The 107,325-nt window shown below is 39.2% G+C and overlaps 4 protein-coding genes, 5 long non-coding RNA genes and 1 other non-coding gene across 11 annotated transcripts; 6 read left to right on the top strand and 4 right to left on the bottom strand.

Annotated features, from left to right (window-relative positions):
* Positions 1-261: 261 nt before the first annotated feature.
* LOC116716167 (OX-2 membrane glycoprotein-like) lies at positions 262-5,667 on the top strand. 2 transcript variants are annotated; one of them, XM_032557050.1, is made up of 6 exons: positions 262-623; positions 1,341-1,430; positions 1,536-1,787; positions 1,880-2,194; positions 2,844-2,931; positions 3,050-5,667. In XM_032557050.1, the coding sequence occupies exons 1-6, from the start codon at positions 584-586 to the stop codon at positions 3,087-3,089; spliced, it is 825 nt and encodes a 274-aa protein (XP_032412941.1). In that variant the 5' UTR covers positions 262-583; the 3' UTR covers positions 3,090-5,667. The 2 variants fall into 2 exon arrangements, with proteins under 2 accessions (XP_032412941.1, XP_032412942.1); XM_032557051.1 differs by having other exon boundaries at positions 263-623; positions 3,053-5,667.
* A 531-nt stretch (positions 5,668-6,198) lies between these two features.
* Positions 6,199-9,309, top strand: LOC116716289 (ribonuclease-like). The gene is made up of 2 exons (XM_032557209.1): positions 6,199-6,282; positions 8,893-9,309. The coding sequence occupies exons 1-2, from the start codon at positions 6,199-6,201 to the stop codon at positions 9,307-9,309; spliced, it is 501 nt and encodes a 166-aa protein (XP_032413100.1).
* A 1,685-nt stretch (positions 9,310-10,994) lies between these two features.
* Positions 10,995-11,852, top strand: LOC116716165 (uncharacterized). The gene is made up of 2 exons (XR_004338398.1): positions 10,995-11,120; positions 11,230-11,852. It is a non-coding gene; the product is annotated as an uncharacterized LOC116716165 (long non-coding RNA).
* Positions 11,853-12,437: 585 nt separating this feature from the next.
* smim11 (small integral membrane protein 11) lies at positions 12,438-13,943 on the bottom strand. Its single transcript, XM_032557048.1, has 3 exons — positions 13,820-13,943; positions 13,131-13,337; positions 12,438-13,054 (listed from the first exon to the last, which is right to left on the bottom strand). Exons 1-2 carry the CDS (start codon positions 13,832-13,834, stop codon positions 13,149-13,151), a joined length of 204 nt encoding a protein of 67 aa, XP_032412939.1. The 5' UTR covers positions 13,835-13,943; the 3' UTR covers positions 12,438-13,054; positions 13,131-13,148.
* A 101-nt stretch (positions 13,944-14,044) lies between these two features.
* On the top strand, positions 14,045-16,167 carry LOC116716166 (uncharacterized). Its single transcript, XR_004338399.1, has 2 exons — positions 14,045-14,236; positions 16,113-16,167. It is a non-coding gene; the product is annotated as an uncharacterized LOC116716166 (long non-coding RNA).
* Positions 14,509-14,590, top strand: trnas-cga (transfer RNA serine (anticodon CGA)). Its single transcript has one exon. It is a non-coding gene; the product is annotated as a tRNA-Ser (tRNA).
* Positions 16,168-22,725: 6,558 nt separating the features above from the next.
* On the bottom strand, positions 22,726-23,068 carry LOC116715502 (uncharacterized). The gene is made up of 2 exons (XR_004338184.1): positions 22,851-23,068; positions 22,726-22,774 (listed from the first exon to the last, which is right to left on the bottom strand). It is a non-coding gene; the product is annotated as an uncharacterized LOC116715502 (long non-coding RNA).
* A 20,023-nt stretch (positions 23,069-43,091) lies between these two features.
* On the bottom strand, positions 43,092-45,610 carry LOC116715593 (uncharacterized). Its single transcript, XR_004338203.1, has 2 exons — positions 45,356-45,610; positions 43,092-45,139 (listed from the first exon to the last, which is right to left on the bottom strand). It is a non-coding gene; the product is annotated as an uncharacterized LOC116715593 (long non-coding RNA).
* A 9,013-nt stretch (positions 45,611-54,623) lies between these two features.
* LOC116716288 (uncharacterized) lies at positions 54,624-56,548 on the bottom strand. Its single transcript, XM_032557207.1, has 2 exons — positions 56,278-56,548; positions 54,624-55,908 (listed from the first exon to the last, which is right to left on the bottom strand). Exons 1-2 carry the CDS (start codon positions 56,546-56,548, stop codon positions 55,553-55,555), a joined length of 627 nt encoding a protein of 208 aa, XP_032413098.1. The 3' UTR covers positions 54,624-55,552.
* Positions 56,549-67,388: 10,840 nt separating this feature from the next.
* On the top strand, positions 67,389-83,973 carry LOC116715490 (uncharacterized). The gene is made up of 3 exons (XR_004338183.1): positions 67,389-67,401; positions 67,996-67,997; positions 83,901-83,973. It is a non-coding gene; the product is annotated as an uncharacterized LOC116715490 (long non-coding RNA).
* Positions 83,974-107,325: the final 23,352 nt, after the last annotated feature.

Here is a 107,325-nt window from a genome sequence, read left to right as displayed (position 1 = left end):
GGCAACGAAACATTGCTGCATGTGTCAAGTATCATGAACTTGTTCACAACCTGCCAAAATGAGAATGTGACTGTGATCATGTGAGCAACAGAAAATAAATCTCGAGTAAGCCAACAACTTTAGGGAACTTCTACTATTGGTATCAGTGTTCTTTCCCTTCTTGACTCAAGTCAACGTCAAGTAAATATTGTTTGCAGAAGTGCTGACACTGTTTACTGGATGCTGAGTAAAAAAAAAAAAAAAAAAAAAGCTGCAAAACACTAGTTGACTAGTTTCAATTTTATTAGCAGAAATATAAAAATAAACCTCATAGAGCAGATCTAAAATTAAGTTAGTCTGATTTTAAGTTACAACTTCAAGTCCTGTTTCAGTTCTTCAGATCTGATTCTTAATGTTTTAACTTTCCCCAGAAATTATTTGCGGTATTTATTTATTAAACTGAATTGCAAAGAAAATCAACTGAGGCAGAGGGAAGCACCCTCCCTCCTCCCCCACAAATCAACTTGAGTCACTGACGCATATAAGAGGCAGTACAGCCTAAACAGAAAGTATTTTCTGATCGTGCTGCATTCAGTGACACAGGATGCTACTGATCCTCTCTGTCCTCTGTTTGGCTTTTAGTGGTAAGATTACTTTTTGACCATAATACAATTCTGTTCTTTATATTTACTTCACCTGTACTGACTGTATGTTTAGTTATTATACAGTATAATATTGTTTTGCAGTGTACAGTAAAACAAAATTTCTTCTTTCTGAAGGGGCTTGTAAGAATTTGGTTAATATAAAAATATTATACTAATAATAAAATGTTATTTTATTATTTTTATTAACATGAAATTTATCTTTAGTTAAATTTGTGAATAGTTGCACTTAAAAAAAGGTCCAGTTCACGTAAATAATGAAAATGTATATTTTATCATACATAATAAAATATACATTATATTTTGTAATAAACTTTATAATATATACAATTCTATATTTTAAAATAATAAAATATTATTTTACAATAATACAATTTCAATTTTAGTATTGTATATCATAAAATATACATTTTTATTTATGCATTTGCATCATTTATAGATTTACGTATTTTTATGATTTATTTAAATTCATTTATTATTATGTCAGGGTTTTACTTATGATACATTATCCAGTTATATATTGCATTTTCTTTATATTCATGTAATTTATGGATTCATGTATTTCTATTTCATTTATTTTGATTAGGACTTATGCAATAACAATTTTATTATTATTCTGTCACACCGTGTTGAACCGTTTTCATGTCGGTGAGGTCTCTCGCTACGCTCTGTTTGCTGACTCTGTGTTTCTGTTTCCAGCCCACGCCTCTGACATCGACCTCCATGGGACGACCACAGTCGCGTACGGTGGGGATGCAAACTTCAACTGTATGCTAGCAAACCCAACAGGTAAGTCCCACATCTGGAGCGTTTCCTGACAGCTGGCTATAAATAAACAACCATGACTCTTTCAAAGGTTACCTGTGACGTACTGACCGTTTGTTTTCCCCGCAGGCGTTCTGCAGGTCACCTGGCAGCGGGGTCTTAGACCTGAGTCATTGGAAAACATGGCAACATACAACAAACCTGTTGGGGAGCAAATAAATGAGCCTTTTAAAGGAAAGGTGATCTTGAACAACTCATCCTTAAGCTCCTCGTCCATCACATTGAAGAATGTGACGTGGGCAGATGAAAATTGTTACGTCTGTTCCTTCAACGTGTATCCTGATGGCTCCAAAAGGAAGCAGATCTGCCTCAAGGTGGAAGGTGAGCTGGTGTTTCTTTTCTTACGATGGTCTTTATTTCAAAATGTCGGAAAACATTAAGCAGGAGTAACGATTTCCAATTTTTCCATGAAGGAATATCAGAGACGCACAAAAGGAACTCCTCTGCAAGCAGTTCTGCCCCTAACGGCAGAAAGGAAGAACTCAGTTGCTCAGCCACAGGGAAACCCGCTCCCAAGATTTCCTGGAACACCTCCAATCTCGCTCGCATAGACGCCCCACCGACTACAGTCAGCAACAGTGATGGGACATTCACCACCAGCAGCAACATCACAGTGCAGATGCCTACAGACTGGAGAGGACATGTGTACTGTGTAGTGAACCAAGGACTGCCGGGACAGCGGCAGGAGGAATTCCCCTTTTCTTCACTCGAAAAGGAAGAGGAGGAAGGTACGCATGCTGGACTTAAAAGTTTTACAAGCTATCATGTGGAGAATTGTGTAAACGGCCTGTGTCTTCTGATGTGCTATCTGAGAGGGAACCAATCAGGAAGTGCCACTCCTGTGGAAGTTCAAATTCCAGATAATCTTCAGCTCTCCCATTGATGTACAAATACCTAGTTCCAGGAAGTTCCATAGAGGCATAAGAAATTCCCTAAGAGTTCTCACTGCCTGGCAGTGATGTCAAACATTTACATACCTGATTGTTGTCATAATGATCACCCAATCAGGAAGTCAGGAAATCCCAGAAATTCACTTCATTTCCCGGTGCACCAGTCTCACCTCTCTTAGCCCTGGAAGTCAAAGCAAACTGAGTCATGGTTCCCTTTTAATCAGCTGAGCTGTGACTCACAAGCCCTCCAAGGCTTTAGTTTCACTTTTAGCCCAGTTTCATGTTCCCGGAAACCCCACGTCACACTGCACTGTGAGGTGTGGGGTAGAGAGGGGGGTCTCAGGAGGTTTACTGTACTGACCCCAGAGGTTCATTCTCAGAATGTAATAGTAAAAGTAAGAGAGGCAGGGATTCCCAACTTCCTCTTTTTGGGAAATATGAGCTAGCTCATTTCTGAGCAAACTAACCAAGTGTTGTTTCTCTTCAGGTAATGTGTCACAGAAGACTCTGATCATCGCAGTCCTAGCAATCATCATCTGCGTCACTGTCGTAGCAGTTGTATTCATCCACAAGAGGTGAGGTTTCACTTTCCATAAACAGAAACTGTACTGCCCGGTGCAATAACACCTCAACATGCATCATCACCCCCCCCTACACACACACCCTCCTGATCTTTCTGTTTTCTCTTTCCAGCAGATTAAAGAGAAGATGTAACGATTTAAATGTCGTTTGATCCGCCTTTTCAGCATCACAGCATTCAAGCATTACAACCACCTCGGAGTCTGTCACACTGATTCACTGTTCATAAGCTAAAGCCGGACGCGACTCTCTGAATTTGAACGGCACCACCTCACATGTCTCTCCAACTGCAGCTCTTCTTGCACTTTAACTCGGAGTTTGTCTACGGACTTTGTTGAATGTAGAAGCCACGGTGGAACCACAGCCGCGTGCTCTAAAGGAAGTGTTGTGCAATAAAAAGTTTACGTCAGCAAAATGGCTTCTTAACTGAGCTTCTGGCGCCATCTAGTGTCTTGTTGTGTGAACATGTTATTCCTTCATGAGCCATCCTTAGAAATTAAATGTGATTTTATTTGTGCAAACATATTGGACGTCTTACCTCAGCTAAAAAATATATATTTAGACATGTTTTTGTTATAAAAGCCAACATGTATTGATGTGTTCAGTGGCAGACATTTTGGTCTTGTGTTTCTAAATGTTATTTATTGCTTGCACAAAAAAATGCATAAATTAATACACCATTTTATTTAACGCAAGGAATGTGAAATTTGACTTAAATTAGTTTTTGCTATTTATTTTCAAACCTATTTATTGTTTTGTTGAGTAAATGTTTTTTTTTTAGGTTTTTGATCTAACTTGCGATTAAAAGTGTTTATTTCTTCTTATCAAGCAAAATGTGTTGTCTGTTTCATATTTAGAGCTTGCTATTATTAAGTGCAACGTGTAATTTATTCATAAAAGTCCATTTATATTACAGAATGCGCTTGCCAAACTCTCATAAGGTGATGAGTTAAAAGTAAATGTTCATAAAAGCATGATTCCCCCCCCCATTTTTTTCACATTTGATTTCTTCTTCCTCAAAGCAGGAAAGAGAGGAGAGCACATTATTTTTAGGAAAACAAAGATGATCCTGGGTTCTCTGGTAAGCGTTAAAGGTTGGATTACCAGAGATGTAGACACATGCCATCCAGATGCTTGGGAGTAATGGCAGTAAAAATCTTTCCTACTGTAACAAACGTAAACATGCAGAGTTTGCTAAAATCTACTTGAACTTTCTGGTTTTTGATCAGATTAGACTAAGCTGCATCTCAGCAGTTGCTGAAGGTGTGTTTACTGAGTGTGCAGGAGGGATCCATCTGTTCCTGAGGTCCATTAAGCGCTGGGCCTGAACTTTATCAGAATCACCTCACACAGCTCGGCTTCAAGAAACTTCATATGTTCAGGTGAAGATTAAATCCACCAGGAGTCAGTTTGGTGGATTGAAGTTATTTAGTTTCCTCAGTATACAGCGTAAAACGGAATCTTTACATGAAGGTAAGTAATCCTTTAAAAAGTTGTTTAGCTGGTGAAGGTGTTGACTTTATGTCAAGACTTCTTGTGTCAGAGTAACTGTTGGATCTCAATCTCATGGCCTTGTACCTGGCAAGAACTGAATGTCTCCTAACCAAACAACCAACCACCTTGTGATGAAGCCTCTTTGACAGATTCAGCTTTGGCTTATTTCCTGGAGCTTTGTTGTTCTAATTTTGCTTTGCCAAAATCTGTCAAATACGAATGACGAACAGCAGCTCAGAACAAATGTGCTATGGCAAGGTGGAGACAGAATTCCAGGGGAGTGGGGATGCATCTGCACCATCTCTTTAGGGAGAGGAAACCCGGATCTCAAGATCTTCATGTTGATGATGTTGGAAGGTTGACTGATGTACCAAGACTAAAGTAGGAATAAGAAGGCATCCTGGGTCCCCATTTGTCACTCAGAATTGTTTACTGTGTGGTGTTTTCATGATTGTGTGTTTTTATGATGTAAAGCACTATGAACTGTCTTGTTCATGAAATGTGATATACAAACAATCTTGAATAATAATTAAAACTCTGAATAGCCTGTTTGCTTGCAGAGCATCTAATTAAATCAGTCAATCCAGGTGTGGTGGTGCAGGTAGTTACACCTTTAAACTGAGAGTCATTAGTTAAACCTGTCACTCAATGAGCAGTGAAACTGTGGAAGGTTGTGTAAGATCATGTGGTCAACAGGTTAAGGCATCAGTCACCAAGTATGAAGGACAAAGGTTCAAATCCTGGAAAGAGTGTCTGTTTTTTCAATCTCTTTCAAAAGTGACACAGACAGTAGAAAATATAAATGCGCCACGAGAAACTTGCAAAGTGTGTAAGGTTGTGTGGTTCACAGGTTAAGGCATCAGACCTCAGTTACAAAAGATGTGGGTTCAAGTCCTGATCTTGGTCTGTAAATAAAGTAGATATTCATGCTTAATTTGGGATTTAATGGGATTTTTAGATTAAAACCCACAAATGATTTCTGCTTAAATATGCTGTTTTTTTTAATCAATCTATTTTTACTCCAGGAATGCACCGATTTCAAAGTTTTTTGCTGATACTGTCAATAATTCTGTTTTCCTGTTTTTGCATAAAAACCAGAAAAACAGGAAAATCGGCAGTATCAGCAAAAAAACTTTGAAATCGGTGCATTTTTACTCCAAGAATGCACCGATTTCAAAGTTTTTTTGCTGATACTGCCGATATTCCTGTTTTGCTGGTTTTGTTTAAAAACCAGCAAATTTTATTTTTTGTTTTTGTTTTGTTTAAAAACCAGCAAAACAAAAACAAAAATATCAGCAGTATCAACAAAAAAACTTTGAAATCGGTGCATTCCCGGAATAAAATTGATTGTGATGAACTTTGTGGGTTTTAATCTAAAAATCCCATTAAATCCCAAATTAAGCATGAATATCTACTTTACTTACAGACCAAGATCAGGATTTGAACCCACATCTTTTGTAACTGAGGTCTGATACCTTAACCTGTGGACCACATGATCTACTACACTGCAGAAGTTTCTTGTGGCGCATTTATATTTTCTGCTGTCAATGGTAATTTTGAAAGAGGCTGACAAAATAGACATTCTGTCCAGGATTTTAACCCTTGTCCTTCATACTTGATGTCTGATGCCATAACCTGTACTTTTTTCACGCGGGGAATGCACCGATTTCAAAGTTTTTTGCTGATACTGCAGATATTCCTGTTTTGCTGGTTTTTAAGCAAAAACAGCAAAGAAGATTTTTTGCTTGTTTTTCCCTCAACAGGAAACCATGACGCTCCACGCTGTTGCCGTCCTGATCCTCGCTCTCTCTGCAGCCGAGGTGTCCGAGGCTCTGAACTTCTTCCAGAAACACGTTGTCACCAGCATGAATTCCTACAGTTGAGATAGCAAAATGAAAAAGATAAATAAACCTGAAAAACAGTGCAAGCCGATCAATACCTTCTTCTTGGACACTAAAGGAGTTCTTACTGGAATCTGTAACTTTGGCAAAAACCGTCAAACACATGCTATAAATCTCAAAATCATTGATTGTAAAAGTTTTAAGAACTCAGCTCTGTATCATTGCAAATACAGAGCTGTCAAAGGTCAAGCAACTAGTGTTGCAGTCTTGTGTAATCAAAACCGTGTGGCTTATCACCTGGATAAAGTCGTGAGAAAAAGAAATAATGGCTAATTTTCCACTTTGTGCTGCGTCTATGTTCTGTACAAGCAGCAACAACTGATATCTGGAGCAACGTTTCCACTTGGAACCTTTTCCTTGTCGATTACTATTTGAAATAAAGCATTTTCTGCAGTTTGGAAATAATATTTACAAACAATAAAGTAAATTGGAAAGGAAATGTAACTACCAGACTCGTCTTTGATGTTCACTTTTTCACTATTTTTATTTTTTGAAAACTAAAAAGAAAGAGAAAACTTTCCAGGACGAATGGCTTTTCAGGTGGTGGTGAGGTTTTTCTCCCACATCTCTGTACAAACAGCAGAGGGCGCTGCTGTCCAACCGGTGGCGCCATCTTTTACTGATCTTTATAATAATAATAATAATAATACCACTACATTTTATTGTGACTTTAGTAAAATGACTCGCGCTTTCCGTAAATGCACATTTCTCTGTCAGACTTAAATCAATTTAACCAACATGACATTCAGATCCAACCACAATGTGATCAGATCTAAATCAGATAGCATGCATGCTAAAGCCTAGTCTAAACATCTAGACTCTTGTTCTGTTCTCTAAAACCAAAGCCAACTGGTTTTTAGTGGCTTTATAGACACACAAAAAGAAAAGGAAAATGTTGAGATTCATTTCAGGTCAATATTTCAGGTTTGGTTGTTTTGCCTTTGGAGAGAACATCAAATGCTCAAATGCCTTTTGAATATAAATTTTACAGATTTTAAGCAATTTATCCCTTCAGAGGATTTTAGTTGATTTAATACAACAAAAAGTGTCCCAGTTTTCAGATAGTGAGCTACAAATTCACTAGAAGAGACCTGAAGGTTCAGTTCTTGTAAACAGGGGTGGTGTTGTGGTCACAATGGTCGGACAGATAGTTATTGATAACTACAACAAACCTCTGTAGTCGCAGGTGTTGGTGGAGAAAAGTTCAAAGTGACATTCTCTTGATCGGTCCGTTTTATCATCTCATGAGAAATTCTGAGCATTGTGTACTCTCAGGGAAAACTCAGTAAAGTTGCATATCCTCAAGTAATTATAAACCGTTTTATAATAGTTTAACTAATAAACTAACAGCTCTACTACAGTTTTTCTCTTGTTTCGAAGGTGAAAGTTGTTCCTTAAAACGCAGGAAATAAGTTCAACAGGCAACAATAGATTTATTTCTGTCGTCATGACCATAAGTATGCTACTGTTTTGCAAACAGTGTTTCGCTATTAAAAATAATAGCAAAACACCTACAGCTACAGCTTAAGATTTCACTGCAGGTAAATGCAACATTCAGTGTCTTAGCTCAGTCTATGCAGGTCATGCATGTGCGACTGCTGTTGCAGGTGTGGTTTTGTGGTTCCTTTCAGTGAAAATCCTCCATTCACACTGTTCATGATAAATCTATATATGTAGTCTCAACTACATATCAGTTGAGACTCATTTTTAGTATTTATATTATATCCAATATACAGATGCAACTTCAGTCAATTTTTCCTACAACCTTAGTTTCTTTTAAATCTCACCTGACTTCCTTTTCAGGATAAGTGCAAAGAGATTCTCAGCAGCTCTTATTTGTGGTCGGCCATGTTCATCCCCCCCTTATCACCTTCTCAAAACTCTACTAACTGAGTTGATTAAGTAAAAATATTTTTAGTTGGTGGTCCTGCATGTTATGAGCCATTTTCTATGCAGCCAATTGCGTTCTTATGCGGACTAATGCATTAAAAATATTGGTCATGGCGGGATAAAATAGCCAGTCAGCTTGCTTTAAACTAATTGTGTATTATTACGTGTACATTTAGCAACATAAGAGTTAAATCTTTAAATAGAAACATGCTATGAAACTCCTCCTCTAAAGGAGACACACTTTGGAGCATTAGTTTTTTGTCACACGCCTCACTTCGACAACTGAGAAGGAAGAAGACTTCATTCTCTTTTTGCCTCTAGTTCGTCTGGAAAAGTGCTTCACTCATTTTGGACCAGGTAACATAGTTCTTATTTGCTCAAATCAAGCAGAAATTATGATTATTGATTTTATGATAAGTGAAAAGTTTTCTACATTTTTAGAATAAGAAGCAGTATTTTTCGAACCTGAAACACAGCAAACACAAAAATGTTCTTAAAAAGAAATGGCTTCGTTCACGTTTTGAATCCCTCGTGTTTGAGCAAAACTAAATATGTGGGAGAACGTTCTCTCAAATTCGTTTTCGAATTTGTTCTCAAATGATTCCATCTTCTTCTTTCAGAATCATGAAGGTCCTGCCATTCTGCCTGCTTGTCTGCTTGCTCCCCCTGCAGGCCACCGCCTCCGAGTTCGTAAATACAACCAGCGCCCCGGGCCTGGAAAACAACACGCGCGCGCGCTACGAGAAGTTCAAAAGGCAGCACGTGGACAAAAAGATGACGGCGCAAAAATGCACGGCAACGATGAAACGGAAGAAGATCTACGACGACAATAACGTCTGCAAGAAGATGAATACGTTCATTCTCGCTGATGCCAAGGAAGTCAAGTCTGTTTGTAGCGGTGAAGGCGTTTATAATAACGCAAGTCATTACACGGAGAGCAGGAAGAAGTTCAGAGTTGTGGTTTGTACGGTCAAGAAACAAGCCAGGAAACCCAAATGTGAATACAAGGGAAAATGTCTGAATGACAGAGTCATTGCTGTGAATTGCCAAGATGGTTTACCTGTGCACTACGCAGGAGATCACATGTAAACCTTATGGGGAGGAAAATGCTTTAAAACTAGAAGCTAATCTTTTCTGAGCAACTGTGATGGAAAAATTACATTAAGCCTTAAGGTCACATCTGCTAGTCATGTTATATGAATGATTGTGAACTCTCACCAAAAGAACTATTTGGGTTACATGTAACCCAAATAATTCTTTTGGAAGTTGTTTTCTACAGCAGAATCAGAACCAGACTGTCTTGCCCTTTGTTGTTAATTCGTTATCCTTGGTATAAAACTCATGTGTAGTCTCTGCCTGGCAGCTTTTCACCCAGACCTGCTTCATCACTGATTGTCCTGCAAGCTCTCTGTATTGTGCACAATATATGAATAAACCTGATTGAGTGATTTCACCTGAACAGTGCTTGGAAATAGTATTTTTTCCACAACAGCAACTTTTTAAAATTAAAGATACTTACTATATATACACCTTTTGATGCACTTTAAGAAACAACTATGTTTAATTTTTTTTGGCATATAAAAACTCCACTAAATATGTATTTTCTTCAAAATGCAAACAGAATAAAGCCATTAATGAGCCTACTGCTTAATAAAGAGCTGTGTTGTGCTTATGTTGATGATTATGAATTACATGCTACTAAAAATAGTGTTTCAGAAAAAATTTTAACTTTGTTGTTTCTAGCAACTCAATTTGAGTGTTCAGTCTTCAAATCTTATAAGCTACTCATCAGTTTCAGAATCCTGAAACTGATTCTCATCTTTCACCCCATCATCCATCTGAAGACACGAAAACAAAAACCCGATAACCTGATGAAGATTTCTCAATTTCTAGCATTTTTCAAATAAGTATTATTTTAATAATCCTAACTGACATAAAATGAAAATGCTGCGTATCTTTTCATACAATATATGCAAATATCTGGTTTCAACTGGATCTGCTGACAGGCTCAGAATCCATCTTCATTCAAAGCAGATCTGCAATCTTCAAGATAAAATAAATTGTATTTGAATGAATTTGTGAAACGGTTTCCCTCCTGCATTCTACTGCATAAATGCTTTTCTTAAATGCGAAGGAAGCGTTCCTTAAATTCCCATTGCCACAGCGTACTAAAACCAAATTTTCTTACTTTACCAACACAAACATCAAGCAAAAAATTAATTCTTGCTATATTGGAACATGATGTGACGTTTTATGAAGTAATCCCACTAAGCGCAAACACTTAAAACAATTTGTTACTTCAAATAATAAAAAAATTGTAGCAGCAACTACCTAACTGTTGCTGTTTTTCTTTTTCTTTTGTCAGATATGTTTCTTCAATTGCAATTATGCAATTGAAAAAGCATAAAATTATGCTTCTTCAATTGACCTGATACTTCAGTGCGAACCCTAACCCCAACCCTAACCCTAACCCTACCCTAAGAGCTTCTTTTTCATATTTTTACCTGCAATTGTGGAATAAATTATAACTGTACCTTCAGTGTGGATCTCTGCATTTCTGGCCTCATTTGGTGAAGAATGGCTCAAATTAAAGAGAGGCTCCTGGCTCCCTGTGTGCAACAACAATAAAATGACCTTTCTGTGAATTTCCCTGACCTTAAAGGTTTTGCATAACCCACATTCCCATCTTAAAATATGCTTGTTTTTTACTGATTTCTGTTCAGATATGGGTTTATCTTTATTCAAATTAGATCAACTGGTCTCACTCTCTCACCAGGATGCTATATAACAAGCCCAGATCAGTTAGGCTGCAGCTTCAGAGACTTTCCACCACTGAAGATCTTCTGCAGTCCGTGCCAAGTCTACCAACAGAGTCAGCTGAAAGGGAAAAATAACATCCGGTATGTGACTTCATTGGTTTTTTTTCCATTTAATCCTTGACAAATTACATTGTTAGCCATTTTTAACAGGTAAATGTTGATCACCTTCGTTTTCCTCTCTCTCCACCAGTAATCATGAAGATCCAGGTTGCCGGCTTCCTGCTGATGCTGCTCTCTGCTGTCGAGCTCTCCGAAGGGCAGCATCCGATTGAGAAGAACGTCATCGGCAACATGAACAAAGGGCAATGTAACGATGTCATGAACGAAAGATTCAATAGTGAAGGGGGTTGCAAGCATGCAGAAACCTTCATTGTAGCGTCTCTCGAAGATGTGAATGCTCTCTGTCAAAAGGTGAACGGGATCATGCCAGGTTTTAGCAAGGAAATATTTAAAGTTGTTGACTGTACGAAAGTTAAAGATTGTGTCTATAATGGTGATGACAGACATACAAAAACTCAACTTAAACTTGAATGTAAAGATAATCAAGCTGTGCGCTATGTAGGCGCTAAGAGGCTGAATTAAAAAAAAGATGCATTGCTTATTTCCTGCCATTAATTTAAAAAATGAAGCTAATGTTTTTCCTGGTTCAATGTTAATCTGATTCTGTATACATGATCCTAAATATACGGTAACATTTTTATCTGAACCTCCAGATAGCTTCTACTGCAGCAGCTTATTAATGTTACCATCTTATGTTTTGGCTTCTTCAATGTTACCGTTTTATCCCAAATAAACCTATTGCATGATCTGAAAGACTTAAAAAGAGTTTATTTCTTACTAAAAGCCTTTTTGTTCCAGTTTAACAAAGAAAATGTACCACTAACTTAAATACTAATGAAATGGAGTTGATGGACAAAGAAAAAGAAAAAGGATTTGGGAAAAGAAAATGTTGATAAAGTCTCCAAAACTGGAAACAGACACATCTTGCAGAACCTGTGTAGAGTTTTTGTTGAAATATAATTCGTATGATCAAATACATGGTTTGCTATTCAAATCCACTTTGTGACAATACAGCAGCGCTGGTCAAAAATGAGATCATTTTAGAGGAAATACAAGGCGCTGGATGACTCAAAAGCAACAGAGACGCAGGATGCAGGACTCAGTTAAACTTTTAAATAACTGAACAGAAATATTTACAGATTAGAACGAATCAGGAAATTAAATACTTAAGAGGGAATGAAGACAAGAAGCTGAAGGAGGGTTGATTACAAAACAGAATCTGGTGTGACACTGAAAAAGGAAAGCAGCACCATCAAAATAAAACAGGAAACAAGAGCTTAAAGACAAAAATGGAAATGAGAGCATTAGCCCAAAATGAAAACACGAGAAAACAAAACGAAGATTTTGAAAAACTTAGCGTCACTTTATTTTTGCTTGTTTGTCAGCCCGTTACACCCATTGAGTAAATATGAATGCAGGAGCGCCCTCTGCTGTTTGACAAAGATAAAAAAAAATAAAAATACTGGTGCATGTTTACGTTTAAGTGTTTAGGTCACTGAATATCTTCCAAAACTCAAACTCTTATGCTCTGTAGACTTTTTTCTTTTTTTACACAAAGTGATGGATTTCAAACAATTATTTTCATGATCCAATCAACTTCTATTCAGACACAAGAAAAAACAGACTCAAAAACACTGATGTCAAGCAAACTATTTAATATAGTTACAAAAATAAGGGCAAAAATATTTCAGGCAGTGAAAACTCAGCCACACATGTAGACAAAGCTCGGCTCAGACCATGAGTGACAGCAAGGCAGTTCTTCACATGTCTGAATAGATTCTGTTTTCCTTTTTTCTTATATATATATATATATATATATATATATAAACTAAACAAAAAAAACAGTCAATCAATATGGAGTAAAACTCGTGAAGTCAACATCCCAGTGCTGACGAGCAAATCTCCAGATTCTCCCCTTTCTTTCTGCTTCTCTGACTAGTTTGGAGGAGCTCGTTCTGATCAGGAAGAGAAAAGAAAACATTCGTTCAAACTGGGTGAAAATTAGTCGACTCGTTTGAGTAAAAGCACTACCTGCTCCTCTGGATTTCCTCAGTCCTCCTTCAGGTTGTTGATGAGTTCCTGCGTCTGCTGGGCCAGCCTCCTCCTCTCGGCCTGCTGCTTCTTCAGGGCCTCCTCGGCTTTCCTGCTCTGGTAAATCTTGACCCCGGCAAAGGCCAAGCACAGCAGCAGCGTCTTCAGGGCCAGGATGTAGAAGAGGAGGGGGACATTGTCCAGGGCCTGGAAAGCAGATTGAGAAAATTATTTTAGAAGGTTTCTAGTGAATTTTTAAATACTGTGGTGGAGGAGAAATGTCTGGAATAATCAGGGAAGCAGGAGAAATGTCTCCTCCCCTCTCTGTGATCCTCCTGTAACAGCTGTCTGCTGCAGGAGGAAGTTAATTTGAGGGGAGGCTGCATGACAGAGAGAAGCAGCTGCACTCCAGACCATGTGTATTAAAAGCTCCAGCCCATACATTCTATACAGCCACAAGCGATCAGACCGGGCTCCCAAAATCTGATACTGTAGCATTCTGACTAATGTGCATCAGATTTAATAGTGGCATCTTCTGTTTGGTTAGCTCTGAAAACATTAGCAGTGTGTTTAGCAACAATTTAAAAAGCAATGTAAATCACTGGCAGCTTTAAAGGAAGCTAACCTGCTTAGCTATTAATCAAATATAAATACCATGATTAGAGTTAACGCATTTTTACAATATTTACCTTCCAGTTGATCATTTTCGTTGCTGTAAAGCTATTCTCGCCTGCTATGCGCAAGCGCTGTTAATGCTCGTCAGAAGCTTAGACTGATAGACCAATAGAAATGACGTTTGTCCGAAGCGTCAGCTGTGAGGCGTTCGCAACAAATGATAACTTTTCCTCAAAGTACAGTTTAAAATAGTCACACCTTGTTATTAGTAATTATCATTAGTAGTACTACAATAGAAACACGTTAGCTTTGATAACTTAGTAAGGTTGGTGAACTATTTCTGGAGTTTAGTTGCGGTCAAATGTTTAGTGGCAGCTTTCACTAAGTGGCTTTGAATGCACCACCACGCACAGCGCAACTAATTTCGGAAACATACTGGACCAACCTTGCAGGCTCCAGACAGAAAGTAGCGAAAGGCATGCATTAACGAGGTAGGGTAACGTGTTAAAAAGCAAATAATTTTTTAAAAAATGGTTAAAACTAGGAGGCAAGACGGTACAAAGACATTATAACTCGTGTTACATCTGGTCTAACAGTAATTGTGTCCATCAGCGTATGGTCTAACAGTATATGCTTACAAAAAGATGTACAAATTGTAAAATAAATAATTTTACCGTTCAATAATGTCATTTATGCGTAACTTATACACTAGCATTGCGTAAACGTTTATATCATGACGTGATGACGTCTTAGGGCATGCGTAGTCACGGTGGCCGAGAGGTTAAGGCGTTGGACTCGAAATCCAATGGGGTTTCCCCGCACAGGTTCGAATCCTGTTCGTGACGAAGTTTCATTTATTGTCTTTTCCGTCGCATAAATGTTTTCATTTAGGTTTGGACTATTGTGGGGTAACACATTTTTTGTTATAAAACACACCGTTTTAAATTTATATAAAGTAGTGTAGCATTAGAAGTATGCAATGTTGCATTAAATTGATGTTTATGATAACTATTTAAGAAAAATTCATGGAATAAGAAAATATATTAAATTGGATATTTTTCAAAAAGCAAAAATAGTGATTTGTGTCTCGTAACAGCATGTAGGATCCCACCTGAGCAGAGTCTCTGCAGCTCCTTACCATGTGGTCTCCATGACGATATTAATTGAAAAATGTTTACAGTTTTCAATTTTTTAAATGAATCAATTTCAGTAAACTTATTACAGTTGCCATGTTTGCTCGTTTTATTTCCACAAGTGACATAAATTATACCAGACATGGACATTCAAGTTTGAATAATTACATAACCCACTGAATTGTCTCTGTGCTGCAGTATAAAACATAACACAATGTTTGACACATGCATTGTTTCAGTGCAAAGCAATATGGACTGATATCATTTTGCGCATTTATAACATCTGACAAAGGCTATACCCTCAAGTATATTTTTAAATATCATGTAGAAGCTCAGCAGCCTCTGACCAAACAGAATGAGAAGTAGTGGTGTTGGACACTGCCTTTTTTTTTTTTAACTCACTTAAAAAATAAATAAACAGACAAATAAATATGTCAGTTTCTTTCTTGGCACCTGTTCTGCATGTTTGTTTTTCAAATTATGTCTCCATCACAACTTAAACAACAAGTTGTTTATCCTCTGTTTGTTTCGACACAAACGTAAGTCAGATTTAGCCAGATAACAGAAATAAACAAAAATTCACAGGAATGTATTTAGACAGTGGAGCTCTTGTGAAAAAGGTTTTTAGTAAACGCTCCACTCCAAATTTTTAGATGGCAGTGACTACATGTATCCAAACACATACTTATGGAATATGTCTACAGCTGACCAGGAAAAGCGAACTGATCTTCAATGTCAGTTCTGTAGAACAACTCTCAAAAATTGAAGGAAACACTTAATAAGCATGACGTCTACAGTTAGACTTCTAATCAGAAGGTGACCAGTTGTAACAGAACTCATTTAAATCAGTTGGTCTCTCAACACAACTTGTCCTTAAAATAGTCCTTGAACCTTTTAGAGTGGTGAAGTCAGGGCTCTTCCAAGAACTTGATGTTAGCCTGTTTGATACTTTCTATAATCAGTGTAAATGTGTGTTTGGAATCATTGTCCTGCTGGACTGTACCGTTTCAACCATCTACCTTTGGATTTGAGTTGAAGTCCTTCCTGATTGTTATTCCACCCACCTCCTTAAATGTGTTAGAATCACTAAGAGGAAAACCAACCTTCTGCACAATTACATCATTCTTAAGTTGACTTGATATAGAATTGCTTTAATTGTTTTTTTAGCTGCATTTTATTTTGTCCAGAAATACCTCGTCAATTCACATACATGCTTTTCCTGATCATCCTACAGACAGCTCCATGTGGAAAGCCTTTTACTTCACCCCAGAAGCCATCATCCAGCAGATAAAACAACCTGTTTCCACACTCATGTCTGCTTTTGCACACCAGATCACGTGACCTACCATGATCCTCCACTTCTTTTTGATCTCTCAAAGGACCTATCAGAGTCAAGGCCGCTGACAAAGAACCGGCATTCTACTCAATTCTTGCTGCAATGAAGCAGGCAGTGGAGGTCCATCAGAGGTCAGTGAGGCCTCTGGAGAGCCAGTTAAGTGCAGCACACATCATGTGGAAGCCCTGGCTGTAGCCCTGCTGCTCCACCTTCACACAGCTCTGTCAGTGCCAACAGGACAAATGACCCGAGGTCAGTGGACGACCTCCATACAAAACATTTTCAAGACCAGCCTAAACAAAAACAGAATCCAATTAAGAACTATCCACCTAGAATACTAATTTTCAGGAATATGGAGGATGAAAAACAGAGTTTATGATGTAGCATGGAATGAAACTTGTGAAGAATATTCTATAATTTTCTTTGTCCTGTATGTAAAGTCTGCACTCTGTAAACCTAATGGATTTAATACTCAGTTTAAAACATGAAGTATATCTTAGTTTAATTAAACGGATGTCGTCTGAGACAGTTTCTAACCTTCACATAGACCTTCAAAAATACAATGTGAATAATTTATACTATGGAAAAAATGTAATGAATTTAAAAAATATTTTAAAAATGCAATTGAGAGTGATTGGGTTTTGATGTGTAAAACAATTCAGCTCCACTAGCAACGGGAGAGACTTTATTACACCATATCAAAAACAAACAAATTAAAGTTAAAGGGCTATGCTGGAGAGATTGTGGTCACATAAAACCAATCGCCTGCATGTCAAGAAAACTGGCATAGGGTGTGAGATCTTTCCGGGTGCACGCAGAAAAAGGTGCACGAAGGCCTGAGAGAAATACAGCAGTCTTGTGATTTGATTATAATAATAATTGAAATTGTATATGTATGATATGGGTATAAGTAATCACTGAATAACATTCGGAAATGTATGTCTGAGTAACAATCTGTAACGATTATGTCTGATGATTATAATAAGTGAAAGATGTGATTTATTGTTAATGATTATCAAAAGCTGTGATGATTTAAAATCAATTTCATAGTAATACAGGTTGAATGTGCCTAATGAATAGTAACAGATAATATAGTGAGTTAGAGAAAGAAGAGGAATTTATGGGTGAGGTCCTGATAACAGGAAATGTCGCAAGCGGTTCTGAACAGATGGCCAGGGCGCACAGGATGGGTGGTACGGTGAGGTTGGCTAAGATCAACAGGGTTGGGAAAGAACGGGACTTTCCACACTAGTCAGCAGACAGGAGGGGCCATCGGGGCTTTGCAGCAGATGTTCAGGAAGTCACGTAGACCGAACACTCTACATACACACATATGGTAGAGAAGTGTATAAAAACAGGCTGGAAAGAGGAACCAGTTGTTCCTAGTCCGGCGGCGTTGAAGGAGAGACAACACGAAGGAGCAGATTGAGCTACGGACCGCACTTCAGAACCACGGGGGAGCTCGGACTTCACACCGCTAAGAAAGGACTGGATCCCACCGCCTCAGCTCCGGTTCTTTATTCGACCGTCGGTCCCGTCTCAACCCAACAATTTCAAACTCTGCAACAAGACTTGGAGGAAGGACAAAGATCCCTAAGGGACAAGGAACTGGGTTTTGCAAAAGGATTCGGACCCGTTCTGCTTTGTTTCCTTTCTAAGGAGGACTTTTCCACACAAGGCAAAGGCCTCGACCAAGGATGCTAGAAACTCCTGTTGCCAAAAGATCCACCATCGTCTGGGTATGAGTTGAATCTGCTTCCTAAAATTCCATCTTAGAACGTGCGACATAAGATAGGGAAAGGAGACAGGGTAGTATGATTGTACATGTAAATTTTATTACACTGTTTTTGAATTATATACAATTGATTGTTGATTTGTATGTCGCATATCCCTGCTTAAGCGTGCTTAATAAATTCATACTATAAAATTCTAATGAGGTTGGTGGACATTGGAATTAATTGAGTCATTTGACTATTTTTCAGTTCTTTTAATTAAGGTAAAACTAATGCACATGATTCCAGTAAGAAGGAGGCTTCATAATTTCCTTTGGTGAGAGTAAATAATGACCCTGGGACTTACATCCAAGTCACTAAATCTAAGCTAGCCGGTTCCAAGAGCGAGTTATATGATAGGAAGCGAGCTACCGTTAACAGAAGTGGTTATTGGAATTATGCAGCTGCAAGGGCTACTCAGCTGATTGTTTCTTAACTGTAAAGGGTCGTAGCTTCTGGATTGGAGGTAGTTAGAGCTAGACGAATCGCTTCCGCCACCAGTTTCAACAGATTATCTCTCATAGATCTCCTTTAGGGTAATACCCAGGTCTTAGAGATTTTCCGGACCTGTTAGACAGAGAACTGGTCAGTAGTCAGCCCAGGAGAGTTGTGAGGAAAGGGCGGGGCTGGCTATTGCGCAATAACAGACACTGCATGTCATTTGGTCATGTAATAAATTACAACCATTGTGATCACATGTTGTTGGGATAGATGGAGTTCTTCAGTGTTGAGTTCCGAGGGATCGAAAGGTTTTAATTCTGGAAGGTTTGTAGAGACGCAACAAACTCTTAGAAGATTCTCTGTTCAGAGGAAACCTGACTGTTAGCTTTTAACAGAAATTGCATCCATCATCCCTCTTGTGAAGCAAGTATTAGAAGCACCCTGGTGTTGGAATGTTTCTTCATTAAAGAAATAAGATCCTAACAAAGTCAGAGATCAGATTAAAAATGAAATAAAATAAAAACATACAAAAGCTATCTTGCGCTTTGGTTGTATTTCATATTATTGTGCTACTTTGTGTTGGTTTGCAGCATAAACTCCAACTACAGTGGATTCATCTTTTTGCAATTTTTTCTGTTAAACGCAATTCCAAACGATTACTGGAAAATTTCACTGTTCATTGAATTTTTAGTAGAACATACCTAGAATATTCTAAAGAAAATGTAGCTTAGGAAGCCAGAATAATTAGCCATAATACTGCATGACAGGCTATTGGCTGGCGTTTGCAACATAGCCCCTCCAAAAGCGGCATTAATTTTCCTTGCCACTGATTGGCTGCATCCCCAAGAGTGGAAGACCATGGATAAAAGCTTCTATGGTAGATCTAAGATGGTTTCCACTTTATGTATTAATGCATGTTAAGGTATGTTTGCTGTTTCAACTATTAAAATAGGTAGTTCTAACTATTTTTTGATGGGGTCAAAAGGATTTGTGGATTTCAGGTATTCATGTCCAGCTGTGATCTCTAACATCTGTAATTAGTGAGCAGTAAACTTTGACAGTAATTTATAATCATGCTAAGGCACTGTATATAATCTTCTAATTAAAGGGTTATTCAGCTGTAGATGACAGAGATGTGCTGCACAGGTTAAAGTGACTGCATGGAAGTAGTTCTCAATGACAGAGCTGCATGCAGCTCAGTGCTAAAATCTGGTGTACCTGCTGGATGGAGGTGACGAGCGGCCATTGTCTTCTCAGTAAACCAGAGCATGGTATGTAAAGCTGAGCATCACGATGCAGAAGGGGTGCCGTTTGCTTGTTTGTGTCCACACAGCCGGCCTCTCGGCGTTTCATTACTGGGGAAACAATGAGCTGAATAATGAAGAAAAACACAAGCTGGGGATCATCAGCAAGGTCTGAGCTGTAATTTAAGGCCGATGCAAATAACAAAAGCAGCAAGTGGGCTGAAATAACAAGAGGCCAACACCTGCAGGTATGTTTTCTGTAACATGACTGAGTTCTTCTCACTGCACATTAATAAAAGCAGAAATGTTTGATATGAAATGTTTCGTGGCATGTTTCATCCTCACAGGGGGTTGATATAAATGTCCATAATGGTGAGCCAATATGAGCGATCCACGCCGAGGTAAAGTACAGAGATCAAGCCACAACAGCGCGCGAGAAGCGTCCAACATGCAGAGGCGCCAGCAGTCTGATTGGTGCGCACTTCCTGTTCAATGCATCAACTGTTATAAACTATAAAAACTATAAACCCATCTTTCTTTCAGGGATAATTCTGCCCTGCCAGTAAAATGTTCACCACAGAAGAGACACTTGCAGTCCGGCGTATTAAAAATAAATACATTTAAAAAATATATATTTTTTCCTTTTAATAAAAACAAAAACACACAACGCTTACCCTGGCGGGTGGGTGGCAGGGGAGGGCACGAAAAGCATGGCGGCCGCCATGCTTTCTATTTTACCGGGGGGAAACACTGTATAAAATTTGAATATTTTGACCTGTCAGTCACTTTTTAGCACTTTAACTAACAATGTTCCATCATTCTGAAAAATCCAAGAAATGGATTGCAATGGAGTCTCTGAACTTCACTTCAATGTTTGAGCTACTAAATATTTAGTTTATGTGGGTCTTTTATAACGCATAGGTTTGGAAGGATCAGTATCTTACTGCAGACTTTGAAAGGACTTTTTTTGTAAGAATGGCTCTTTATAAGTGCAGAGGTGACCTGTTAATAAAACCTGTTGGACAGGCTGTGACAGAATTACTTGGTCTGTTTTATGTCATCTACAGATGTATTTATTGTCAACACAAAGCCAGAAACAGACAGTAGAGATGAACAGTCTGGACCCTGCAACTGATGTTCAGTTTTGTATTGTATAAAGTAGACAGAATTTTGCCAATCACATAAACTAACTGAATTGTGATTTAAATCATTTGAAATAACCCTTAAAATGTATAACATTCCATAAATGCTCTATATACACGGAAAGAATGTATTAACTGTAAAAAGAAATCATTGGGGCCTGCCCATAGCAATGCATAAGGAGAGCAGTGACTGACTTGCGAAGCAAAAGTCAGTCACACAAAACAGTCAGTTAGACCCAAAATAGACATAGAATTTAGTCTGCCTCTCTGAGCTGCTCTTTAGAACCACAGTGATGGCAGAACGTCAGAACTACAGACATGGTGGAAGAACTGCTATAAACTCATTGCATCTCTGAATGGTGCTGTTTATGTTATATCTTATATGCATATCATCTAGTGGTGGCAAAAGCAACAAAACGCTAGTATGCTAGTATGCTCTTATTGCACCGCCCAATAAGATTAGCCTGCATTATCTTTTTCTCTCAGGTTAGGGAACTGCCATGCGCAGCAAGGCAGCGCATTAGCCTTTTACCTTAAATAAGCTATTAGCTATTGTTCTTACTTATTAGCCATGTTTAGTATACTGAATGCAGTAAGTAAAGTACAGACAACATGCTAGTGATGACCCACATCCGACTGACAGCATTCACGCTAACATTAGCATTTTTGCTAATTTTAGCTGATACACTTACTTTATCATACTTAATGGTGCAAGTCCATGTTAGTAAACATTCTTGTCATTCTCCTCATATGACTGCAGCTTTCTTTAGCATTGATGCTAATTTTAATTGATGCTAACTCGAGGCCGGCCTCTGACTCAGGGTTGGCCTCTGACTCGGTGTCGGCCACCGAGTTGGGACGGGCCCCTGGCTCGGGTCTGGCCTCTGACTTGGTGCCTGCCACTGAGTCGGGACGGGCCCCTGGCTCGGGACCGGCCCCCGGCTCGGGACGGGCCCTTGACTCGGGACCGGCCTCCGACTCGGGACCGGCCTCCGAGTCGGGACCGGCCTCCGAGTCAGGACTGACCTCTGAGTCGGGACTGTCTGGAACAATCGCATGTACAAAGGCAAGTGTGGAAGTGGAATCCTCATAAAGGTGGGTCCTTGTAATTCTGTTTTGAAAAGTCACAAACCAGACAATCCTAAAAGAGAAGACGACACCAATGAAGACCCGACACATGGTTTCAGTATCATGGGCCCAACATGAGAAGCCCATGTGGGCTGACCACATTCAACCCACATGACGTTATCATGGGCTGACTGTACATGGGTTGGACCTGGGCATGGATATGTAGGCCCTAGTAGATTTTTATGTGGGGTAATGGGACAACACTGTGGAACATCTTAATAGACAGTGTGGTTGCTCTGTCACTTTCAAACTCTTCACTACATATCAAAAGCAAAAGCTGCAAGGGCAAGATTCTATCCATCCATCCATCCATTTTCTGTTCACCCTTGTCCCGAATGGGGTCAGGAGGGTTGCTGGTGCCTATCTCCAGCTACGTTCCGGGCGAGAGGCGGGGTACACCCTGGACAGGTCACCAGTCTGTCGCAGGGCAACACAGAGACAGACAGGACAAACAACCATGCACACACACACTCACACCTAGGGAGAATTTAGAGAAACCAATTGACCTGACAGTCATGTTTTTGGACTGTGGGAGAAAGCCGGAGTACCCGGAGAGAACCCACGCATGTACAGGGAGAACATGCAGAGAACATGCAAACTCCATGCAGAAAGACCCCGGCCGGGAATCGAACCCAGGACCTTCTTGCTGCAAGGCAACAGTGCTACCAACTGCGCCACTGTGAAGCCTCGGCAAGATTCTAAAAACTTGGAAAAAAATTACCCAAGATATCAGATTGATGGCTGTAGCGGCCTCTTGGAGTGAACAGCCAGACGCAGGGAGTTCCAAACAGGTGCAGTTTATTATTGACCTTTCTTGTCAGACACCGTGAAAACTGCAGCATAAACAAAGGATACATGATGTATAAATAAACATAAATGTTCACAAAACACAATTGCGCACATTCCTACCTCGTTCTGCTTTCCAAGAGCGCTATTTTACAGATTTTCTTTACTTTTTCTTCAGGCTCTAACGCTCACTCGGCGTGGTTAGCAAAACAGGAAGTGCCTAACACAAAATACGCGAAGAAGAAATCTACCGCTCTTTAAAATAAATTCACAAATCAACCACTAAGTGTCACTGTGGTACCAATGAACAAAAAGAAGAATTTCACCATTTAGTAGCTATTTACAATGGCCTTTGCCAAGGCAATTGTTAGTCAACTGGCCTGTATTGGAGTTGATATAAGGTAAATTGTAGAAGCAATTGCATAAGCTTTTCTTTCCATAAAAGGAAAAGCTCTCCTTGGATGGTGACCTCGTCTTGGAGGTCACCAAGGTGTATTGCAGGGGTACCCAAAGTCAGTCCTCAAGGGCCGGCCTCCTGCATGTTTTAGTTCTCTCCCTGGTTTAACGCACCTGGATCAAATGATGGCTTGTTAAAAGGTCTAAGAAGAACATTGACATGCTGAAAAGGTTGTTGGTACCACCAGGGAGAGAACTAAAACATGCAGGATGCTGACCCTCGAGGACCGACTTTGGGGACCCCTGGTGTATTGTATTTGAACCTAAAACATGCTCGCTATATGATCTCTGTGTCTGGCTCATTTACTGACATGACACTAGGCTTCCAGAGGACCAGGATATTGCCATTAAAAATAATGCTTCAATGTGTTATTTTTTAAACCAGTTCAGTATTGTTCTAGCTAGCCTAACATTTTTTCTTTTTATTGTTTTACACTAGAACAGTCCAGCCCAGTCCAGTCTTCTAACACTTTTGTGACATCATCTGTTTTAACTGACAAATTGATGATTAACTGACAAATTACATAATTTTCTGGACATCCCCTTAAAAAAAACAGCAAATAAGAAAACGATGCCAACAAGAAGCACCGTTGGTAAACAATAATCTGAACAAAAAGCGCCCAAAGAGAAGAAAGACCCGCAGCAGGCTAACAATACAGCTAGCTAGAGAAGAAAAGCTAACGAAGCTAATGAAATGGTAGCCGAAGTCCTGCGTGAGCTAAAGGAGTTGTGGAAAGAAAATTAGAGTGTGTTTGCTGAGACAAAGGCTGCTCTAACAAAACTGGAAACATCAGTATGAGACCTGAAAGAGCGTAGGGACACCCTAGAGCAACGCATGGAAGGAGCAGAGAGTAGAAACGGTAGAAAGGTACTCAACTTTTTCTACTACTTTTATACGACTTCACAGGCCCTCGCATACAGGTGCTGGTGCGAGGGCTTTCACAGGTCAGGCCCTTGAAGGATCCCTGGCCTTCACAGGCCCTCGCGTCCACGTGGCGGTGCGAGGGCCTTCACAGGCCAGGTCCTTGAAGGATCCCTGGCCTTCACAGGCCCTCGCGTCCACGTGGCGGTGCGAGGGCCTTCACAGGCCAGGTCCTTGAAGGATCCCTGGCCTTCACAGGCCCTCGCGTCCACGTGGCGGTGCGAGGGCCTTCACAGGCCAGGTCCTTGAAGGATCCCTGGCCTTCACAGGCCCTCGCGTCCACGTGGCGGTGCGAGGGCCTTCACAGGCCAGGTCCTTGAAGGATCCCTGGCCTTCACAGGCCCTCGCGTTCACCTGGCGGTGCGAGGGCCTTCACAGGCCAGGTCCTTGAAGGATCCCTGGCCTTCACAGGCCCTCGCGTCCACCTGGCGGTGCGAGGGCCTTCACAGGCCAGGTCCTTGAAGGATCCCTGGCCTTCACAGGGTTTTGCATCCACGTGGTGGAGCGATGGCCTTCACAGGCCTTCATATTACCACGTGGTCGTCTTATTCAAGTACTTCTGAAGGAACAGCCTGCGATGTCATCGATGACATCACGTTTGTTTTGATGACATCAGTGACAGTCAGGGACGGACGTGATGTCATCGATGATATCGCAGGCTGTTACCTCAGAAAAAATATTTTTTATACCTACATTATTTTTTATTATAATTTCTAAGTGCTCTAAAACGTTGTTCACGTCATGAGTGACATGACAGCCATTCTTAAGTGATGTCATGAGCAGCTCCAAGCCATGAATGGCTGCATTATGAGTGTATTTCTTTTAGTGCTTTGCCAATTGAACTAAAACTTCGGAGGCACAGATCATGTTAGTTCAGATGACAAACACTTTCAAACATTTAAAAATGTAAAATTTAAATCCACAAATTAAAACAAAATCCTAACAAGACTTAGAATGTATGTTGGCGTAAGTTTTCACTCACTGAATAAATTATTACAACTTATTAATTAATTCTCCAATGAAAAACAGTTAAAATAGAGATGCACATTCTTATACTAGACTGTTTAACAGCATTCACTTTTCAAGATGTTTTATTGTTAGAAATGACATTGCAACATTCTTGACCTATTTAAGCTTGTGGTTGAATGGCTTCTTAATACTTTTCTGCAGACCCAACTGTTCAATTGCTGTGAGGAAAAACAGATAGGAGAGGCTGCGGCATCCTGAACACGATTCATCCAGATAAAAATCATAATGAGGTTTATAAAATGCCCGCTGTCTTCACATGTCCGAGGTTCGTCTGTTGTCGCATAGCCATTTAGCAAATACTTTAAAAACCACTGATCAGTAATTAGAAAGTAATTAAAATGAAAATTATTATACAAATAATTAAATTGAAAAGAATTAAAATCAGTTAAAAATTCTTAAAATAAGAAAAATTATGAAAGAGTCATTGGCAAAAAAATAAATAAATATCAAATTAAAATTTTTTCAAAAACAATGAAATACATTAGTTAAAATAAGTATTGAAGACTTCCAGTGGTGCCATGCTCTGAGATGGCTGCATTGGGTGGAGGCTCCAGTGAGATTGATGATTAACTGACAAATTGATGATTAACTGACAAATTACATAATTTTTTGGACATCCCCTTAAAAAAAACAGCAAATAAGAAAACGATGCCAACACGAAACACCGTTGGTAAACAATAAACTGAACAAAAAGCGCCCAAAGAGAAGAAAGACCCGCAGCAGACTAACAAAAGAGCTAGCTAGAGAAGAAAATCTAACGAAGCTAATGAAACGGTAGCCGAAGTCCTGCGTGAGCTAAAGGAGTTGTGGAAAGAAAATTTGGGTGTGTTTGCTGAGACAAAGGCTGCTCTAACAAAACTGGAAACATCAGTATGAGACCTGAAAGAGCGTAGGGACACCCTAGAGCAACGCATGGAAGGAGCAGAGAGTAGAAACGGTAGAAAGGTACTCAACTTTTTCTACTACTTTTATACGACTTCACAGGCCCTCGCATACAGGTGCTGGTGCGAGGGCTTTCACAGGTCAGGCCCTTGAAGGATCCCTGGCCTTCACAGGCCCTCGCGTCCACGTGGCGGTGCGAGGGCCTTCACAGGCCAGGTCCTTGAAGGATCCCTGGCCTTCACAGGCCCTCGCGTCCACCTGGCGGTGCGAGGGCCTTCACAGGCCAGGTCCTTGAAGGATCCCTGGCCTTCACAGGCCCTCGCGTCCACGTGGCGGTGCGAGGGCCTTCACAGGCCAGGTCCTTGAAGGATCCCTGGCCTTCACAGGCCCTCGAGTCCACCTGGCGGTGCGAGGGCCTTCACAGGCCAGGTCCTTGAAGGATCCCTGGCCTTCACAGGCCCTCGCGTCCACCTGGCGGTGCGAGGGCCTTCACAGGCCAGGTCCTTGAAGGATCCCTGGCCTTCACAGGCCCTCGCGTCCACCTGGCGGTGCGAGGGCCTTCACAGGCCAGGTCCTTGAAGGATCCCTGGCCTTCACAGGCCCTCGCGTCCACCTGGCGGTGCGAGGGCCTTCACAGGCCAGGTCCTTGAAGGATCCCTGGCCTTCACAGGGTTTTGCATCCACGTGGTGGAGCGATGGCCTTCACAGGCCTTCACATTACCACGTGGTCGTCTTATTCAAGTACTTCTGAAGGAACAGCCTGCGATGTCATCGATGACATCACGTTTGTTTTGATGACATCAGTGACAGTCAGGGACGGACGTGATGTCATCGATGACATCGCAGGCTGTTACCTCAGAAAAAATATTTTTTATACCTACATTATTTTTTATTATAATTTCTAAGTGCTCTAAAACGTTGTTCACGTCATGAGTGACATGACAGCCATTCTTAAGTGATGTCATGAGCAGCTCCAAGCCATGAATGGCTGCATTATGAGTGTATTTCTTTTAGTGCTTTGCCAATTGAACTAAAACTTCGGAGGCACAGATCATGTTAGTTCAGATGACAAACACTTTCAAACATTTAAAAATGTAAAATTTAAATCCACAAATTAAAACAAAATCCTAACAAGACTTAGAATGTATGTTGGCGTAAGTTTTCACTCACTGAATAAATTATTACAACTTATTAATTAATTCTCCAATGAAAAACAGTTAAAATAGAGATGCACATTCTTATACTAGACTGTTTAACAGCATTCACTTTTCAAGATGTTTTATTGTTAGAAATGACATTGCAACATTCTTGACCTATTTAAGCTTGTGGTTGAATGGCTTCTTAATACTTTTCTGCAGACCCAACTGTTCAATTGCTGTGAGGAAAAACAGATAGGAGAGGCTGCGGCATCCTGAACACGATTTATCCAGATAAAAATCATAATGAGGTTTATAAAATGCCCGCTGTCTTCACATGTCCGAGGTTCGTCTGTTATCGCATAGCCATTTAGCAAATACTTTAAAAACCACTGATCAGTAATTAGAAAGTAATTAAAATGAAAATTATTATACAAATAATTAAATTGAAAAGAATTAAAATCAGTTAAAAATTCTTAAAATAAGAAAAATTATGAAAGAGTCATTGGCAAAAAAATAAATAAATATCAAATTAAAATTTTTTCAAAAACAATGAAATACATTAGTTAAAATAAGTATTGAAGACTTCCAGTGGTGCCATGCTCTGAGATGGCTGCATTGGGTGGAGGCTCCAGTGAGATTGATGATTAACTGACAAATTGATGATTAACTGACAAATTACATAATTTTTTGGACATCCCCTTAAAAAAAACAGCAAATAAGAAAACGATGCCAACACGAAACACCGTTGGTAAACAATAAACTGAACAAAAAGCGCCCAAAGAGAAGAAAGACCCGCAGCAGGCTAACAATACAGCTAGCTAGAGAAGAAAAGCTAACGAAGCTAATGAAACGGTAGCCGAAGTCCTGCGTGAGCTAAAGGAGTTGTGGAAAGAAAATTAGAGTGTGTTTGCTGAGACAAAGGCTGCTCTAACAAAACTGGAAACATCAGTATGAGACCTGAAAGAGCGTAGGGACACCCTAGAGCAACGCATGGAAGGAGCAGAGAGTAGAAACGGTAGAAAGGTACTCAACTTTTTCTACTACTTTTATACGACTTCACAGGCCCTCGCATACAGGTGCTGGTGCGAGGGCTTTCACAGGCCAGGTCCTTGAAGGATCCCTGGCCTTCACAGGCCCTCGCGTCCACGTGGCAGTGCGAGGGCCTTCACAGGCCAGGTCCTTGTAGGATTCCTGGCCTTCACAGGCCCTCGCGTCCACGTGGCGGTGCGAGGGCCTTCACAGGCCAGGTCCTTGAAGGATCCCTGGCCTTCACAGGCCCTCGAGTCCACCTGGCGGTGCGAGGGCCTTCACAGGCCAGGTCCTTGAAGGATCCCTGGCCTTCACAGGCCCTCGCGTCCACCTGGCGGTGCGAGGGCCTTCACAGGCCAGGTCCTTGAAGGATCCCTGGCCTTCACAGGCCCTCGCGTCCACCTGGCGGTGCGAGGGCCTTCACAGGCCAGGTCCTTGAAGGATCCCTGGCCTTCACAGGCCCTCGCGTCCACCTGGCGGTGCGAGGGCCTTCACAGGCCAGGTCCTTGAAGGATCCCTGGCCTTCACAGGGTTTTGCATCCACGTGGTGGAGCGATGGCCTTCACATTACCACGTGGTCGTCTTATTCAAGTACTTCTGAAGGAACAGCCTGCGATGTCATCGATGACATCACGTTTGTTTTGATGACATCAGTGACAGTCAGGGACGGACGTGATGTCATCGATGACATCGCAGGCTGTTACCTCAGAAAAAATATTTTTTATACCTACATTATTTTTTATTATAATTTCTAAGTGCTCTAAAACGTTGTTCACGTCATGAGTGACATGACAGCCATTCTTAAGTGATGTCATGAGCAGCTCCAAGCCATGAATGGCTGCATTATGAGTGTATTTCTTTTAGTGCTTTGCCAATTGAACTAAAACTTCGGAGGCACAGATCATGTTAGTTCAGATGACAAACACTTTCAAACATTTAAAAATGTAAAATTTAAATCCACAAATTAAAACAAAATCCTAACAAGACTTAGAATGTATGTTGGCGTAAGTTTTCACTCACTGAATAAATTATTACAACTTATTAATTAATTCTCCAATGAAAAACAGTTAAAATAGAGATGCACATTCTTATACTAGACTGTTTAACAGCATTCACTTTTCAAGATGTTTTATTGTTAGAAATGACATTGCAACATTCTTGACCTATTTAAGCTTGTGGTTGAATGGCTTCGTAATACTTTTCTGCAGACCCAACTGTTCAATTGCTGTGAGGAAAAACAGATAGGAGAGGCTGCGGCATCCTGAACACGATTCATCCAGATAAAAATCATAATGGGGTTTATAAAATGCCCGCTGTCTTCACATGTCCGAGGTTCGTCTGTTGTCGCATAGCCATTTAGCAAATACTTTAAAAACCACTGATCAGTAATTAGAAAGTAATTAAAATGAAAATTATTATACAAATAATTAAATTGAAAAGAATTAAAATCAGTTAAAAATTCTTAAAATAAGAAAAATTATGAAAGAGTCATTGGCAAAAAAATAAATAAATATCAAATTAAAATTTTTTCAAAAACAATGAAATACATTAGTTAAAATAAGTATTGAAGACTTCCAGTGGTGCCATGCTCTGAGATGGCTGCATTGGGTGGAGGCTCCAGTGAGATTGATGATTAACTGACAAATTGATGATTAACTGACAAATTACATAATTTTTTGGACATCCCCTTAAAAAAAACAGCAAATGAGAAAACGATGCCCACACGAAACACCGTTGGTAAACAATAAACTGAACAAAAAGCGCCCAAAGAGAAGAAAGACCCGCAGCAGGCTAACAATACAGCTAGCTAGAGAAGAAAAGCTAACGAAGCTAATGAAACGGTAGCCGAAGTCCTGCGTGAGCTAAAGGAGTTGTGGAAAGAAAATTAGAGTGTGTTTGCTGAGACAAAGGCTGCTCTAACAAAACTGGAAACATCAGTATGAGACCTGAAAGAGCGTAGGGACACCCTAGAGCAACGCATGGAAGGAGCAGAGAGTAGAAACGGTAGAAAGGTACTCAACTTTTTCTACTACTTTTATACGACTTCACAGGCCCTCGCATACAGGTGCTGGTGCGAGGGCTTTCACAGGCCAGGTCCTTGAAGGATCCCTGGCCTTCACAGGCCCTCGCGTCCACGTGGCAGTGCGAGGGCCTTCACAGGCCAGGTCCTTGTAGGATTCCTGGCCTTCACAGGCCCTCGCGTCCACGTGGCGGTGCGAGGGCCTTCACAGGCCAGGTCCTTGAAGGATCCCTGGCCTTCACAGGCCCTCGAGTCCACCTGGCGGTGCGAGGGCCTTCACAGGCCAGGTCCTTGAAGGATCCCTGGCCTTCACAGGCCCTCGCGTCCACCTGGCGGTGCGAGGGCCTTCACAGGCCAGGTCCTTGAAGGATCCCTGGCCTTCACAGGGTTTTGCATCCACGTGGTGGAGCGATGGCCTTCACAGGCCTTCACATTACCACGTGGTCGTCTTATTCAAGTACTTCTGAAGGAACAGCCTGCGATGTCATCGATGACATCACGTTTGTTTTGATGACATCAGTGACAGTCAGGGACGGACGTGATGTCATCGATGACATCGCAGGCTGTTACCTCAGAAAAAATATTTTTTATACCTACATTATTTTTTATTATAATTTCTAAGTGCTCTAAAACGTTGTTCACGTCATGAGTGACATGACAGCCATTCTTAAGTGATGTCATGAGCAGCTCCAAGCCATGAATGGCTGCATTATGAGTGTATTTCTTTTAGTGCTTTGCCAATTGAACTAAAACTTCGGAGGCACAGATCATGTTAGTTCAGATGACAAACACTTTCAAACATTTAAAAATGTAAAATTTAAATCCACAAATTAAAACAAAATCCTAACAAGACTTAGAATGTATGTTGGCGTAAGTTTTCACTCACTGAATAAATTATTACAACTTATTAATTAATTCTCCAATGAAAAACAGTTAAAATAGAGATGCACATTCTTATACTAGACTGTTTAACAGCATTCACTTTTCAAGATGTTTTATTGTTAGAAATGACATTGCAACATTCTTGACCTATTTAAGCTTGTGGTTGAATGGCTTCTTAATACTTTTCTGCAGACCCAACTGTTCAATTGCTGTGAGGAAAAACAGATAGGAGAGGCTGCGGCATCCTGAACACGATTTATCCAGATAAAAATCATAATGAGGTTTATAAAATGCCCGCTGTCTTCACATGTCCGAGGTTCGTCTGTTATCGCATAGCCATTTAGCAAATACTTTAAAAACCACTGATCAGTAATTAGAAAGTAATTAAAATGAAAATTATTATACAAATAATTAAATTGAAAAGAATTAAAATCAGTTAAAAATTCTTAAAATAAGAAAAATTATGAAACAGTCATTGGCAAAAAAATAAATAAATATCAAATTAAAATTTTTTCAAAAACAATGAAATACATTAGTTAAAATAAGTATTGAAGACTTCCAGTGGTGCCATGCTCTGAGATGGCTGCATTGGGTGGAGGCTCCAGTGAGATTGATGATTAACTGACAAATTGATGATTAACTGACAAATTACATAATTTTTTGGACATCCCCTTAAAAAAAACAGCAAATGAGAAAACGATGCCAACACGAAACACCGTTGGTAAACAATAAACTGAACAAAAAGCGCCCAAAGAGAAGAAAGACCCGCAGCAGGCTAACAATACAGCTAGCTAGAGAAGAAAAGCTAACGAAGCTAATGAAACGGTAGCCGAAGTCCTGCGTGAGCTAAAGGAGTTGTGGAAAGAAAATTAGAGTGTGTTTGCTGAGACAAAGGCTGCTCTAACAAAACTGGAAACATCAGTATGAGACCTGAAAGAGCGTAGGGACACCCTAGAGCAACGCATGGAAGGAGCAGAGAGTAGAAACGGTAGAAAGGTACTCAACTTTTTCTACTACTTTTATACGACTTCACAGGCCCTCGCATACAGGTGCTGGTGCGAGGGCTTTCACAGGCCAGGTCCTTGAAGGATCCCTGGCCTTCACAGGCCCTCGCGTCCACGTGGCGGTGCGAGGGCCTTCACAGGCCAGGTCCTTGAAGGATCCCTGGCCTTCACAGGCCCTCGCGTCCACGTGGCGGTGCGAGGGCCTTCACAGGCCAGGTCCTTGAAGGATCCCTGGCCTTCACAGGCCCTCGCGTCCACCTGGCGGTGCGAGGGCCTTCACAGGCCAGGTCCTTGAAGGATCCCTGGCCTTCACAGGCCCTCGCGTCCACCTGGCGGTGCGAGGGCCTTCACAGGCCAGGTCCTTGAAGGATCCCTGGCCTTCACAGGGTTTTGCATCCACGTGGTGGAGCGATGGCCTTCACAGGCCTTCACATTACCACGTGGTCGTCTTATTCAAGTACTTCTGAAGGAACAGCCTGCGATGTCATCGATGACATCACGTTTGTTTTGATGACATCAGTGACAGTCAGGGACGGACGTGATGTCATCGATGACATCGCAGGCTGTTACCTCAGAAAAAATATTTTTTATACCTACATTATTTTTTATTATAATTTCTAAGTGCTCTAAAACGTTGTTCACGTCATGAGTGACATGACAGCCATTCTTAAGTGATGTCATGAGCAGCTCCAAGCCATGAATGGCTGCATTATGAGTGTATTTCTTTTAGTGCTTTGCCAATTGAACTAAAACTTCGGAGGCACAGATCATGTTAGTTCAGATGACAAACACTTTCAAACATTTAAAAATGTAAAATTTAAATCCACAAATTAAAACAAAATCCTAACAAGACTTAGAATGTATGTTGGCGTAAGTTTTCACTCACTGAATAAATTATTACAACTTATTAATTAATTCTCCAATGAAAAACAGTTAAAATAGAGATGCACATTCTTATACTAGACTGTTTAACAGCATTCACTTTTCAAGATGTTTTATTGTTAGAAATGACATTGCAACATTCTTGACCTATTTAAGCTTGTGGATGAATGGCTTCTTAATACTTTTCTGCAGACCCAACTGTTCAATTGCTGTGAGGAAAAACAGATAGGAGAGGCTGCGGCATCCTGAACACGATTCATCCAGATAAAAATCATAATGAGGTTTATAAAATGCCCGCTGTCTTCACATGTCCGAGGTTCGTCTGTTGTCGCATAGCCATTTAGCAAATACTTTAAAAACCACTGATCAGTAATTAGAAAGTAATTAAAATGAAAATTATTATACAAATAATTAAATTGAAAAGAATTAAAATCAGTTAAAAATTCTTAAAATAAGAAAAATTATGAAAGAGTCATTGGCAAAAAAATAAATAAATATCAAATTAAAATTTTTTCAAAAACAATGAAATACATTAGTTAAAATAAGTATTGAAGACTTCCAGTGGTGCCATGCTCTGAGATGGCTGCATTGGGTGGAGGCTCCAGTGAGATTGATGATTAACTGACAAATTGATGATTAACTGACAAATTACATAATTTTTTGGACATCCCCTTAAAAAAAACAGCAAATGAGAAAACGATGCCAACACGAAACACCGTTGGTAAACAATAAACTGAACAAAAAGCGCCCAAAGAGAAGAAAGACCCGCAGCAGGCTAACAATACAGCTAGCTAGAGAAGAAAAGCTAACGAAGCTAATGAAACGGTAGCCGAAGTCCTGCGTGAGCTAAAGGAGTTGTGGAAAGAAAATTAGAGTGTGTTTTCTGAGACAAAGGCTGCTCTAACAAAACTGGAAACATCAGTATGAGACCTGAAAGATCGTAGGGACACCCTAGAGCAACGCATGGAAGGAGCAGAGAGTAGAAACGGTAGAAAGGTACTCAACTTTTTCTACTACTTTTATACGACTTCACAGGCCCTCGCATACAGGTGCTGGTGCGAGGGCTTTCACAGGCCAGGTCCTTGAAGGATCCCTGGCCTTCACAGGCCCTCGCGTCCACGTGGCAGTGCGAGGGCCTTCACAGGCCAGGTCCTTGTAGGATTCCTGGCCTTCACAGGCCCTCGCGTCCACGTGGCGGTGCGAGGGCCTTCACAGGCCAGGTCCTTGAAGGATCCCTGGCCTTCACAGGCCCTCGAGTCCACCTGGCGGTGCGAGGGCCTTCACAGGCCAGGTCCTTGAAGGATCCCTGGCCTTCACAGGCCCTCGCGTCCACCTGGCGGTGCGAGGGCCTTCACAGGCCAGGTCCTTGAAGGATCCCTGGCCTTCACAGGCCCTCGCGTCCACCTGGCGGTGCGAGGGCCTTCACAGGCCAGGTCCTTGAAGGATCCCTGGCCTTCACAGGCCCTCGCGTCCACCTGGCGGTGCGAGGGCCTTCACAGGCCAGGTCCTTGAAGGATCCCTGGCCTTCACAGGGTTTTGCATCCACGTGGTGGAGCGATGGCCTTCACATTACCACGTGGTCGTCTTATTCAAGTACTTCTGAAGGAACAGCCTGCGATGTCATCGATGACATCACGTTTGTTTTGATGACATCAGTGACAGTCAGGGACGGACGTGATGTCATCGATGACATCGCAGGCTGTTACCTCAGAAAAAATATTTTTTATACCTACATTATTTTTTATTATAATTTCTAAGTGCTCTAAAACGTTGTTCACGTCATGAGTGACATGACAGCCATTCTTAAGTGATGTCATGAGCAGCTCCAAGCCATGAATGGCTGCATTATGAGTGTATTTCTTTTAGTGCTTTGCCAATTGAACTAAAACTTCGGAGGCACAGATCATGTTAGTTCAGATGACAAACACTTTCAAACATTTAAAAATGTAAAATTTAAATCCACAAATTAAAACAAAATCCTAACAAGACTTAGAATGTATGTTGGCGTAAGTTTTCACTCACTGAATAAATTATTACAACTTATTAATTAATTCTCCAATGAAAAACAGTTAAAATAGAGATGCACATTCTTATACTAGACTGTTTAACAGCATTCACTTTTCAAGATGTTTTATTGTTAGAAATGACATTGCAACATTCTTGACCTATTTAAGCTTGTGGATGAATGGCTTCTTAATACTTTTCTGCAGACCCAACTGTTCAATTGCTGTGAGGAAAAACAGATAGGAGAGGCTGCGGCATCCTGAACACGATTCATCCAGATAAAAATCATAATGAGGTTTATAAAATGCCCGCTGTCTTCACATGTCCGAGGTTCGTCTGTTGTCGCATAGCCATTTAGCAAATACTTTAAAAACCACTGATCAGTAATTAGAAAGTAATTAAAATGAAAATTATTATACAAATAATTAAATTGAAAAGAATTAAAATCAGTTAAAAATTCTTAAAATAAGAAAAATTATGAAAGAGTCATTGGCAAAAAAATAAATAAATATCAAATTAAAATTTTTTCAAAAACAATGAAATACATTAGTTAAAATAAGTATTGAAGACTTCCAGTGGTGCCATGCTCTGAGATGGCTGCATTGGGTGGAGGCTCCAGTGAGATTGATGATTAACTGACAAATTGATGATTAACTGACAAATTACATAATTTTTTGGACATCCCCTTAAAAAAAACAGCAAATGAGAAAACGATGCCAACACGAAACACCGTTGGTAAACAATAAACTGAACAAAAAGCGCCCAAAGAGAAGAAAGACCCGCAGCAGGCTAACAATACAGCTAGCTAGAGAAGAAAAGCTAACGAAGCTAATGAAACGGTAGCCGAAGTCCTGCGTGAGCTAAAGGAGTTGTGGAAAGAAAATTAGAGTGTGTTTTCTGAGACAAAGGCTGCTCTAACAAAACTGGAAACATCAGTATGAGACCTGAAAGATCGTAGGGACACCCTAGAGCAACGCATGGAAGGAGCAGAGAGTAGAAACGGTAGAAAGGTACTCAACTTTTTCTACTACTTTTATACGACTTCACAGGCCCTCGCATACAGGTGCTGGTGCGAGGGCTTTCACAGGCCAGGTCCTTGAAGGATCCCTGGCCTTCACAGGCCCTCGCGTCCACGTGGCAGTGCGAGGGCCTTCACAGGCCAGGTCCTTGTAGGATTCCTGGCCTTCACAGGCCCTCGCGTCCACGTGGCGGTGCGAGGGCCTTCACAGGCCAGGTCCTTGAAGGATCCCTGGCCTTCACAGGCCCTCGAGTCCACCTGGCGGTGCGAGGGCCTTCACAGGCCAGGTCCTTGAAGGATCCCTGGCCTTCACAGGCCCTCGCGTCCACCTGGCGGTGCGAGGGCCTTCACAGGCCAGGTCCTTGAAGGATCCCTGGCCTTCACAGGCCCTCGCGTCCACCTGGCGGTGCGAGGGCCTTCACAGGCCAGGTCCTTGAAGGATCCCTGGCCTTCACAGGCCCTCGCGTCCACCTGGCGGTGCGAGGGCCTTCACAGGCCAGGTCCTTGAAGGATCCCTGGCCTTCACAGGGTTTTGCATCCACGTGGTGGAGCGATGGCCTTCACAGGCCTTCACATTACCACGTGGTCGTCTTATTCAAGTACTTCTGAAGGAACAGCCTGCGATGTCATCGATGACATCACGTTTGTTTTGATGACATCGATGACATCGCAGGCTGTTACCTCAGAAAAAATATTTTTTATACCTACATTATTTTTTATTATAATTTCTAAGTGCTCTAAAACGTTGTTCACGTCATGAGTGACATGACAGCCATTCTTAAGTGATGTCATGAGCAGCTCCAAGCCATGAATGGCTGCATTATGAGTGTATTTCTTTTAGTGCTTTGCCAATTGAACTAAAACTTCGGAGGCACAGATCATGTTAGTTCAGATGACAAACACTTTCAAACATTTAAAAATGTAAAATTTAAATCCACAAATTAAAACAAAATCCTAACAAGACTTAGAATGTATGTTGGCGTAAGTTTTCACTCACTGAATAAATTATTACAACTTATTAATTAATTCTCCAATGAAAAACAGTTAAAATAGAGATGCACATTCTTATACTAGACTGTTTAACAGCATTCACTTTTCAAGATGTTTTATTGTTAGAAATGACATTGCAACATTCTTGACCTATTTAAGCTTGTGGATGAATGGCTTCTTAATACTTTTCTGCAGACCCAACTGTTCAATTGCTGTGAGGAAAAACAGATAGGAGAGGCTGCGGCATCCTGAACACGATTTATCCAGATAAAAATCATAATGAGGTTTATAAAATGCCCGCTGTCTTCACATGTCCGAGGTTCGTCTGTTGTCGCATAGCCATTTAGCAAATACTTTAAAAACCACTGATCAGTAATTAGAAAGTAATTAAAATGAAAATTATTATACAAATAATTAAATTGAAAAGAATTAAAATCAGTTAAAAATTCTTAAAATAAGAAAAATTATGAAAGAGTCATTGGCAAAAAAATAAATAAATATCAAATTAAAATTTTTTCAAAAACAATGAAATACATTAGTTAAAATAAGTATTGAAGACTTCCAGTGGTGCCATGCTCTGAGATGGCTGCATTGGGTGGAGGCTCCAGTGAGATTGATGATTAACTGACAAATTGATGATTAACTGACAAATTACATAATTTTTTGGACATCCCCTTAAAAAAAACAGCAAATGAGAAAACGATGCCAACACGAAACACCGTTGGTAAACAATAAACTGAACAAAAAGCGCCCAAAGAGAAGAAAGACCCGCAGCAGGCTAACAATACAGCTAGCTAGAGAAGAAAAGCTAACGAAGCTAATGAAACGGTAGCCGAAGTCCTGCGTGAGCTAAAGGAGTTGTGGAAAGAAAATTAGAGTGTGTTTTCTGAGACAAAGGCTGCTCTAACAAAACTGGAAACATCAGTATGAGACCTGAAAGATCGTAGGGACACCCTAGAGCAACGCATGGAAGGAGCAGAGAGTAGAAACGGTAGAAAGGTACTCAACTTTTTCTACTACTTTTATACGACTTCACAGGCCCTCGCATACAGGTGCTGGTGCGAGGGCTTTCACAGGCCAGGTCCTTGAAGGATCCCTGGCCTTCACAGGCCCTCGCGTCCACGTGGCAGTGCGAGGGCCTTCACAGGCCAGGTCCTTGTAGGATTCCTGGCCTTCACAGGCCCTCGCGTCCACGTGGCGGTGCGAGGGCCTTCACAGGCCAGGTCCTTGAAGGATCCCTGGCCTTCACAGGCCCTCGAGTCCACCTGGCGGTGCGAGGGCCTTCACAGGCCAGGTCCTTGAAGGATCCCTGGCCTTCACAGGCCCTCGCGTCCACCTGGCGGTGCGAGGGCCTTCACAGGCCAGGTCCTTGAAGGATCCCTGGCCTTCACAGGCCCTCGCGTCCACCTGGCGGTGCGAGGGCCTTCACAGGCCAGGTCCTTGAAGGATCCCTGGCCTTCACAGGGTTTTGCATCCACGTGGTGGAGCGATGGCCTTCACAGGCCTTCACATTACCACGTGGTCGTCTTATTCAAGTACTTCTGAAGGAACAGCCTGCGATGTCATCGATGACATCACGTTTGTTTTGATGACATCAGTGACAGTCAGGGACGGACGTGATGTCATCGATGACATCGCAGGCTGTTACCTCAGAAAAAATATTTTTTATACCTACATTATTTTTTATTATAATTTCTAAGTGCTCTAAAACGTTGTTCACGTCATGAGTGACATGACAGCCATTCTTAAGTGATGTCATGAGCAGCTCCAAGCCATGAATGGCTGCATTATGAGTGTATTTCTTTTAGTGCTTTGCCAATTGAACTAAAACTTCGGAGGCACAGATCATGTTAGTTCAGATGACAAACACTTTCAAACATTTAAAAATGTAAAATTTAAATCCACAAATTAAAACAAAATCCTAACAAGACTTAGAATGTATGTTGGCGTAAGTTTTCACTCACTGAATAAATTATTACAACTTATTAATTAATTCTCCAATGAAAAACAGTTAAAATAGAGATGCACATTCTTATACTAGACTGTTTAACAGCATTCACTTTTCAAGATGTTTTATTGTTAGAAATGACATTGCAACATTCTTGACCTATTTAAGCTTGTGGTTGAATGGCTTCTTAATACTTTTCTGCAGACCCAACTGTTCAATTGCTGTGAGGAAAAACAGATAGGAGAGGCTGCGGCATCCTGAACACGATTCATCCAGATAAAAATCATAATGGGGTTTATAAAATGCCCGCTGTCTTCACATGTCCGAGGTTCGTCTGTTGTCGCATAGCCATTTAGCAAATACTTTAAAAACCACTGATCAGTAATTAGAAAGTAATTAAAATGAAAATTATTATACAAATAATTAAATTGAAAAGAATTAAAATCAGTTAAAAATTCTTAAAATAAGAAAAATTATGAAAGAGTCATTGGCAAAAAAATAAATAAATATCAAATTAAAATTTTTTCAAAAACAATGAAATACATTAGTTAAAATAAGTATTGAAGACTTCCAGTGGTGCCATGCTCTGAGATGGCTGCATTGGGTGGAGGCTCCAGTGAGATTGATGATTAACTGACAAATTGATGATTAACTGACAAATTACATAATTTTTTGGACATCCCCTTAAAAAAAACAGCAAATAAGAAAACGATGCCCACACGAAACACCGTTGGTAAACAATAAACTGAACAAAAAGCGCCCAAAGAGAAGAAAGACCCGCAGCAGGCTAACAATACAGCTAGCTAGAGAAGAAAAGCTAACGAAGCTAATGAAACGGTAGCCGAAGTCCTGCGTGAGCTAAAGGAGTTGTGGAAAGAAAATTAGAGTGTGTTTGCTGAGACAAAGGCTGCTCTAACAAAACTGGAAACATCAGTATGAGACCTGAAAGAGCGTAGGGACACCCTAGAGCAACGCATGGAAGGAGCAGAGAGTAGAAACGGTAGAAAGGTACTCAACTTTTTCTACTACTTTTATACGACTTCACAGGCCCTCGCATACAGGTGCTGGTGCGAGGGCTTTCACAGGCCAGGTCCTTGAAGGATCCCTGGCCTTCACAGGCCCTCGCGTCCACGTGGCAGTGCGAGGGCCTTCACAGGCCAGGTCCTTGTAGGATTCCTGGCCTTCACAGGCCCTCGCGTCCACGTGGCGGTGCGAGGGCCTTCACAGGCCAGGTCCTTGAAGGATCCCTGGCCTTCACAGGCCCTCGAGTCCACCTGGCGGTGCGAGGGCCTTCACAGGCCAGGTCCTTGAAGGATCCCTGGCCTTCACAGGCCCTCGCGTCCACCTGGCGGTGCGAGGGCCTTCACAGGCCAGGTCCTTGAAGGATCCCTGGCCTTCACAGGCCCTCGCGTCCACCTGGCGGTGCGAGGGCCTTCACAGGCCAGGTCCTTGAAGGATCCCTGGCCTTCACAGGCCCTCGCGTCCACCTGGCGGTGCGAGGGCCTTCACAGGCCAGGTCCTTGAAGGATCCCTGGCCTTCACAGGCCCTCGCGTCCACCTGGCGGTGCGAGGGCCTTCACAGGCCAGGTCCTTGAAGGATCCCTGGCCTTCACAGGGTTTTGCATCCACGTGGTGGAGCGATGGCCTTCACAGGCCTTCACATTACCACGTGGTCGTCTTATTCAAGTACTTCTGAAGGAACAGCCTGCGATGTCATCGATGACATCACGTTTGTTTTGATGACATCAGTGACAGTCAGGGACGGACGTGATGTCATCGATGACATCGCAGGCTGTTACCTCAGAAAAAATATTTTTTATACCTACATTATTTTTTATTATAATTTCTAAGTGCTCTAAAACGTTGTTCACGTCATGAGTGACATGACAGCCATTCTTAAGTGATGTCATGAGCAGCTCCAAGCCATGAATGGCTGCATTATGAGTGTATTTCTTTTAGTGCTTTGCCAATTGAACTAAAACTTCGGAGGCACAGATCATGTTAGTTCAGATGACAAACACTTTCAAACATTTAAAAATGTAAAATTTAAATCCACAAATTAAAACAAAATCCTAACAAGACTTAGAATGTATGTTGGCGTAAGTTTTCACTCACTGAATAAATTATTACAACTTATTAATTAATTCTCCAATGAAAAACAGTTAAAATAGAGATGCACATTCTTATACTAGACTGTTTAACAGCATTCACTTTTCAAGATGTTTTATTGTTAGAAATGACATTGCAACATTCTTGACCTATTTAAGCTTGTGGTTGAATGGCTTCTTAATACTTTTCTGCAGACCCAACTGTTCAATTGCTGTGAGGAAAAACAGATAGGAGAGGCTGCGGCATCCTGAACACGATTCATCCAGATAAAAATCATAATGGGGTTTATAAAATGCCCGCTGTCTTCACATGTCCGAGGTTCGTCTGTTGTCGCATAGCCATTTAGCAAATACTTTAAAAACCACTGATCAGTAATTAGAAAGTAATTAAAATGAAAATTATTATACAAATAATTAAATTGAAAAGAATTAAAATCAGTTAAAAATTCTTAAAATAAGAAAAATTATGAAAGAGTCATTGGCAAAAAAATAAATAAATATCAAATTAAAATTTTTTCAAAAACAATGAAATACATTAGTTAAAATAAGTATTGAAGACTTCCAGTGGTGCCATGCTCTGAGATGGCTGCATTGGGTGGAGGCTCCAGTGAGATTGATGATTAACTGACAAATTGATGATTAACTGACAAATTACATAATTTTTTGGACATCCCCTTAAAAAAAACAGCAAATAAGAAAACGATGCCAACACGAAACACCGTTGGTAAACAATAAACTGAACAAAAAGCGCCCAAAGAGAAGAAAGACCCGCAGCAGGCTAACAATACAGCTAGCTAGAGAAGAAAAGCTAACGAAGCTAATGAAACGGTAGCCGAAGTCCTGCGTGAGCTAAAGGAGTTGTGGAAAGAAAATTAGAGTGTGTTTGCTGAGACAAAGGCTGCTCTAACAAAACTGGAAACATCAGTATGAGACCTGAAAGAGCGTAGGGACACCCTAGAGCAACGCATGGAAGGAGCAGAGAGTAGAAACGGTAGAAAAGTACTCAACTTTTTCTACTACTTTTATACGACTTCACAGGCCCTCGCATACAGGTGCTGGTGCGAGGGCTTTCACAGGCCAGGTCCTTGAAGGATCCCTGGCCTTCACAGGCCCTCGCGTCCACCTGGCGGTGCGAGGGCCTTCACAGGCCAGGTCCTTGAAGGATCCCTGGCCTTCACAGGCCCTCGAGTCCACCTGGCGGTGCGAGGGCCTTCACAGGCCAGGTCCTTGAAGGATCCCTGGCCTTCACAGGCCCTCGCATCCACCTGGCGGTGCGAGGGCCTTCACAGGCCAGGTCCTTGAAGGATCCCTGGCCTTCACAGGCCCTCGCGTCCACCTGGCGGTGCGAGGGCCTTCACAGGCCAGGTCCTTGAAGGATCCCTGGCCTTCACAGGCCCTCGCGTCCACCTGGCGGTGCGAGGGCCTTCACAGGCCAGGTCCTTGAAGGATCCCTGGCCTTCACAGGCCCTCGCGTCCACCTGGCGGTGCGAGGGCCTTCACAGGCCAGGTCCTTGAAGGATCCCTGGCCTTCACAGGGTTTTGCATCCACGTGGTGGAGCGATGGCCTTCACAGGCCTTCACATTACCACGTGGTCGTCTTATTCAAGTACTTCTGAAGGAACAGCCTGCGATGTCATCGATGACATCACGTTTGTTTTGATGACATCAGTGACAGTCAGGGACGGACGTGATGTCATCGATGACATCGCAGGCTGTTACCTCAGAAAAAATATTTTTTATACCTACATTATTTTTTATTATAATTTCTAAGTGCTCTAAAACGTTGTTCACGTCATGAGTGACATGACAGCCATTCTTAAGTGATGTCATGAGCAGGGGCGTAGGAATAAGTTTACAATTGGGGGGGACACATGTCGGAAATCTGAGATTCGTAAATATTCAACAGAAATATATCTTAAGTACGCTACTTAAAAAAAAGGCTATTTAATCTTTTACTTTATTCCTTTATAAATTGTGTCTTGCAAAAATAATGCATTTAAAATTTACATAATGCATTTGTTCATAAGATGTGAGCATATCACCAAACAAAATGACTGGAGTCTTTTATTAAGCAAAGGGAGATGTCTTTCAAGGGCTTCAGCCCTTGGCATATTTAGTGTCCGCATACACACTAGAAAATCAAATATTTCAGTTGGATTAAAAACAATTCAGTAGGCCACACAAGTGCAAAGTTTGATATGTTTTATTTTGTCAAACTTGCAATAATGGTCAAAAATGAATTTATATAGGTTGACTGACCATAGAACCATCTCTTTGATTAAACAAAATTCTGAGATGAAAGAGCCCTCACAGACAATGTAGTGAACAAATTATTCACACTTTTAACATTAAGTAAAAGAAGAAAAGAAAATCAATCAAAATATGCTTATTCAGTTTGTCGAACTGTATGACTAATTAAACCAAATCAAAAATGAAGAAATATTTACCAACAATAAATACACATTTAATAGACAAGCTTTTTAACTCACTGACTACAGTGTGCTTTAACTGTTGGAAAAGCAGTTAGCACAGAGATTATAGGCCACATAACCCTAGGTAGAGATCAACACCTCTGTGCTTCTGAACAATTGCACTTTACAGCCATGCATTTATAATTCGCCAAAAATGTGCCGGAAACATAAAAGGATGGCAAACACTGGCTTAGGCAAAAGAGCCAAAATGTTTTTTCCGCCTTTCATTTGCAGCCACAAATTGCTTGCAAACTGACTTCTTGTCCAGTAAATCAAGTTTATCTTTATGTACAAATTTCCAATTTTTAAATCCAGAAGTGATAAAGGCGGGTTCGGATTTTGCACCAAATGGTGTGAGTTTGTCCTGGTAAATTGCCATGCAATAAAAACACAAAATGCCATTTTTCACTGCATCATAATGTAGCCAGGGAAATTCCTTGTACCACTTTCCTTGGAAATGTAAAGTTCTGTTGGCTAGAGCTTGAGGGTCTATGAATTTTGGATGTGGCTGATTTGGCTCTGTTCTCTGTCCACTGACTTCAGAGTCTCTCAGCTGTGTGTCCCTAGTCTGAACTCCCTAGAAGGAAAAGTTACAATGTCACTCAATGCCCCTGAACTACACTTACTACAAGCAAAAGATTAAAATTTTCAACTTTTTTTGTGGACTCTCATGAAGTATCTACTCGTATGAGTTACTCTATCTTACCTGTTGCTCCACTCCTGTCTCTCCCTCACTCTGACTTCCTGCCTCTAGCCCGGTTGCACTATCCTCTCCTTTTCCTGTCTCCTTTGTGCTGTCCCTGCATTGTTGCTCCTAAACATATGAGATGGTTTCAGAAATGAGGTACAGCTCTTGAGCCTAACATGGCCAATTTTAAATCAAACAAAACATTTTATTTGTCACATTACAGACTTTACGCGCAGAGTTAATCGCAGAGGCAAATAAAATAAATCCATTAAAATCCTTTCAGAGTATTATCTTATGGACTCTGAACTAAAGTCTTTCTGACAGGTAGCTGACAGTGTGTTGAAGAATTATGGACAGGGCGCTTTGAAGCATCTGGTTCAAAAACGCATTCTAAACCTTTGGTAGAAATCCATCTATCCTTCCATTTTCTGTACACCCTTGTCCCTTAGTGGGGTCGGGAGGTTCTGGTGTGGGGTACACCCTAGACAGGTCGCCAGTCTGTCCAGACCTTTGGTAGAAATGGCGCCTTTAATTCCAGTTTGCAGTACAGAACAGAGAAAACTACAGAGTTGTCAATGTTGTGTTAATCTATTTATAGTCTAAAAAGAGGAGCCAGCAGTTTATTTGAGGAAATAAAGGTGCAGAAGTTAATTTGTTGGTTAGCCGCTGCTAAGAATTAAAATTAACTCTCCCTGTGGTTTTAACTAACGATCAGGAGCGCGGCAGGTATAATATCTGTCCATTTCGGCGAAGCAAAACCACGCAAAAAATAAAAAATCCTCGTAAAACGCACGCCCAGACCGGGCTAATTTCAACACAAGGGCAACACAGGTGTTGCCCTTGTGTTGTGTGACTGTTACTCACACTGACGTTACTCTTTTTAAAAAAGCTGAGTAAGTCCTGCTGCTGTTTCAGCCTTTTAGTTGGTGGTGGCATTGTACTGAAATGAGATATATATATATATAAAAAAAAAGACATTTTGGCTAGCGTAGCAAACGTCTAGAGAAAGTTAGCAGTTAAATATTGGATGAGTGATCATCCCAAGACTAAGATGATTAAACCAAAAAGATTCAGTTCCTATATATGAAAGTGAACTGACAACAAGACGTTATAAATAAGCAATATTCATAGCAGCATTCCCGACAGACCATTTTACCTCATTCGCAAGTTTCTGACTTCTGTGTCGCTGTTTCCCTCCCTTCTGAGTGCTCACTCAGCAGTTCAGAGAGGGGAGGGGGAGTACCGTGACGTAACGCGATGCTGCGCCTTCAAAATAAAAGCACGCTAGTTAAAAAAATGTCAAAATCCAATATTTTGCGGTACAATTTTTTGGGGGGGACATATCCACCTGGCTTCAATATTGGGGGGGACATGTCCCCCCCGTCCCCCCCGCTTCCTACGCCGCTGGTCATGAGCAGCTCCAAGCCATGAATGGCTGCATTATGAGTGTATTTCTTTTAGTGCTTTGCCAATTGAACTAAAACTTCGGAGGCACAGATCATGTTAGTTCAGATGACAAACACTTTCAAACATTTAAAAATGTAAAATTTAAATCCACAAATTAAAACAAAATCCTAACAAGACTTAGAATGTATGTTGGCGTAAGTTTTCACTCACTGAATAAATTATTACAACTTATTAATTAATTCTCCAATGAAAAACAGTTAAAATAGAGATGCACATTCTTATACTAGACTGTTTAACAGCATTCACTTTTCAAGATGTTTTATTGTTAGAAATGACATTGCAACATTCTTGACCTATTTAAGCTTGTGGATGAATGGCTTCTTAATACTTTTCTGCAGACCCAACTGTTCAATTGCTGTGAGGAAAAACAGATAGGAGAGGCTGCGGCATCCTGAACACGATTTATCCAGATAAAAATCATAATGAGGTTTATAAAATGCCCGCTGTCTTCACATGTCCGAGGTTCGTCTGTTATCGCATAGCCATTTAGCAAATACTTTAAAAACCACTGATCAGTAATTAGAAAGTAATTAAAATGAAAATTATTATACAAATAATTAAATTGAAAAGAATTAAAATCAGTTAAAAATTCTTAAAATAAGAAAAATTATGAAAGAGTCATTGGCAAAAAAATAAATAAATATCAAATTAAAATTTTTTCAAAAACAATGAAATACATTAGTTAAAATAAGTATTGAAGACTTCCAGTGGTGCCATGCTCTGAGATGGCTGCATTGGGTGGAGGCTCCAGTGAGATTGATGATTAACTGACAAATTGATGATTAACTGACAAATTACATAATTTTTTGGACATCCCCTTAAAAAAAACAGCAAATAAGAAAACGATGCCCACACGAAACACCGTTGGTAAACAATAAACTGAACAAAAAGCGCCCAAAGAGAAGAAAGACCCGCAGCAGGCTAACAATACAGCTAGCTAGAGAAGAAAAGCTAACGAAGCTAATGAAACGGTAGCCGAAGTCCTGCGTGAGCTAAAGGAGTTGTGGAAAGAAAATTAGAGTGTGTTTGCTGAGACAAAGGCTGCTCTAACAAAACTGGAAACATCAGTATGAGACCTGAAAGAGCGTAGGGACACCCTAGAGCAACGCATGGAAGGAGCAGAGAGTAGAAACGGTAGAAAGGTACTCAACTTTTTCTACTACTTTTATACGACTTCACAGGCCCTCGCATACAGGTGCTGGTGCGAGGGCTTTCACAGGCCAGGTCCTTGAAGGATCCCTGGCCTTCACAGGCCCTCGCGTCCACGTGGCAGTGCGAGGGCCTTCACAGGCCAGGTCCTTGTAGGATTCCTGGCCTTCACAGGCCCTCGCGTCCACGTGGCGGTGCGAGGGCCTTCACAGGCCAGGTCCTTGAAGGATCCCTGGCCTTCACAGGCCCTCGAGTCCACCTGGCGGTGCGAGGGCCTTCACAGGCCAGGTCCTTGAAGGATCCCTGGCCTTCACAGGCCCTCGCGTCCACCTGGCGGTGCGAGGGCCTTCACAGGCCAGGTCCTTGAAGGATCCCTGGCCTTCACAGGCCCTCGCGTCCACCTGGCGGTGCGAGGGCCTTCACAGGCCAGGTCCTTGAAGGATCCCTGGCCTTCACAGGCCCTCGCGTCCACCTGGCGGTGCGAGGGCCTTCACAGGCCAGGTCCTTGAAGGATCCCTGGCCTTCACAGGCCCTCGCGTCCACCTGGCGGTGCGAGGGCCTTCACAGGCCAGGTCCTTGAAGGATCCCTGGCCTTCACAGGGTTTTGCATCCACGTGGTGGAGCGATGGCCTTCACAGGCCTTCACATTACCACGTGGTCGTCTTATTCAAGTACTTCTGAAGGAACAGCCTGCGATGTCATCGATGACATCACGTTTGTTTTGATGACATCAGTGACAGTCAGGGACGGACGTGATGTCATCGATGACATCGCAGGCTGTTACCTCAGAAAAAATATTTTTTATACCTACATTATTTTTTATTATAATTTCTAAGTGCTCTAAAACGTTGTTCACGTCATGAGTGACATGACAGCCATTCTTAAGTGATGTCATGAGCAGCTCCAAGCCATGAATGGCTGCATTATGAGTGTATTTCTTTTAGTGCTTTGCCAATTGAACTAAAACTTCGGAGGCACAGATCATGTTAGTTCAGATGACAAACACTTTCAAACATTTAAAAATGTAAAATTTAAATCCACAAATTAAAACAAAATCCTAACAAGACTTAGAATGTATGTTGGCGTAAGTTTTCACTCACTGAATAAATTATTACAACTTATTAATTAATTCTCCAATGAAAAACAGTTAAAATAGAGATGCACATTCTTATACTAGACTGTTTAACAGCATTCACTTTTCAAGATGTTTTATTGTTAGAAATGACATTGCAACATTCTTGACCTATTTAAGCTTGTGGTTGAATGGCTTCTTAATACTTTTCTGCAGACCCAACTGTTCAATTGCTGTGAGGAAAAACAGATAGGAGAGGCTGCGGCATCCTGAACACGATTTATCCAGATAAAAATCATAATGAGGTTTATAAAATGCCCGCTGTCTTCACATGTCCGAGGTTCGTCTGTTGTCGCATAGCCATTTAGCAAATACTTTAAAAACCACTGATCAGTAATTAGAAAGTAATTAAAATGAAAATTATTATACAAATAATTAAATTGAAAAGAATTAAAATCAGTTAAAAATTCTTAAAATAAGAAAAATTATGAAAGAGTCATTGGCAAAAAAATAAATAAATATCAAATTAAAATTTTTTCAAAAACAATGAAATACATTAGTTAAAATAAGTATTGAAGACTTCCAGTGGTGCCATGCTCTGAGATGGCTGCATTGGGTGGAGGCTCCAGTGAGATTGATGATTAACTGACAAATTGATGATTAACTGACAAATTACATAATTTTTTGGACATCCCCTTAAAAAAAACAGCAAATAAGAAAACGATGCCAACACGAAACACCGTTGGTAAACAATAAACTGAACAAAAAGCGCCCAAAGAGAAGAAAGACCCGCAGCAGGCTAACAATACAGCTAGCTAGAGAAGAAAAGCTAACGAAGCTAATGAAACGGTAGCCGAAGTCCTGCGTGAGCTAAAGGAGTTGTGGAAAGAAAATTAGAGTGTGTTTGCTGAGACAAAGGCTGCTCTAACAAAACTGGAAACATCAGTATGAGACCTGAAAGAGCGTAGGGACACCCTAGAGCAACGCATGGAAGGAGCAGAGAGTAGAAACGGTAGAAAAGTACTCAACTTTTTCTACTACTTTTATACGACTTCACAGGCCCTCGCATACAGGTGCTGGTGCGAGGGCTTTCACAGGCCAGGTCCTTGAAGGATCCCTGGCCTTCACAGGCCCTCGCGTCCACCTGGCGGTGCGAGGGCCTTCACAGGCCAGGTCCTTGAAGGATCCCTGGCCTTCACAGGCCCTCGAGTCCACCTGGCGGTGCGAGGGCCTTCACAGGCCAGGTCCTTGAAGGATCCCTGGCCTTCACAGGCCCTCGCGTCCACCTGGCGGTGCGAGGGCCTTCACAGGCCAGGTCCTTGAAGGATCCCTGGCCTTCACAGGCCCTCGCGTCCACCTGGCGGTGCGAGGGCCTTCACAGGCCAGGTCCTTGAAGGATCCCTGGCCTTCACAGGCCCTCGCGTCCACCTGGCGGTGCGAGGGCCTTCACAGGCCAGGTCCTTGAAGGATCCCTGGCCTTCACAGGGTTTTGCATCCACGTGGTGGAGCGATGGCCTTCACAGGCCTTCACATTACCACGTGGTCGTCTTATTCAAGTACTTCTGAAGGAACAGCCTGCGATGTCATCGATGACATCACGTTTGTTTTGATGACATCAGTGACAGTCAGGGACGGACGTGATGTCATCGATGACATCGCAGGCTGTTACCTCAGAAAAAATATTTTTTATACCTACATTATTTTTTATTATAATTTCTAAGTGCTCTAAAACGTTGTTCACGTCATGAGTGACATGACAGCCATTCTTAAGTGATGTCATGAGCAGCTCCAAGCCATGAATGGCTGCATTATGAGTGTATTTCTTTTAGTGCTTTGCCAATTGAACTAAAACTTCGGAGGCACAGATCATGTTAGTTCAGATGACAAACACTTTCAAACATTTAAAAATGTAAAATTTAAATCCACAAATTAAAACAAAATCCTAACAAGACTTAGAATGTATGTTGGCGTAAGTTTTCACTCACTGAATAAATTATTACAACTTATTAATTAATTCTCCAATGAAAAACAGTTAAAATAGAGATGCACATTCTTATACTAGACTGTTTAACAGCATTCACTTTTCAAGATGTTTTATTGTTAGAAATGACATTGCAACATTCTTGACCTATTTAAGCTTGTGGTTGAATGGCTTCTTAATACTTTTCTGCAGACCCAACTGTTCAATTGCTGTGAGGAAAAACAGATAGGAGAGGCTGCGGCATCCTGAACACGATTCATCCAGATAAAAATCATAATGAGGTTTATAAAATGCCCGCTGTCTTCACATGTCCGAGGTTCGTCTGTTGTCGCATAGCCATTTAGCAAATACTATAAAAACCACTGATCAGTAATTAGAAAGTAATTAAAATGAAAATTATTATACAAATAATTAAATTGAAAAGAATTAAAATCAGTTAAAAAATTCTTAAAATAAGAAAAATTATGAAAGAGTCATTGGCAAAAAAATAAATAAATATCAAATTAAAATCTTTTCAAAAACAATTAAATACATTAGTTAAAATAAGTATTGAAGACTTCCAGTGGTGCCATGCTCTGAGATGGCTGCATTGGGTGGAGGCTCCAGTGAGATTGATGATTAACTGACAAATTGATGATTAACTGACAAATTACATAATTTTTTGGACATCCCCTTAAAAAAAACAGCAAATAAGAAAACGATGCCAACACGAAACACCGTTGGTAAACAATAAACTGAACAAAAAGCGCCCAAAGAGAAGAAAGACCCGCAGCAGGCTAACAATACAGCTAGCTAGAGAAGAAAAGCTAACGAAGCTAATGAAACGGTAGCCGAAGTCCTGCGTGAGCTAAAGGAGTTGTGGAAAGAAAATTAGAGTGTGTTTGCTGAGACAAAGGCTGCTCTAACAAAACTGGAAACATCAGTATGAGACCTGAAAGAGCGTAGGGACACCCTAGAGCAACGCATGGAAGGAGCAGAGAGTAGAAACGGTAGAAAGGTACTCAACTTTTTCTACTACTTTTATACGACTTCACAGGCCCTCGCATACAGGTGCTGGTGCGAGGGCTTTCACAGGCCAGGTCCTTGAAGGATCCCTGGCCTTCACAGGCCCTCGCGTCCACGTGGCGGTGCGAGGGCCTTCACAGGCCAGGTCCTTGAAGGATTCCTGGCCTTCACAGGCCCTCGCGTCCACGTGGCGGTGCGAGGGCCTTCACAGGCCAGGTCCTTGAAGGATCCCTGGCCTTCACAGGCCCTCGAGTCCACCTGGCGGTGCGAGGGCCTTCACAGGCCAGGTCCTTGAAGGATCCCTGGCCTTCACAGGCCCTCGCGTCCACCTGGCGGTGCGAGGGCCTTCACAGGCCAGGTCCTTGAAGGATCCCTGGCCTTCACAGGCCCTCGCGTCCACCTGGCGGTGCGAGGGCCTTCACAGGCCAGGTCCTTGAAGGATCCCTGGCCTTCACAGGCCCTCGCGTCCACCTGGCGGTGCGAGGGCCTTCACAGGCCAGGTCCTTGAAGGATCCCTGGCCTTCACAGGGTTTTGCATCCACGTGGTGGAGCGATGGCCTTCACATTACCACGTGGTCGTCTTATATTTTTAAATCATGTTTGTTTTATCATGTAAGTGACACTTTAAAGCGTTTTGTTCTGTCATAGTTTGTTTCAATCTGCAACTGTTGTGTGTTGGTCTATAGCAGGGGTCCCCAAAGTCGGTCCTGGACGGCCGGCCTCCTGCATGTTCACTCCCTGGTTTAACTCACCTGGATCAAATGATGGCTGGTTAGAGGCCTAAGAAGAACATTGACACACTGAAAAGGTTGTTGGTACCACCAGGGAGAGAACTAAAACATGCAGGACGCCGGCCCTCGAGGACCGACTTTAGGGACCCCTGGTCTATAGAGTAGTCTGAAGTGGCCACGCCTGAGTCAATGATTGAAAGATGAAGAATTTCTCTTTGATGTTTTTGCAATATTTTGCTAGCACCTATGTGAAATGTACTTATATTTAAGTGTAGCTGTTGTTCTTTTATATGTACAATATTTTAGGATTTATTAGTAATATTTATTAGTGATTTTCTAAACTACTCTTAAGATTAATACTACTGTCTTAGTACAGTACCAAATAAATGAGGATAATTGCATTAGTGAAACTGTTCAGTGTTTACAATATAAGGCTTCAGTGATTAATCTATACAAAGGCTGATTTGCCTTAGATATTTTTTTATTTTTTTAAAAGCCCAAATGTTATTTTAACTGCACTAATATATATTTTTGCAGACTTCAAGAGCATCAACCTGTGAAGATCACCTTTTGACGATTTGAAAAAGGTAGATTAATACATTAGTAAAATTAAGCATACAAGTGTGAAATAATAAACCGATTAATAAAAGCAAAATGTATCATGTATTCTGAGTTCAAAATGTTGTCTTGTTATTGTTATTATACTTAAGGTTGCCATGGTTACAGAAATTGGAGGAGCGTCCAGCTGTGCGAGTCCTCATGTCCCATGAATTGACAGTCCAGTTCAACCTTTTTGGACGACATTGGAAACACAAACTCCGAGACCCGCGTCTCTTTGAAGTTGTGTATGGTAAATATCAGTTTTTATGGTCAGAGTAAAATGACCATGTTTAAGAAACATGGTCTTAAACATGTTTAAGAAAGAAACATGTTTCTTTCTTAAACATGTTAATTTATTTTGGTTGTTATATGCCTTTTGTTTGTTATTTTTAGTAATCTTTTAGGTTAAAAAGGTTAAAAACTGAGACTTTAATTTTTGGTTTTATTCGCATAGTTTTCTTTCATTGTGTTGAGAACTTCAAAAGTTTTGATAGATGACCAATTTGAAGGTAATATTGTTTGTTTTTCAAACAATGTTAACAAAATAACTCACATAGAAACCTCCCATAACTCACAGAAACCTCCCATAATCAAAAGCAAATCTCTGCAAGCATTTTTGCCCCATGAAGGGGAGATGCAAATCTCATGAATGTTACATTGTACTAAAGTAAAACACTAATACAATTTCTACCTTTGTTTGTTATTTTAGGGGCAGTTAAAAGAAATGGATCCATCTACAGAATCACGCGAAGATACGGAATAGGCAAAGTGGTTTACTGGAGCCCGTGACAGAGGTGGAAATAGGAAGTTAGAACGACTAGGGAGGCTTTCAGTTCAAACTCAGGTGTTTGAACCGACAGGTCTTTCAAGATGAACAGTTTCAATAATGTATGAGAGCTTTCTAAGTGTAAGCATGCATGTGGCATGAAGGTTATTCTTAAAAATGTTTGGCAAAAAGGTATTGTGAAAGATCTATATAGGTGTGTGTATGTAAATATATATTTATATGTATATATATATCTGTAGATATTTATATTTATATTTATAGATAGATACAGTTTATATCTGTATAACCCTCAGATCCAAGAAAACATAGAGAGCTTCGACGGGTGCAGTAGATTTGTATTTACTTCTTTTGAAACCAAGTTTGTTGAATAGCACTGAATACACCGTGCTCCAAATACACCGTGAAAACTAAAAGAAAAGAAAATACATTTGCTTAAGTGCCTTTGTTTGACACAAAACATGAATACATTACATAAAAAACGCTAACTTCACAAACTAATGCAGTTCTAAACATGTACCTCGCTCCGCTGTCCAAGGGCTGCAAAGTTTATGGCGGTAAAGTCCGTGTAGTGCTGCCTTTAGCCTTTAGCCTTCTCTGAAGAATGTGCGCTACAGTCCAGAGTCATAAAGATGAAGAATATCCTCTTCTTCCTTTTGTCCGTGGGATATTTCAGCCCAAAGTTCTGACTGACAGGAAACTAGCAACACTTCCTCTTATTTTTCGCTTTGAATGAAGATACTAACTCAAAGTTTTTACCCGATCGCAATCATGGCACTAAATTCAAAGGCATAAGAACTTCTGCTCTTGACACCACTTTGTTAAAAATGTAAATTCTGTTGCGACACCCCCAGGCGCTGCAACCATCTTCTGATGTCTAAGTTTATTTCTCATTTTGTACTATTCATTTCTTTATCTTGGTATATTATGTATATACACATAACCTGCATCTTAACTCGAGTCGAGCAAATCTCAATCTCGTTGTAATCTGTTGATGATAATGACAAATAAATCTTATCTTATTATCTTATCTTAAAGTGAACCAAACTACAGCGCCCCTAGTGGGTACTATGGGTAGCAACCTACAAACAGCATAAATAATGGAATGGGCATTTACACTCCCACCAAATCATGTATGATGAGAACATATGAACAATTCATGCATGATTTTAAGCATGACAAATGGATGTTAAAGAAGTAGTCAACAAACAAAATACAGTTAATGTCACACTTTAACCTTCAGCAATATAATGTCTGATGTGAGACTAATGAATGTCAGTTAGCGACTTTCTAAAAGAACTACAAGTTTTTGAACAGATCTCTCAATAATGTGAAGTTTGTGTGTTGTACCCTGCTTCTTTATTGAATTTCGATCACCAACTTGAAGCTTGACTCTGCTCACCAAGCCGTCGTCCTCTTGTGGTGCTTCAACAACTCGACCCAGTTGCCACTGACTTCTGGGATGTATGTCTTCCTTTACGATGACAGTGTCTTTGACCTCAAGGTTGCGACGAGGCAGGTGCCATTTTTGTCTTGTAGATATGTTCAGAAGGTACTCCACTTTCCACCAGTGGTGGAGAAAGTACTCATACAATGTACTTAAGTAAAAGTACAAATACACAGACAAAAATTTACTCAAGTAAAAGTCAAAGTACCACATTATTATTTTACTTAAGTAAAAGTAAGAAAGTACAAGCTTTTAAAACTACTTAAGTATTAAAAGTAAAAGTACTTGCCGACCATAATACCTAACGGCTTATATAATGTCATTAAGTGTACCTATCGTATTTAGTTTTAATAAATCAGTAATGTACCATTTTAATGAGCAATGCTGCAGATAAAGCATGTTTTTATTGTGTTTACCCCCTGTGACAGTTTAGATTTAGATATTTTATTCTATGCATCAGAATTCCAGGGATGACCTGCAGGGTTACATGTAATTAGGCAAAATGAGAGAAATTATTATACCTTTGAAATGTTTTATTTAATTCAAAATAAACACGTTCAAAAGAAAATTGTTTCCCTGAAAAAAGGGACTTTAAACTGACCTAACAAACATCAAGCGATTTGGAAACATCTAGTCTTTCGTCCTAACAAAACATGAACTTAACTTTTTTGCCAGCTATTTTGAGAGAACTCTTAACAGAAAGGGGCTGAGGACATTCAATCAAGGAAGAGGAGTCCAACTTGGAACAGCCACATAAAGTTCTGTAGCCTCTGTATGTGGGTGCGCCTGATCTGAATGAAATTGGTCCCCCCACATTCTTCAAATCAGACAATTGGTGTCAAACATTTGTGCTGTTTATGCAGAATTTTTGTTTGTTTGTATTGCTTACCTTTGAAGATATTAATGAGCGTCTAAAGGTCCAAAAGTCAACCAGTCCCCTACCCCATTTACGAAGTCAAAATTACCTTTAAACGTCCATTGATATTTTCAAAGATAAAACAGGAGAAACTCAAATTTTGCTGCACAAAACATTTGACATTGATTTGAAGAAAGTGTGGGGGTCAGCTTCAGTCAGCCTACTCTAATCATAGCACCACATTAACTTCTCATTTTAACATCACGGCAAGAATTTCTTGTTCAGCTTAAGCAGAAGTTGGTTCTCAAAGTTTTTAGAGTCCAGCCTGGCTCTTTTGGGTGAGAAAATTTGTCCTGCTATACTGAAGAGTCTTTCGCAGGCTGCTGAGGCGGGCAAAGGTGTGTTTACTTTTAAAGACAAATTAAACACTGCCGGAACTGACTTGAGAATATCCATGGTATCACTTGTGCTGGCCAAATATGCATCTAGCTGTCTGGTAGTCTCTTGAATGTTGCTCTTAATGACTCTGAAGTAGTCCTCCTCATCTGATGAGCTTGAGTTGTTCCGAACGAGTTGCACTGGCTCTTGATCCAGGTTTGTCTTGATGTAGTCCAGTCCTATACAGAACAATCAAAATTAATACCACATAGGAAACATAATTCATCAAAATTTTATAAATGACACATAAATGTCACCAATATACTTTTAAAACCACAAAGTAGGTCTTAACAACTACATATATATGACCATAATGGGTAGCACCTACAATTTTGCTCCTCGGTGGTATGAGAGGAACAAATAAGGAAGGTGAAGACTGGATATAATTTATTCAAATCATAAACTACTATACACTATGTAATGTATAAAATTTTTGATTTATAGGTAATATTTTCTGATGACCAGGAACTGTTCTTTGAATTTGACAACAATAGAGTATTTAAAAAAAAAATTTTAATGGCCATTGAGGAACAATTTTTATGATTTACCCATTTTCAGCATGTCATCATTGCTTGTCCAGGATGTTCGGAACTTTGGAAGAAGAATCGCTGCTGCAATGAGTTCAGGGTCAGCAAGCATGGGTCCAAAGCGCTGCTGTATTCCTCCTTGAAGTGCATCAATCAGTGGCTGGCAGAACTTAGCAGAGATCCGTAGGCGGTCAAGTTTCACACTCAGAAGGCTTGTGGTGGGCACCAGCCATCCCATATGGACGTCTGCTTCTGCCTGCATTATGTTGAGGGCCTTGACGACTGGTCTCATGGTTGAAACATATTCAGTCAGGAAAGCAAGCTCAGCAGGATTTAACCTGTTAAACAAACAATTATACAATTTAATGTATATTTATATTACATGTTAGTATTAACTATTTCATAAGTTATATATACTAATAACATGTCTTTTTACAATTCACTAGCAATTGCGCCTGATAAAAAACAAAAACATTTGCATAAATCTTAAAAAGTTATATTGCCATCAGAATGTTTCTGTAATTTGATTTTATTCCCAAATAGTTTGTGTAGGGTAAATTTTCAGCAGTACTACTATCAGTAATGCTTATTTCAGACTCACTGACAAAAAAGTGCTATTAAGTGTCACTTACATGGAAACTTTAAGTGCAATGCAAACTGCTCTGATGGCCCCTTCTCCATTGTCTTTGATGATCCTCAGTATACGTTCCACTGCCAGAAACAGGGAGTTCCACCTGGTGTCATTGGGGCGGATGAGTTGGAGCTTACACTCTCTTTCAATTACCTCAGCAGCTATTGTAGATCGAGCACTCTTGTTCCACAGACCCCCACACTTGGCAAATGATGCACGTGAAAGCTTTTTGTAAGTCTCATTTGAGTTTGCTTTGGTGGCATCCACTGTTGAGATCAGATTAAGCACATGACAGGCACAGCGATGATGCTTCGGTAGCTGATATTCTGAACTATCATCTTCTTCATCCAAGAGAGATCCAATCTCAACAGCCTCTACCTCCACTCCCAGAGCATCGTCTTCCTCATTTTCATTCGCTTCCACTACTTGGTGCCCTTCAGCTAAACTTCCTAAACTAGATGTGTCCAGACTGTTGTTTTCATCAGGGCCATACACCCTAAAGGCCTTAACAAAATTGGAGCCATTGTCAGTGGTGGTTCTCACAATTTTCTCCCGGATGTTGAACTCAGTATGAATATCGTTGAGGAGACCAGCCAATGCGTCAAATGTGTGGGGACCTTTAAGTCGCCTGCAAGCAAGAGCTACCGATGATCTCTCAAGATTTTCAGGATCTATCCAGTGAGCAGTCACTCCAACAAAGCTCTGCCGGTGTGAAGTCCAGGAATCCGTTGTTGTAGCAATGTATTTGATATTTTGCATTGCTTTTCTCACATTTGCCTTCATTTCTGCTGTATTTTTTTCAATCATGGTTCGAACTGTTGAACGAGATATCACAGTAGAATTAGGCTGAAGCTGCTGCACCAGGCTTCGAAATCCTGCCTGTTCTACTATTCCAAAAGGGTGCAAACCCTGGACAATGAAGTTTATCACTGCATGGTCAACACTCTTCTGAGAAACTTTACTGCTTTCCTCAAGTTTTCTCTGCTTGCTGGTTGAAGCACCTTCATTGGAGTCAGATCCTTTCCTTTTGACGACCACTGCAGTCATTGCAAGGTATTGCTGGAGATGACTGCCATGCTTTCTCTGAAAATAAACATATGCTCTTTATAAATCTTAATCCTAATTTATACAAATTACATAAGAATAATAAAAAACATCAACTGTTAACACACAACACTATCAAACAAAAAATCCTGAAAGGATGGGCTCTAGGATAGCTCAGTTTTCGAGTCCTGCCTACATCGGCTTGCCAGGGCCAAAAGGCCTAAATCTCCACCCTGACGACTCTGATGGCTCAAATTAGCATCCCTTCTTCAATTGTAAATGTGGTCGTTGACCGTCAGGCCAGAAGGTAGGAATGTGAATAGTCCATGTTGGGGGTGGGTATCTATGATACCTGCAGGAGATCAGGTCTCCTGTAGGTAATGCTCTTCAGTTTAGTTTTGAAGCATACATCAAGTGTTTTTGGAGAGATGTGACCTTTTGCAGCTGATCCATGATGTTGTACTGCATTATCCAGGTCATTTTGCCAAATGTACATAGAGTTTGCAAAACATAGAATCTGTTTCAAAAAATATGCAAAGGTTTTTCTAAAAGAAATTAGTAATGTTTCTCTTTGAAATAAAGCTAAGAGGGTTTAAAATGACAGTTTAGAAATAAACTAACCAAATTAATTGTGTTGATCCACCTCAAAAAAATCATGCAAAAAGTGTAAGCAAAAGAAATCTGGGAGACTTTGCACATGCAAATTTGCATGCAGCCTTTTGTGCTGTGGAGGATAAATAGGTGACTGCTGCTCCCTGCTGCCCTCTGGAAAGAGGTTCTGCAGCATCCGGTGCAGGCCCACCTGGTTCCGAAACAGCGTTTTCCTACTTGCCATCAGACTGCTGAACTCTTAACTGGACTGCACTCAAAAACTGGTCTCCACTTTATACCTTGCACATGTACAGAGCTAAATAACTTCTATTTTACTGTCAGTCCTGCACTTTATATTTTATATTTAGATTTATATTCATATTTTATACTGTTGAAAATGACAACAAAGTCAGTCGAAGTCGAAGTCTAAGGAACAATTGTGCAACTGTGAGATGCGTTGAGGCCATTACCAGGGTACTGATAAGGTAATGGCCCTATTTACTGAACAAAAGCACCTGCTAGAGAAAATCCTTCAGGCCAGTTGGACTATCGAAGCCGATATAGGTATATGTCAAAGTGGACTAACTTGAGCCATTCTAGTGTTAAAGCAGTGATCTTAAACTGATCCCTCTGAATGTGCTAAGTTCTTTGCGTTTTGCTGCCATTTAGAGGCGGCTTGGAAAAGCAGGTTACGACATGTTAACAACGGCTTAAACAGTTTCAACTCCCGAAAATAGTGACAAAAAGCACAGATATGGGAAGTGCGGAAGCCTCTACTGTATCAAATTGATATAGCAATAACGGAGAGTTGGCCATTCTAAGGTAAAAACAATAAACACCTTCCAGGCAGGGGGGGTACGGCTGACTCTGTGGGCGGGAATGTCCGCCAATGTCGCCGGACTTGCGACAATTGCGTCTCATTGGAACCCATATTCTAATTTATTGAATATGACTGTAACTGTTACATGGAGATTGTTTTAATGGCGCTAACGTTTATTCAATAACCAGGACGTGAAGGAGTTTAGCGTCAACTTATATGTAACATTCATGGCGGGAGACGTGATCACGACCGCAGTAATCACTGTTACTTGCACGTTCATGCTAGCTTATAACAATATACAGTAATCGTATTTATTTACTGCAGTCGAGTTCAACAAAAAGCTTGCTAAGATTACATAAAACTTCACTAACACAAATTAATTTAACATCGATAGCGTTTAGCAACTTAACTTACCTCAATATGTTTTTTCAAATTTGATGGTGAATTTTTGAAAGATAGAATTTCATGCTTTCGGGGAAAGCAAAGGCGGCATTAGAATCTCCAGGAAGCGTTTTTTGACCCAGTTATTTCAAAGAAATGTTTTAAATAAGGCCATGGGTGGGGCAGGTCTTCTGGAGGATGACTATCCTGGACTCCATTCTGGGAGTTAATGATTCTGCAGGTCCTGCGTACTGTGCTGCTCTTCTTGAGGGAGGGGCCTAATGGTTATTTCCCGCTTTGGATTGGTTCAGCGGACTGATTCTGCTCTCGCCATTGGATACTTTCAAACTAACGAACAAATCAAAAAACTGAAATGCGTCTTGGATGTAACGAGTAACGAAACGCTATATAGAAATGTAGTGAAGTAGAAAGTACAGATACTTACTGTTAAATGTAGTGGAGTAAAAGTAGAAAGTATCCATTATTAAATCTACTTAAGTAAAGTACAGATACACGAAAATTGTACTTAAGTACAGTAACGAAGTAGTTGTACTTCGTTACTTCCCACCACTGCTTTCCACCTACTCCAAAACTGTTCCGTTAGATATTAAACTCTGCGCCATCTTTTTCTTGCATACAAGTCCTCTTTCACAAACTTTCCAGGAGGGGGCAGTGCAACCTTTGATTTCATTAATATGAGATGGTTTGGAGTTAGAGGTTCAGGTGATTTAGGGTCATTGAGTCCATCAACGCTTAGTGGTCGGCCATTGATTATAGACATTGCCTCATAAAACAGTGTTCTTAGAGAAGCGTCATCCAGCCTGCCGTGTGATTGAGAATTATTTACTTTAAAAAGCTCCTATCTTGCTAAAAAGTTACTTGTAAGTTAGTTTTGTCTTCATGTACTAAAAAAACTAGAACAAATCTACTTGGTCAGAGTTTGTGTTTTTGCAGTGCATTTATTACGTGTTAACTGATCAAGAAATAAAAAAGCAATTGGCTGAGTTTTATTTTGGAATATCAATGCCACACTTTTCAAATATTTATAATGAAAAATTGTTTAAAAAAATCTTTCTGCTTAAACTGTACAATTATGTTCATTAAAATTCAAACAAAATACGCTGAAGTTTGTGTTTATAAGTGTAGCCGGGGCATCTTGTCCGGGAAGTATAGTGCTGTGCATTCTTCCTCTTGCCCATATTTGGAAGACGCTGACAGAGCGCAGCTGGTTCGTTACCCAGACAGGTAATCAGCAGTTATATTTAAAAGCAGGTAGATCACTGAGGAGATCAGATCCCAGGCTGATGATTCCTGCAGAGGCTAGAGAGACATACAGAGCACCGCTGACTGGTTTCACTTTACAGAAGGTGAAGGCAGTTTCTTATCATTATCTATCTACTTAAGGTGCTTGTCTAATTTGATCTTTTTTGTGTGTAGGTTGGCCTGCTACTGTTTCAGTTTTTGTTTAGAATTTCTTTTTTGGGGGGGATAGTTATTATTGATCAAAAGTATTTTCTTTTTGCTGGTTTTGTTGAAGGAAGGGGAGTTTTTATTGTCCAGCCCTCTGGCTTGTTTTAAACAATAAAAGGATCTCTGCTGTCTCTGGGTCCCAGGCTGTTCTATTCAGATTGAGGAGACTAGTGGAAGGGGAGATTCTCTTTCCTTTGCTGTTTCACCAGGGCTTTTTGTATTAGTGTGTTTTTGTTGGGGATCACTTGGTGCATTTAGTTGTATTTGTGTTTTCTTTATTATTCCTCCCCCAAAAAAGTCTAACTTTATTTAATTGGGTTTTAACTATGTCTCTCAGCTACAAGGTTTCCAGGGCCAGCATAGAAACCTACTTTTAATATGGTCATTTGTGTATAATAAAATAAACTGATTATCTTTGTCCAAAGGAACTTGTGAATTCAATAAACTGTATTCAATTTGCAACAGTGCCTCTGATAATTTTACAAACTCATCTGTGTGATCTGGTAAAAAGAGGATTTAAGGTTCTCCACATATAACAGAAACTGTACCCAAGGTCACATAAGGCAACAAAAAGAAAAGCGTTTAAAATGAGAGTAAAAGCTGTGGTGAGCCTCTCAGCTGCTCCTCTGTGAGGGCAGAAAGTAAATGCAGGAACCGCTTTAGTGTCGCCAAACAAGTCAAGTCGTCCAGCAGCTTTGCAGAAGAATCCTCGGATATTTTGAGAGGAAAAAAAGACAGAAGTTCAACAAGAATTGATCCTGGATCAAACCACATGCAGGTGAAAGGATCTAACATGATCGTTGTTCGGACAACCTGTGCTACCTTGTCATTTCCTACCGTAGCTCAGATAAATAGCTGAGTCAGTGTAAGTCGGTAGCTGTCGGCGCTACATATCTAAAAATTTTACCGTGATGTTTACAAACCGAAAACTATAGCAGGCTGAGTTAATGTTAAATATGATCATTTCTTTATGTGACGAGACTGAAGTGGAAACTTAGAAGTTGTGCTTAACATAGCACTGGAACAATTTACACGACAAAAACACTAAAATATCACTTCATCAGAATATCCGACCCGTTTAAAATGAAAAGCTATCGCAGATGTTTACACTAATCCTTTTATGAGAACTCTATTCAAGAAAGAATTTGATGTAAATTGTACGTTTTGTGATTCATATCCTTAAACTGCTGTCCACTTGTTTTGGCGCTGTCCCTTTGTTGATGCTTTTTGGCAGAATCGGTGTGACTTTATCCACAACAACATAGAAGCTCAATTTATGCTGTTATACACAGTAAAAAATGTGGTGTTAATATTTCAGTGTTAACCTAATTTAATCTAAATAGAGTATTTATAACTATATAGAGTGTAAATCGGCTCTGACATAGGAGTTAGAAGTCAGAGTAAAATGCTACATTCACGCAGTGAAACTTTTGATTCTGTCAAGTGTCAATAATGCGCCAGTAAAAATTTTTCTCAAGAGGAGGAAGAAAGAAGACGAAGCACCAGTTTTCTGAAGTTCGTGAGGCTGTTTCCATTTTGGATTCTGAACGGAGTTGTGCTACAGAAAAGGTAAGTAACTTTTAACAATCCGGCGTTGGTAACTTATTTTGATATAGAAAACATTGTAATGATGCGCCACATGCTACTGACAGCATTTAGGCTTACATTAGCATTTGGCTAATTTTAGCTTATACACTAATTTCAACATACTGAATGGTGCAAGTCCAGGTTTGTCAACATGCTTGTTACTCTTCACATGCTATTGATTACATTACACCTTCCTTTAGCACTGATGCTAATTTCTAGCATCAGAACGCTGGGTCCAAACCGACGGGCACACTTTGGCAGGCCCCGGTTAAATTTCTTCAGAAATTTTCTAGTTTTATTTATTCTTGGACAACTGATGTGATGAGGGATCTCTGTTTCACTTAAACAGGATGTTTGAAGAATTAAAATGTATCTGGTTAAATACATGTTAGGGTTAAAATAAAGAAAAGGAGCAAAAAATTGCAAAAAACAGGAGAAAGAACTTCCTTATTTAAGTTAAAATAAACTTTTACATAAATTATTGTATTTCTGAATATCATTTTATGGCAATAATATACATTATAAATGGAAGCTTTTCTCAGTTGATCTTTGGCTCACATCTCCACCTGCTGGAGGAAAACCAAACAGTAACCCTGCAGAAACATCAAGCACTTCAAAGCTTCCAGACTCCATGATCTCTCAGTCCTTCAAGTTAAGGAAGTGAAATGGTTCCTTGGAAAATTGATGAGTAGTCCATGTCCACATGAGGCGCCTTCATGATGTTCTGCTCCAGTCAGCAGAAGATGAGCATCTTCCCTCATTTACACTATAATAAAACCCTTAAAAGTCAGGAGTCTCCTGTAAATGGTGCTTTGTTTCATCCTGAGGGTTAGGGCTGTCGGCTCATTAGGTCCTCTCGCTTCAGGAACCGCACAGCATCAGTGTGATCTTCCTCTCATATGGCATGCATAGTGCTGAGCGACGGAGGGAACAAAGCCTGGTTCAGACGTTTGATGTTCTCCATGGAAAACTGTGGAAAGCAAGCAACAGATTGTATTTAGGGTGCTTTCATACCTGATAGTCTGGTAAACTTGGTTACATTTTTCAATTTCCTGTGTCAAATAATTCAAACCGTTGAAAATTCTGTTCACCTCCTCACCTGTGGTCATGCTACACCAAGAACCACTAAAGAAAACATGAAAATCTCTGAAGAAAACAATGAGCGCAATTTCCTTCATCATCATGAAGTAGACTCAGAGTTTAGCGGTTGCAGGATTTCTCTTATAAGCAAGCTCGTCTCCATGACGAAGAAAGGCCCCAACCGCACCCAACCGCACCCAGGTGGTAGATCCCCATAAAACCACAGGCAGCAAAGGACAGGTTCAGAATGATCATTGTTTCACCTGGAGAAACAAAACAATATGACAACTTCCAGAAAAACCAGCTGCTCTAAAAGAGGTGTAAGCTTTCACCTGTCATTGATCTGTCATTGTCATTGTTCAAAAAACAGTTTTTTCTGAGATAGTCAGGTGCAAGACCATCCCACACCTGACCATAGGAAAAGACAAAACTAATCAAACCATAAAGCAAGTGTTTCCTACACAGTCAACACAAAATGTCACTTTTAATGACTCATGTAGTCTCAAAGACATTCAGCCCCTTCAGAACAAGCATCTTTAATACTTAGTAGAGAACCCTTAGTCCACTCTTTTTCATCAAAGCTCTCCAGTCCTATGATATTCTCCAGATTTTATGCTCCAACCAGCATCAGTCTTCAGTCAGAAGCCCCTTCAGATTTACTGCAAGACAGAATGCTGGTGTGTATATTTCCTGCCCACAGCATCACCATCCACAACAACTCTGAAGATAGATGATATGAGTTACAGCAACATTTCATTTCCTTTTGAGATAAATAGAATATTTTTTATTGAATTATTAGCAGAAATGAATGTGTTTCTTTAAGCTTGCATGCATAAGTTTGAATCTATGTGGATCAGATAGATGTATCAAACTTGAACTTGTGCAATTAATCTGTGTTTAAAAATCCCTAAAGTTGTTGGTTGTTTGATCATTCCAACAGCTCCATGTTTCACACAGATCACTAAAATCCCAAAATAAAAGCAGATCACTGGATGCATCAATCCGGTTTGTTTGATCGTTTCTCACCAGTTGATTTTTAAAGGGCTGGATAAACATTTCCACAGAAATCATGGCATAAAACCCAGGTGATAGAATAAAAAATATCCCATCACACTCAGTTCCATTCACATAACATAACCACTCAGCTGTATTCACCTCTGGAAAAAACAAAAGCTTTTGAAAAATGTGGATTATTGAAACGCTCTTCCTTATTACACATCACTTAGCCTGGCTGCTGGGTCCAAGGCTATCCTGAGCAGTCCTGCAGAAGGGACACATTAATGAGACAAACACCAGGGGGTTCTGTAACAAAACAAGTCCAACATCCCCACGGAGCCTCTGGTCATCTGGCTGCCTTTAAACTTTAAGAGGCAATTATGCTAAGTGGAGTCACAGAGGCGATAACCTGAGGCTGCTGACTGACTGTGAGCATGAAAGATACGGTCAACAGCCATTATTTTTTATTAGAGCTCCCCACACACAGGTGGCAACAGGCCAGACACTGATGCTCCACAGCTCAGAACACTTTGAACAGCGTCCGCTGAGAAAAAGAGTAAAAAAAATTTATTATTTCTGTTTCAACATGCTTTCAGGGTGGGCTCTGTTCAGCTTTCACAGAAGGAAAGGCTAATTGTTGAGGTCAGGGAACATTTTGAGCAAAGAAGCATAAAAGAAGCATTATGTCTCTAGGGATGCTCTGCTCAGGAGAGGATGCTCTACTAGAGATTCAATGTTAGAAAACATTTTAACCTGCCTCACTATTTCTGCCTTTTAACCACATGTTTAAAAGGACTGATGGATAATTAATAACTAATTTTATTGTGTTAACCTGAAACTAATTTAATGTCAGTCCTGCAGTAAAACCATCACATGGAGAACCACTGTATGTGAGATGAAATGATAAATGTATGAACAAGTCAGCAGAGCAGAAACTGAGAAAAAAGATAAAAACCACCAATTTCTGAAAAAAGTAAAAAAAATTTTGTTGCCAAATACACTTGCTGAAGTCATGAAGGAATCACTCCATGCTTTAAAGGTCAGTTTCGGATATTTAAATGATAAACTTTGTGTTTAAATCAGTTTGTTTACAGAGTAAATCTGAGCCGTTTCATAAAGTGTGTGTGTGTGGGGGTGTGTGTGTGTGTGTGGGACTCAAAGCTGATTATCAAACTGGACTTTATTGGGTACTCACACACTTTTGTTTTGGTTTTGGCAAATAAGTTGCACATTGAAAGTAAACAGATGGCTTAACTCTAACACACGACTCAATCCACACTGATAACAGGCGTTAGAAAGAAAGATACTTTGGAGATGACAATATCCAGCATAAAGATACTGATGAAAAGAAAACAACAGCAGGACTACTTATATAATCAGAGGAATTTGTGTCTGCAGGGATATTTTTCAGTTTGCAGAGCTGCATGTAGAGCTAGGTCTGCCTGACCACTGCTGTGGCTCTGCTAAGTGTGATATAATGGTGATGAGGCGGTGAGCACCATGCCTTCACCTACTAACTGCACCGATAACACTTAAAATAAAATTATTATTTATGTCGGGCATCCTTTGGGCTGAAAGAAAACACTGTTGAACATGTTAGATTTATTGTTTTCTTCCTCTTATTTGAGGGAACATCACGCCGTTCTCAGGACTGCTGAGGAACCTTCCAGTGTGTTCCATGGAGTATTCCCACAAGAGTTCAGGGTTCTTACATGACTCCATAACAAAGCAGAAGCTCACAGCCTTTGGAAAATGGATCAAAGTCTGAATACCTCTAAAAATATATATTTTTAGATAAGTCAAGTACCTGCAGACAGTATTGATGTGACGTTCGTGAGCAATCTGATTTTGAATGGCTCGATTTTTTTAATGTGACTTAGCTTGCTTATGATGCTCTGCACACACATGTCAACAGCTATTGTTATTTTAATTTCAATAATTTATTTGGCAAGTAAATACAATGCATAAATACAACTAATAGAAATTGGTAGATAATGTTTTATGTTAAATGGTGCAGAAGAGGATTTTTGTTTCTGCCAAAGCAACTCAAGTCTATCTTTTTTACTTATGCTTCTAAATTACAAATAGACCTAATATTTTATTAATGGACGCACTTGCAGTTAAGAACAACAAAGGTATTTGACATTTATATTTTAAAATGTTGCATTTTATGAAAATACATAACATTTTTTTTCTGCAAGAACATATACTGTAGTTGTATTTTGTAGAATTGTAATATTAATTTACTGTTATTGCTAAGTAATGTAAATGAATATTCCCAAGAGCAGGTTAGGGGAGAAAAGTTGGGTAGGAACTTTCAGAACTGATTTCTCTGCAATCTCGTTTTCTGAGTGCCAACATTCAAAAAGCCATTTTTTCTTCATTTCTTTTTTGATGTCCAGATTTTGCTTAGAATCAAAATCTGCAAGTAACTCAAAACACCTCAGAGTAGACTTGTTCTTGCTTTGCTGTTGCCAGTGTAGGTTTCAGCATCCTCCACATTGATGGTATTCTTCGTTCAAACTACGGTGAGTGTTTTTATTTTGTAGGGAAGCTAAAGGAGCAGTCAGTAAAATGTCTCCAAGGACAACCTACCGTGTTTCAGTCCCACCTCGGTGAACAGGAAGCGGTTAGAGGACTGCTGAATGTCTATTATATCAGCTGGAACTACATTTGGACAGGCAGGGCTCCCGGCCTTTAAACACCGGAAGTAAACAAGGCAGCTCTGGGCCCTGCTTAAGAGCTGTCTTGAAGACATAGTTTATGTCTTCTCTTATTCATAAACTAATCAACAATTATCGTGCTTATATTGCACAATAATACGGGTGAATGTTATTCACCCGTATCTCCAGCAATATCTCATCACATTATGTCAGTGCAGGCTGCATTCTAATATGATTTTTAAGGTAATTGTAAGTTTGTTATTCCATAAAGAATCAGAGTATTTTGGAAGGCAGAATAGAGAGAAGCAAACATGAAAATATGCATCCAGACTGGTCTTGGTCTTAGTAGGTGTCAAAGAAATAACATCTATTCTACCTGCACAAGATGAAAGGTTTTCACCACTAAATTAGATTTAAAAGCTCATTTAGTTGCTGCAGAGATAAATAGGCCTTTTGGTACTTCTAAAGTATTTTAGAAGTACCAAATTAAATTAACAGTCGCATCCTCTTGACAATAATGTACCAAGAATAGGATGAGCTGCTGACCAATAAAAACCTGGAAAAAATAGCCTAATTCAATTTTGAATTCAGTATCAACCAAAGATCTGAGACAAAATGAAGGTTCAAGTTTCTTAATAGAATAGAATAGAATAGAATAGAATAGAATTACTTTATTCATCCCAGCAGGGAAATTATTTCGCAGTTACAGCATAGAGACAAGACACAATAACAACCACCACTGAGTAGCAATTGTAGACAAAATAAAAATAAAATATAACATGCTGTCAATATAAAAAGCAACTTAAAGCAGTCCTTGCAAAGATTCCAAAAATGCAGATACAGTATGTATATGTAAATATATGTACAGTAAGTGTGCCACAGTGCAGTTGTGCAAAATTGGACTGATTAGTGCAGAACAATGATTTAGCTTTTATTGTACAGTGAGATGGCCTGTGGCAGGAAGGATTTCCTGTATCTCCTGACACAGTGTAGAACTGACCATAACCCCATCTACTATTTTAAACCAAAAATCTACAATGGAACCAAAGTCCCTGAACATTTCAAAGTCTCATAATTTAATAACACAAATAATAAAGCTGTGTGCACTTTTATTACTAGCCCTACTTTATCATTTTCTCTCCTAAAGCAGGATCCCTGGGATGCAGTTCTTCCTCTTCAGTCAGCATTTATTTCCCTATGGTGGACCTTCCACCATCGGAATTCTCTGCATCTTGCTTTTGCCCGGGTTTCCTAGTATGTCAGCACAAATTTACAGCTTCTTTACCATAGCCCGTATTCTTCTACAGCCTAAAGTAGATTAGGTGTTTTGCACACTGTGAGAAATCAGAGGGAAAACGACGGGTGTTAGCTTCTGAAATAATGGAGGGAGGATAATGCATTTTGAACTGTGACAGTACCTGCTGTGGATTACAAGTTTAAGCGAGAAAAACTTCCTTAATCTGTGGAAGTTGTATAGTGGCTTTTGTTTTTAATGCAGAACATTTGTTTCTATGGAATAATCTGGTCATTCATGCATGCATTTCTCTCTATTTACAGTAGGAGCAAAATGTTAATACATAACTGTGGAAAATTCTTCTGATGTTTGGGATATTCTGCAAAATATGTCTGGCTATATTATGATCTTTAAGAAGGGAAATTAATTACCAGTAATGACCACTTCATCATGGCTCCTTTTAGTTGGTGGGACATGATAGGTATTTTATTTTATAAGTAACCACAGACAACTTTTATGAGTTTTCAACCAAACTTCTGAAGGAGAAAACATAGCAAACCACTTCTCCAAGGTGTTTACCATGCGTTCTGATTTCCTGTAGCAGAGCCTGTCTTTTTATTAAGCAGGAGAAAGAAGGGAGTCAAGAGTGAAATGTGGAGGTAATAAATCAAGGGAGGCCAATTCTAAACAAGGAAGAACTACATTCTACACACAAGCAGTTTAAGGAGTATCCCAAGATAAGAAACAGCTGCAGCTTCAAGGTTTAGAGAAAAAGCAAGTTTTGTCTTTCACACGGTTTAACAAATTCCTCCTCTCTGGGGTGTGAATACTAAACCTTTAAATGAAAAACAAACTGGTAACTACTTATGTAAGAATGATAACAAAACAAGAATGATAACAAAACATAATTATTCCAATACTCCTTGTGTCAAGAGAAGGAGTGTGACAACTGGATCTGTCACACAACTGGATCTGAACTAAGTTGTAAGCTCAGTTATTGGATGTATAAAAAAGAAACAGGCATAAGACCAGAGACCTCGAAGACCCCCAAAAACAAAAAAAAAATCAAACTATAGCTGATTTAGAATCAGCCAGTTTGGTGAAAGTGGTCGTCCATGGTTAAAAACTGAATTTTTTTTTCATAATCTTCTTTGCCATTCATCCTGAAAGGTATGCAGTGGACTTTAGATCAGAGGAAGGAGAAGGATGTTATTCTCTTTGACAATGTCCTTCATCAGACAGGCTTTCCATATTTTGATAGAGTCTCTGTCACTGTGTTGTGTTGAAATGGGCACTTTTCAAAAGCCAACAGAAATCCAAGTGGGAGGTGATAAACTGACCTCTGGCTGAATAACAATGAATATCACAATTATTAATAATTTTCCTTCTACTTTACACTAATTCTCTGTTTTATGCTGGTCTCAAACATAAAATCAAAACAACACCCAATAAATCGTGAAAGTGGAATATCACAAAATGCGTAGAAAATTGAAGGGGTTAATTTTTTTGCAAGTGTGTGTCTTTTAGCACTGGGGTTTCTGATGCGAATGCATTTTGTAAAGCTCTCAGAGGGCTTACAAATTCACAGTTAAAGTAAATTAAGTTTAATTAAAAATTTCAAAGTCAACATTTGGAGCAAGATTAGAAAGAAAAGAAATATCAAAGTTCAGAGTCAGGAGTGAGCTACATGTTTATGTGTTGGAGTAGAAACAAGGTGGAGAGAGATTTCACTGCTGCCAGTTTAGGCCTTGTAATTAAAGCCTAATGCTACTGAGACGGAAGATAAAGCAAACCCCAAATATACTGTTAGAATGACTCCACAAGGTCAAACACATAATAAATCTGCTGAAAGATTTATTACAAGTGTTTAAAAAAGGAACCAGAGGCAAGACAGAGAAAAGATTTGCATTAGGCTGGAAAAAAGACAATGTAGTTACATATGGAGTCAAAGAAAAGAACACCTGAACAAAAAGTGACATCAGTGAGAGCGAATGTGATGGCCTAGTGAAAGACCTTTAGTGCAATCACATCAGCAAGGGACAAACATGTATTGCCACATCACTTCAGATCCGAAAAGGTAACATTTATTCTAGTTTTGCTTTTTGTCACACTTTGATGTGACTTAGATCATTAATCTGATTTTAGTAGCAGAGAAAGATAACCTGAGAGGGCTTGGAAGTATGAACTCATAACTTGTGTTTTGATTCATTGTTCTGTAACCAAATTATTATTGAGCTTAAGGTCACACACTGAGCCACCGTCACACACCATCACATTACCACCACCATGTTTGACTGTGGGTACGATGTTCTTTTTAAGAAGTAGGTTTATGGAAAATGTGAGACAAACCTTTGTGTTCTTTTGAGTCAGCAATGACTCTGACCTTTGAACCTTTGTCCTCATCGTGGAAACATGACTGCTGTAACCGTTTCCAGACTGATGTCATTGATTTTAGTTCTCATCTGTTCTGAAATTCTTTTAGAATAGCAAATGAAGCTTTTTATAAATACATCTTCCATTTAAATAATTTACTTGTTTCCACAGATCAGGTATTAATTAGACGTTGAACCACAAAAATGTTGCTAATAATGGTTAGCTCATGATTTTTAAAGAGTATGGGAGGTCAGACAGTGTATATTCACAAATAGTTCTGATGCATTTTTTTGCCTTAATAAGTGAAAGTACAAACTGCTGTTTGCATTAACTACTCATGTTTGCTGGATTAAAATTAGTTTGATATTCTGAAAAAAATGAAGTGTGGCAAAATAGCACAAGCAGAACATTACCAACTCTCTGACAAGAGTCTCTTACAGAAATGTTGATTAAATGTCATCAGAGTAGAGACTGAGACTGAGGTTCGGTTGAAGAGTCACAGCAGTTTTCTGAAGCATATGTGTGAAAGCACAACAGCACCGAGCTCGCAGTCTCTGGGCAATTCTCTAATTTTAGTGGGTCTCCTCTGGAAGATGGAGGACAAACTATTTACAGAAGGCAAAATTGGATATCCTTCAGGAGGACAAAGGAGGAAAAACAATAATTGTGATTCTTTCCCCGGATGCTCAGACAGCGGGGAGAAGAAGAAGAGAAAAAACTGTGTTGCGTATCGCATGTACACACAATAGAAACTTGATAGGTTTCTGCAGAAGGTGAAGAAATGGGCAGAAAGTTTTGTGGTGTCCTTGTAATTGGACAAGCTCCCATCAAACCAAAACACAGCAGAGTTCTGAACCTGAGCCTCTGGCTGGGTTCATCAATACAAACTGTAAGAGTCTCATCCATTCTTTCTCAGGGTCACAGGAACATTTCTGGAATAATGTTAGCTTGTATTCAATTTAAGAATATTTGTCTTCTCTTTCCCAATTCTTCTCTATAAAATAGGCAGACCTCTGTCAAACTGCATCCAGAGTTTTAAAAAATACCTGGAGCATTTTTTTTTTTGCATTGTCATAATTAGCCTCCACTTTGAGTTGGTCTGTCACAAAATATTCATGTAAAATAAATTTACATTTGTAACTGAAATGTGGAAAAATATGAAAAAAATGGATATAAGAATGTTAAGCAGTGAATGTAGTAAACATGGATAATGACTTTATTAGTCAGATCTAGAAATAACTCATAGCAGAAAGTCAGTTGGTAGAATTTTTTATCAAAGGAAACCAAAATAAAATATCTGGAATATGAATCCTGATGTATTAGCTCTCTTCGTAGAAAAATAAACTGGTTATCTTTAATCCAATAACAAAAAAATTATAAAAGTAATAAAACATGCTGTCTTTCAGCAATAATATAACAAAGCACCAGATGGCTTTTATTTCCAGTTGGTTTTCAAAGTGTGCTCCAAGTTAAAAGGCTGCCTTCTGAATATATGGGTTGTTCAGATTCATTAAATATTCATGTGTGGTTCCAAAAATAAAACGGAGAATCCATCTTTGGTTAAGAAAATCCAAAGTCTCTTTTGATCATCCTCAGCTTTGATGCATTTTCTAACTTGCCCATGTGCCGTGTACAGTTTTCACGCTGCTGCTTCTGCCTACAAATCAAAATAAAGTCTAACCAAAGCATCAGTAAAACAACAAAAATATATTTCATAAGGAATTTTCTGTGAGTTCCTGCTTCATGTTAACCTACAGGAGGCCAGAGATTCTTTAAAACATGCAGCACCATCCGCCATCTTCTTTGTCTTTTCTACCAGTAGTAACGTCATGTGATTGACGTTATAAAGTCTTAAAATCGGCTCTCATTGACATGAGGAAAATTCCGTAGAGTTATTTTGCTTCAACTAGTCCACTACCACTATTTATTTAAATATATAAATTTGTTCTCAGTTGTCATGTAGCTTCAGTGAAAGATTCCTGATTATTTTAAACAAATTAACAAGAATCACATATGTTCAGTCCTATTCCTGTTTCCTGTGTTCTGTATTTTGACACCATTCTCTTGTATTCTGCAGGATACACAGATCTCAAAGCAGACACATGCCATGTTCTTTGTAATTTGCATGTCATACAAGCTGCTAACAGGTTTTGTTGCTCTGTTTTAAAGCTCAATCACTGCATTCAGTCACATCGCAAGTCCCCTGAGAGCACCTTTAGTAAAGAATGATCAATAAGAAAAGAAACATCCAGAGACTGATGAGCTCTTCTCTTGTTTTGTTTGGGCCTCTGGTCAAAATGGAATGTTCTCAATAGTTCCATTGATCACAGCTGGCCTGAAAATGCAGAAAAGGGAAGTCTGCACAATTATCTCCAGCATTTGTTAAAAGTTGTCTTGGACACAAAGAGAATACTCAAAGCCCTAAAGCTTATTAGAATGCACAGAGGGCTGAGAAATAGTATTTCTGCTTTGTAACTCATTTGGTGTTTGTTATACCTGATTCCAAAGCGATGATCTAAATTCACTGTAGCAATAACACTGATGAAATCACATGTCTGTTCTGGTGCAGTCGTGACTTTATATTTCATTTCAGTGCACATGACTCTTTCTTCAATGCAGAAAAGCATCAGACATTTTCCAGAGAATTGATCATACAAAAGGAAGCAGGTCCAGATTATAGTCAGACCTAATGTGGATGAATAAGAAATAATTCAAGCTACTAAAGTTGCAACGCAAATTGTTGTAACACTCAATAAGAAGAAATGCAAATATATTTCACCTGTTTTATGTGTGTGTGTGAAATTCACAATGCACCTTTCACTATCTAATCAACAATGTCTGTTCCTAGATTGCTGTAAAATGAGAATACTGTCGCCTATAGAGCTACCATCTCACTGGAGCTCATACATCCACTCTGAAAATATATATAAAAAAGTCAATAAAACTATAACTGCATTGTTATGAAGCTGCTGTCTTATCTAATAAGTGTTCCTTTAGATGACATTCAAACGTAATAAATGTTGACATTGGTCTGTCAGACGGCAGCAGCTTCAGTCAAGCACACTGAGCAGAATACAGATGGCATTTTTCTCACTTATTTCTATTCCTTTGTGGGTCTGACCTGGAAAGGTTAGACCACTAAATCATGAAAGTCAAGCAGCTGGTCTTTTGCAGAAAAGAAATGTGGATATATTAGATGTCTTTAAAACTGATTCATTTGGTTTTTACTTCTAATATGTACATTGGGTGTTTATGGTTATCACCATAGTTACAGTTTGAATTCAACAGTGTTGGATTTGCTGGTGAAATATTTCACAGCAAAGCAAAATATTCCATTTATACTTTGGATTCTTGATTTAAATCTTGGATAGAAATCCCTTTAGACTTCACTGACATGTTCTTTAGCAACCAAAGGAACATTTAAAATTTCATGAACTTTTCAAGCATCTAGTGGATTAAGATGCCTAGTCTCCTCAAGCTGTCAGCAACCTTTAGATTCCTTGTGGAGTCACTGGTTCAGAAACTCATGGAGCATCCAGTGGGAATCGTAAGATGGCTTTATGGAGAACTTCTTTTGGACAAACCACCGTCTTTGGACTAGTGGTGAGCAGGAGGACCTTCTTACTAGAAAAAGTAGATTAACTTCAACTGGATTGATGTTAGACTCAAATTTAGACTCAATCTAAAATAGCAGCAAGTTCTGCTGCCATTATAGATCTAGAATCTAGAATGGCAGCAGGTTTTGCTGCCATTCAGCAAAAACAGATGGCATTTTTCTCACTGAGGGTTTTACTCAGTTTTTTATTCACATTTTAAGCTTTGCATATTGACTTGATGTGTCCAAAAACCAAAGAAGGGATGTTCAAATGTTAAACTGCACATGTCAAAATACAGACTTGCTCCTCCATAAATACACAAACATTGAATGTGCTGAAAATATCCTCCAGGACAAATGAGTTAGGATTGTAAAGGACCTGTTAAAGGTCAAAAGGCAGCAATGTTTAATTTGAGTTATTGCCAGAGTAACAACATTGCTTTTACTTGGAAAAAGCTTTCCTCAAACCGCTGTGGGCTATTGTATCAACATCCATTCATCCAGCCACAGTTTGCTGGTGCTTTATCCTTCAAGAGGGCCAGACAATAGTTACTAGAATGAGGGAGCCGGCAGGAGGCAGGCCTCTATTTTCTGCTACAATGTCTTTATTTTTACTATTGATGCCCATATTAGGAAAAGAGAGAGAAAAAAGGCTCGTGATTGTGAGGAAGTGTTTGTGTGTGTTAAGGCTGCCTGTTTTTACTGAGTGTGTAATCTGTGGGGACGTGAAGTACAGTTTACATCTGATGCGTAGGTGTGTCTCCTTAAACCACAGGTGTCAAACTCCAGTCCTGAAGGGCCGCTGTACTGCAGTTTTTAGATGTGCCATAGGTACAAAAATGCTGGAATGAAATGGCTTCATTACCTCCTCCTTGTGTAGATCAGTTCTCCAGAGTCCTGCTAATGACCTAATTATTCTATTCAGGTGGTGCAGCAGAGACACATCTAAAAGTTGCAGGACAGCGGCCCTTGAGGACTGGAGTTTGACACCTCTGCCTTAAACCATCAGCAGTTCTAGGAGATTTTGAAGCAAGCACTTGCAGTACCACCTCTGGTCTGGTGGGGGAGCTATTGTTCTGCAGTTTTCTTGTCTGCCGTTTTCTTGTTCTACTTGATATTCAGCTCTCTAAGCGATTCAAAAGAGCGGCACCCTGAAATAGATGTGCTTTAGTCCCTTCAGCTGCCATAATACAATCACTTACCTGAGAGATGTTACCGATATCCATCCATGCCAGGGATAGCAGTCTGATTTTACGGCCAACATGGAAAAAAACCCAAATAAATCTCACTGTCACTGTTGCTATAGCGATCCCCCACATCACCAACCAAAGCCTACTGCGAAAACACGTTTCATCAAGGTGGATGGATTTGCAAACAACAAAATGGATTTAGTAAGTGTAGGAGGATGGTGGTGTCACAGCCGGGGAGGGACGACTGGGTTTGGGCTGGTGCTGTGTCATGCACATGTTCCTGTGAAAGATGCTATCCCTTTCTTTTTGCTTCTCTTTCTTCTGTTTTCAGCCTCCCCCCTTGCATGCTGATGTGGTTAGTTATCATCCAAAGAATGTGCAGCAACTTGATCCATTATTCATGACTCAGCAAAAGTAATAATGCCTCCTCCCAAGGCTATCTACCACTTCCTTTCTTAGGGGTTTCTGATGTTCCCTATTAGAAGTTATGAATCTTAAGACACAACAAAATGTTTAAGGTGAGGCTCTGCGCACGCTGAGATAAACTTTGAGTCCTGGCTGGTTGTTGTTGGGTTGCAGTTGTGAGCAGTCTGGTTAGCAGTCACTTCAGGCACACAACTCACCTTAGAGTGTCCATTTGCTGTGCACTGTGGTGGGAAACAAGCTTTTACACCTTCAAGAGTAATGCCCTGCTTCCCCCTGTGGATTTGAAGGCGTGAGAGAGGAATTCTCAAGACCCTGAGCAAAGAAAGTTTGACTCTTAAGAATGTTTAACCAGACTAATTTAACAAGCTTAGCGGGAGTATTTGACAGTCAGGTGTAAAGAGATTACACACTCTTTAATGCTTTGTTTGACTGTGGGGTCATTTTCCCAAATTGTGTTTCAGCCTATGAATGTATTTATTATGAGGTTTTGGGGGCACAGATGTACCCTAGTAAATAAAAATGCACTTTTCAAGTAAGTATTTCATATACTATTATTATTATTATTATTATTATTATTATTAAATCTCTACATTACATCTAGAGATTCAAGTCGTGGTTCCATCAGCTGCAAGTCATTCAGCATTAGAGAAACAACACACCACGAAGACTTACGTTTGTTTAGATCAAAGAATAGTTTCCCAAAAGTCTGGAAGGCCATTAAGATGTTATTGATACATGTGAGACTTATCTGATTCTCACACTTATCTCCAAAGCCTTAGAAATATCTTTGTTGCCCTTACACACTGATGTTCCTTGAGACCACTGCCCAGAAACTGACGGCATTTTCGGATGTTGATTGGGAGAAAGTTCCACGTTTAGACTGTGCCACTAAGACAGCTTGAGTCAGCTGTAGTTGTCATGCCAGGCCACTGTAAGGCGCTGTGATTTTAGCATATCATCTGATGGATGTGCGGTTCTTTGACCCTTAGCTTCCACCTTATTGTTAGTAACCTGTCTACATCTCCCATGAACAAAGTCCTCATGCAACACATGTATGTTTTATGAGAAATTGTGTTAAACTGACCTGCCATTGTTTTTGTTGTTATCTGATGACGTGTTGCTTTTTGAAACCTTCTGAGATTTCTTGATTCTTCAGGTCTGGCAGAAATCAGGCTTGGACATTACCATTGAAACTGGACCAAATAAATGAGGTTAATCAAAATCATTCAAGATGTAAGAAGATTATTGAGGTTGGTATTGATTATTTTCTAACTAATAACTTTCTTCAAAGTTTATTACTTTGTAAATGTGTCTTAACACCATATTTAATTGTCATGCACTTAAGCAAATCTAGATTTGTCTTAGCATCATCAGACCTATTGATTACTTTTGTGTACACAACATGCCCTGCAGGGAATAACGGTGATGCTAAGAATATTACTGGGTAACTTGAGCATGGTGTATTTGAGAAAAACAAAGGAATTCCAGGTGTCCGTTTTAAAATGTCTTATGTCCTATGTCCTGTCTTCTGCACCCTGCTTCAGCATGTACTTAAGAATTTATCGTAATGTATATCATAGGTTATCAATACTCCATCTTTGGCAGGAAGGTTTTTCAGGTGAAAAGAGTCTCAGTTAATGCTCTGCCTTAAAAAATCTCTGTACAGCCAGTTTCTCATTCATCCATTTACACAGAGCAGCTTTTCTTATTCTGTAATTGTACATCTTTTCTCTAAGATATGTGCATTTATATACTTTCTGCAAAGTAGGTAATCATAGGGCAGAGTGTTATCAATGGAAGCTTCAGCTAGAGGACCGCCTTGTAGCTTAGCATTCCAAATTACATTCCTTATCTGCCAAATTGCTTATCGGCAATTTCATTTTTATGTTTCGGAGTTAACAAATGTCATTGTACCAATCTACTGACTTATCACCTTTGATCTCCCTGAGAGTCGTGTGGATAAAATGTGTTTGTGTGCTTTAGATGGATCTGTAGCAGATCATGAGCACATGGCCAAGTTGAAACTAATTAGAGAGCAATGGAACGACAATAGAAGAAGAAAGAATCTAATAATGTTTGATCAGAACCTAAGCAGATTTTGTTCACCACATTTTTCACTATTTTGGATGAGCATTACACCTCTGACATGCACGATATATCTCACATATTATCAACTTCTATGAAATATAACTAGTGCTCTGATGTGGCAGCAATAATGGCATATTTTAGTCACATGAGACTCTTTGTCTGCACTGATGAATATTCAATGAACTCTGCATTAACAACCACAATGACTTTCTGATCAAGTTATCTTATAACTATTTGATTATTTAAGGGTACTAAAAGACTGTGTATGGATTATTGGTACACTCATCCCCAAAATATCAACAGGCTGGCTAATAATCTGATTATTGATAGGCTTGGACCAATGACTGAGAGGCCAGAACAGGCCTATTCTTCTGTGTTACCACTGGAGAGGCTAATGACTAGCATGATGAGGATGATCACTGATTGGACAGCCTTCTTCTTTTGCTGTCCATTAGCACAGATAGGTTGGCTTTAGCACTGATCATTGGAAAGGTTAACGACTAGCATGCCTACTAGCATGCCTAGGCACAAACATGCAAACACACACTGGGAACATGCTACACTCAGCATTCTGATGTTGTACACCTGATTTTCATGTTATAATTGCAACTCCACATATTCAAGCTGTTTGGTTTCTTTTTCTCACTGCTGATCTCCCCCTGGTTCCTGTGTGTTTTCTTCATGTTTTTTTCCATTCACATCTCTCTGTCCTGGCAACATTTGGATACGCAACAAATCAGATCCAAATTTTAGAATTTGGATCTGGCAGGGCCTTGGGATCTTCAAACAGGAGTTTCTTAAAGAGGCGGAAGCCCAATTTCAAGGCTCTAAATCACAAAGTCAAATTTCTTTTATGCCATATTTGATAAACATAGCATTTTTATAACAACTGAAGTTAACATAGTTACTTGATTGTGGTATTAAATGGAATTATGCGGCTGGAAAACACACACTGGTCCTTTAAAGACATTACCAACCCATGGTGGGACGATGTGAGTGATTCTGTATTACGAGGCTCAGAGAAACATCAAGAGCTTTCATTGAGCAATACTCTCATTAGTACAAGAGACTTCACACCCACAGTCACATTCTTCAGTCAGAGTTAAGGTGACACCAGCATGCTGATTAGCGAGGGGATTCTGCTCTTTAAACTATTATTGATGTTTGAGTAATCAAAACAGTGCTTTGATTTTCGCTCGCGTAAAACGAAAAGTTTTTCTCTGCCTCTTTGAAAAGCAGTAACTGATGCAAGAAGCGCTAATTAATTCAACTAAGCAAAAGGCCTCCTTTATTTAAAGTTGTAGCAGTCAATAGACTTATATTTGTCATGCTTTTTGAGACATGCATAGAGATTTGATGTAAGGAAACGGATACAGTGCAGGTTTCTTGCAGGAGAAGACAGATGCAGTCTCGTATTCTCCTCTGTGAGGCTGCTATTCCCTCTGCATCACATACATATCAAATGTAAAGAAAAGCTGACAGCAGTATCACAGGATGGGAGGACAGAAAGCCTGTAGGACCTTCTACATATCAATAATGAGGGATGAGCTGCAGTTCTCACATATTTCGTTTGAGTCTCAGGAGGATTTATTTAGAGGTGCCCTCAGCAGGCATCGCATAAAGCCTTAGGTTTCATATAGAGTGCCAGGATTTATAATTCATCTCTTTTACACAGCACAGACTGGTAAAATTAAGAAAATGTAGGTCAAAGGGTTTGCAAGATATGTATGTGGACGATTAATAAGGATGAAAGGATTCTTCTTGCATATTTTTAGTGTATTTTCCACAAAATATGTATTGATCATAAGCTGTCTTTAAGATTTTGTTTTGATTGATGAGCATTTATAGTGTATCTGATGTGATTTTAATGTAGAAAATCACATCAGAAGATCTTTAGACCATCCTTCATACTAAATTTATCTAGAACTTTTCAATTAAAGGTTTGCATTTCTGAATTTTCTTCTACGCTGCAAAAGCAATCTACATTAGTTCATTTTTTAAAAACTTCTATGATTGGGTCACCAGTGTAACAAGTACACAAGGGAAACCCTGCCATCCCTATCTCCAGCAACACAGTTCAACTGAATTGAATTGAATTCAATACAATTCAATTCAGTTGAACTAAAAAAACCAACTCTTTTACCCCAAAGGAAAATTAAATGTTATAACTCACTATCCAAGTATCTTCAAACAACCTGTGAAAAGACCCAGGAGGAATTTGGTTGTTTTGTTTGGTTCTTTGGTTTGTCTTCTTTTTCTGTTTTAAGTTAATTAATTGAATCAATGACCCAACAAGAACTCAGATCCCTGAATATTCTGTGTTACTCACCAATTTCACTGAGCCAAAGCCAAAAATACGTTCAGCTAATGTCATAAATATCGAAAACTGCTACTTTATCTACAGAAGCAATAATTTATTGTGGAAGGCCAATTCATTTCCAAGTGTTTTTTCAGATCCACTTGATGATTTTCAGAGATCAATCTAAAAGCCATTCAGGTCTCATATAGCTGAAGCAGATCTCAACTTCAGCTTTGACCAATCGGTGAATCCACAGCTGACTCTACGATGTTTTCAAGATCAAATAGTTAAATTTCTGACAACACAGTTCAAATATCAACATTTTCTCAGCACATTAGGTGATGTAAGTTTATGTCTCAGGCTTTCTGACAGATCAAGCCCAACTGACACACAGTTGCAACTTAAATCATTTAAAAAACTTTCAAATTAGGTTAATTGGTACAAGTAAGATTTAGAGGCTTTAAGTAAGAAAAGTTTAGTTATACAGCAACATTCAAGGATAAAAAGGGTTTTACAAAGAGAATACAAAGATCAAAACTTGATAAGAGCACGAATAAAAGACAAGAAGAAAGTAAAAAACCCCAAATCCTTAAAAAGAAGATCTTAAGGAATAGCATGTTCTAATAATAATAATGTCTTCAGCAGCTTTTAAAATGTGTCTGAAGACAATGTAAGAAAAGATGAAGGTTGTTCCACAGTCAATGTCAAACAGTCTGGAAGATTTGTTCCTATCCAGTTTTGGGGACTATGATTAGATCCTGGTTCCAGAACCCGAGGGTTTGAGTTGGAGTTTTTGACCTTAAGTGTTGAGTAGCATAGTTGAAGGTAATTAATGGCTTAAGAGGAAGCCATTAATTACTAATAGAAGTGTAAACAATCATCTCAAGCTTATGGTTTGACCCCAACGTCCTTAGCTTGAAGATATTTTTCAAATGATAACAGTTTTCTACAGGTTCTCCTGACTTACTTTCTAGAGACATTGATTGGTCTAGAAGAACACTTGTATATGTAAAATCTTGGCTTGATTGGCAAGTTGAAAATTTCAATCTTACCAGAGTAAACCAACAAGATGAAATTGGTTAATTTTCAACAAATGGTGGTTGAAGAATCCCAGACAGTAGTTCATTTCCATTACAAATGTCAGTATTCCACTAAAGTAAAAAGAAAACAAAAAAACACATTTTCACAGTTTATGTGTTTCCAATAAATAAGAAACACAATTAAGATGAAATGTGAGAAAGTTTGTTCATGTGATAATCATCCTCCTGCTACTTCTTGTCGTCTTCACAGAAAGAGAGAATCATAAAACACAATACACAGTATTTAATGTGATAGACCAATTCTAACTAGTGCACAAATGTTACATGAAGGGAAAATTATATGTTGCTATCAATGGTTTTTACTAAAAATACTTGTACTTAGGCTTTTTATTCCTGAGCTCAGGTAGAAGAACCTGCTGATGGGATAACCACAGGTTGTGAACTCCACATCTCTGGTCTTTATGAGAAAGTAGAAAATAAAAATAAAAAGTTGTTTGCCATGTAGAACGAGGTGCTTTGATCAGATGGGACCAAAACGCAGCTGTCTGGTGTACGAACAAATCACTCCACATGAAAAATTATTAATACTGAGCAACAATAACAAAACATGGTGGTGGCAACTTCAGTTTGTTAGAAAAATGATCAAATCTAAACCTTGTTTTCCTTCCACTTCACAATTATATGTTATTTTGCGAGTTATGTTGTGGTTAGAATGGGGTAGTTTTTGAAAACTATTCATTCAGATTATTTGCTTCTGCTGTTAAATTGATGACAGAGAAGAATCCGATTCAAAGAAAGGTGAATTTAATTCCTGTTGCCATTAAAAAAAAATCAGAATTTTTATAGTTTCCATATTTTTAGGGCTTCTTGGTTAAACAATAAAATGATCAACTTTGAGTCTAAAATCATAAATATTAGCTTACATTTTTAAAGTTTCTGATATTTTTTCCCACTCATTTCTCAAACAGTAAGCACATTTTGGATGACCTGTTTTCTAGTTTTAGTGTTGAGAAGCAACAGAATGTCCCATTACCATGGAAACCAAAAGCTTCCCCACATTTCAAAGCCATTATCTTTTATGCACAAAATTGCTTTGGATGGAGCTCATTTGTCTCTCTGACCAGTTGGAATTTCACCCTCAATTAGAAACTCTGTCACTTTGCTGACACTGAAAGCAAGTCCTGACACTTGACATGATGTTCTGAAATATTAAAGAAAAAAAAACAACACTATTGTTTGTTTAGATTTGGTAGCAGAACATAAATGGAATGCAGCCAGTGGACTAAACCTGTCATGGAGATTATATGCCTGAACAGACAGGAAAATGCCATATTGATAGGAAAACAATTAGAATATGCTGAGTTAGTGTTTATGACTGATGTTTAAGAGGCTTTAGATAAAAGTGACAAAAAAATTGTTTTTTTTACTATGAGTCCTCATTTAATCCCAGGAGAAGGACAAAGTAAAGATGACTTTCACAAAATTTGAAAATGTTTACTTCTCACAATAAGTTCACGAAAACATAACACATTCCAGTCAGAAGAGGCTTCCCCATTTTGTAAAACCACAATGCCAAGAATGAAGGTTATGAGAAGGCATTGTTGCTCATAATCATTTTATTTCCAAACAGTCGGCAGCAGACAAGTGGAAAAGTATTTAACTCAGTGTATTCTCTGCAAGATCAGAGATGCAATGTTCAAAAGACTGAAAAAAACAAAAACAAAAAAAAACCAAGAGCTCCTTAAGGTTCAGCTGGAATGTTAAATGTTAAAGTTAATGACATGCCAGTTGGATCCAGACTAGACGTCTGGTTTAGATGAAACGGGTGTCAGGAGAAATAAAAATTGCATCCCTGGGAAATTCAAGACTCATAAATTATGTCTTGTGAAAGGATGAGACCAAAGAAAATATGTTTGGTCATAATTAACAAAACAAAAATCATACAGGCACCAACACATCAACACTATTTTTTAATACCTTTCCATCTTGACCCCATCAACCATTTTGGCTCCTAACAATGAAACAATAAAATTGTGTTTGAATTCTCACCTCTACATGAGAAGAGTACAAAGCTAATGTAAGTTATGTTTCTTAATGACTTATCATGTGAACAAACTTATTCACATGTGACTCTAGTTGTGTTTCTTATTCAATAGAAACATGGCAATTGTGAAATTGTGTTTTTTGACATTAGCAAAATATAAAGAAAGTTTTGCATGAATATGTAAGTTGACAGCTTGTGATATCTACAGCATGACAGTTCAGGAAATATACCTGCACAACCTTAAATAACCATTAAATAACCAATAACCTCATAGTCTCTCTAAAAAAATGTTATTTTTCATAATGCCCTGTTTAAATTGTCTCTGAACATAACTGTCATGTGGACACAGTGTCCTCATGGACTCATTGGATAACATGCAAGAGTTTTGAAGTTAAAAAGTTAAACTGTAAAACAGTTTGAGGAGGTTATAAAATTCAGGGGACTTTTTACAATATTTTCCTGATCTAATAAGGAAATAAATGCAAGTTTCTCACTAATTTTATTGAGCTACTCCTCAAGAAAAGTTTTTTTTCTGGCTTTCATTAGCTTTATATTAGAGTATTTTTCTTGACACATTTAGAAACGTTAAGGGTTAGTTTTGTTATTTTTCACTGAACATAGCCCAAGGTACTGCAAAAATTTTAATGTATATATATATATATATATATATATATATATATATATATATTCCCCCCAACTTTAAAAGATAAAAGCCCCCATGAGTCCAGTAATGAATGGTCTCTCAGCTCTTTTTGACTTTAGGTAATGGCAGCATCTGTAAGTGGCTGTTTTTCCACGATGTCTTTAATGGCGGTGGCTGTCTAATTCCTCGTGAAACACAGCAGACTATGGCTAAATGCTGAAAATGGATAATGAGGGCTGAATTGTCTTCTGGCTGCTTCTTTACAAACAAGCCAACTGGTCTTCTGCAGCACCGCAGCGTCTCTGCAGGTATTTTCAACTTTCTGCTCTCTCTCTTGGGAAGATTTTTTGAAACTTTCATCAGACATACATTGTCTATCATCAAGCAGAAACATGTTAAGTGTTGAAGTCTTGAAACGAATGTCACTTATGATTGCAAGTGAAGGAAAATGCTAATAGTAAAGTATTCTCAAAAAGTTATAGTTATTCTAAAAATGTCAAACCATGGTCTCTATATCTCACTTAAAGTATTTCTGTTTACAAAGATTTTATAATAACTCCCTGTGATTTCAGGCATATTGTAATTCTGAATATGTCCTCTCAGTCTAACCTCTCTGAAACCTTTATGCCTGGAGAGATTCATTAGCTCATTTTTTAATTACAGCATGTAAAATAAATTCCTCTGATCTCTACCACATCAGTCCTGGACATTTCCAGAAACTAGAGTCCAAATAGATTTGTCCAACATTTACTAAATAAAACCCATCTTCAGTTTGCAAGATTCAGTAGAAAGACCTGGAAAATCTTGATTTACTATTCAGCACAAGTTTGACCAATAATGTTACCATTCATAGAAATATTAGTTAGTTGTTGTTGTCATTTCTCAGTTTGACTCGCTGGACTAAACACAAAGTTCTAGTTCCGTGTCTCTAACACAGGTATTTTTGTGGACCACATTTACATATTTCAGACATTGAGCACTCCTTCATCTACTGTATCTCATCCAGTTTATACGCCAGTGGTTTTTGTTCCACTCATGTAACAGGAAAGTTTTGTAAAACCTTCTTTCCCCTACCCTCCACTCTGAGTGATTCTCCTCTGTGGCTTTCCAGGCGTTCAATTTCTCTTTCATTTAAGAGAAAGTGCTCCTTGCTTTGGAAGTGCTGAATGTCACAGCCCTTTATTACCTGGACAGGCCGATCTTCTGGGAGCTTCTCCTTCTGCCTACTGGTAAGTGACATCCCAGCATGTGCTGCCTGTGGAAACAGCGTGCTGGATCTACCCTAAGCGTCCAGCAGGCAGCCGTTAAGCTGACATTTCATTTAGTCTGGCTTTTCTAAAGAGGCTCCAAGTCTGCTCCAGAACACTTCAGGTTTTTAAAGGAGTGAACATGGAATAAGCTGCTTCTGTTGCAGCAATTTATTCATCAAAAAAGTCAACCAGCAACATAAACCCAACATATCAAATTCTGTAAGACACAATACTTTGAAATTGTTGTTTTTTTCTTCAAGTTTTATTTTTTTTTTCAAATTGGCCCAGAAGTGGTGAATGTACAGAAATGTGAAATGTAGATGGTGACGTGGATATCTGAGAGGAGATATTGCACAACTGAACACTAAATAATCCATTTAAAAGGCATTTCTTAATTTATTTGTCTATCCTGACATTTTACATGCTTTCTATTTCATTTGGTACAAATTATTGTGAATTTTGCTGCACACTGACACGGTTGGTTAATTTAGTTACATTTACTTTACAAATATGAGCAAAACTTTGTCAATGCTCCACTAATGTCTAAAAAGCACAATTTTGCAGTTGCGGTATAACAACTTCGATGCGACCAAAACCCCCCACCTCATCCTAGCTCAAAACTTTTATCAAACAATTGACTCAATTTTCAAAGTTTCAAATTGCACAATTATAAGGTCATTGGAAATGCAGCTATTGTTGCCCTGCAGCAAAAAAGTCACGAATTCAAATCCCACCTGTGGGTGGGCACGCTTTGGGTACTGCAGCTTCCTCCTACAGGTCAATATATAAATGTGCAGCTCTAGATGGAAACTTGGCTACAATCTTTTTGTTTTAACTAAACCTCTTACCATTTCCTGATGGAAATCATCCCACATTTGGACCTTGAACAGTTCTAATACCTGGAATTCACAACATGAGAGCTGAAGGGCAAAACTTTACTGGAAATCAAGCTCTCCACTTTAACCTTGAAGCTCTTTCAAAGATCAACACAACATATGGTAACAGTTAAATCCCCACAAACCACAACCTGTGGTATCCATGGCGATAAAAAGCAAATAATGAAAAGCATTACTTACTCTGGTGAACACTTCAGTCTTGTATTAATACACAAAAAGTTCAAAATGATAAAACCATGAAAAGAAGTTATCTAAACAACAGATGTTTTTATCAAAGCTGTCCTATGTTTTTATCATATGCTCCTGCATACGGCTCTGATCTAAACCACCTGATATCCTTCACTAATTTACTAATTAAGACAGCCTTGTCCTGCTAAAATCCCTGATTATAGATGTACAACTACTGCAGGCATGACCAACTATAACCTCAAACTGATAAGTAATTTTTGTAACTGGTGAAGTCGAGACAAATAGGTGTCCAGGAAATTCTACTGGTTCAAGCTCTTGTTCACAAGCTCCCCAACCAGACCAGTGTTAGAAATATTAAGGTAAGTTGATCCTCTAACAGTTGGTGGTTAAAAGATGTCGGTGAGGAAAGGAAGATGAGAGTGTGTGCTGCAGTGTTTGATTTAGAAATGTTAAGCTGATATTGGTCTTTATTCAGCATCTCACAGTGAAACTTGTTGGTTGGATCAGTGGAGAATGGACAGCTAGCTGAGCATCGGATAAGCAGAGTGAGGTCATCAAGAGAAAAAAGGCTGTTAATCCTGCTGAGATGATGAGTTGAGAAACACAAGATAAGAAAAAGTGTGGTTGAAATTTCACCATGGTTACCACTACAATCTGGCAATGAAGAGAGATCCAGAGTGGTAGAAGAAGGAACATAAGTATTGAATCTAGTGTGAAAGTTGGAATGAGAGAATACACAGGAGAGAACAGAAGAGGAAGGATATAAAGATGGATAAAGGGGATTGTAGGGTAGAAACAAGGAAGGAAGAAAACAAAGTTAAATTAAAGTAATGACAGTAGAATGGGAATTATTTTATTTTTCCATAATTATTCAGACCTCACATACAAGGAATCCAAGGCTCATGGATTTCTAAACTTTTCCAGGATGTTGGAATCCTGTTCTAAAAGTGTAGAACCACGTAAACCAGGTAACATCAGCAAGAACATTCTCTGAGAATTACTCTCATTTCTGCAGGTTCTGGCACACAGTCTCAGTACTCTAAATGTTGATTGATTGTAGAGGAAAAAACTGTGACTTTTGGTAAATATGATTCATCAGAGCTAAAAACAGAACAGAGAGCTTCTATTGTGTTGAATTATTCCTGGGGGGAAAGGCATTACAATTAAAGTGCTTGTGGCTCCTGCTCTTGTCGGCATTTCATGCATTCTAATTCCTCTGGAATACATTAAAATTGTCCTCTAGTTCTCCCAAAGTGACAGCTGAAATGATACATTTTTATGAGGAGATCAGAGGAGAGGCAGAACGCAGAACACGCGGCACTCCGCCGCGACGACTTTCCACTCCACTCCAGATTAAAAGTTAATGGATTGAGCTGAAGATGGGATGTGACGAGGCCGTGTTTGCCTGCGGTTCCCCTTTGCCGTGGACGAACCTCAGACGTTGGCCCTGCAGCCTGTGATTCACAGATTATGACAGCTCCCACAAAAACTTCTTTGATCAGAGTGCAGCAAAATCAGACCCTGACAGGGATAATCAGAGGTATTTTCTCAGGAACAATCGGTTGAGAGCAGCTACATGAAGAACAACTGCACATGTCCGCCTCACACTGTATGTTTCATCAGCCAGCTCTGCCGCTTAAAGAGGCTAACTTGTTCCATGTTATTCTGACTCTTCTGATAACCTCCACTATTTTATACTTGAAGATGTTTTTTTTTTGTTTAACCTTAAAGTGGTTTTTGAAATACACTTCTGAGGAAAATGTTTCCTTTTCTCAAGATGGCCTAGAAATTACAGTTGCCATGTGGTTTCCAACATCAAATGGAGTTGTCATGGTGATGGCTCCTATATCAGCATGGCAACGTGGTATAATCAATCCATCACAAAGTGGAATACTTGAAATGATGTCATAGAGTTATAATTTTTATTTTTCATTGTCATGAGGTGCGGGTGTAAAGGTGGCGAGGCAGACGCTGTAGACCCAGGTAAGAGGAATAGTGATGGTTTAATGAAGAATGATGGTACAAAAACAGATCCAAATAGTCCAAAATCCTGGCAGCACAGCAGAGCAGAATGCGAAGGCTCAGCACTGGTAGCAACAGGGTAACGAAGGACAGAGTAGGCAGCACACAACAACAAACGACTGACGACTGAATCGACAGCAAGACAAGGACCCGACAAGGAACAAGGAAAACAGGTGGAGTTAAATACACAGAGGGTAATCAAGGAAACGAGACACACCTGGGAACAATCAAGGGGAGAACCGGACAGCACAGAGAACTCAAAATAAACACACAAAAAACTCAAATCTTGACATTCATTTTGAATCTTGTTATGTTTGTAGTTGGTTTACTATTTTAATCACATTCAGCTGTTTCTACAAGATCTGTTATCATGTCTAACTTAAACTTATAAATATTTTACTACAAAAACACAACAGACTGTATCATTACTATCAGTGGGCTAAGGACTAACCCATCCCCCCGTTGCCCTTGGTGATATCTAAACATTGGACTAGTGTGTATAAACCTGGACTTTCTACACAATGTAACATCCTCCCTGGTTTCAGTGTACAGTTATTTCCTCTGTGCGGTCCTGTGGTGAATCAATTCCCAGGAAAGGAACCCAAACTTTTCCTCCGTTTTTTCTAAGAAGATCCAAATTGTTTAAAAGGGCAGTATAATGTGTTTTCTAGTCACATAGTGACATTTTATGGTACAGTCAAGTAACTATGCTACCTTCAGTTAGAAAAATGCAGTATGCTTAAAAGAAATTTACTTTGTAATTTAACGTTTTAAAATTGGACCTCTGTCTCTTTAAAAACTCCTGCTCTTTTTGAAACTCCGCCTTCAAGAAATCATCATAACATGGCTGATCTATTAACCCTTTAACAATATATTTTTTATCAGAGTTGCACTGAGAAGTAGCTCATATAATAAGCTCAGCAGTTCCACCAAGTGTTTGCTAATTGCTGCTGGCTAGTCTGAAGGAGTTGAGTGGGAGAGACTCTGGGAGGGCTGCTCAGGGAAAAACCCCAAGTGTTTTACAAAGCTGAATGGTTAATGGATTTCTCAAATATGCATGGAAGAATAAAGGCAACATTGTAAGATATAAAACTAATTATTTTATTTTTATTTTTTGCAAAATACTGCCCCTTGAAGATCTGGGTCTCCAAAGAGGATTTCGGGGGAAACCACCTCTCTTCCAGAAATTCTACATTTCCTGGTTTTGCCATGCTTCCTGTTTCTGCTGCCTCTCTCTCTCTCTGTCTATCTCCCCCTCAATGTCTGAGAAGAAAAAAAAAAAAGACGCGTCTTCCAACCAGTTTGTATATTCTTTTGTTTCTAAATAAAAATAGTTTAAACTAGGTTGTGATTGTCATTTGAGATCCAAATCATATAAAACACATTGCCTACCTTGCAAGTTTTGGATATTTCTTTTGTTTTTGTTGCACTTTTAGCTAAGTTTCAGTTAGGTAGATGGTTTTATATCCGACATGAGGATATTTGGTACACCAGTAGCTCGTGGTCTAATCCATAACTGCAAGCTGCTCAGGTCCTTTGGCTACAAAACCCTTTCTTGGGAAGTGACAAATCCTGTTATTCAGGAGGAGGTCAGATAGCAAGTAAACTCAGTAATCCTTGAGGACTTGAAGGATGAAGGAGGCATGGTTCCTGCACAACTACTTTCAGTGACTGCTTTCTGTCTGTGGCAACTGTTGGTTTGATTTCTCTCAGAGATTCATGCGATGATTTACCTATTACCTCTCCGCCCCATCGGCAGCTTCGCTTGTTTGCTTTCCAACCAATGGAAAGCAAACAAGCAAATTGCTAAAAATGGAAAAGTTGTTTCCATTTTTAGGAAACAAGCTTTCCATGGTTCTGCCACCTGGAAGAACCTGGAGTCCTGGAGGACACCTCAGGTATGGTCTGCAGCTTGGAGCAAAGCAAACAAATATGAAGATGTATTCACACAGAGTGTACAAATTGCAATGCCAGTCTCTTCCCTCACATTCTATTTGTATTCATTTGTTCTCTATTGGGGATTTTATTGACAAATTGATTCAATTCCACCTTAAGGATGCTGAGCATATTGTATAAGCCAGAGGAACCAGACTGTTAAAAATGTCTCTTTGTGCAGCAGTTCAATCTTTATCATCTCTGTCATGAAGTGATCAGCAGAAGCTTTTCTTAACCTGCTGGTTTTGGACAAGATTTGAACTTGTAAAATCATCTCTCAAGTTTGATTTCTTCTTGTTGCATTTACAAAGAACCTGAAGTGACCTGAGTGCCATTCAGAGACGTATAAGAATCACAAAGCTTTGAGTATTTTCCTTTCATGGTTGACAGTTTTGTCAGGTTTGTGTTGTATTGATGTTAAATATATCTTTGCTTTGGGCTCACTCCATCTGTCAAACTATGTGTTTTTTCTGTTGATGTCCCTATTTTAAGAGGTAACATTTGCCTTTCAAATGTTGCAGTTTAGCTGTGTTGCCTGTGATTTTCACCTCATCAAACTGATGTTAAATATTAAGTTATTTTGTAATATCTTGAATATCACTATTTTTTGAAGCTGTCATGTTGAGTGACATTATTCAGATCTATTCACACACAGCTCCTTAGCTCAAAGTCAATACATAGAAAATTTTAATATTTCTGATTTGGCACAAAGCTAAATATGCTTCTTTTATTTTGCTGCTGGTTTTCTTCTAAGAAAGAAAAACATTGTGGACCTTCACAACCATAACATTTTGAAAGTTCCTACCAGAGGTGTGACCAAGTCACTGTGTTGCAAGTCTCAAGTAAGTCTCAAGTCTCTGTCCTCAAGTCCGAGTCAAGTCTCAAGTAAAGACAGGCAAAGTCGAGTCAAGTCTCAAGTCAGGAATCTTTAATTTCAAGTCATTTCGAGTCGTTTTTTTTTTTTTTTTAATAATTTGCAATTATACATAAAATTCAAATATTAGACCATTTGTTCTTTTTAAAATATGTATTTGAGGTTCATTTGTGATCCTCTTATTCATCTGGTATTCTTCAAATCTGTCAGAAGTAAACAGATGTCAGAAAATAAATTACAGCCATTCATGAATTACATTTGACTTCAGTTTACTCCTTCTATTCATAAATAAACATCAACACTACAACAATCATAGTTTTCAAAAAATGAAATAAGTATAAATGAAGTTATCACAAGTAAACTCAGGAAGGTCTGGTGCATTTATTTTTCTGCTTTTATTTCTAAGTATGTTAGTTTCAGTCCTCCGTAAATATGGGACAGATATTCTAAACACAAAATTTATTTGGGACAGTCACTGTATTTGGTCTTTTTTTTTTTTTCCCAGCAAAGCTATACTACTTGGAAATGGGTTCTGTGCGACATGTGACAGTCACGCCGGTCAGTGCATTAAGTCAAAAACAGTTGACTTAATGCACTGACTGCAGTAAACAATATATTGTCAATATAATTTCCCAACGTAGATGTCTTCAAATACACCAACCATCCTTAGATGATACTAGACCCGGCTCATCATCATGATGGGACAGAGAGACTCTGTTCCCTGTGTTCAGGTCCAGAATCTGCTTTCTGTTCCGGAGCCCCGCTCACTATCCACCGGCTTCCTGAGCTAACACGGTGCACATTATTTGTGGAGGCATTTGAAGGACCGGATTTATGGTAAATCATCACCAATTTAACCCGGAGTACACATGCTAACACGAAGTTAGCTAAAGTCAACTATCTTACAGCAAAAGAAAAGTGCCACCTACCGATCTTTGTGAAGCTTCAAATGCCGGACAAAGTTGGACGTCGTGGCATCTCCATCCGATATTCTCTTCTTGCATGTTTTACAAGTTGCAGTTCGTTTTTTAGTCGAAAGTTCATAACCTACGTAGCCAAAAGAAATTACTCGCGGAAGCATATTGAGCGGTTATTTCGTATTTCGTTCCCTGAGCTCTGTAGCTTTGCCGTGTTTTTTTAAACGTCCAAATCCTGTTAATTTGATTGGTTGTGCTGCAGCTACGTACACATACATACATAAGGAGAGAGGAAAACCATAGTGACGGTCTGCGCATATTGATACGGAATGAGTGACATTAATTAATGACGCCACTTTATAAATAATGTGTTTTAAATTTTAAGACTTTGAGTAAAAAATATCAAGTCTTTTCAAGTAAACAGCTTCAAGTCGAGTCAAGTCCCAAGTCAATGGCATGAAAGTCAAAGTCAAGTCCGAGTCTTTGAGCATTTTTTCAAGTCAAGTCTCAAGTCGTGATTTTAACGACTCGAGTCTGACTCGAGTCCAAGTCATGTGACTCGAGTCCCCACCTCTGGTTCCTACCATCACAATGCACACTTTTGTACTCAGTGGAAGATTTATTATTTATGTCATACTAACATAGACACGTTGCAACATGATGTTGTGCAGAAGATCCTGCCCCAGAGTTCCCTGAGTTCCCATTGGTTTTAGCTGTCTGCTTGTCAACATATCACACTCAATCTTAAATGTATGCATAATATATAAAAGAAAAAGGGACAAAGTGCTTTGGTACTAATTGTAACACTACCACAACTGTAACAAAGTCCAAGGAAATCACATTTCACTGGCCAACAAGTTTTAAATAAAAAAATGGGAGGGAGAGACAGAGAAGTACTGTAGGTCAACTATGCTAAGAGACGAGGAATTAATGGAGAAGTGACGAGAGGAACCAGCGAGGAGTAACTTAAAGAGAGGTGCTAAAATACTGGGGGGGTTAAATGCTGAGACAAAAGACACCAGCTGGTGGCTAACAGGTTGCAGGTGTGAGTGGAGGGAGCAGGAGGCAGACTGAGGAGAGGGAGAGAGAAAGTGGCACAGGGGCAAGGGCGAGTACACAGGGGAACAGGAAATAAGAATAACTAGACTAAAGAAACACAAAAACTCTAGAGAAAAAGAGTAACTAGAACAAGAAATAATCATAATAAACTAGAATCACTAAGGAAAAACTGCAGTTAAAATGGAAACCAGGCAGCTCTAATAGAAAAAAACTAAAGAACACAAAAAAATTACAAAGCCCAAAATCAAATTCAAACACGCCCAGATCAAAAACACGAGTGGTTTTGAGTTGTTCTTCAGCAACTTTTCTGCGTTATTTTTCCCTTTGCTGTGGCGCACTGCACTAAATTAATAATACCTACACCTCCAGGTTTCATTTTGTTAATGGATTGATTTCAGTCCCAGAAAACATTAGCTGTCAGAACTGAAAAGTGTGTATATGAGCTACACACTATTATACCAGTTGTATCAGGAAGAACAGGCCAAAATGGAATAGAGGGATGAGACACTTTATACACTGATACCATCTAAGGTGGTAGATGACAGAAATGTTTAATTTCTGCTATTTTTCATAGACCTATGTGAATTTATCAGATGTATTTTTATTCTCAGATAGAGCTGCATTAAGTCTGCTCTGCCTCTGAAACACTGTCCTGCTTGATCTTCCTCCTGATTTATGTCGCTGTCTCTGAAGACGCGCAGTGACCCTTGAGCAACCCTTTAAAATATTCATACTGTATGTGTGTGGGGCATGTTACAGCTCCTCACACTCTTCTTTCTATTTACAGCAAACGCTTCTATTTTCCAAAGTGAACTTGGAGTCCCTTACCGATTCAATCTTTGGATGAACAATAAGCATTTGTGAAACTTGAACTGTGTTTCAATTGAGGGTAGTATAACTGGATCTGACAAGCCACCAAGAGCAATGCATAATGAATACAGCAAGAAAAATTAGAGACCTTTGTTAAGAAAAAATAAAAAAGATCTATAACTGATACGCTTGTATGTTAAGGCTCATTGAGCAAACAAAACTCTTTTTGCATGACTGGTAAAAACAACTAATATAGGGCAAATCCAAAAGTAAAAATTGAACTTGACAGTTTGGCACAATTTGTCTTGCAGTTTAATGAATCTGAATTTGAGAACTACAAGAGAGAAAAATTAACTGAAACCCCATGTTTATGAAGCACCATGGTGGTAACAATGAAAAAAAAAAATTTTTTTAAGTGTGTTTCATTAAAATAGTATCACTCATACTAGTTATAGAGTTAATGTTAAATTATACAGCACGTTGTATAAATTAAGTATACAAAAGCGTTTCACAGACACATCTTTGAAGTACACAAAATAACTTATGTTTTGCTTCTGTCAGGTAGTACATGCTTATTTAAAGTAGAGGTTAGTAAGGCAATATTACATACAATCTTTGCTTAGTAGTCCCAAATTATTTTTTTAATAAAGACCAGAGAGTTAGGCTTTAGTTTTTCAATTTATTGTATTGTTATATTATCATTTAGAGAAAAAGGTTAAACATTTGGTAACATAAGATAACATAAGGAAAATCTTTGTTGTCATTGTGCCAACTTACAAAGTGCAGCAGTACAAGGAAATTGGTCTACTGAGTCATGTAAGAAAAGCTATGACAAAGAACAAAAACCCATTGTAGAGAACACCTGTTCTATTATATTTCCTTAAATGCAATTCTAGATTTTTCATAAGGCTTGGAAGAAAGAGCCACTTTATGACCACTCAATCTTAATGAAAAAAATTAGTTTTGATAAATTATTTCTCCCAAGTATCTTCCATCATGTCAAACAATGAGCCTATAATAATATTCTTTGCTTAAAAATCGCCAAGGGAAAACTTACACCCATATCAGAGCCTACTTCCAGTCATAAATTATGCTGCTAAAATTAAACCATAGATATCCTTATTAAATGAGTTAAAATGGGATTATTGGTCCCAGGCAATATCATGATCTGGATCTGCTCCTACTGCAAACTTATTTCTCGCCTTGACTTATCACATTGAACTGAATGTTCTTTTACTATAGTGACAGAAATCACTCTGGATGCAGACATTGCCAGCTCAGTCCTCAGCAGTGAACATGCTCCAGAAACTTGTTGTTTGTGGCTGTGCTCAGTCTTGGCACTATTGATTTATTTCCTAAGAGGAGACCTGTTGATGTTCTGCAAATTACATTTTCCCATGTGCAAATTCTGTTTGAGTCATAGAGGAGTGTTATGTAAAGCCATCTAGCTGCTAGACAAAGACAACATTTAGGGCTGACTGCTCTCTCTGTACCCGTTAGAAAAGGATGGCGATTATTAGCAGCCAGTCAATGAGTTTGATTCCAATAGCTTACTGTCACACTGTAAGGCTGTTGACAGTCAACGTTTCCCTAATAAACTTCTCCTTCATTAAATTTGTAAAAGAGAAGAGTACGAGTCATATAGCATCATTTCACATCCTTACACTTCAGTAATTAGGAAATAAATCAAAACTGAATTGGGAAGCTTCTGAAGATCCTGTTTGAGTCTGTGTGGGATCAGTCATCTTCTCAGCTGGATGAGCTGAGAAACTCCTTTACCTGGTAACAGAAGAAAGCTAGCAAAAATAACAGCACTGTTGGATAATGTCTCTCCTCCTAAGGTGTTGTGGAACTGGAGATCTCCTTTAATAGCTGAGTTTAAATTGACCATATAAGTACATAATTTTACATTGCAAAAATAAAATTGCTTAATGGAAACACACCCAGTTTGCAAAAACTCTTGTTTTTCAAGAGAAGTTTTGGTGCTAAGATAAGGTGTTTTTTTTTGGCCATCACATGAGCCATGTAATCAACAACTGGATGTTGCCACTGGCGCAAACCACAAAGAAGAACACGACAGGAAGTATTTGGAGGATGATGGGGCGGCATGCTTTATAAGGACTTATCATTTGAACAAACATATTCACATATGATTTTAATTGCGTTTCTTATTTAATGGAAACAATGCAATTGCGAAATTGTATTTTTTCGACATTAACAGAATGCTTACAACGTTTTGAATACATCTGTAATGTAACAACTGCTGCATCCTAAGTACACAAAGGAGCGTTATCACAGGTCCTTCATCCCTGCAGCTGTTAGACTTTATAACCATCACTGCTCCCAATAAACATAAGAGTTTTCATCCTGCTCTCATTCACAGTTTTTTAATTTCCTGTAAATTGTTTTTTATTTAAATATACATGCACATTTTTTAAACAGTTTTTTTTTAATTACAGATCACTGTGTAATTTGTTTTTGATAACTGTGCAGTATTATTTTCTTTAGTAATAAATTTGCCCTTACTGTGCAGTCTCTCGGTCTTTGGGGTTTATTATATTTCTACCTTTGTGTGAATCTGGAAGCTCCCATTTTCCTGTCACTTTGCTGCTTGTACACCTGAATTTCCCCACTGAGGGATAGTAGAAATCCTTCAGCTGGGAAGTGTCAAAAAAGCAAAAAAATAGAAAGAATCTGCTTTGGAAGAAAAACTTTTTTAAAATTTTTTTTTTTACAAAACTCTACAAGACTGACAACAGTCCTACAGTTGGGTTGGATTTCACTCTGGGTTTCTTATGATGGTTTATTAAGGAGTAAGTTTGAAAATTCTGTAATACATGCAAGTCTGTTACTGTTAGAATCACCCACATACATCTCAGATGTTTTGAACTAGCTTTGCTCAATGTCATTCATTAGTTCATACAGAATAACATTTTCTCTACTGGATGTCCAAATCACAAAGAGATAAGTATGGCGGCAGCCTTGGTAATTTGAGAGATGTAAACAATGTCATTCTAACTAAACCAGAATGATGGATGAAAAGCATTTGAGAAAAACCTTAAAATGTCCACGTTTCCACGGAGATGAACTAAAACAAAAAGCTGAAGAGCTTGCAGCCCTGGATTTTTAAAAAAGCTTGTTAACATTTAAATACTGTGATGTATTATGGCTATGTTAATGTATTCAGTCTAAAGGTATGCTGTACTTTTTAAATTCCTACTCTGAACTACAGAAACTAGAAAAAAATCAACAGGACAAAAATGAGAAACATTTGCTTGATTTGTTTGAAAATACTTTTTTTCCTTATCTGGCTGACCAGTCTGCTCTCCTCTGGTCATGTTCTGGTGGCTATAATTCAGATTTTTCCTCTCTTACTGTATGCAGACAAAGTATCCCACTAAATGATTATAATTGAGATATTGTACAACAATAGGAGAAGTATTTCTCCTGCTTTAGCTTCGCATCAGTGCGAAGTTGCTGAAGGATGAAAGTGGTTCAAACGTGAGTAAAATAATCAGTTCTACGATTATTTCTGCTCATGATTTTGAATCATGATTTGAAAGATTAAGGTAGACAGTTTTACATGATGATTTTTAAGGATTAATGCAGGTCAGAAATGTGTTTTATGTAAGCTAAGTATTCAGAAAGGACAAGTCTGAGAGCTGACAGCTGAGAAAAAGAGAAGATCTCAGAGAGTGATATCCTGGGAAATGCTTGAGAAAAAAGGAAAGGTGAAACAACCAACAAGCACATTTCTCTGCTGGAAAGAGTTTGATGCTCAGTTAAGGATAAAAAGGCCATGACAGAGAGTCAGTTTAAACATTGTGTCGACATTATTGTAAATGGATTAGCATAAGAAAACTAATTTTACAGAGTAGTAAACTTAAACAAAAACCTGATTCAAGGTTGAGGAAAAAATTCATTTTAGCCCTGCAAGTGTTGAGGATTATAAACGTATGGATTTACTGTTCTATCCATCTGAACACAGAATTCCCAACCAGGATGGACCGACATTTCTTCCTGCTGTTGAGCAAACATGAGTTATAGGAAAATGTCAGCAGAATTAGTGACTTTTACATTTATTTGCTATTTTTCCTAAATTCTTCAGCACTGTATGCAGCCATTGCTTTGCACTAAAGTTCCACGATACCTAGAGAAGTTGTGGCTGTGAGATTGTGAGGATTTGAGTTTTCTTTGCGTTTATTTTAGGTTTCTGTGTCTATTGAGTCTCTGTGTTGTCCTGTCTACCCCTTGATTAGTTACACCTGTTTCTTGTTTCCCCTGATTGTCTCCCTGTGTATTTAAACCCACCTGTGTTCCTTGGTCCTTGTCTTATCTGTCTCGGTGTCAAGCTGTCTTGTCCAGTCTGTTGACAGATGTCTTTTGGTTGCTAGTTGCTACCAGTTTTGAGCTTTAGCCTTCTGCTCATTCTGTGCTGCCTGGATTTTTGGACTTTGTATTTCTGACATCCAGTGTTGTAGTCAAGACCACCTAACCCAGGGGTGGGCAACTCCAGGCCTGGAGGGCCAGACTCCTGCAACTTTTAGATGTATCTCTACTTCAACACACCTGAGTCAAATAATGAGGTCGTTAGCAGGACTCTGGAGAACTTGACTGCACTGAGGAGGTGATTCAGCTGTTGGATTCAAGCGTGTTGGAACAGGGAGACATCTAAGAGTTGCAGGACATCGGCCCTCCAGGACCAGGATTACCCACCCCTGACCTAACCCAAGACCAAGACCAGAGTGTATCGAGACCGAGACAAGACCAAGACCAGCACCCCGTGCTACATGACACGATAAAATGTGAAATATAATTAAAATTGCTAATCAAATTGATCTGAAAGATGCACATTCCCATAAAAATACCTAGATATTAAATACTTAGAGCTGAAATAAATTTAACCAATATTAAAAGCAGGACAAACTCTTTGTTCTGCTTATATAAAAAGATAATGCCCTGGACATTTGACCATATCATTCATGTCAGAAATCAGCATCTGTCAGTGAGGCTCCAGTTCAGGGCCGGCCCAAGCCTCCATGGGGCCCTAAGTGAAATTTGGTTTTGGGGCCCTTTAGATCTTCTAACAATGTATACAATCAATTCCTGAAGAAGTTACTGGATAATCTTCAGCTTCGTTCAGTTTTGCATAAATGAACCAGTGGGAAAACAGGAGGTGATGGAACTTCAGTACTCAAACATGTTCCCATCATATGAATCACTGGCTCATGTAAGACAGATAAAAGTTACGGAGATCAAGTTTTATTGTTTCCCACAGCAAAATGATCAGATATTTTGAAATAGTTGGGGATTTCCATCATGGTTTCTGTCTGACATTCCAGCAAGTTATCCTGTAAACAAACTTAAATAAAGTTAGTTTGACCAACTTAATTCAATTACATATAACACAATTCAGATTTATACTAAATTCTCACGGATTCAAAATAGGCCCAAGTTATGGTATAATGAAAGCCATTTTCAGTCACAAAGGAATTATATTTAAAAAGAAAATTTTCTTGAACAGGACATTAATGTTTGATTCAGGAGAATAATTAATGCAGGATTAACTTTAGGGTCTTTGGAATTAGCCAGTCAGAAAAGCTTTGTTTAGTCAGAAGCTGTGATCGTTCGCGCTTTGCACAGAAATGTTTTTCACCGAGTGCTCAAGGACAACAGTTTGTAGCAGGTACTGCTTTACTTTATTCCCCAGGGTGAATTGTATTGATCTTAGTTGCTGAATTAGCATTTCATATCACCTTTGCTCATTTAAAATGGTGATTGCTGATATCTCACCGAGGACAAATGGCTGGCTTGGGAATTACAGCTGAGGGCGATACGGATCAGCCGCAGAGAGTTAACGAGTTCTCATCCCAATGTAAATAGCTGTGTGTGTGTGTGTGTGTGTGTGTTGATTGCTCTAGGGCACTCCCTTGAATGAAAGTGTCATTCTTAGTAATCAAAGAACAAACTGGGGGAGAATTACAAATGATGGTATTGTTGGAGCATCTGTCAGCGTTTGCTTTAAAGGAAGATTATTCCCTGCTTCTGTCGGTACTTCTGAGACCATTTTTATTTTACACGAAGAAAGGTTGAACAAGAAAAAGGTCAATATCAAGCATGAAATGATTACTTGATTTGTTTAAATATTTCTAATGTACATTTTGTTAGTTATACAGAAAATTGGATTTGTGAAATAGAATAAGAATTTGCGTATTGTGGTGCCTGCTAGCTCTTCAATTTGACCTTTTCACCAAGAAGAGCTTGTGTTGTTTTTCAAATCACTTCAAAATGTGTTATCTGAACTTTAGATATAGTCAAACAAAGTTCTCACATATGCAGATGGTTTCCCACTTTTTCAAAAATAACTCAACATGACTGGTTGGCATTCCTATTAGAGAGGCAAATCTTTTAGCGTCTAGCAGTCTGATTCTGATTATTAAGGTCACGATTAGATTCAGAAACAAAATTTGATCCAGAAACTAATCTTTCTACTGAAACTGTCTAGAAATTAGAGATTCTGCTTAAGTTATGTGACTGACAAGAGGAAAAGACAATGCAAATAAATAGAGCATTTATTTAAAACTATTTTTTAAGGTTCTTTACTGTATCAAATTCCAAGTTTTGTGTCTTGAACGGCCAGCATTAGGTTAGCTTAGCCAAATGTTTTTTTCTTAAATACAAATTATCAAAGAATTATTCAAAAATAAATACAGAGGGAGAGTGGAGGCATAATGTTATATACTGTACAATATAATAGAAGCGGTATGAAGACGCACACTTTAAACGTATTTCAACAATTGATTTTTCAGCATTTTGAATCGATTCAGAATTCCCAGAACTAGGAATTTTGATTCTTTACAGAATAAATTTTTTCTGCACCTCTAATCTTCACATCATGTCTTCATTGTTTAATAGAGCAGAGCTGCTCTATTAATCTCATAGTATTGCTAGAGGTTCTGTGCAGTGACAATAAACCTAAATGATCAGAATTAGATGAATATTGTAGATTCTTTGTCAGATGATGCTCTAGTCTCTTTGTACTGTTAGACACTGTAGTCTTATTGTTGTCCTCACATTTACTAGGCCAAGACTGGAAAGGCAGCTTATCATCAGGTGTGGACTTTGACTGGGCCATCTGCACAGCATGGTGCCACCACCATGTTTCATAATGGGGAAAGTGTAGAGCTGTTTGTGTCCATGTCAAAAAATCTATTGTGATCCACTAAGACTTGTTAGCGTAGCAGCTAATAAGAAGGATAAACTGAGGTAGAACTTTTCTTTCCCACAGTCAGGTTTAGGCCCACTGACTCCTATTCTCTGTTGGATGCTCTGTTCCAGACATGCAGACGCTGACACAACAGAAGCAGTAGCAGGTTAATGTAGCTCATGTCATTAGGGATTGTTTTTATCTCTTCTTGAGATTTTCTGCAGAGATTTTTTCTGCCAAATCTCAGATTTTATGGGTTTTTCTTCTGTTTTCCATATTGAACAATGTGGATGTTATGTTCTACTTCTTGTGGAATTGGTGGATATGAATATCAGTGGGAAAGTTTTTCATAATAAGCTTCCTCAAGCTCAGTTAACTTCTCTGAGAGCTGAATCACAAATAAATTGAAAACGAAGCCATATGGATGTTCTGCAGGAGCAAAAGGAGAAGAAAGTAGGATGTAGATCGTCTTGGTGAATGCAGTAAATAAAATCAATCAGCCTGGAGCAATGGTGAGGAAGCAAAAGTGGTGAGGCATTTAGCTAATTGGGAGTTTTGTCAAGACTTGACAGCAGGAACATATTTTAGTCGTCAACAAGATCACTGTACCCTTTATAGACTGTACAGGCAGGCGAACCCAGCAGGAAATGGAAAACAGGAGAGAAAGTAGAGCTTGTTTGCTGTCAGTATTATCAAGCAATACAACATGTGGTATTCCAACATGGTGGCAGCATCTTGCAGTGTGTTTTATTCAGCTGGAACATGGAATCTGGTCAGAACCACACTTCAGATTTGTACTTCTGAATATTTTGAAGGACATATTTTTCTTTTGTTTCTCTGCGCTGCGCTGTCTCTTAAAGAGGCAGCATCATGCAAAATCAACTTTTTGAGCTTTACATCTTGCTATAATGTAATTTCCTCATCAAAAACATGCCTGGAGTGTTGCTTTGATCGAAGACACATCCCGTGGTTGTGGAAAGCTGTGGTGATTTTAAGAAGGATCAAAGCAAAGAAATCATCCAAGGAGATTGCAGAAACTACTAAAAATGGTTTCAGAACTACCTGACACATTACCAACAACTGGAAGAAAAATTGGGAACCATCATCTTTGAGGAAAAAATGTATGAAATAAATCCCAAATGATTTCAAACATTTTGCAAAATCATGTGGAAAAAACTAGTTGTAGAACTCAGGTCTATTTCAATAAACATGCACATCAGTGCATGAGCATACCGAGAAAAACAATTGAAGTGATGATCCCAGTTTTCTCTACTGTTCAAGCCTGTGGTAGCTGTGCTGGTATCTGAGGTCACTGCAGTTGGTCAAGTCAAAGTTCAGCAACATTATGGGCCCAAAGAATGAAGTCAGCTGAAGATACCAGGTTATCCCATCAACAGGTTTTCTCCTCCTGGAAGTCACAGGCATATTCCAGTATGATAATACCAGGATTCATTGGCTCAGATTGGGATTGGATGGACCACCTCAGACTCTGAACCTTATCCCCAATAAGGATCCCATTATAGTATCTACTGTTCAAATCTTCTTCTATAAATTCAGAGATGACTGAGCAGTGGTCTGATTCTCCCATCAGAGAAACAAGATCTTGGTGAAAAGTTAATGCAACTCTGGATGAAAGTGAATCATGTGACATTGCATGACAATGCCACAGCGAATGGAAGTTGTAATCAAAGATTAAGGAGGACTAACAAAATTTTAAAGTGTGTTATCAGGTTTTTTGACCAGGCAGTGTACATGCAGGTTCAGGGTTGTGCTGAGACAAAATGTGGCCATGAAAACATTTGCTTGCATAAAAAGAGTCACACAAGCAATAATTAGCATAATAACCCAACAAGACAATTTATGTTCCACCCAATAAATGTGAATTTTTCAGAGCAGGGTTTTAAAACAGGACAGCAGTCCTAATATAAACAGCAGCGTTTGTGCAGCAGTTCCACTCCACAGAAAGAAGTGGAAACTAACCGTATGTTTGGCTGCAGGTTTACCACTTCACTATTTATATCTACAGACGCCCTGTTTGACTCAGACAGCAACGTGTCGCTCCGGGCTAGCTTCATAGCGGGCTCCGGCTTCTTCTCCCAGGCTGTCATCTCTCTGTTGTGTTGATTTGTGCGACTGGAGGCACCATCAGGCTGATCCTCTTTTCCTCTGCAGGTTGTTCTGCGCTCCAGATCTAAGCAAGAAGCGAATTCAGTTCTCAGTAATGCCAGAGTCGGCTCACCGCAAATAATGTTCCATCATGATTTTCTTCAGCTCACCTGCATACAGCCACATTGCTCTTGCTCCTGCTTAGGAGTCTGAGCTGACAATGAACCTAATCAATCCCCTTAACTAAGCAATTTGGCTCAGATCACTTTAAATATCAGTCAAAGTCTCTATTCCACCCTCATCATAGCTCAAGCAGACCTCAAATCCATAGCCTCATTAGATCGTCCAGCTGACAGCATTCTTTCATTACACTGACATTCCTTTCATCCTAAGAAGATAGTCTGCTAAAGTAGGACATTCATTTTTTCTGGAAGATGTGTCAGTGTTGGCACCAGGGTAAGGAGAATCTCAGGTGGATTATCATCACCTACCCTAACAACTTCCTAGATCTTTGTGAAGTGAATAATATGACAAAAATATTATTCTAGCAGCAAGGTGCCACATGTTGAGGCATCTATATGAGGCAACTCTTGCGGCTGGTGTCTGAAATTGGCTTTTTGTGATTTTTGTCATTTACAGAATGTCAGGTTCGTTCAGGTTTTATGTCCCTCTGTTGTTACCATACCTTGCACATCTGACATTTATGAAAGAGTAATAAAGAAAACATTGTAGCTGCGTGTTAATTAACCTTAAAATTGCAGAATTTGACTTTCCAAATATAAATTTGCATAATGTTTCATTAAGGCAATTTTTTGAGGCTTTAGGAAAAAGTGAGGTTTATGATTTTTCTCTACTTCAAAAAAAACAAAAAACACTGAAAATAAATGTTCCTCTGGTCCTCACAGGTCAGAGACTGCTTTATGAGGATTTCTTTTTTGCAGCATTTTGCCCTTTCATTCAACTTTCCATAAATAAACTTGGATACTACAGCAGTCTGTGAACAACCAGCTTCTTCATCAGCTGGAGATTCATCCTGCCTGTCAAGTCTGCAGGCTTCCCCACGATCGCTCAGCCAGTAGCAGAACAGTAAAGACAATCAACCGTAATAAAACTCTTTTTATCCGTCCATCTGTCCAACTAACCAGGTTGTAGGTTTAACAGACATATTTTCCCTTTCACATCGATCACATCGATTTCTAAGAAATTTGAAGCCAATAAGAAAGATATTTTATCAATGAGATTGATAAAAAAAATCAATACAAAACCATAACTGCTTCAAGTTCTACATTTAACTGTCAGCCATTTGAGTACTTAGCATTCTGACTCAAAATATACAAAATAGAACAGCTTGCATGTTTGTTTTTTCACACTCACTTTTTTTTATTGTAAAAGTTTCATTTATGTTATATCTACAGTTTGTAGAGGATACTTTCTTTTTACTATAACTATTTGGCACACATTTAGATTTGACTCTGTTAAAATTTCATATAATTCAGTTGCTATTGGTTTTTACTTAAGGGAAAATTAACCAAATTAATTTTACTATGATTGGATGTTGAAGTGATTTCAACCTGTATGTCCTTTAATAGTGGATGATCTAAGAGTTAATAGCACATCTTGAGCTAAAGGTCACTGGTTCTCTCGGCTTTCCCATCAGAAGTACATGTCTCGTTGTTGAATACTTGTAATAACTGATTAATTTACATGATCAACACATTTCTGCCTGACTTCCTCTCTTGCCTCATTTGTTGCAACACTGACGCTTTTTGTCATAATCAGTTTTTAAATTATTCACACCTCAGAATTGCACCAACCTTCTTCTCAGAATTAATTGTGTCGCCCCTAGCTAGCTAAGGGCCACTGATTCATTTAGCGAATGTGGCGTGTCAGGTAGCTGGAGGAGGAAAACCTGTAAACCAATCAAATTATTATCAACGTTCATTGTGCTTATTACTTTTGACAGGGACTTTACCTTCGGAGCAGCTAGTTAACTCAAACAGAGATAGGCTGTGAATGAAGGGTGAGTGAAAGGTGAATGTGGGTGAAGTGTTGCAGAGAAAACTCCTTCTACTGCAGCGTTGCTGATGAAGCCACGGCCTCATTCAGAAGGTGCTGCTTCTCACTCTCATTCTGCTCAGCACTTCCATCTGACCTTGGAGGATAACTTGGTAAACATCAAGTGTTTTCAGATGTTGTTCTGCTCGTATGAAAAAATGTTGATGATGCTTTCATTTCTAAGACGAACTGATGGTGGGGGCACAGGAACCTCATGGGTTTACAAAAAGATGTACACGTCCCAATCTTTCTCCATCATTTGTAACATATCAAAATTTAAAAATGGATTTCATATAATAGACCAACACTAAACAGTACATTGCAGTGACATGGAAAGAAAAATTCAACAGTCTTTGAAATAAAAATCAGTCATTTGTGAAATTCTATTTTGGTGTCTTGCTGCAGAATCTCAGTCTGGACTTTGACTGAATCCATTTTGATCTGAACCGTTCCTCTGTATCTCTGGCTGTTTGTTTAGGTTTGTTGTCCTGCTGGAAAGTGAACCTTCAGCAAAATCTCAAGTCTTCTGCCGCTTCTAACTGGTTTCCTTTCAGGATTGTCCTGGAGCTCCAGCCATCTTTCCATCAACTCTGTCCAGCTTGTCTGTCCCTGCTGTTATTCAGCTATCTGTTATTGTGTTGATCCAATGTAAATCTATAATACACTTCACTACTTCACATACATTTAGAGATACAGCTACAGTAAATAAGATTTTATTTATATATCTATTTAGGTCAAAGTGGGAATTACCTCCCAAGGTGGTGGAGAACGACTGAGATAAGATCCTGTGGGACTTCCTGACACAAACAGACAAAATAATTATGGCCAACCATCCAGACATTGTGATCATTAATAAGCAGCAGAGGACAGGCATTATGATAATTAATTCAGCTGATAATGATTTTACCACCTAGGGACACTTAAGGGTGATTGAAATTTAATTTATCATCATCAACCTTTATTAAACCAGGATAGAAACTCATTAAAATTAAAAATATCTTTTACAAAAATGTCCTGGCAAATGGCAGCAGCACTGACTTACAGATAGATTCACTTTCACTCAACAATATCATCATTCAAAATGTGAAAACATAGATGCTTCAGTTATAAAAGAATGACAGGCTACATTTCTGCTAGATGCTAATTTCCACATGGAAACAAAGAGACTGTCATGGTAAAGAATTATGTGTGTCTGCCATAATTCATGGATGTGATATGACTTTATGATCCACAATATCTCCTTAATTTTCTCAACTTTCACTCATTATACATGTTTTTTTTTCAAACAGCTTTAGGGAATGTGTCTGAACTTCTGAATTTGAAGAAAGCTAAAAAACAAACAAAAAAAACAATCATTATTCTGGCTTTTAGAAAAGAGTCTAATTTAACAGAGTCTAATTTACATTACTTAATTACATAATGTATGCGCATATTGTTACTTATTTTAATTATTATTATTTCTAATATAGTACACTTCTTTTTCTTTTTCATAAATATTTAAGTAAGCATTTGTTAAACGTTTTAGACTTAAATACTAAAACAGACTGCATTTCC

Source organism: Xiphophorus hellerii, chromosome 24 (genome assembly GCF_003331165.1).
Source record: "Xiphophorus hellerii strain 12219 chromosome 24, Xiphophorus_hellerii-4.1, whole genome shotgun sequence".
Lineage (NCBI taxonomy): Eukaryota > Metazoa > Chordata > Actinopteri > Cyprinodontiformes > Poeciliidae > Xiphophorus > Xiphophorus hellerii.
This window is presented reverse-complemented; position numbering and strand designations above follow the sequence as displayed.

Excerpts from the sequence above, each read along its gene's own strand:
- LOC116716167 (XM_032557050.1), top strand. The coding sequence starts at position 584 with ATGCTACTGATCCTCTCTGTCCTCTGTTTGGCTTTTAGTG. Across the intron at positions 1,431-1,535 it reads TATGCTAGCAAACCCAACAG|GCGTTCTGCAGGTCACCTGG; the intron begins GTAAGTCCCACA and ends TTTTCCCCGCAG. Across the intron at positions 2,195-2,843 it reads CGAAAAGGAAGAGGAGGAAG|GTAATGTGTCACAGAAGACT; the intron begins GTACGCATGCTG and ends GTTTCTCTTCAG.
- LOC116716289 (XM_032557209.1), top strand. The coding sequence starts at position 6,199 with ATGACGCTCCACGCTGTTGCCGTCCTGATCCTCGCTCTCTCTGCAGCC. Across the intron at positions 6,283-8,892 it reads TGAACTTCTTCCAGAAACAC|GCCACCGCCTCCGAGTTCGT; the intron begins GTTGTCACCAGC and ends CTCCCCCTGCAG.
- LOC116716288 (XM_032557207.1), bottom strand. The coding sequence starts at position 56,548 with ATGAGACCAGTCGTCAAGGCCCTCAACATAATGCAGGCAGAAGCAGAC. Across the intron at positions 55,909-56,277 it reads TGATGACATGCTGAAAATGG|GACTGGACTACATCAAGACA; the intron begins GTAAATCATAAA and ends TGTTCTGTATAG.